Consider the following 144,179-nt stretch of genomic DNA (forward strand, 5'->3'; position numbering starts at 1 on the left):
ACCCTCTTTCTCAAAATATTGTGGTTTGGCTGAGTGGTTTAGACTAAACTGAAGATTTATATCAGTACTAGAGAGGGTGGTTTATTTTGGTGTTTTTACCTGTGTGTTTTCAAACTCCATCTGTACCCTGAGCATCGTGCTGTGTGTGGGAGCGGTGCTGGGGCGGGAGGATGTGTGGGAGCCCTCATTGCCCATTCCTCTGCACACACAGAAGTGTTTCCCTAACCACTCTGCAAAGCTTGTCATATAGGGAAATTTGGACATGGCAGCAAGGCCAGGGAGCCCCGTGCAGAGGGCTTGGCGTGCTGGAGAAAAGCAGATTTCATGGGGACTTACCACCGCGTCCCTCTCAAGAGCTGTGCAATTTAGCTGTAGGCAAGGCATGGTTGACTGCACTGTGATTTCGCATTAATTGAGCCCTGCAGACCGAGCCAGAGGACAGACCATTGGCAAGGTCAACCGGGGCTGTCCTTGCAGTCACCCTGGCCTCACCCATGGTGCAGAGGATCTGCACAAGCCCCCCACCGCCCCCTCAGCTCAGCTGGGGTGCACTGCCGTTCCCCAGGGACCCCACACCATTTCAGCTGTGATGCCCGGCGGTGCTGTTTTTCTGCTGAAGGGGAACAATTATGTGTCCCAGTATCCAGCCACTTTGACAAAATAGTTTTTCAGAGTGACACGTTGGACCCCTGAGCCCTCGCAGCTTCCTCAGCAGCTTGGCTTCCACCTCCAGGACGTGCACCCAGGCACCGTGAATCCTGTAGCCCCAGTGCTGGGATGCCTGCTTGCTCGCAGATGGCTGGGAGCAGGGCTTGGCACCTGAAGGAACCTGTTTGCAGTCCAGCTGCAACAAGTCCGTCAGCTTTTTGCTCGCTCTGGGAAAGACTAACACTGAAGAGGCTGGCAAAGCAGCCCTGAGATCACTCCGGTCACGTGCGGAGAGGATTTGGATTACAACTCTCCAGCTGCACCAGGCAGCCCAAGCATCCTGGTTGTTCTGAAAAGCGTCCAAATGTTGTGAAAACGCAATGGATTTTGCCTACTGATCTGTATTTTTCCCTTCCAAGAGGACTTTCATATGAGGAGATGGTTGTTCAGAAATTAATTTGTGCTGCGCTAGTAATTGTATTATTATTGCTCCCATGCTGCTATGGATATGGATGATATTTTGCAGGAAGTCATGAGGAAAAGACTGTTACTTTGCGTGGGGCTGTAATTTAAAGTTATGCGGACGACATGACCCATGCTCATACCCTCACCTCTACAGTGCTGCAGCGGTACAGCACCAGTCTAGTCCAGCTGATGTTCTGACCTAAATTTTCAACACGTGTTTATTCTAACGAATAGGTTTAACATTTTAGACCTGGTTCATCAATTTAATATCTGAACTAGTGAGCACTTAAACCTGAAGCAAAATTTCCCTGTGCATGAACAAGAGATGCAGGCTTCCAGTATATATACTCAGTGTAGAGATGCCTTCTCTCTTTACCTGTCTGGGCGGTATGAAATGTATCTGTAGTTCATGGTTCTGTTCTACAGAAGGTATATTTTATTGCCTCAGACTCAATGAAAATGAAGAAATCAGGAATCATATTTGATTAGTCAAAATGGCATTACTGCATCATTTATAATAGGAAGCAAAACACCCAAAAAAGTGCCAAAGTAAATCGCTTCTTGCCTGCGTACTATTTCTTTTAGGTCTGTCCTAGTGTAAACATCCCCCCTTGAACTCTTTCCCGTATTGTTTAGCAGCCGGTAAATGAATGGAAGTGTTATTAAAATACACCAAACCATTTGGATCGGTGTACATCCACTTCTCTGACAAACGAAGGCTGAGAAGAGTGTGTGGGAATAACAGCAAAGATGTAAACGTAGGAGGAGCAGTTCAGTCCGAGAGCCAAAGGTGGAGGTGATGCTCCTGCGTCTGGCACTGCCTGGACAGGCAGTGGCCACAGGGCAGGATGAGATGGGACTTCTGCTCTCCAGGGCCAGGGGCATTACTGGGAGCGAAGGGAGCCGGGTGGAGGGGGTAGGGTTACTGTGTGCTGCCTCTCCCTACTGGAATTAGGGTCATCCACGTTCCACTGATTTATTTGTGGGAGAGGAGGTAGGGGAATTCATTCACTAATCCTACACCCAGCCTCCCTCTTCCCTGGCTGCAATCTTCCAATAATTTCCCAACATAGACTCTACCTCCCTCTCTGCAGCTGTTTGTTTTTTGTTATTTTTAATAACAAAATTCTATGGCCTAAAGCTGATGCTCGGAGACTTTTATTTCTTCATCAAATCCACTTCCATCTAAAGTACATAAAAGATGTGTTCCTAATACATAAGAATCTGTAAAACAAGTCATTTGTAGTGGATTTTTTCTTGTCTAAATCCAACTATCATTTTAATCCGAAGAAATTAGACAGCTGTTCAAACAGTAAACCAAACGTTCAAGAAAATTAGGGAGAATCGGAAGGCTGATTCTCCAATCACTCATAAATCATGAACATATACCTTAGTTTTGAGTTTGCAGGAATCATTTTTAGATGGCTACAGATGGCTTGCCACACTCCAGCAGTTGTTCAGCACGGACAATGTGAGGGCAGTGGCTCTACATGACACCACTTCGACTTCTTGATTGTATGACTGGAACTTAATGAGCTGCTTAGGGCTTGACCCAATGAAAGGTTTGAGTGACTAACAAAAGACTTATGTATTATTAAGATGCCTGCACTCAACATTGCAAATCCATACCTTCCTGTTTGACTTCACAAGTTTCTAAAAACCGCCAGCTCTGTGCCTGCACGTGCCCAGGACTGTCCCTGATGCTCTTGTCATGTCTGGGCTTGATCGCAACCCCAAAAATACAGCGCTTGTTGGACTCGAGGGCTTGCCACAGCGGGCTTCCTTCAAGCAGGCACACAACCGGAGGATGGATCCACAATGGTTATGCAGCAGCTTCGACTGTGAATACCCTCCCCCTCTGCTGTTGAAGGTGAAGGAGAGATTTATGGGGTGAGAGAAAGGGTGTGTACTGTCACTGCTTAGTGTGTCAGGCACTCACGTGGAAAGGAGGGAGTCACTAAAATGTGTACGAAAACAGACACTGGATCCCCAGGAAAGCAAGTGCAGGCTCCCTTTGTCCTGGCCAGAGGAGCAGCGGCGGGTTCTCTAGGGGATCCTTGTGCCCCATGTCTCCTGGTGCCGGGCTGAAGGAGCTCCCTGCAGAAGGTGCTGGCTGAGGGTGTTGTTTTTCTGACTCCTTTTCTCCAAGGGGTTTGTTTCACAAGTCCTGGGGAGCCAAATAACCACTTTGTGACCCCAAAGCTGGAGGTCCCAGCCGTCTCTCACGCCGTTGCCACCACGCAGTCCCATTCTGTATCTCACAGTGACACTGACACCCATGCGTTGGCTTTGTATTTGCACCACCTCAGTCCAACAACCCAGAAGAAAACAAAACAAACAAGAGGAAAACCTACACAGCTTTGTGCTGCACCAGCGAGTCAAAGGGGAGGGTCCAGTCAAGGCCAGAGCTGGTGTAACCAGGATGCAGGACTGGGAATGGAGAGGAGACACATGTGGCCCCTTCTCTTCGTCCTGAGCAGAGCACTTCAGTGGCTGCACCCACAGGCTCCATGCATGCTCTGCTGGGAGGACCATGCCAAGCTCCAGGCTTGTGTCCTGCCTGCATGTAATGAACACCTCTGCTGTTGAAGATACTAGCAAAGATCAGAGGAATTAAGAAGATCGGTATAACTTCATTAGAAAAAGATTAATCAATATAAACATAGCAGGCTGTCCAAATAGTCACATGCAGCCTAAACGGTGGCTGCTGGGGATATGTTTGTACTAGATACATGCTCGCCTAGCTTTGAATAAACGTTTTCTCCCAGAGTATAAACGTTTACGATTTAATCTAGGAATTAGCCTTAGGGAAACCACAAATATCTAGAGTAATATTTACTCTTGTTTCAGATAATCAATTGTTGTTGGTCAGCAAATAATTAATCTGAATTAAAGAGGACTCGGGCAATACACTTAAACAGTTAAACACACTTCTGTACTGCTGCAGGAAAAGAACTGGGACCAAAATATAGCTCCAAATGGGACAGGTTGCTTCCTCCTCTGTGTTAGCTCAGCTGACCTACGTAGAGAGCAGAGACCAAGCAGATTTATAGTTTACCAAAACCTTTCTGCCCGTCTTGCCCTCCAGAAGGCAAGGAACTGCCAGGTGAGGGCACATAAGCAGATCACAGAGGTACAAAAAACAATACAGCATTCATCTAACTGAGCGCAATTAATTGGCAGATATATTCCCCAAACTGCTTTACTCCATTCACGCAGAATATGTTGTTACCTTTAATTCCATGATACTTGCATGCCTGCAAGTCTGTTTTTCCAATACTTAACCAGCACTGACCAAAGACACAAGCAGGAAGTGCCTAGGAAATTACAACTGAAAAGTCAAGTGGATTTGCTATAGGTCTAAATATTAAATTAGAGCAAAAAAGACATTCAAGCATATTTGAGATAGAAATTCTTTTCTCTATATGTTTTGATATTAGTGAAAAAGAAAAAGAAAAAGAAAAAGAAAAAGAAAAAGAAAAAGAAAAAGAAAAAGAAAAAGGAAAAAATAAAAAGGAGAAGGAGAAGGAGAAGGAGAAGGAGAAGGAGAAGGAGAAGGAGAAGGAGAAGGAGAAGGAGAAGGAAAGAAAAAAAATCTTTTGAGAGTTAATTCTTCAGCCATTTTCCTCTTTTTTTGAGCTGGCACTCCATGACAATATTTCCATTATGTGCCGTCTCTGGTGTATTGCTATCAAAGCATACAGAATTTTTCCATTGAGTGGAAAATTGGCAAGGCTTTCTTGTTTACAACTGCAAAGGTAACAACTCTGATAAAGTAATGGACATAATTATGCCACTTCTAGCCAAATTGTGAAAAAAATAACTTTCCGTTCCGTTAGCCTGGCCAGTGCACCTGAATGAGTTATTCTTAAAACCAACACTGATGTTGCTTGTTAGCAGCATCCCCACTCGGAGAGGGCTGCGCTCACTTAGTGACTTCCTGGTTTCAGCAAATCATAAAAGAGTTCTCCCTGCAAGTGTAGTTTAAGGATTTTCACTGTAATTGGTTCTCTCGATAGGCTCAGCTTTGGCTGAAGAGTTTGAGATTGACTTTATTTCTATTCCACAGGTCTGAGGCAGCAAGTGAAGCTCTGGGCTACAAGGGGACTGGGCGGTTGTACCCAGCTCAGCAGATTCCCTCTGCAGTCCTTTCAGGTTCTGCTGTGTGCTGCTGCTTCTTACCAACCACCTGTGAAAGATCAAATCAGGTCTGAGACTGAAGTTAATGGGCAGATGCGGCACTGCCGTAGCGATTGTGCCACCCCCATTATAAAGATTCACAGGCAAAGCAGTGTAGTGAAAGCCCAGTTAAGAAAAAAACCTCTGAATGCCATTGAAAGTAGACCTACACTGTTTAGAAGCACTTAAAAGACACAAGACTGCTATTCTTTCAGTGCTTTCCCTTTGTGGACCTCGAAGTGCTTTACGAACACCCATCAAGCCTCACCACTGCCCTGTGATGTGTTATAACCTCGCCACTTTCCCAAGGGTGGGTAACACAATTTCTAGGCACCCACATGGAGATACGTGGAAGTTTCAGAGAAACCAAACACCCAGAACTGCCAGCCACTGGTATGCATAACTCGTGACCCCAAATAAGCATTATTAAAAGTGAGATGGTAGGGTTATTTGTATTTATCACCTAGTACAAAGGAGCTTAGGAATAGATGTTTTTATGTTTTTAAGTGGGCCTCCACAGCTTTGAGAGCAAGAAACTTTTTGATTTGCTTGCTTGTTTGCCTAGAGAAAGCTGAGAGTAGACTGTCTGAACAAAGATGTGATTCGGGCAGTTCAGTCTGTAAGCAAAACAAAATACAGACCATATTGGATGACTCACGGTGAAATTGCAAGAGCAGATGAAATCAGTGAGAGCCATGAGCTTTCCCATAAACAATTTCAAAGTTACAGATCCCGAAGCACGATGCAGCACAGTGTTAGGCACCCGTTAGGGGAGGATACCACTAAAACACACCGCACTGTGATGCGATACGCTGCACCCAGCAAAGAACAGTGTGGGGACCAGCACAAAGCCAGGTTCACAAAGGCTTTGGACATACTTGAACAATAACATCTCAACCTAAAGGCACAATTCATTCCCTCTAGCTTGGATACTCCCCAGGAATTCCCCTCCCGGAGGTATTTCGGTGGAGAAGGCCCAGTGACTAGGAGGTTTGGGACAGGAATGGGGAGAATGCAACCACTCCCCGTTATCATTTTTCCCACCCACCCTCCTACGGTGTGGAGCTTTTCTCCCACCCCGATGCTTTTGCGGGAGCTCCGAAGCCAGCAGCTGGCGAGGGGAGGCGAGTCAGCTACGGCCGTGCCAGCAGGGGCTTCAAGGGGGGCTGCAAAGGCAACAAACCTCGAGCCTTGACCCTCTGCAGGTTCCTTGTGGTCTGCTGGGAAACTCCTATGTTAAATCACTCGATTTGGGGGGTGCAGGCTGAGGACATGGTCATTCTCCTGATTGATTTGCAAAAGGACTGTCAGGACCTACCAGTATCAACACAAAGTAAATGAGCTGCAATTAAGGTTGCTTACACAATTTGCCCCGTCAGCTGGGGACTTCACCAACCAAATTTATAAACCCAGGAGAGCAGCAGGGTACTGCTATGGTGAGCTCTGCAGAAAACCCTCCAGGAGACAAGGAGGAAAACAGCATGTGAACGTTTGTAAGAATTAGCTCGTTTCACATAAATTTAAACATCTATGTCTAGGTAACTTAAAACCTAGAATAGAACTGGTTATTAGCTCAGATAGCTCTCGAACACATCAGACCACTGATTTTTATATGGCAGCTGAGCAGCGTGTGGCCACCCGCTCCCCATGCCTCCTGCCTCATGGCTACAGCGGACACTCCCCACTCCAGGGAGGTTGGTATTGAAAGAGCTGTGATATTTCAAACCAGGAATTTGGGGAACAATGCGGACCCTTTGTCTGGAATTGCCTGTTTCTTGCCAGGAGTAGGAATTGCTCCTACTTTTGGCAGATGGCACCGGCTCAGATACTGGTCCAGATTCCTCTGCTTCATATGCTCCTGTATGTTCACAGACTACAGATAAATGTTTCTTGACTTACATTAATATGACAAAAGTATTTGGCTAATGAGTGCCAACACTATAAATACATCAGATCCACCCAAAATGTGTTGAAGAAAAAATAGCACCCGCTATGTTTCAGCAGAGTGCTGGATTTTTGAGCTAAATCAGAATTGACTTGGCTGCTGCAAGCCATAACACTAAAATATACCACCTGTTTACGATGCCCTCCATGCTTTACATCTACAAATTAGCCCCCCATCATCCCAGTGAACTATTACTATAATCGTATGAAAGATAGGAATGCTAAACTGCCAAAGCTTTACCGACTAAGCTAAAGCTATATAGAACTTGGATGACAGTGACAGATAGAAAACAAAGGCTGGGAACACTGATTTCTGAATTATTTCTCTTGTCTCTAGACAATACCTGTATGTAATAGAGATCAGCTAAAAGAATGGTAGTGGAGCAGATCTGACGTTAGATATGCTCAGCCATTAGCTATTGCCAGGTTGCTGTCTTTGCAATAGCTGCTTAAAGATGGACTGCTTTAAAGCTGAAAAAACCCACCCAAACCCAAGAAACCCGTAACTGTATTTTGCAACCTGATTATTTTTTTCCAGCTCTTTTTTTACATCTAAAAAGTAAGTTTGTTCCTTAAAATAATTAACTGTACAGAACATGAGTTATGTTGAAAATGCAATCAATATTTAAAATAAATCTTACTTTATCTTGATTTCAGTTAACAACCCATATTTATAATTTTGTATAGTTAAAAATTTCTCCATCTGATTTAACAATTTAGTGTTTCCAGATTCTTTTATGTAATATTTGTATTTGACCAGTGATTTTTATACTTCTGTCTTGTATTCAGTTTTTCTATTATGTATAATCATTCACCAATTTCAGTTATAACTGATGGAGTCACAGGACAATTTCTCTTTCAATCATGTTAGTTCTTTATGCTATTTTTCTTTCAGCTAATTCTAATTTTAATTAGTTAGAGCAGCAATTGATTGTACTGATGTACTATTCAATTAATTCCACAGCGGTGACTGAGGTTATTTGCCAAGTGACAGCAAAATACCAGAGTACACCGTATTTTACAATAATTACGTACCAGTTCTACTGGAAACAGTGGTCCATCATCTTGTATACCCAAATGCTGATTTTAAAGCAATACCTAGTTAGATTTTAAAAACATATTTCTCATTAGAAAACAAGGATGACTTAATTGGTTAAGTGTAGAGAACACAAGGTCTGTAACATTAAGAAGGAAATAAAAAAACTGACCATGAAAAACATCTTGAAGTTAAGTTTTTCATCAGGAGCAGGTGGCGTCTTGGTTTGTTATTGTATGTCCATTGTGTTTTAACCCTTTTATTGTAGATCACGCAGATGCAGGGAAAATGATCTAGTGATCATTCTACTGTTATGGTCCTTTTTGTCTTTTAATTCCAGATTGAAAGGTAAAATACAGACTACACTCTTGCTAGGACATGTGTAGATCGTAGACAATATTTGATCTGTATGGACTGTACCTCCGTGTAGACTGTAGATGAAAACCTTGTGTACTGGAAGGTAACAGTCTGCATTACCTATTCAAACAGGAAATGTTGCGTGAAGGTAAACTTCATGTCGGCATATAACAGCAGAAAACTATTTACAGTATCTGTCCTAATTCAGAATCATCAACCTCAAACATTCAAAAATTGAATCAGGATACTACTCATGAAACTAATGTAAAATCCTGATTTAAAAGCACATTGATTTTTCTTTTATCTACAGGTTTCGAAGTTCACAGGGATCAGGCTTCCAGACTTTCCCTGGCAGTCATGAAAATGTTGTTCTATTGCTCCTCTCATAGCCTTATTCTTCTTGGAATTGGTGCTCTGAGAGATACCAAATATTTTGTATAACAATGACAATACTATAATAACTGGCAATGCAGTTTATAAAGGCAGGGCCTAAGATTAGTCATCGGTTATTATAAAAGAAATGGGAAGACTAATAAGGAACATTTGTTTCCTTCTCTGCAGTCAACTGCAGTATTGTTAGCTTGTGAGACTCTGACACCAGCTAGAGCTCTTAAGGGTGAAGTCACCTCTCATGTATGAAGTTGGTAATTAAGGCTGTAGACACAGTACAGAGCTGAGTAGGAACTTAAACCCAAGTCAGTGTCACGTTACAGAATTATTGCGTTGCCTTCACTCACAACCTACAGCTGTTTTTCCAACCTCTTGGCCCAAATCAACTCTGTTGTGTTTGCCCAAGGTCTTAGGTTGACAGGATCCACTAACACAACTGTCCATCTGCCGAAAATCCCTTTGCCCACCTCCCCAGACTGTGGCTGCTATGCTAAGCTGGGATGGGCTGGAGAAGAAGTCCTGCCCATGTACACAGATGCTGCAAGGTTGCAGCTGGTGGGTCCCCCAGGAAGCTGCCATGGAGCTTGACCAGGTTGAGGTCCCACTGGGTTAAGCTTTCCTCTCTCAGTAGGGATAAACAATTACATACACTTGAAAAATGCTCCTTTCAAGCAAAGAACGCGCTGGTCCCTGGGCTTATGCAGTCCATAAATTGGTGATGCAGTCTACTGGATTTCCAAGTAGGAGATATCTTCTTTTGTCTCTCCCTGTACGTTTTTTCCCATGAGAGGGGAGTTCCAGCTTGCAGTCCTGGGCAAAGTCCAGTGTGGGTAATGACATCTTGCCGACATACCCTGCCTTGGCAGTGGGACGCTGTGTCTTGCGCCGCTCCCTCTGAATTCTTGCCCTGCCACGTGTCAAGGGGTTGTGCTCCTCCCTTGAGGCAGCTGCACTTCACGGCTGGAAGATGCAACGCCCAGGTCTCTGCGGTGTGCAGAACGGCCAGCTCTGGGCAGAATTCCGTATTTAAATGCAAAATGGAGATTATGCTGCAGAGTCAAGCCATTTAGCAGCAATATTTTGAATTTCAAAACTGTACGAAAGATCAGTTTTAACCTTTGAATAGAGTTCAAAAGATGTCCCTCAGCACACTTTCACTTTTAAATAAACAGAAGCATCAAGGGCCCTGACATTTCCGAAGCCCAAAACACCGGTTTGTTTTCCTTACATAAATACTTTGAATCTTAGCAACTGTCTACAAAAGATAACGATAGCATTTGTCATAATAAAATGCGATCTGCTGATAGATCCAGCTTGCAGTTTTACAGCACCTTTGGGTAGCTTTGGTCCATTGAAGAGAAGAATTTGGATGCATTTCGAGCTCTAAGGACACGTTCTTCCCCCTCAACGTTTTTCGTAAATGTCATTGAAGATGCAGCAGCCATGCAGCAAGTGAGAAAAGCAGCTGCGTTACCGTCAGGCTGAATTAGAATCATTGTGCAAATACACTTAAGTGACTCAGCAGTAACTAATTGAGTATTTGGGATCTGTTCTCCCCTGGTAGCGGTCATGTAATTCCCCTTCATCTACATGGGAACTGAGCATATGCTTTAAGCAGAAACTAGACGATGTGTATGATGTAAACCCTTTAAGGAGATATTTTTAAGAGAGAAAAGACACTGACATTGCTTTCAGCATTTTTAAATTAACTGAATCATATGATGAGAAGTTTTCTGAAAGGTGTTATTAAAGCGAACATTTTTTCACATCAGAGAGAACGAAAAAACACCTTGTTTTTCCAGAGGATGCAGTGTTTCTTTACCTCTCTGTTAGTGACACAGTATTACAACACCACATGTATAAATGAATTTTATTACAATATCGATGCCTTTAAAAAACAGTTTTAAAAAGCAGGAGCAGCGATTTTTAGAACAGGTTAATGTAGATTTAGGTACATTTTCTCCTCAGTGAACTAACACAGATACACCAAATGCCTTTCCTGTCCACCTCTGAACTGGACAACACTGTTTTCCAGATATCCAAACAACTTTCCAACCCCTCCTTCTCACGTCCGTACTGAAACATCTCCCACTGGCCTACGCGAGCAGGTATCAGCCCATACTCTAGACAGAGCAGCTGGTGAGAAAACTTGATGCACCTGGAAAAAGGTAGAGGTATTTGCACAGAAGGTGGAAGGAGCCCATCTGGGAGATGGCAGTCGTGTCCTCGCCACAACAAGGTGTAAATAAATTAGCGTGGTTTGGACCTGCACGGCTGGGATCTGTGATGGAGATTACAGCCATGTGTCCATTCCAAGGAAGCCACTGCTTGGCCAGGTGGGGGGTAAAGCACAAGCAGCATCACATAGAGAAGAGAAAATAGGTCGTCATAAAAAAAAAAAAAAAAGAAAGAAAGGTGAAGAAAAAAAAAAATAAATACAAGCCAAAAGACACAATATGATTTTTTTAGCCTCTTGTGCAAGATATGAATTTCAAGACTGCCATTATGTAATTGTGAAATAAGTCCGTCACACAGCCTCTGGGTTTGGTGTCTGCATGTAACCCTCTTCAAAGCAGCAGCATGAGGCAGGCGGTTTCTTTACCAAAGACGAAGACAGCATCTTTCTCTTGCTTAACCATTTTTTTCTTTTATTTTTACTATACAGTTACAGCCTTAGGCTGGGGGAAATATTCATGCTCTTCTCTCCTGTGTACTTTTTTTCTAAGGACTGCACCGCTCTTATGCATATGCAAAAGTGCATTTTTTGCATATTTACTTTCTTTATACAAAATAGCGTGCCTGCCACATCATGTACCACTTTCACTTCTGCGCGGATTCCCCCAAGTTTATCATCTTCTCATATTTAGAATGTAACTCTCACTCAAATCACAAGCAGGCAGCTCTTCTTAATAACAGTTATTCCAGAGGTAACGGCTAATTATGACATTTCAAAAAGCGCACATTAATATTTCAGTAGGCTCAACATTTTGAAATACTACTCAGGGCAACATCTTGGTCTTTCTTGCTGGTGAAACATAAGGATCTGTTCAGCAGACAGTTAAAACACCCTTCAACATACCCTTGCAAACCCTTTCTACGGTGTCTTCTGTTCGTCATAAGCCACAGTTTGGAAAAACCAGCTTTAATGGATTGTTCCTTAATGTAATTAAATATATTTAACAACAGTGTACTTCAGAGTCCTTAAATTAGTCCTTTGCCTGAAGACAATGTATTCATCCAAATCCCTCCTTAAAACATTCTTCTTCCGTAAATCCTATTAGCATTAATCTGCTAAGGCTAGGTGGGCTTTATCATTTTTTTCAGACACCTGGAATGCTTTGAGATCTACTGCCCACTCAGGATCTTACGTTTCCGAACGCTTTTGGAGGACTAATTTAGCCTGGAAACCCTGCAGGGTCGTGTGACCTTTCCCTGGACATCCTCAACTCAACGGTGCCGTAAGGAAAACAAGGAAGCGGAAGGTTTCTGTAGGATGGCGTTAGCAAGGCTGCAGTAAGAAGGGACAAAACTCAGACCGAAACGTAACTGTGTGTTAGAAGTGCAAAAGAGAGGAGGGATAATTCACCTCTCCATTATTGCTCCCACGGTGCATTTTGTTCCAGGAACAACAGGTTTCTCTCTGAAAGCCCCTGGACGACAGGTCCCATTTCAATTCAGGGTAAGCTGCGGCAGGCTGGAGCGAGGCCTGACCACGCGGCGAGGCAGCAGGGACCCCAAATACTTTCAAGCTCTAAAAAAGCATGGTCAGACTATTGTTTCAGAAGGAAGATTAACACCTCTCTGAATCGAAGTCCAACGTGTGCACGAAAAGCCTGGAAAGGGGATTTCTGCTCCTCCCCCAGAGGCGTGCAAAGTGTCTCTTGGAAGAAAGAAGAAGCCACGTTTTTCCTTTCAGGTTTATCTCACGGGCAACGTGAAAGGCGCTTGGGGTTTCCCAAACCATCAACGAAATGCTGTGAGAATTAGTAAAAGTTAACAGGGGGAAGAGGGAGCTGTTTGAGGATTTCTAAACTATTTTAAGCGGGAGCACGGAAAGCTCTCCAAATATGCACTCCTTAATAGGTATATTTAAAGAGCTGAAAATCTTTACACGAAGCTCTCTCTACTAGTTTTTCCTCAGTCAGGGAAAAGGCGGCAGCGGGGCTGCTGACTTCGTTTCAGATGTGGAGAAGGTGGTGCTGGGGAGCCTTCCCTCCCGGGCAAGGAAAGGCATCCTGAGGAGAGACTGGACCAGTCAGGGTGACGCCTCAGCCTCCTCTCCTTGGCAGCAGCCATGTTGGGAAGGGTTAATGGGTTCGTAACCTTTCAGTGCGGCTTTACCCCCTGCAGCACCACCGGTTTTCACCCTGAACTCTCCGGGTGACTCCAGAGTGACCATCTTTCCGTTTCCCCACGGCCCAGGGACGCTCACCCTGCCCCCGGGAAGGCACCGGGGCCGACGGGACGGTGACTGCCGGCAGCCGGTGGGACTCCGGCCTCCGCGGGGTCCGTCTGCCCACCCTCTTTAACCACTCGTGGGGTAACCCCACCTTTCCCACTCATGGAGGGGACCGGGGAGGGGGGGGGGGGGCGGCCCAGCCACGCACCCGGGGACGGGGCTCCATTTTGGAAGAAAAGGGCGGCTGGAGGCGGGAGGGGGCGGGACGGCTTCCCTACCCTCTCCTGAGGGAACAACACCTGGGCAGGTACGCACCCAGCCCCGGTAACGAAAATTGCCGCCCTAACCCACGCGACACGCTGGGGCCGCTCAGGCTGGAACTTTGCCCCGGGGCGGAAGAGGAGAGGAGAAATGAAGGCCGGAAACAGCCGGGGCCGGGATCGGCCCGGCCGCCGCTGCGGGGTTGGAGCCGGGGCCGCGGCCGCACCGCGCGCCCCGGGCGTGACGTCACGGCCCCCGCGGCCAATGGGCGGCGGAGGCGCCCCTGATGCCATGGCTGGAAGTTCCCCGGCGGCGGCGGTTCTGCGCCCCTCTGGCCCGCTCCGGGTCTCTTCCCCCAGCCCAACCGCGAAGTGCGCTCCCTCTCCACTCTCTCCCCTCCCCTTCCCCCCCCGCCGTTTCTTTAAGCGCTCGCCAGGACTTTCCCCGGGCGTTTCTGCTTTTCCCAGCTTTACCGGGAGTGCCGGGGCTTGAGGGGGGCGGGTAGCCTGGGTTGGGGTGTAAGGGGCGCTCCCGCCGGGCAGGGCCCCCCCATTGCCCTGCTCCGCCCCCCGGTCCCGGCCCACAGGCTCAGCGACGCAGAGCGGAGGGAGCCGCCCGGCCCGGCCCGGCTCGGCTCGGCCTTCCTGCGGTGGGGCGGGAGGGATCGGCGGCCCTCCCGGCGGGCGAGGGGGAGTCCGGGGAGCTCCTCCCGCGCGATCCCGGCAGCGGCAGCGGCAGGAAGGGCAGGGCGGGGGCGGGGGCTGTGCCTGTGCCGGGGGGGGGCGGGCGGTTGGCGGGGGAGGGGCCGCTGCTGCCGCTGCCGCCGGGCGCAGCAGGCTGAGGGGAGGCAGGGAGCGGAGCCGCCGCTGCCGAGGGCCGGGGCCTTGGACGCGTCCGGCGCGGAGCGGGAGAAGGAGGAGGAAGGGGAAGGGGGGGGAGCCAGCCGGCCCCTCTCGGAGGACGCGGCCCGCATCCGCCCGGGGAAGGGCAGAGGAAAGCGGAGGGGGGAGCGAGCGGGCGCCGCCGCTGCCGCCGAGGAGACAAAGAAGCGGAGCCCGCCTGGGCTGGGAGCCTCCCCGCCGCCGCCCGACCCGCTCGCCGCCGGCCGGCCGGAGGTAAGCGCGGCCGCTGGCGGGACGGGGATGGGGCCAGGGCGGGGGCCGGGGCCCGCCGTAAACTTGTGGCGGGGGGCGGCGGGGGGAGAAGGGCCGCCGGGAGCGGGGGAGGGGCGGGTGTCACCTGGGCGGGGGAGGCCCCGTCGCCGCCCCGGGGGGGGGGGAGGGGCGGTACCTGCCGGGAGGGGTGAGGGGGGTGTGTGTTTGTGTGCCACGTCCAGCTCCGGGGGGGGGTGGTGGTGGTGGAGGTTGTCGGGCGCAGCTCCTCCTCATCCTCCCGAGTTGCTGTTGGTGAGTGTGTGTGAGGCGGCAGCCGCCGCTTTGTGCCACCCGCCGGCCGGCCCTGGGGGACAGCGGTGGGCCGGGACACCCACCCCCCCTACCCCCGGCGGGGCTCCGCGGCCGGCCCGGCGGCGGCGTCGTGTCCGGCGGGGGAGGGCCCGCAGCGCTTCCCGGCCGGAGCGCGGCGCAACCGGAAAGTTTCCCGGGCGGGAGCGGCCGCGGAGGGGGAGCGGAGGGGCGCCGCCCCGCACCGGCTCCCCCGCGGCGGGCGGTCCCGGCGGGTTTGCGGCCGAGGGTTCAGCCTCCCGCCCCCCCCCCCCCCCCGCCTCCGCCGCTTCTTCTTCCTCCCTGTTCTCAACTTGATGGAGAGCTGAAGCCGGGGATTTTCTTGAGGAGTGTGGAGAGATGTGCCCCCTCCATCCCTTCCTCCCTCCCTCCCTCCCCGGTCGATGCCGATGTAGGTAAAGGATGTAAACCTAAAAAAAATATAAAGCAAAATTATACCTGGTGGACTGACTGCTCAGTAAAGCACATCCCTGGGTGTTTTGGGAGTAAAATTGCTTACGCTTCTAAGTCTTTTCGTCCTGTTTTTAGTTAAAAATGTGCCTGCACTAACAGATAGCCCTTGCTGGCAGGCTGGGCGCCGTGGCCCACCTCAGGTAAAGTTGTCAGATGGGGATTCAGGTTTGTAATTCGGGTCTGACCTGCGACTGCCTGATGGCGGGTGCCTCTCAGCTCCAGTTCCGATGTCAACGTCTCCCACGGTTGGTGTTTTTTACAGTACATGTGGCCCTCTGCATGCATCAGGGTCATTCTGTGAATTACATGTAGCGTTTAACTCGGAACTGTCTTGTTCTTTTGTTACTTTAAAACTTGAATGCTGACTGAACCTCGGCAAGATTTTTAAAGCCTTCTTTAGCTGAACAGCATTTCTTCCTCATGCTGTGAAGCAGTATTTGTTTCTGAGGAACATACCGCTACTGTTGTAGTGGCTCCACATAGGAGAATTAGACTTCTCTTTCATGAGACGTGGTAGTGACCTTTGTAAAAACAAATTTTCATGGCCTAACCATGCGTGGTTTGTATCATCAAGAGTTTGGACTGGTAACTTAATATGGAGGAATTTGAAAGGGCTCACTGAGTAGGAACTTAGGAAGAATCTCAGTTTGAAAGTACTTTTTTGCCACTGCTTTTTAGGAGTCTGAAGCAGTCAGCACCACATAGATGATGTTAATGGTACTGTGTTTTCATTTTTAGGATTATAACTTCTGAAGTAAAATAATGTTGTTGGTGCGTAAAAACAACGGATTTCACAACTCTAGGAAATCAAAATGGTCTGACTCAAGTCAGTTTAAGCAGTTAAGCTTTGTCTTCTTAAGGGGCTTGCTTCTTGAGACTTTGACAGAAGGTGTCACTTTCAGGAACAGTGAATAGATATAGAGATAGAAGGCACCTGTACTAGGAAGATCAAGACTGTAATTAGCAAATATTTTTATATAGGCCATTAAACAGATACAGACTCCTTATGATGTTAACTCTCACTGCTGTCGTTCTGTCGTTGCAACATTAGCTGTTGTATTGGCCTTTTACTTCTACCAGATGGCATTTCCGATTGCTGTTGTGATATAATGATACACAAAATTATTTTGCTATTTAGTCCTTGATGCTCTGGATGGTGCTTCTTATTACATTCTTGCTACTGAATATAGGATAAATTAAAAGCTTCAGCCTTTGGCTTGTTACTGTAGTAGAAAGGGAACTTCTTATCTCCCCTTCCTCTCTTTTCTTCTATTGTTTCCTGACTAGCTGTGTGGAAGCGTAAGGTATTTTCTCTCTTACGTGTCACCTCACCTCTGCTAAAGAAGAGGGACAAGGTTAGCGGCATCTGCTTCTTTTTCCAGCCTTTGTTTTTTCGTACTTTGTGTTGCTGTTGTTATGTTACTCCTTTGTGGCCCTCGTGGCTTTCTTCGGTAGAAACCATAACAGCAGCAACTCAAAATGCGGTGCCCAGATAGCTTTGTTTGCTGGTCATGGTCTTGAGCAGCAGCAAAACTACCCGGAGTACCTGTGTTTTTCATGCTCCTTGAGCATAAAAGCTGCTTCCAGGCTCATGGAGACAGGTGCTGTATCAATTTACTTGCCGCAGGTTTGAAATCAAAACCAAGGCATCTTTGAATCCAAAGCGTATGTTCTAGAAAATATTTCCTGTTTGCATTGAGGGACTGATGGTTTCTAAGCCGTGGGTATTCCCCGTCGTTCTGCCTTTTGAGAAAGGAGGATTGCTGGTGGGGATTTATTAGAGGTATTTGAAGGAGTTTTTAGATAGCTGAAAACTGTCTGTGAAACCAGGTGCCGCTGTGTTTCGGTTACTTTAGCCAGACCTGGGGTGAGGTGCTGGGCACTCATCACTGGGCACCCTTCTCCTCAAAGTAGGTTATCTGATGTGTCGACGAGGCAGAGAGTTGAGGTGCTCTGCAGGAAAGATGCTTTCTATTTCTACTAAAATAATAAACTTAGAGGCAATACACTTTATCTTTGTGTTTACTAGGTATACAGAAATGTTGCAGAACAATAGTTTCCTCAAAGTCAAAAATCTCTATTAGTTCCTGGAGTAGAAGACCTTCAGAGAGAACAGGGATGGTGTTTGTAATGTGGGAAATAGCATTGTTTCTTCTTCCTGAAGCACAAGGCCTGTACTACTCATTTAACCCGTGTACCATTGTCCAGCCTTCTGAAAAAGATACTACATGAGATCCTGGTGACTTACACTTTTTGAAAAATGACTTTTCTGTTTGTTTTACTTTGAAATTTATGAATGCTAGCACAGGAATCCTAAGCTCATTTCTGGTTTTGGTAGTTCTATTTAAATTTTTCTTGCAGATTCAATTAGGCCCATTAGTTTCCTCATAATAACGTAGTCGTCAGTGTTCTGCCCAATTAAACTGTTGCTCTGTTTGGTGGTGGGTAAAGTAATTCTTTCAAGTGTTGTTTTTTTTTTTCTTGGAGTAATCTTTTTTCCCCATCATAAGGATTCTTAATTGTTTCATAAATGCTAATGAAATGAGTAAATTGGAAGTGCATTGAAATATGAAATATATATTTTTATATTCCATTAAATATATGTGACACAATAAATTAATTTGTTTCTCACCATTAATGAAGTGAGTTCATATTTTAAACTCAGCATAAATAACTTTGTGTGCAGTGAGGTGGCCTGGCAGTGTATGTTTTTAAGCATTAATAGAGTATTGTAAATTTTAAGAATTCAGGCGCAGAGGAATAAATCTTGATTAGAGAATAGCAGCCCATTGCATTTTAAATTACTGCAGCTATGTACAATAACCCAGTGTCAGTAAAGTTTTAGAAATACTTGTGCTAAGAAAAACATCTGTTAAGAGTGGAAGCTCAGGCATCCTGGTATAGCCAGTATTTGTTCAAAGTCGTAGAAGCAAACTTTGTGGCTTAGAGGCTTTTTCCCCTCTGTAAGCTTGTTGTGATGGTTTTGGTCCTGATCTCATTAAAAGTGTTAATATGGTGATATGTAACTAATATTGATTAGTTATTATTTTTGAAGCAGACAGTGGGGTGAACACACTGGGACTCTTGGTAGGTACCCGAATTCTCAAAAATGTTGCTTTTCTCTTACAAAGATAACAAAATACACATGCAAAATAAAATGCAATACAGGTGTGTTTTTAATCTAGGCTGAAGAAACGTGATCCAGTTTTCCTCAGCTCATCTAAGTTACTGACTGCAGAGTACACGTGACTGTAGAAATAGACGCGAAAACAGGTAGTGAGATACACCACATGTAGAGTATAGCTGAAATGTTATTACACAGAACCTGCTATATGTAGTATGCTTACAAAATCAGGTGATAACCTTCTCAGGCAACCCCCTTTTTTTTACATCAAATGAAATATAAACTTTGTTTCCAATAAGATTTTTTAATAAAATATATATAGTTAGATGATAACTTGTTACTGCTGTGTTTCGGCAGATTGTGCTGTTTTGATAGGTAGGGTGCTTTTTTCCTCCGTCGCTTCAGCAGGTGTCTATCGCGTGGTCCTTGGAAGCAGTGTGGACAGTTGTTTGCTGCATCAGGGCCATCAGATTATTACTCCTTTGATAGAAAGGCAGATTTTGGCCTTCTGAGCTGTTTAAAGTTTCTGAGTTCTAGAAAAGAGCAGAGTATTTGTAGGAGCCTTCATAAGAAGTGACCAGGGTATGAAAGTGGATACTGTAGTTTAGCGAGAGGCTGGAGGCTGCGGCTGCTCTTCCTGATGCAGGTGAACTGGGTCATGTCCTCCTATAGTGTGAGAAGCTACATTTTGCTGAGTGCCGTCCGTCGGCTGGCTTCTCCTACAGGTTGCACTGAATCAGCTCCATGCAAATATGGAGAAGCTGTCAGATCCTGCAGGAGAACAGGAGGAGGGTTAGCAAAAGCAGGTGCTTTCTGCTTATGCTGGTGTGATATTCTGGGTTCTGCTAGCAGTGCAGCACTTCAAAAAAAAAAAAAAAAAAGCTTTTTATTTTTAAGAAAAGAAAACTGTTTAAAAAGAATTAGTCCATTTCTCTTCTGATTTAACTATGTTGTCCCTATTTATATTATTTTTAAAAAATCATTAGACACTGGATTAGAACCTTTCCTTCAAAATGAGAATAGTTCCTAGCAGGGTGAGAAGGTTTAGAAAGGAATGGTAGTGTTCATTAAGCATACAAACTATAAATTAAATATATTGGGATTTTCTAACTGTCCTTCTTGGCAAATTTAAGTTGGCTTAATCAGCATACGGATTCAGTTTTTAGTTAACTATGTAGTAAAATAAAGCAGTTCACGAGTAGTCCCTTCACAAGTTTAGGAGAGAAGAGGAACACTAAATCCTGTTAAAACTTACCCTGCATATGGAGAATTAAATTGGCGTATTAGTCTGAATTTCTTTAGGGCATTGTGGACTAATAAAACATTTCAAGGAACAGCAATAAATTAAGCCTCCTGTTTAGCAAACCCTGGCACTGATACTGGAGGAAAGGAGTCCCAAGCATCGATTGGACTCACCTCTTGGTTTTAATGCAATAGGAACACCCTCAGCATAGCGTGCTTGCAAGGTTTTTCCTTCCTGTTCTTACAATAGCAGTGTATTCTTCACGCTTGTTTTCCTCCCGCATCCATTGTGTGTCGAACTTGGCTCCCAGTGCCATCCTGAGCTACTGCTGTTCCAAGGGAGTTGACTTCTCAGTTGACATCCTAATGATGTTTCAGATGACGACAAGGAAAGTATTTTTCAACCTTTTAATGCAGAAGGAGAGATATGTGGCTGTATGATATGTTCTCGGGCTGCATTTTGATAGCTGTCATGACAACAAATCACATGTTCATTTCCCTGAATGGATGGTGTCCTGCCAGACACACGTGGAGTGTTATCAAATTTGACAGATCTTGAATGATGACATGTCAAGGATTCTGGATTCCACCACAGGAGACTTGGGCTGCTGCAAATGCACGCTGCCACCTGGTTTAGCAAAACTTACTGTAGGCTTTTTCTTGGTTTTGAGTTCAGGTGAAAAACCAAGTGCCCCTTGGGTTTTTGTTTGTTTTGTTTTAAATAGATTTAGTCTTTGTTGAAAATTTAATTGGTAATTTTAGGTTGGAAATTTGTTTGCTAGATTAGTAGAAGGAAAAAAGAAGGTAGTTGGACTTCATCCAGTCGCTTTAAAGATGTGTATGTCTTAGATGCTTTTCAGTGCTTTTAGTAAGAACTTCAGCAAAACTAGAAGGTCAAGTGTTGAGTATTTTTGGGGTCGGAAGTGGCCACTTTTTTCACTGATTTTTCATTTTGTGTGAGTGGTATCAGTCAGTGATGACATAAACACCCCATGCTAGTTCTGCTGTGGAGTGCAGGGATGGGAGCTGACTCCTGTGGTAGATGGGCTGAGAACAGGGGCAGTGGTTTGTTTGGCTTATTTTTAGCCTTGGCTGTTGTTTATTCGTAAAGTTGCAATTTCAGTTGGACAGCTGTTTCTGGTTTAACCAGGCTGCGGAAGTCTTGTAAAGTCGGATAAAAACCTGATAAATACTGATTTTTGTGTGTTTTGTATGGGAATGTTATGCTGTGTTACAGTCCTTCAGTATCTAGCACTCTGGTAACCGACTCAGATGGTCTACGAACAGCAGTTTTACATGAGTGGCATTGTATTTATTTATTTATTTATAGTTATGAAATATTTTTTGCAGCAATGCTGTCTGGCTGTACCTGTAACATAAGTGAATTGAAGATTGGTACCATTTAGTAGCTGGAAAAAAGGTATCATGTTTATATCTTTAATTAAGCTTTCCTACCACAACTACTTGAAATCCTGTGGACGTAGCAACTTTGGAAATGTAAGTAAAGACCTAGCGTTTTTGCCAGCGAGCATTGAAATTTTGTAGAAGTCCGTGCTATTTTTGCAGCTTTGTGGTTTTAATTAAGAATGTTTTTGTTCCAGTTGTAAAAGAAATTGGCTATGGTATATCTTGCTTGAATGTGTTTTTCTTTAATCATTGCATGTTGAATACAAAAATATGTAGATGGCATTTATAGGTATAAAGACGTATATTTTACATCAAAAACAGTGTAAGCCATTTAGAGTATAAACATGCTGAGCTTCACCTTTCCTGTCTTTCAGAAAAAAGATTAAAAGAAAAATTGATCAATCTCCTTCCTTTACGTTTTCAGGTCTGTAGGCAGTGTTTCTGCTAGTGCTGCAGGGGTAATATAGAAATAATTATATTGTGGACTATTCATAAATTCACACTGTTTTGAATTCCATTTAATTCAAATAGAGAAAGAAATTAATGCTAATATCCCAAATAATTAATGCTATAATAAAGGATCTGCCTTCCACTTGACACTGAATGACTTATGTTCCGTTACATCAGAAGACTTAAATCATTTTGAGCATTCAATATTAAAATTCTAGTTCATGAATATTAGAAATTTAATCAGATATCTCAGTAAGGACTGTGTGGATTGTATTGGGTTTAAACACTTGGTAATAACAAAGCTTGTGTTTAGCACAAGTATCAAAATATGACACATCATTTTTATGAGCTCTGAGGCTCTTAAGAGATGCATGGGGAATCGTAATGAACTGAAACGTTATAGACCTCCTATGACAGAAAACTATTAAAGTCAGCGCAATGTTGTTATTGCGGCAACGTGTCTCTTCTGCCGTTAGTCCTGTCTTGTAATACTGATGGTTGTATTCCTTTAGGATCTTTTCCAGTTTTGCTGACAGGAGAGCCTGGATGTTTATTTTGTTCAGATACTCCTTTTACCTCTCTGGAATGTCAGGAAGATGCAACGTCGTGTCTTTGCCAAAATGTTCATTCTTTGTTTTGTGTCCCAACTGTTCCTGCTGTTGCTGTGACCCTGTGTAAATGCAAGCATGTACTTAGTATGGCTAGTGGTCCTATTGAAATGAGTGTCTCTTATTTACAAAACATGAACCTGAGCCATAAGTACATATTTTCAAGACAAGAACCACAATTACATTGCAGGTCAACTCTTTTTTAGTTAATACATTCTTTAACTTGTCACGGCATGTATGTTAAATTACATTTTGAACTTCTGCCTGCAGTGTCACATAGCCAGCTTATTTTTACAGACAGACTTTACACCTATACATTGTATATTACGTTACTCTCTATCAGCAGTCCCATAAAGTAAGTGGGATTGCTAATAGTTCAGCGTTGTTTAATGAATGACAATACTGAGGTGTTAAAGAGCAGGGATGGATCAGGCACTGCTTGATATAATGCCTGCTTAAGTTGATGCAAAAAGGAACTTAGTTCCTCATGGGAAAAACAAGGGATGGTTTGGTTTGGTGTTTAATTTTAAAATATGGAAACCTGGAATTTAAAACAGACTCGATCATGTTCACTGGTCTGCTCAAAGCCCAGCCAGGTGGGAGGAAAAAAAATAAATCAAATGTTGCCTTTTAAGCCCCAACCCTCAGGCAGAGCCATCCTGCCTGCAGGTGAGCCCAGGTAGACACAGCCTGGGCAGTGCTGGCAGCCAGGAATGGTGACCTCCCTCTGCCACCCTACTCATCCCCCTTGCCTGCTGCTGGCCTGGATGGCAGTAGCCCTTGCCTCTCACTTCTGCCCCATTTTCCTGGGACTGGCTTTTTGAAGGGATGTGCCCAGCTTGCAACATGCCACACCTGGTGTTAAGCAGCTGGATTTGAATGAATTGTTTAAATTGCTGACACCATCCTTCTAAAATTGTGGTGCCTACTAGATGTAAGAAAAGCCCAACAACAATCAAAACCCCAGAACCCAATAAGAATACTTGCACCTGGTATCAGTGTAATTCATAGTTTCAGTGGTTGTGTGGATGCACGTTTAGCCTTTCTTAGGGAAATAGCATTTAATTTTACAAACTTTGTAAATATTTGATCTTCATTCTAGAAAAGCTTTAGTTTAGTTGATGCATGCCTTGATTGTTGTGTTATCTGAACAGATGGTGATCATCTCTGCTTTATGGCTTTGTTAGTCTTTTTCCTCCCCCTTTTCCATTTTGTAGTGTTTTGTATATAGTTAGGATTGGGAATAGCCTTGATTGTGAGTGGTTATGTTTTTGGGTTGTCTGTAATCCATTCATATGGCAGAAATATCACAGCAATTTAAAAAAATAATTAAATAAAACTAAAATTAAAAAAAAACCCTGTATCCTGTCTGGCATGATTACACTCATCTGGGAATAAAAGAGCAAGTTTTGACTGAAACATTGCAATTAAAAGTGAAGTTCAAAAATGCAGTTGATGAGGTTTCTGAAATGAGGACAGATTGAACCCTTGCATTCTGTATAATTGTTTTAAAATTTCTTCTTCCATGAATATGTTCTGGCATTGCATTAGGATATTGAGGTGGGTTCCCATGTGTTTCAGTCAATAAATTTCTTTCATTACATAAAAAGAAGCATTTTCATGTTGAGAAGTTGTGAATGTTTTATGTTGCTTTTGTATCATTTTCAGTGCAAAATATTAAAATATCTTAAAATATTGTAAATTTACGGAAGGATAAAATGTGTGACGTGGTGTGTAACTATCCTGTGGAAATGTTACATGCAAGCTTTGTATGTTCCTGTAGCTGCTGTGAGAGTGTGATGGTTGTATGTGTTCTTGAGTCAGCCAGCCCCTTGCTTTAATCCCTCTTTCAAAGCATCTGAATCTGCCTTCTTCCCCCACCAAGTCCCTTCTGCTCCATTTGCAGTACTGGGGGGGGGGGGGGGGGGGGGGCACCGGTCGTTTCCTTAGAAATACACATCTTGTGATTCACTTTTTCCAAGCGACTTAGAGGCTGTCAGGTAGCTGAATGGCATGCAACTGCTGTGTTATGAAGCCCCTTGTCTAACAGTCTGCCGTTAAAAGTTGCTGTGGCGGCTATTACTCATGTATTCTTCACATTGAAAGAGCCTTTCCATTAAATTAACAGCTGTGAATGGGATTTGGATGAAGATATCTTTGTTCTTGTTTTGTCGGCTCGCTATTCTAACCATGTAGTCGCACACCAGTCACAAAAATGAGATTCTCTGCTTACTTTATCTGCTCAGGCTGGGAGTAAGTACAGGGTGCCTTAAAGGTTTATTCTGCTGAATACCAGGTTTCTGTTTTCTACTTACGTATGTATATCCCTGCAACCTGGTATTTGGGAATGAGTCGTTAAATCTGAACTGAATTTATGAATATCACTGTGGTCCAAATTGGGGTAGGATTTACCAGTGTGAACTGGCTTCGTGCTAAAATGAATTGTATAAAAATAACACTGTACTTTCCTTCCCTATGAAGCGTCCTCCTCCTGCTTATCTGCTCTTTATCGTGGGAGAGGGAGAGCTGCTGTAGCAAGTAATGTGTGATGAGGTCCAGCACAGGATCTCAGTGCGACAGGGAGTTGGGGGAACACCGGTAACAATCTTACTTAGGTTTTTCTGTTTTCCAGTAGCTGGATATTCTCTTTTTAGGAATATTTATCCAGTGTGTTGCTGTTATTGAAAAGCTCTGTTCTTGTGTGTTGAAATGTAGCCTGGGTTTTTCCCAGGCTTCTAGGTGTGCTGTAATATATTCAGTGACAGTTGCTGATTCTGAGCCTTTTAAATGCGACACCAATCTGAAACTTTTACATTTCTGAGGGTAGGTAAAGGAAAGTGAGTTGGAGAATAGAAATCCTGAGGTTAAGGAGAGTTAGACAAGGGATTAATGATTTACAGCTAGTAGTCTTAAATGTATATACACCTTTTTTTTTTTTTTTTTTTTAACAACAACAAAAAAGTTTCATTTTAGCATACTTCTAAGATTGTTTTTTAAAGTTGTTTCTTTGTGCCTACCAGCTTTCGCTACAAAGTGGACATAATGCAGGTTGCTGAGTCATCGACCCTTGTAATCGACAACTTATATATCTTCAGATTGTTTAGCTTCACACCAAGAAGCAGTAGAAAAGTGATTTTTACATAAAATCACTAGGTGAATAAACTTGTTCACGAAGGAAGGGCTTTAATTTTTCTCTGGTACGTCTAATTTTTTATCATTATGTCTGGACTTACAGAATGTGCTCAGCTGAGATTGATCACTGGTGTGTGAAATGACCAAATTATAACAATGGAGAGTTTTCTGAGGTGGGTAATATATTTTCATATGTAGCTTCCAGCAATGAGTTTAATACACTGAAGGCCACATTTTCAATGCTTCTGTTATTGAAATGTAGCGCTCTGATCGTTTTTCTGCTGAACTTCAATTTAGAGCTTCATCTGGAAAACATCCAAGGAAAAAAAGCATCAAAGCAAAATAATAAGAATTGTCTCGGAATGCAGGAAGATCTTTAAGTACAAAATTAAAATATGCAGCGAGAGCTTGAAAAAGTTCATAGAATAGCTTAAAGGCTAAATCTGTAAGTAAAAAAGGAGAACAGCTTTACTGGCATGTACCTTAAAGTGGTAGTAGTTTGCTAATCTTGGGTACAGGAAGTAAACTTTTACATTCTTACTCTTCATAGCTTCATTTCCCATCTTGAGTCTTTTGGCTTTGCTTCAGCTAAAGGATTGTTACCATTTCAATGATAGATCCCCAAGGAGTGTGTTACTACCTGCAGAGCTCTGGTTTGGTCCTCTGCTCTGGTTCAAACTCACACGGTGAACTCTTCCAAACATTTAATCAACTGAGTTATGATACTCAAGCCGCTTATGCATGTGTTTAATTAACTTTTCTAGGGTTTAGATTTGGGACTTTGGCAAGAAAAAACACATATGTAAAGAAGTGTGTGCATAGTTGAGAATCAGTTCTGTCTCTTTAGCATTTTAGTTGTGACAATGTGAGAACTGCTGTTCTGGATACTTTTGTCTGTCTGGGATAGTTTGTTGCCAGTGCAGTAATAGGCGTGGGAGGGTGGCAGAGTGTGTGCAACTTCAATAGCTGCCGACTTTTCTGTTTTCTAGACCTACAATTAAGAATATGGTAACAGTTGAATTTCAAACTGATTTTGTTGTAAGAATAATTTTAGAAGAAATTTCTTCTGTATTACCCAGGAACACCTCCGTATATCATGCTGGAGTCATTCTCTCATTTAGGCTTCCCGTGTGGGAATTTCCGTTCTTTGCAGCTGATCTGGACCTGACAAACACGAACTTTGGTGGTTCTTAAAATGTTCTGGCAGCATCAATAGGTGGTTTCCATGCAACCTGCAAAGCATATAGAAAGTTCTGTAAAATGCAGCGGTTTTGTTTGTTTTTATTCTGCTTTGTGATGAATCTTAAAATGTTCAGGAAACTTAGCATACTTTGTCTGCTGGGTGCAGTAGAATTTTGCTGTAGCATGTGAAAGCAGCTTTTCAGCTCCCCCCACAAGCTCAATATACCTAAGAAACCCAGGTATTGGCTGTGGGGGAGAGATGTGCTCATCAACCTGAATCCTAGCAGACATGGGGATTTTCTTTATTCCTTTTATTACGGAGGACTCTTCTGCTTGCTTTAGCTTCTACATTGTCTTTGCAGCTCAGCCCACACGTTTTTCTTGCTTTTCTAGGAATAGCTTCCCTAGATGGCAACACCAGTGGCTGGCAGCTCTGGGCTTGTTATGCCTGGGCAAAAACCCCTGGCTTTCTCAAAGCCCACTGCCTCCAGCAGCAGCGAGCAGATACGCTGTCATCATTAGGAGATGTGAGTGGCAGATATGCGGTAGTCCTGTGTCTGGATGGCTGAAACACTCATCAGCTGGAGCAGCCAAATGGATCCTGGTCTTGGATGAACATGATTGATTAGTATAGTGGAACAACGTCTGTGCTATATTAAATATCTCAGTTGCTGTTGCCATAAGTTGTTTTAGGTGCTTGCAAGTATTCTCTCCCGGTTAGGGTGGAAATGCTCTTCATTTTCTTTCTTGTACATAGAAACCTTGCAGTAGGTCTGGGTTAGACTCTGATTACGGAATCCACTGCACTTCCATGCAGCCTTTCCAGTCCCCTCCCCATTCCGGGTAAATTGTATACATACACTGTCACCAAAACAAATTTTGCTATGGAATATGCACACAGGAAGTTCTTCAGAGACTCTAGGATCAGCCCCTCTGGAGTAAGATTTTTCTTGATTTCTGTGTGTGTTTTAAAAGAAAGTACCAACCCGAAAGCAGTTCTTGTCAACAGACTTACTGCTGTTAATTTTCATCCTCAGGGTAAAAAGATGTGTGCAAAGATAACTTAGTTTCAAGAGGCAACGTGAGGAGAAAAGAGAGGAAGGTAAAACTTAGTGTGCCAGCAAACAGTTGAATGATTCTCTGTTTTTCTGTGTTGGAAAATACCATGATCTGTGATTCCAGCCATGAAAGAAGAAAGTAAGGAGGAAAGTCGTTCCCATCGTTTGATTGCTGCTTGCTAATCTGCATTTTCTTTTTTAGAAAAAGAAATGGGATCATTTCATTACAGATTGCAAACAGTGCACAGCAGACATCCCTGAAAAGTAGAAATTGTGGTAGAAGGATGAATTAGTTGCTTTCTACCTACATGACAGGACTTGCTCATTTTGGCAACGGCAAGTTGTTTAGCTCAGCTCCGCCAATTTTTTTTTTGAGATCTCACTCTAATTTCCTGAGTGTGGAGACTTGGTGATTATTTCAGCCAGCAGGAGAGCCTTATTTCTTTTTCAGGTTTTTTAAAAAAAATCTGTTTGCTTATTGTTCTGTTATGTTTTTGAATGTTACTTCATAACGTGCACCATTAAACTTTGTATGCAGGAGTGGGAAGAAGTAATGATTTCTTCTTCAGTTGGTTCACACTGAAATAGCCAAAAAACTCTTCATCCTGATTCTTCACTACTTTGCAGCTTGTAAATCATTTACTTTATGCTCCAAGCGCAACATGTTTGTATAATTCTAGTATTGCTGTTGATGTATTATTTCTACTTCAGTCTCACTTAAGGCAAGGGTAAATAACTTTACAGAGTTGCAAAACAGTAGAGATATGAGCCTCCACAAGCTAAGGCATCAGATTTATTTTCTGGGGCAAATGAAGAGGTTCTTTGAAGCCTGATCAAAGCCCAAGCTCTCCAGTTGCACATATATGAAGTTGGTGGCATTTGAGCAGGATCTGTTGGCTTCGGGAGTGGTTTTTTTTTTTTTTTTTTTTTATTGGGGCTTATATCTCTGGAACCCATATTCAACATATTTCTGGAAATGACAAATGCACTGCCATATGGCACGCCAGATTTCAAGCCACTCCGAGGTGCATGTGTGAATTTTAGAGTGCCTGGAAGAAATGAATGAAAACCACATTCTCAATTTTATCTATTGCTGAGCTCTGTAGGCAGAGGAGGGGGGAGGCTTTGAAGTAAATTGTGCTGGAGGGATTGCATGCCTATTTCTGAGCCGCTGTCCTAATGCAGCAAGGTGTAGACGTAATTTATGTTTCAAGATACGCACTAATTTCAGCAGGACTGCCAGTTTACGTGATGCTGTGTTTATTCTGGGAGATGCTAAGAAATACTGAGCATCCTTTTGCTACTGGCAACTCTGTTACTGTTTTGAATCCTTCATTTCCGGCCCTTTTTGTGCCTAAACCTCTCTTTCAGGCTTTGATGCCTGAACTTAATTCTTATGTATTGTTGAACTGTTATTTTTATATATGCTCTGTCTCCTTAAAAGGTGCTGTATTGATTGTACTTCATGAGTAGATTTCTTAAGCTTTTGTTGGTTAGTAAAAGCTGAGGAAGCGTTACTGGAGATATTTGTACCAGGGTTATTTTTAATCCTGGGTACTCCATGAAAACTTTTTAAATGCAGAAAAGATGTTTGGGGAACTTGTGTCAGGTTTTGGTTAGGAAAAACATCTCCTCCTTGTGAAGGGCAAGTTAATAAGGTAGTTCCTTATTAAGATTAGTTGTGTTCATGTAAAGGTACACAAATTCTGTGAATTTTCTTCAGAATTAAAGACCATGAATTTTGAAACTTTCTCTCTATATAAAAAGGGGGAAAGAAAGCTCACTTGTGACATACATAATTTGATTAATATTTTGCCACAGTAGTTGCTTAGCTGGTAGAATTTGTTAAAATTAATTCTATCTTCCTGTAGCAATAAGGGAGAGTTCACAGGGGAAATCATGTTACTCTACTAAATCCTTTCCCTAAATTTTTTTTTTAAATGTTGTACCTTGATAGAGTAATTGTTCATAACTGCTTCCAACCCACAGCCTTTATGCTGTTTGATTTGTATGAAACCCCAAGACTTTTGATAAGATTGTGAGTTTTCTCCATGTTAGATCATTTCCAAGGTTCAGCTGAACTTGGCGTGTGCCAGTTAATTGCCATTCCTGACCTTGAATGAAAGCGTGTGTTGTGCACTCCAGTTGCAATAAGAATGTGACGGCAAAGGGATGGTATTCAGTGATGTAAAGCTGCAGTTTTACATGTGTTTATAATTACCAACAATTCTGATGTTCTTAGTCACACAGACTTCTGATGGAAAAATGTTTTTCTTCCTCCTGGAAAATACTGATTCATTAAGCCTATGTTAATTAATAAATCAGTTTGACAAGGATGGATCTTCTGGTCAAAGTCAAGAAGCTGTGGTTCTTTCTGGTGGTAAGCAGGAGGGCCAGGAGCTGCTCCTGGGATCTGGGTGCACATGTTCCTGCTCTGGGCCACGGGGCAGCTTTCCTTGGTTAAAGGGCATGGTCAGGAGCGTGAACTGACACAGGATGGGGGATTCACTGACTCACAGAATGGTAGGGGTTGGAAGGGACCTTGAGAGATCATTCAACCCCCCTGCCAAAGCAGGTTCACCTAGAGCAGGTTGGACAGGAACGCATCCAGGCAGGTTTTGAATATCTTCAGAGACGGAGACTCCACCACCTCTCTGGGCAGCCTGTTCCAGTGCTCTGGCACCCTCAAAGTAAAGAAGTTCCTCCTCATGTTGAGATGGAATTTCCTGTGTTCCAGCTTGTGTCCATTGCCCCTTGTCCTGTCACTGGCCACCACTGAGAAGAGTCTGGCCCCATCCTCCTCACACTTGCCCTTTAAGTTGGGAAAGAAACTTTAAAAAAATCACAGAATACACACGCAGTCAGACATTTGAAGAATCCCTGTATGCTGAACCTTTTCATCTTGTGTCTTTGACTTGGATCAGAATTAACAACAAAAATCTCACCAGTTCTTCCCCTTCTGAAAGGCTGCCTCAAATTCATTAATTTTTTATTTTATCTTTCAGGATTAGCGTTTAAGTGGTCAAATACAAAACCTTAACTAAAACCTTAGATGTTTTGGTGTAATACTCAGTATAGATGGTCTGCATTTCCTTTATTATTTATAAATTTCCTTAATTTTATTATCTCTGAAATTTCAGTGTATCAAAACGTTTATCTGCACCTAGGCTATTACCAGCCAACATGTATTTTCTGTCAAATTGTTCTGAATACTTAAAAAAAAAAAATGTAATAATTAATGGTGCTTTGTCATTTTAATTAAGAAAACTAAACTCTGCATAGCACTTCTGTATGTATTTTTCCTTCCCTGTCCGTGCAGAGAATTGCTAATAGCGTAAAATCTTTCTGCGTTTTTTTCAGTGTTGTTCCTCTTAGATTTTGGCTGCTCTTGTCCTGTTTTTTCCCTCTGTTTTTGCACTGCTCGACCTTCTCATGTGAGTTATCACACCAGCCTCCCACTCCATATTGTACTCAAGGTGTGGAGTCTTTACCAGCCACTTACTAAAAAGGAGAGCTCAGATAGCAGATGTAATCTTTGAAGACACCAGTGAGGAGCAATTTGGCAGATCTCTCTGCAATAAAATTAAGATGTGATTGCATGCCGTTCCAAACTTTAATTTAGATATTGCAGGTAATGGCAGTAATGAAAACGTGATGAGCATGGTCTACCAACTAGGACATATCCCTAGTAGATTTTTACTCTCGTTTACATATTAGTATTGTTTGGAGAAGTTCTGTAGACTGAAGCCGAACTCATGCTGCCCTCAGGCCGTCAACTTACAAATACTTTTAGTTCTGCAAGTTTTCTTTGAAACCATACGTGTGTGGGGTTTTTTTTTGTTTTGTTTTGGGTTGGTATTTCTTTTAGTGAAGAGTTGTTTTGTAACATTTGGTGGTAGTTAGCCTGAGTCAGTCTTTAGAGCTGTGCGGGAAATCCTGCCTTGCTGACAATTACAGAAGTCCTGTGGTTGATTTTTGGGGACAGTAAAGCTCTTATATAGGTACACAAGATGCCTTCAGAGGTTATGGATGTGTGTGTATTAGTATGATGGCTCGTTCTTTAATTTGACATCATAAATTTGACTGAGTAGCATGTGCCAAGAACTCTTTAAAGCTGGCATTTATGTGGGATTACTTACTCTTCTGCTTGCCAGCATAACTCTTCTTCAAGGAGCAGGCCCAGGCAGTCCTCCTGCCTCCCAGCTCTGGGGAGAGCATTGAGAGGAAAGAGAAGTTTTTTTGCCTGTGGGTATATTAAAAGGATGGAAGAAGAAACAATATCACCCTCCTTTGAGGTGATCCTTCCTTCAAGAATCTGAAGCGTTATTAAATGGAGGTTTTTTTTCTCTGACAGCTTTGAGTTTGGTTCTGAGACCCAGTGTGCTCATTTGAAGCTCCCACTAGGTTGTACTCTGTAAGGAAAGAGGAGTCATGTTTCTGTGGTGAATCTGGCCAGCTTTTTTAGGTGGGAAAGCTAAAACTGGCTTCAGAAACATAACTTATGCAAAGCATGTAACACTGTCTTCTTCAAAGCTTCGTTACTGATCAGTAATTGGCATAAAAACCCATACGAGGGAATTTTGGTGGGTATGTGCTCTGAAGGGTTACTTTTTTCCCCTGTCTTCTGTTTCCTTTGTGTCTCACCAAGTAAGGTAGTACTGTAATAAAAACAGTCTTCTTTGTCCATCTGTATTTTGAAATGCTAAATATCGATTGACCTTTCTTGCGATCCTTAATGCCTGTCATCAGCAGGAAGGACAAGGTGATTTTAGTTGAAAAAATAAGTTTGCACATGTAAAGTTACTACCAGTTAGTAAAACGTAAGATGAGAATTGTTTTTTGGCAAAGGAATGAATTAATGGTGTACCCCATAAGGGGGCAGAACCAGTACTAGATGATGCATCATGCTTTTCGTCCTTGATATTGCTTCACTCTGGTATGTTTATTTCTGACTGTTGGACCATCACCAGGATTTTGAATCCTGTTTGCACAGGATGTCTGTTCCTGGACTGATTTTTTTTTTTTTATATATATAATTTTTTTGCTACCATATGTCAAATGTGCGAAGAACTTGAAGCTTGTTGTACTGCTTCCTTAAGGTACCTAGTGCTTCTAAAAATACAGTAGCTATAATTTAAGTACTTGATATGTTCATAGTCTGTATTTAGGCTCTAGTTTTGAAAATTCTTGGGTTTTACTGGGAACTGTTACTTTATATTTGTCAAGAAGAAAGCACTTGTGGCATCTGTGATATAGCTGGTTTAAATGGAAGGTTGTTATAACATTTTTCAAAGAAAAATTGTGTGTATGCTTTAGCAATTGACTGGTTTTCTGAGACTGTTACTCTTAGGTTTCATGTCAGTAGGGTTTCTGTTCTGAAGCATGTGGAATGTTTCTGCTCTTTTGCAGCTCAAGAGGTGTAACTTCCCAAGAGAATAAGTTCTTGTTACAGGATCTGTATTTGCTATCATAGCCTGCTGAAAGGAATGGTAAAATACAATGAAAGCAAATGTAATTAAAATCATGTAGAAAGGAGGGGAGAATGTTCTGTCTCCTTCAAAGTAAAACAGAGTTTTCAAAGTTTAAGTATAAAAGTACAATTTAGTATTTTCAGTTCTTTATTAGATTTAAAAACTAATCTAAACTAAAGAGACGATGCTCTTAGTATCTTACTCATTTTCAGGCAAAGACATTTGGGTCAAGCTGGCATCTTCACATTTTTGTAAGTTCCTTAAGGTCTGTTATATTGCTGAAAGTTGCAGATGGAGTTAAGTCAGGGTCTGTGGTCTTTGGCTCCTGTTGTTCCTTAATGTGGTCTGCCCGTAGTTTCAGATGAAAGTAAGTTAAATTGGAGCAAACCCTAGGCAAAGCAGAGGGGAAGGCATTTTAAAAAGCACGCAGAAAAAAACCCGTGGAAATACACTAGAAAAGACCATGTGATTGAGTAATATGCATGGAAAAATGCCTCCGCCTTTTGTTTCCTTTTCTGGCAAAAAGGGAAGAAAATCAATAATGTTACTGTCTTTATAATCTCCTCCACGAAGAGAAAGCTCTGCCCCAAATTTTCCTGTTCTAATTACAGAATTGGAGCACAAACCTTGAAATGACTTAATTACCCTCCCTCCTATCAGCATCTTCTCTCCCTCAGCCTGGAACTTACCTGTTTCTCATGGTTTTACTGGCTATTGGTGTTAGGCATGTAAAGGACAAAACTTAATAAAATTATAACTAAAATTGTTTAATGGAATGACTGAAATATATAAAAGTCTGTTCTTGAAACTTTGAACCTTTCTCTTCTAGCAACAAAGTGTTTGGGGGATATGTTCGAAAGTGGACAGCATATGTTTTCTTGACTTTTGATTTTTAACAACAGATCATGTGTTTAAATGTCAGCATGACATTTTGATTTCTAGCCTGCTTGAGGAAGATGATCTAGTCAGGTCAGCTATTAAGAAGCAGCTCTTCAACGAGGCTCTTCTGCATCCTTCAGAGAGAGCTTTGACTTTGGCGACAACTTACTACAAATGAGAGAAATTTCTTGTTTGCTTTCTTTGGGGTCTTTGAATTCCTAAAGGAAAGGGCAGACCTGGACATCTATAAACAGTAGTTGCTGGATAGTGAGACAAGCTTGGGAAATACTGTAATGGAGGTAGAGGGGCACATATTTATAATATATCCATAAATTAACTGCGCTGAAGTGATGAAGTATTCAGAGCTTTTGAAAGTTGTGCAAATTTACTTTGCCGTGTTTAGCAATGATAGTTTTTTACATCCAGTTAGGATAAGAACTTACTTAAAAATGCTGCTGTCTTTTCAGTACCCTTCAGAATGGTGAGGTTTTGTTTTGCTCTCCCCTCTCTGCTTCCCAACCCAATGTTACCCTACGTCAAGGGGTTCCTTACCCAGGAAATCTTTAAAAAAGGAACTGTGACACCTTTGGATTAAAGTTGAATTCACTAGGTGGTGGTTGGTAGGATTTGCCTGTGTTTTAAGCATTGAGCACCAAGATGAACTTCTGTGCCACAAACAGAAGGCTCAGGTGTTTGAGAAGCGTGAAATAGCGATGAGAGCCTGGCTTCTTCAAGGGAGAGTGGGAAGAAGCAAGTGGCATTTCCCAAGTCTCCCTGAAACGACTGGCAGAGAATGAGAAAATTCAGAGCTACCTTCCTTGTAAATGAAATTTTATTAAGCTGTGATTGCCACCTATGTCATACTGTAAAGATAGTTGAAAAACGTGCTCATGCTCATTTCGTTCAGTTTATTGTCACACCGTATGGGATTTAAATGAGACCTAATAGAGTAGTAATTGGATTTGCAGTGCCCGTGTGACATAAAGGAGGATTCATGGTACTGTGCTCGGTGTGTTCTAGAGAGCAAATGCAAAAATGAAATCTCTTGTAATAAAGAACTGGCAACAAATGGATTCCTTGAATATATTCTTAAAATAAAAAAAATAATAATATGAAGCTGAAGAAATTTGTTCTAGGCTTTGCCAAAATGTTTCTGACAGCCTCATTGAGTGCATGGTTCAATTGGAAGCTGTTTTAGATAAACTGTATTTTTTCATTGTAAGAAAATACAGTAAAGTATATTATTAACAAGTTTAGTTAAAATTACTATGTCTATATTTGAAGTGATGCTTTAACATCAGACAATGTGGTGGGTTACTGATTGATATTAGGAAGAAATTCTTTACTGTGAGGTTGGTAAGACACTGGAACAGGTTGCCCAGGGAAGTTGTGGATGCCCCATCCCTGGAAGTGTTCAAGACCAGGCTGGATGGGGCTTTGAGCAACCTGGTCTAGTGGGAGATGTCCCTGCCCATGGCAGGGGGGTTGGAACCAGATGATCTTTAAGGTCCCTTCCAACTCTAACCATTCCATGACTGTGCTCAGGAAAAACTGCCTTATCCAACAGCAACAACTGCCCTGCCTCTAACTGTGTGAGTCCTTGTGTAAGAAGCACAGCCTGAAGTGTGCAATTGTAAATGTAGGCCCATTCATAATGAATGGTTTACTCTCTCTTGAATTTGACATCATGTTGATGGCAGAAGCACTTGCAATATACGTACAGTGTGTTCTATCCTTACCTTTGAAAGTGTTCTCTCCAGTATGTGGATGGATCAGGGTTAGAAACTTTGTGTAAATCAGTCTGCTGTGTTTCATCACCATTCAATTATATTTATTTAAAGTTTTGTCTATTCATACTAGAGATAAAGGTTTCTCATTAGAACATATTTACTAACCAATATATATTGTTTTAGATATTTAGCACGTGCAGTTTTTTCTTTAGTAGCAGTTCCTTGAATAGTTTAATTTTAAAAACAGATAAATTCGTATTTATCTGTAGTTTCAAAAGCAGTTATTTTAATATGCCTGCAAAGAAAGAAAACAAATTCTTGCATTTTTTTTCTTTGTTGAATTAAAAGGCTGTTTGTCCCCCCACCTTAATCATTGTCTGTTTTAAAACTACAAATAAACAGAATCCTGTGGCAAGGTTCAGCAAACTGAAATTGCCATGTAATTAAGTGGTAACACAGGCATTTCCAAGGCTAAAGGGAAATCAGTGGTTACAGTAGTTTAAGGAAAGCAGCAAAAGCAGCAAGAAATCATACTCTTGAAATAAAAGCCCTGAATACCATTTGTCACTGCTGCCTAATATTTAAGTGAGGGAGAATATTATTTTCTTTTATGTAGGTTTTAGATAAATTTAGTTTGTCTCTATTGGAAGTTGGCATGTTCTTCTACTGCTGTTAATATTTTGTTGGGAAAAAGAAGTTTTGGAAAACCCAAAGTGGGAGGGAGGGTATAGAGGTAACCAGAAATCTTTCTAATTATTGGAGTCAATACATCTTATTTCGAAGACATGAACCTGGAAGCTATTATCCTGGGGGCAAATTTGGACAAGGTAATTGGCTTTGACCTTTTGCCAGATGTCTAACAGTTCTTTTTCCCGGCTCCCTCGTGTCCAGATAAATGTCATGCCTTTAGGTTTTTGTTCCCTTGTTCTGGTTTCGAGTGCGGAACTGCTTATGTAGCTAATCTGCGCTTAAAATTATTTTCCATTTCTAACCCCAGTAGGACTTTCTTTTGGGGTATTCAGACAGAATTGACATAATTGGATTTCTGCCCAGATACTGTATTTAGATAGCTTTGGAGATGTCATTAATTTGACAGCTGCCATAGGAAATCTTTGTTTTGACTATTGTTACAGGGCCTGCAATGTTTCTATTGCATTTTCATTTGTAGTCTGCCACTGAATTGGCGTGATTAAAATGAGTACAATAAGACACCATCAAATGTGTACAAGACATGAAAGGGAGAAAATCAGTGCTGAAAACCTCAGAAGGTAGGCTGTTGCCAAATTTTATTTGGGTATTATGAGACTTTGGAATATCTAGTTATCTTTCAAATAGCAATAATAGCAGCGCCTGTGGCTAGGGCTGCTATACACTGCAGTGGAACCAAAGCTGTGTTAATGTTTCTTTTCTTGTTGTCAACCTAAAGCAAAGTTTCTGGGGCAGTTCATCCAGAAATGCTTCAATGGTTTCTGATGATTAACTTGGAAGAAAAAGCAGGTGTTCTGTGGGGACTCTGTGTTCTTGGGAAGTAGCGATCCTAGCAACTCAGGCGTTTGCTCCTTTTTGTGGATCTGAGGAACCCAGTGGTTTTGTTTTGATCTGCACATTGAAGGTGCTGACTTTGGGGACTGCCATTGGACATGTCCAAAGAGGACAGTCATGGTACCACACATCATTGACTAGCATGTACCACCTACCAAAGCCATTCTAAGTTCCAAGTGTTTGTCTTACTTTTGGCTCTTTATTGTGAACCCCTAGTTATGATAGTTTTACACTTGAACCACATGAAATTTGGTGTTTTTCTTCACTTGGGCCATCAGAAGAGACTGAAAAAACCCCTTTAAATCTAGAATGCCAGTTTTTCCCATCCTTTGATATACTAATGTATTGGGACAAAAATGTCTCGTTCCTCCCAAGGAAGATAATTTTCGTCAGTGCATTACTGAACTCTAGCACCAGGTACTATTTGCACATAGTCCAGTTTCAGTGGTGGTCTTTGAGTTTTTTTCCCCTCCCTCAATTTTACTAATGGGTTCCAGTTGTTTATGGGAGTTCTGCAGCCTTGTGCTTTTCAACATTCGACTGGGTTTGAGTAAACAGTAAATATTTCTATTCTTTCTGCTGTTGGTGGCTGAGAGAGATTTCTTCAGCTTGCTTGCTCACTCAGCTGAAGTCATTATAGATTTCTTCACCTGAGGGCCACTGGGCATGGACTTCTTTCTGCCATCCAGTCAAAGGGAAATGCTGACCATACTTCAGATGCAGCTTGCCTGAACAGATTAGGGCAGAGCTTGCATACTCTTCAGAGTAAGATACTCTACTTGGACAGTAATGCCTCCAGCATCCTTATATACCTGGGGGCTGTGCACCTGGAGGAAGGGTAAAACCCAAACATTCTCAGCAAATGGGCTGAGGCGCAGGGAGTGATTGCTGCAGCTGTTGGTGGTGACTGTTTTTACAACAGATGGGAAGTGCTCAGACCAGACTTCCTTCCATCGGCATCATGTACCAAGTTGCTGCTTTGCTGTTTGAGAGTTCTCAAATTGTTTCTGACAATGTTTTCCTTGATCAGGCAGGATCTGCTCTGTGCATTTCCTCCAATTCCATATCTGCCTGCTGATTCCAAAGACAACCACTGACCTTGACCTATGCCTCTTAACATCACTTTATCCATATATTTTACCACTGAGAAGGAGTGGCAATGTTATTTTGAATTCAGACAGTGCTATTCTGGCACAGACAAGCTATGTCATTGAATGTACACACAGAAAAGCTTTCCTTTGGACTAAGAAAGAATGAATAATTTATGAAAATAGGAGCTCTAATAAGGGTTGCAGTCAGCCTTTAACTTCAAATTGCCAGTGGGCTAAGTCTGCCTTACTTGACTCAATCTCTAGTCTCTCTGTAGCCCCTGTTACAGTCCGTTTTCTGTTACATCTCACCCCAAAGCTCTAACTGTGTAGATAGGAGATTTATTTACTTTTCTCCCAAGCCAAGAGTGGCAACCATGTGTCCCTGCCTAGTGTTCCTTCTGTGGTAGCTAATTCATCGGAATCTGTGGTTTTCATGTCTACAAAAGGTATCTGTGAATGCATTTTTCCAGTGGAGGTGGATGTTTTCAGTAATTTACAAGTGCAGATTACTATATTACTGTAAAGAGTATATTAATATGCTGTTTCTAGTCATCTTTCACAGCCCTGAAATCCACAAGTATTGAATTAAAAGCTCTGACTCAAGTAGAGAGGTTTGGAAGAACTTGTATGATTCGGTGGGTCTCACATGTCTTTATGTATTTATTTTAATGGCAAAGATGCAGTAATAAAAATAGATTTGTGAAGGAGCTGCTTGGGCTAATGAGTTGTTAACCATTCAAGTTCTCAGAGATTCTGAGCTGATTTTACCTAATGGAGAAGACTGTCATTGTGCAGTTTTTACGAACAAAAAATTAAAGTATCAATCAGAAAAGGGCTGAAGTTCCAGTGGGATGAATTGTTAAATTATATGTACAAAATACTAATTTTAAAGTGCTGAAGAAAGTTATCTAGCTATAAATGCTAAGATGTTTCTAAAAATCAAATCTGCAATTTGAATAATACGGTATCCTATTACAGAAACCGAAATAATCATCTCGTTTTCCAACCATGGCCTGGGAAGCTTCCTTGGTTAAGCACTACTTAAGGCTGAAGCCTAAGCCTTTCCTTTCCTTAAAGATACTGTGAGACAAGTTTAAGAACAGCCTCTGTACATATCGTTGCGTTTCTGCTTGTCTATCTTCAATTATAATTGGTAATTCAGGTCTTTCAGCATACATTTGAAGGGATCTTGAGGTGTTTAAAGCTGTCCTAAGCATAAATCAAGACCTTTGCTTCTCTATGGGCTTTAGGGATATTTATACATGCGCTTACATAGCCAGCTTGTAAACCCTTAAATAAGGAAAATTAGAAAGATTGTGAGTTCCTATTCCTTACTGTAAATAGAAAAGAAAAAAAAAGGGAATTGAGGTGAAATGGAGTTTTGAATACTTCCTCTTTAACAGATGGCTCTTGAATCGGATTGCTTAGAAAAACTGGGGCTATTTTGGTGACAGGGTACCTTTGAGTGAGCCTCCTTCAGCTTGCAGGGTGTGACTGGACACGTCTTGCATTTATTTTGATGCTTGACTATCAGTCTAAAGGAGAGTTGTGTGGGGGTTTTTGTTAGTTGTGGTTTTTTTGTTTGTTTTGAAGCTGCAATATTTCATGTCCTCTCAAAGAGGTTTTTAGCCTTGCTGGGAGAAGGCTTCCTGGCCTCCCATTCATGACTTCTCTGCTCTGCTTTGTGGTTGTTTTGTTTTTTTCATGCAGGGCCTGCACTGGAAGTTTGCAGCTCAGCATAATCAAATTTGAATTAGGTCAATATCAATAAGTATCAAGATGGAAAATCCTGCTTAAGCCAGGAATTAAAAAATTTGCATATTGCAGTGAGTTTAGGTAGTAATTTGGTATCAGTATTAGGTTTTTAAATAGCTCAGACTTTGGAGGAAACTTCTATCTGAACGTAAGAAGCATGTGTTTCCTCTTAAAAAAATAACATGAATCTGTACAGTATATATTGTGGAATTCCTAGCAGATGCAGTCACTAATGGATATAATCCTCATTTCTTTCCCATTTCAAAATATGCTAGTATTTGGATTGCAACTACAGAGGAAGCTGGCATTGGAAGTTGGTTTTTGAAATACAGTATTTCTTTTAATCTTTGATACTATTTAGAAAATGAACTACTTGTGCTTTATGAGCAGACTGGGAGGTGGTGGTTATGCAAGTAGATGTAAAAAATCTTCTTGTTTTTTGAAAATGTATCATGTACACACCAGAATCTGAGGAGGATATGCGTTTGACTCAGGATTTAAATGAGAATATAGGTCAGTGTAGCCTCTTTGGTTGCACGTGGTTCAGGTGTGAACCATTGCACGCTTTCTGTAGCTGCGTTCCTCTCCTTACCCACCCCCCAAAGTATATGGTTTTTTTAAAAAAAAAAAAAAAAAAAAGTTGTTTGAGCCACCAATGATACATGTCTAATCGCTTCATCTTTGACATAAACAGCATGGCCGGGAGGTGTACTACAGCTCTTGCATGCCAGATAGAAGCACAGAGAAGATACACAACCTCCTGCTTGTGCACTGTTCAGAAGAGGTCCGAATTTCTTAGGCTAACCCTTACAGCCTCTGGTGATGGCTCCAAACCTGGACTGCTTAAAAAAGCCCATTTAAACACAGATGTTTGCCTTTGCGTCAAGGGCTAGGCTCATTTTCACAGCTGGCATACAGGCTTAAATCTTTTCCAGCGTTTTAAGTATCTGGCAGGCTTTTCTGCATGCAAGGCAGTGAACCTGTTCTTGTGCCCCATTTCACTTGCTTCCTCGCTGTTAAGGAACTACAATCTTAAGAGAAGAAAAGCTTAGTTGTGTAGAATATATAGCATGAAAGGATTTAAGTTTTTTTGTTTGTTTTCAGACTGTTACACACATTGTAATGCAACATTGCAATTTGCTGCCTTTTTGAAACCTTAAATACGATGTGAATCTAGTCCTGCGTTCTGCTTTCTCACTGTTCTGTACTTCTGTTTTAAAATGTAGTATTAAGTTAATGCCTTAACTTATCCAAATTAAAGAATAGTTGCATAAATTTAACGTTACCATTTTCTTAACTTTAGAAGAAGGTAATATCGAGTGAATTTTGTGAGGGTATATGTGACTAGGAGGTTAAAATACTACCCATATACTGGAGTCTTGAATAAACATGGTGGGTTTCTTTTCCCTTTAAGCGAATTCAGGCACTGAGCTTTTGAGTGCTTAAGCTGATCTGTCGGCTGCTCTGTGGAACTGGATTGTGCTTGCCCAATTGTCTGCATAGTTAAAATATTTTGAACATAGCCTATTTTGATGTAACTTCATTTGAAATATCTGCCTAATGGAGAAGTCTTAATGGAATACTTTAATAGCCCAAAGTGGTTACCTGCAATTGCTCCAGAGTATTTCAGTCAATTACAAAGGAAGGCAATATTTAATGTTGGAGTGGAGCTAGATGGTGTAATGAACTGGCAGATTGCCAGCTTGATCTTCTCCACAGGAGAATTTGTATTAATGTGATGCTTTTCATTTGTTCTCCAGAAGGTCACCAGTAATACGTCAATTGTTGAATTTTATCATAGTTATCAGAGTCACTTGAATGCCTTACCATTGGAGTTTAAATTCCCACTCTGTACAGTACAGGTTTATGGTCAGGTCATTCTTGTGTATTAGCATATTAAGTATCAAAGAGATTATTTTAGCTATTTCATGTCAGAATTTAAATAGGAGGTGGTCGGGTATTGGGAAGAGAGCCTGAGAGAATTGTCATTGAAATAGTCATTGTAAGGCTGAATCTGGATTTTAGCCATGGGGAAATAGAAAATGGGGCACATTAGAGCTATTAGTGAAGGGAAAGGTGGCTAATAACTTTGGATGTTACTCGTAATATAATCATTACCAGAGCACTAATTTATTCTTAAGGTTGTAATCTTTAAAGATTACACGGTTAAATCGAAGGTGCTTATTTTATTAGGTGTTACTGATACTTATCTTCTGGTACTTGTTCGCAAGCATCAAGTTCAAACTTTTATTTCTGACTATTCAAAAGTGCTTTTTACTGTGGGATTTCTGTGCAGGACAAACTTGTGTTTGCAGGACCTTTGGTCTCGAAAACAAATGAAAGTGAGGTTGCTGTTCAAACAGGCAAATTTGTCTTTCTGCCTTGCATATTTGTAATCATGTGTCCATCCAATTCCTGTACTCCTCCATTTCTGTTCCTTGTTGTCATCTTCTGTTCCTCTGCTCTGGGCCTTGCGGTAAGCGTAGGATATGAAGGCAGTGATGAGTGGTAAGGAACCGTGGGATTTTGCATGCAGCAGGGCTGACATTAGTGCAGTACTATTGATATTAGGATTGAGATATGACAAATGGACATCACACTAGATGGTACAGAAGTAATGGGTGCTGGTGATACCATGGGACATGACTGCCCAGCTCTGTGCCTCTATTTGCTTTGCTGCCTTTCAAAAAAGTTGTTGACTTCATTTCCCAAGTTTTCTAATGTGCCAGTTTGTCTTTTGGGTGGACAGTAAGCATTTGCCACGTTCTCCAAGGGTTTTGAACGTTGATGGAGTTTATTTTGTTATTCCCCATCCTGGCTTTACTATCAAATACAGCTATCTAGAGTGCTGGCTGCTAGGACATAGCAGCAGAACCAGAAAACCCCACCTACGGTGCAAACCCTCTGCCCAGAGCAGATGCTCCCAAACCTTAACCATTGTTTCCATTTACTGCCCTTTGAGAACAGAGATCTTGAAGTTCTATAACTGAAAGATTGTTTCAAGGAACGTATTTAAAGTATAAGTGAATTATTTGTGGTCCAGGTTTCCATCCTGAGTTTGAGTCACTCTGCAAGTCACAACAGTGCAGGCAAAGCTTTGGGCTGCGGGGGTGTGCAATGGAAACTGGTTACTCTTTTGGTGACTCTTGGTGTGACTTGTAGCAGAAAACTTCCTCTGGCTCTTCCATAGCAAAGTGAAGATTTTTACCAGGAGTAAAACAGAAATGGGGGTCACAATGCAATGGAATTGAGCCTGGAGAGAACAGAGACCAGTCTGCATCTTGTGCTCATGTGTCTGTTAGATTAACAGAGTTTTATTTCAGTCAAAGTATTGGTAGGAATGAGCTTTTCTTGTGCATCTTCTTCCTTCAACTCTTGGTGCTATCACCATTAACATTCTGAGCTACTTTTAATGTATGTTAATTGTGCTGCAAAAATAAAACTATTCTTGCTGTACAGAAGGAAGTTAGCATTGTTATATTGAGATAAACACATGACTCATTCTTCTCTTATGTGTTTAGATGGAATCTGGACTCTTATTTTCCCCAACTGTACCTCCTCTGCAGTTGACTAATAAATACAAGGTTAGTTTTTCAGGTATTGATGATTAACATTACTGTTTTTCAGCTCACTTTCAAATGCAAGTTCTATTCATGAATGTGCATTTGTGAAGGTAGGAGCAATAATTAAGAGAGGTTTTGGGTGTGTATTTAAAGAACAAAACTGGAAAAAAAAATACCAAAAGAAGTCAGAAGCTCGGTACAGTACGTCAGTGGTGGATGGTAATGGGCAGGAGATGATTTGTGAGGTAGGAAAGGGAAGGATAGTAATCTTCATAAGATCTTTTAACAAAAACCAAAATTACTTTTATTTTCTCACTTTCCCCCTTAATATTAAAAACGTTCTTGCATTATTGACAGGATAAAAATATCTACTACAAAATATTCAGCCGATAGGAAGATAGATCTGCCCTGCCTCAGGGTTTTGGTGTTGCTTCTTTTATTAAAATGTCTTTCCCGTTTACTGGAGATATGTCTTGTAATTTCAAATATGGAGCAGATTTCAGTGAGAACAGGGTTAAGTTCTGTAACTGGCTAGAAAACTGATAGTGTGTCCCGGTTTGGGGCGGAGCAGAGCCAACTTTCTGTTCAGTGAGAAAGGCTCTTGCTTGCACTTGTTGCTGTGGCAATCAGGGTCAGTTGACCTGGTTGTTTACCCCATGGAGGGGTTGAACTGTGGGGAGGGGTGGGCAGGTCAGGTGACCGAAAGTGACCTATAGAGTAAACCTGTCAGACTTAGGTTGATGGTTGGACTGGATGATCTTAAAGGTCCCTTCCAACCTTGACAATTCTATGATTCTGTGATTCTATAGGGTCTTCCATCTCATCTGCCGTGATCAGTATAAAAGCTGAGGGATCAAGGGGGTCGGGTTGGCTCTTCTTCAAGGGCTCTTCTTCAATGAGGAGGACCCTGTCAGTTCGTCTGCCTTCGATCCCCATCAGTGAGTTCCAGAATCTGGTTCTCATTTGTTACTGAGACCAGTCTGGAACTTTCCCAGTGCCTGCCAGTGACATCTTCCTGGGAGCTTGATGTGGTTTTGTATATATTGTATCTGTTTCATTATTTCTTTTTTATTTTATTATTATTTCACTGAAGTAGTTTAATTTTTCCTAAACTCATAAATCTCTTTATCTCTCTTCTTCTTATCTTTGGAGTGAGAGGTGGGGTAGAGCATCTGTCATCTTGTCATTGGCCAACACGGCCCAAATCACAACAGTGTGGTTGACCACAGTCTGTGTCTGTGGAAACCTGAAACCCCAAGTTGGGCAGTGGGGCAGCAGGCGTTCCAACCAGCACCTGGGTAGAGGAGAAAAGGGGTAGATCACTCTTCAGTCCTATCCGCTCTCTGCTGTCACAGGCGTTATCTTCATTCAGGCACTGACCTGGATGAGGAGACTCTTCTGAGTAATGCTTCCTCGTAATTTGCTCTCCTCCGTTTTTTTTTTTTTTACCTTCTATGTTTTTCAGGAGGGCTAGCAATGCCCTGGCTCCTCTTGCAGCTGCTGGGAAGCAGGTGGAGAGCTGAGGGACAGGGACTCTTACGCTTTATCCCCTAACAATACATCTATGCTTAAAATGTTTAACAAACTGGTTTTCGTAGTTCTGTTACTCCAATTGTTATGGGTAGGAGTCTAATTCCCGATTTTAAATATCTGTGTAAGAAATTTTTAATAAACTTGTCAATACTTTTTTTTCCCCCTTCATGATGATGTATGGGATCATTGGATGAATTGCTCTTTTTAATAGAATTTCTTTGTAGGATGCTTTTGTATAGTGGCAACTGATTGGAATCTGTTCAGAGAGGACTTCAAACAGAAACATTTGCGCATGAGTGGCCTCGGGTTGAGTAGGAGTTGTAATCTGTTGTCCTTATGAGCCGGGGGCTGCAGTGAAGGAAGATGTTCAGAATTTTTTCCTTCTTTTTGAATTGCATCTTAATGGGTTTACATTGCCTGAATATGTCAGACATCCTATGGAGTTAGAGGTGTTGTTAAAAACAGAAATAAATGTTTAAACATTTTCAAGCCCCTTCTGAAAGGTTACTGTTGTGGCTAGAAATAATTAACAGAACAATGGAGGCCAGGAGGGACCACTGGAGGCTGGTGCCATCCAGCTTCCAGCAGAGCAAAGGCCACAGCTGGGGCCATGTCCAGGAGAATTGGAGAATCCCTCAAGAAGAAGGTCGATCTCTTCTCAGGGGGCATGTGGCCATGCTTAGCCACCTTTGTGGTGAAATCTTTCTTCTTTACATCTCGCCAGAATTTCCATTAATGGAATTTTCCAGCCCTCCGACCAACTTCATTGTCTCCTTGAGTCAGTATCTCTTGTGCCAGAGGACCCCAAACCACAGGCATTAGTAATCCAGCTGGATTCTACATCCAAATGTGTGCGAGCGCGTCCTGGGTGGAAATAGTCATGTCCTCCAAAACTGCAGGCAATGCCTTTACTGATGTACCTCAGTTTTCTACGTGTAACAGCGTTTCCCTTTTCTTAGGAATTATAGGCAACTTAAACTGATCCATGTAAAAGTGAAGGAAACAGTAAATAACAGGCCTTTTTCAAATGTAATCTTTCTAAAACTGGGCTGAATTTTTAATTCCACTTATTGACTGATTTTTCTCTGTGTTGTGATGGCTGGGTTTGTAGTTGCTTTCTTTCCTAAATGGTTCAGGTGGTCTGTAGTTAAATTGGCCTTGTATTCATTGAGAAAAGTTAAATATGAAGATGGATTCTATTTTTGCTAAATAGGTGGATCAAGTTAGAGCCACGCTGCCTGCTCTTCAGCCTCTCTTAGGAGATTTTGATAGGATGAAAACTGCTAAAGTTCTACTAAGTTTAGTGCTTAAACTAAAATATGTGGTGTTTGTTGTTTCAGACAGTGGTGTACTTAACTTTATTGGAGAGTCCTGCCTTTCACTGCCTGGATCCTTTTAACAGTGTGCCAAAGGTAAGTGGTTCAAGTTCAGTGGTTATTTTGGTAACTAAAGATGATGAGTGAACTGGATGTATTGCTTGGGTTTGCTTTCATAGAGTGTATTACTTGTAAATTTTTTAAATTTTTTTTTTAAACTGCTGGATGGATGATTAAATAGCAAGTCTTTTGCCTTCAGTGATCTGAGACAAGTGAGTTTTAGTTCTTACTTTCAAAAGACAGGAAAAAAGGATAGGCTCAGATTATTAATTAAGCAATAGATATTGCTACCACAGTTTTTTGCCTCCTACCTCCTGTTACCTACTGCTTTGACTTGGGATGTTTTCCCCTGAATGCGCTGTAGGCAGGATGTGGTGGTGTAGGAGGTACGGAGGAGTAGCGGCCATCCATAGCCTGTGGTGGAGCAGGCTTTAATATTATTTTTTGATTGAATTCTAAAAACTAAGTAATAGGTTATAAAGTATTGAGAGGAAATAAGGTTAGCATTCAGTATATATGGAGTATCTTCCTGGGCTGGCGCAGAATACCTGAGGTAACTGAAAGAAGCCGATGTTTTCCATAGGATTCATATTGTGGTGGAGTCTGAATATCTTCTTTCAGTTAATTCATGTACCGTGTTGTCTGTTTTTAGTAACTGTAGTTGATCTCCGTGGCTTAGCATAGTTTTATTAACAGAAACTTTTAATAAAATGAAACCTCATTACAACTGTACCAAAAAAAAGCAAAAAAGCAGAACACTGAATGAACTTTTGGCATTGTAGTGACCACAGCATGAAGCAGAAAACTAGGAGTCTTAGTTTCATTCATTATTTTACCAGGTGGATATATTATTTGTTACTCAAATTCTCTATTTATAAAATAAAAACAATGTTACCTTCTTCAGAAGGAAGTTTTGAAGGCTAATTATTGATGATTTGGAGCCTTCAAATGAAAAGCAATGTATGAAGTCCTCAGGTACCTTGATTTTTTGCTGTGAGTTCTCTTAAATGCTTGTTCAACGAAGTGTTATCAGATGTTGAGATTAGACTTAATTTGTTTAATAAAGCGCAGGTGAACCAGTTAAAATTAAAAATGCAATCCAGTCTTAAGTTTAACACCTACGTATGTTTTTGCAAATGATTAATTTTCCTTCAAACTGAAAAGGAAATTCTGAAGTACTATGATATCTCTGAGGTGCTACAATGGGCTTTTGCACTACACTTTCAGATTATCTGATATACGTCTTCAAATGTAATAGACAAAGTTATAACCCTGGCCTTTCCAACAGATCAGAATGCAGCCTTGAACACTTTGTTTTTGTGTTTAAAGGCTAATAGTGAGAAGTCTTTTGTAATAATTTTTCGGAGTAGAAACTCCAGTAAGTTTTCTGTATACTTTTTGTGTGTCCTGTAGGTAGCAAAGTTAAAATGTTTGTGAAATGGCTGTTAATGTAAAAACAAAACAAACACACAATCCTAAAGCCAATGATTCATCAAACTATAGACTTAATCATACCATAATGATTCTAATTTTCCTACTAAAATTTCTACTCAAAATTAAGGTTGTATTTTACCACAGCCCAAATTTTGTATTTATTTCAAATTTGTAATATAAAACTCTAAATAGAGTTTTATCTTCGGAATCTCTTTCTTGTCCTGTTTTATAGTAGTTTTCATTTCAATGTTCTATGAAATAATGAAAAGAATAACCCACTGCTTTGTTCAAGGAAATAGATGTATGGAATTTGGATTACGGATTTAGAGTCATCTTTATTTGTTGAACTTATTTTTGTGATATTTGGCTTATTGAGTAATTTTTTCTTCTACCCTTTAAAACAAGAAGGGGGGAGGGGAATCAAGCATGCCCAAAGTGAAGGTGTTTTCAGCAGGCAAAGGTTTTATATACTTCCCAGAAAGTCAATGAATAGATACTGGCTCACAGAAAGGAGAAGAGGAAGAACTACTTGGACCATCTCAGTTGGCAGAGGGTGTAGGGGTGTATAGAATCATAGAATGGTTAGAGTTGGAAGGGACCTCAAAGATCATCGAGTTCCAACCCCACTGCCATAGGCAGGGACACTTCCACTAGACCAGGTTGCTCAAAGCCCCATCCAGCCTGGCCTTGAACACTTCCAGGGATGGGGCATCCACAACTTCCCTGGGCAACCTGTTCCAGTGCTTCACTACTCTCACAGTAAAGAATTTCCTCCTAATATCTAATCTAAATCTCCCCTCTTCCAATTTAAAACCATTACCCCTTGTCCTGTCACTACACTTCCTGACAAAGAGTCCCTCTCCGGCTCTCCTGTAGGCTCCCTTCAGATATTGGAAGGCTGCTATGAGGTCTCCCCGGAGCCTTCTCTTCTCCAGGCTGAACAACCCCAGCTCTCTCAGCCTGTCTTCATAGGGGATGTGCTCCATCCCTCTGATCATCTTCATGGCCCTCCTCTGGACCCATTCCAACAGGCCCATGTCCTTCCTGTGTTGAGGACTCCAAAGCTGGACACAGTATTCCGGGTGGGGTCTCACGAGCGCAGAGTAGAGGGGTAGAATCACCTCCCGCGACCTGCTGGCCACACTTCTCTTGATGCAGCCCAGGATGCGGTTGGCTTTCTGGGCTGCCAGTGCACACTGCTGGCTCAAGTTGAGCTTCTCATCCACCAACACCCCCAAGTCCTTCTCCTCAGGGCTGCTCTCCAGCCATTCTCCGCCCAACCTGTATTTGTGCCTGGGATTGCCACGTCCCAAGTGCAAGACCCTGCACTTGGCCTGGTTGAACTTCATGCGATTTGCACAAGCCCACCTCTCAAGCCTGTCCAGGTCCCTCTGGATGGCATCCCTTCCCTCCAGCGTGTCGACCGCGCCACCAAGCTTGGTGTCGTCGGCAAACTTGCTGAGGGTGCACTCTATCCCACTGTCCATGTCTCCGACAAAGATGTTGAACAGCACTGGTCCCAGTACCAGCCCCTGAGGAACACCACTCGTCACTGGCCGCCAATTGGACATTGAACCATTGACCACAACCCTTTGAGTGCGGCCATCCAGCCAGTTCCTTATCCACCGAGTGGTCCATCCATCGAACCCATGACTTTCCAATTTTGAGACCAGGATGTCGTGCGGGACAGTGTCAAACGCTTTGCATGAGTCCAGGTAGATGACGTCTGTTGCTCTGCCCTTGTCCACCAAGCCTGTGGCAGTATTGTAAAAAGCCACCAAATTTGTCAGGCACAATTTGCCCTTGGTGAAGCCATGCTGGCTGTCTCCAATCACCTCTTTATTTTCTGTGTGCCTTAGCAGAGATTCCAGGAGGATCTGCTCCATGATCTTGCCAGGCACAGAGGTGAGGCTGCCTGGCCTATAGTTGCCTGGGTCTTCCTTTTTTCCTTTTTTGAATATTGGGGTTATGTTCCCCTTTTTCCAGTCAGCGGGAACTTCGCCAGATTGCCACGATTTCTCAAATATGATGGAAAGCGGCTTAGCAACTTCGTCCGCCAGCTCCCTCAGGACCCGTGGGTGGATTTCGTCAGGTCCCATGGACTTATGCACCTTCAGGTTCCTTAGGTGGTCTCGAACCTGATCTTCTCCTACTGTGGGCAGTTCTTCGTTCGCAGAGCCCTTGTTTTTGCCTTCCGTGACTAGGGCAGTGTGGTTAGAGCCCTTGCCGGTGAAGACTGAGGCAAAAAAGTTGTTCAGTAGCTCAGCCTTATCCATATCCTGGGAGGCCAGGTCTCCTGTTTCCTTCCGGAGAGGGCCCACAACTTCCCTAGTCTTGCCTTTGTCCCTGACATATCTGTAGAAGTTTTTCTTATTGTTTTAGATATCCCTGGCTAGATTTAGTTCTGCCTGGGCTTTCACTTGCCTGATCTGGTTCCTGGCCACTCGGACAGTTTCTTTATATTCTGACCATTCTACCCGTCCCTGCTTCCACCCTCTATAGGCCTCCCTTTTGGTCTTGAGCTTGTCCAGCATCTCCTTGTTCATCCACACAGACCTGCTGGCTATTTTGCCTGACTTCTTCTTTTTCAGGATGCACCTCTCCTGAGCTTGGAGGAGGTGATCCTTGAATGCCAACCAGATGTGTATATGTCTCTGGTTTTTTTTTGTTGTTGTTGGTGATTTTTTTTTTTCCTCCTCCTCCTTTTTCAGAACTTACGGGTACCCAAAATACTTGCTGTGTCTCATTAGACAACACTTAATTTCAGTAACAAAATTAAATCTAACTTCTATATGGATACTTTATGTCTTTTTCCATCCTTTGTGTACATGTTTCCGATAGACTATATTCAACTAGTTAAAGATGTGATTCTGCAAAATATGGAGCATTCTAATGCCTTTCCTGAAAGGAAATGAATGCATAGGTGTAGGTCCAGTAAAGCTTACACTTAAAATGCTTTGTTGAACCAGAACACTGTAAAACTTTTGCCCTTTGAAGAGGAAATACAGTTGGCAGCAGAGTAAATATTCACAAATAACACTCAAAATGCTCTTAAACTTCACCGAACCAGGGACAGTAACGTGTCCTTATAGCACCTTGTTGAGTCAGAACTACAGCGTAATTAGTATTTGGTTGTCAAGATCTGCCAGCTCATCTTTTGATCTTTTATCTAGCTGGGCAAGCTGGCTTTTTTCAGTTGTTTCCTTCCTTTTTTTTTTCCTTCATTCATTTTTTCTTTTTTTTTTTTTTTAAGGAAGAGAACTGTATGGAAAGGCATTGTTTATTTAAACAAAAATTTTGTCATTTCTGCAATCAGATTAATATGAATTTACAGATGAAGTCTAATGTTCTGGCAATTTATTGCAATCGTTCAGTTGTTGCAAATCTGAAACTATCATAAAAGCATTTAAACTATTTTGGAACATTATATTGCATGTAGTGGTGTTCTGCATTTTTTAACTTGTTCCTCAGTCACTTACAGTCTTGGAATCAAAAAATAAATTGCATCGTGTGTTTTCATGATAGAGTATTTTGAAAAGTGATTACAGTATTAGTATGTGCCTTTAGAAGTTCTTTTTTGTGTTTTAGCAATAATGTTTATAGATAAAATCTTCTGGGAAATGTTCTTTAATAGTATAATTTTTTGAGACTTTATACATCTTTCTGGAATGTACTGTTGGATTCTTCGGGGATACATCTGTACGCAGGAGGGAGATTGATGAGATCAGAAGCAAACAGGTACAAGCAAAGCTATCGGTTTCTTAGTACTCAGCAGATTTGCTAAACTGTGATCGGATGTCAGTGGCTACAGTACCACAACGTTTGGTGGAAAGCCCAGTCTGTAAAGGTACCAGAACAACCGAGACACAAATGCGTTCCTTGTGTTGCGAGACTGGGGACCTGCTCACAGCTTCTGAGAGACTGATCCTCCTCCTCGTTTAAAGAGGTAAAAGCACCGCAGACATTCCAACTTGATGAAGCCGTCTGTGATGTATCAAATACCAATATTTTTTGGTTTTTTTCTGTGGATCAGCATGTTTGTAGTTGTTGATTTTTGAGGAGTTTAAACCCAAGTTTAAAACCAAGGAAAACAATGCCTATTCTTAGTGTTTTGTATGAGTGAGTTATGGGAAGTTTTGATTCTGACAGTAGCTAAGAGAATGCAAGGTATGTACAGAGTGAATGTCTGGATTCCTTTTCCCTGAAAAAAAAGAAAAGTTTTCTGTAATTACGTCAGTTTTCCCAGGTGCCTAAAGTGTTGATTTTAAGCCTTTGAATGCAACTTCAGCATTACTTAAATATACTTACAGACATTTAGTATAATAAATGAATTTATAGAATACTGCCCATTATGTTATGCTTATGGCATAATACTTTCTAACCTGTAATTGTGGACAGTAAGGAAGAACACTTTGATCCCGCTCCTATAACCCCATAATCACAGGTAAACCCCCCAAATAAATTTGTCTTCCCTGAATTATGCCATTTTAGTACTTTTAAAGATTTTTTTTTTACTGAGGTTTTTTCTTTTTCTCTTTGTAGTAATAGTAGCTCTTTGCATGAAAATACAGGCATGCTTTTATTTACTAATAATATCAAAGTAGATTATTAATAATCACTTGTCTCTAATGTTTTTCCAGCTTTGGTAGCTTCAGGTGCAACTCAAGTTTGTAGAAATCAAAAGAACCTGTTATGGCCCATAAATGGCCTTTGCAGTGTACTTTAACTGCAATCCATATGGATTCCTCATCAGAGAACGCTGTACAGCTTTCATCAATACATGAGAATTCAGTTCAGTAAAAATGAAACAATGACCATGATTTTCCTGGTGGAAGTAGTTTTGTGGATTGATAGCCAGTATGGACTTTGGCTGTCTTCTCATCCAGCGTGTCAGTTTTTCTGAGCCAAAAGAAAGCTTTGTCTGCTGAAAAGAATCTACCATGTTGCTCGTGAATATAGCTATGAGTTAAGCTATATATATGAAATAGGTGTATGCAAGTAAGCTAAGGTTAAGCTTGTCCCCGAGTATGTTTGTGAACTGAGCACAAAATGTGCGGTGACCCACCTTACTGCCCTGACCCCAGTGTTCAGAGGAATGCCACTGGTAGAACTGGTTATTGAGCCCCTATTTCTGTGGTTTCTAAATAAACATATCCGTGCGTTACACCAGTTTCAGTTAAAAGATTTGAATGTGGACTGCACTTTTGAGGGACAACTTGTGGCTTAGAATACGATCTTGAGAAGCTCTTCAAGATAGCTTTATGCAGTTAAAATACATCACAGGGAGGGTATCCTGACACACTGAAAGCATTTGTCATTTAGGTGAGTGTTGCACATAAAGGCAAAGGTTGGGGAAAGTCACCTTGAGGCTTTCGGGATGCGGGGCATGGGAGCAGTCCTTGTGCCAGCTCTGTGTAGTGCGATAGGGCTGTATCAGCGCAGGGATGGGTCAGTAATCTCAAACCCTCCTGAAGGAGGAAGCGGATTAGCATCTGAGGCTGACTCACCCAGTTATTCCAAGGTCTAACTGCCCCATGAAAGAGCTGTTGCCATCTGCTTGCAGACGCCTCCTGGAGATGCCCTCCCCTCAGGTTTCTGAGGGGTTCCGTGCCTGTTGGGTAGCTCTGTGGGGCTGACTGCTTGAGGTGGTACTTTGCAGAAGCAGGCACGCAGCCGGTGTTGGCATAGGGCACTTAAAAAATCAGTCGAAGGCTTGTGTCTCCATTTGATAGTGGCTGGAAGGCAGTTCTTCTGGTGTGGAGGCTTTGACAGAATTTTAAATGATTCATTGTTAGCATTGGAATTGGTGTGTAGTAGAAATACAGCTAAACCTGGAAACGTGTGTGTTTTCAGTAGTGCTCTTAACATGTTCCATATAACATCATATTCAAATGGTATGTGTTACATCAAATGTATTATGATATTAAAAATCAGTTCAGTTTGCTGAAATACTGCCTTTTAATGAATGGGAAGGGACTGTATACGCAGTTCATCTAGTTTTGTATCTGGCAAATGGTTTTATGTGCACATTACCCAGAGGTGCTCTGAATAACTGCTGAAATTGGTGGGTTTCACAGAACAGAAAATATTTAAAGGTTGGCTTGGTATATTTGCCGTGGAATTCTGTTTCTAATAACTTAGTTAATTAATCTTGGATTACAATTACGGTTTGCACTGTAGTAACAAAGCTCAAATTGTACTAAGCAGAGAGGACTGAGCAAATGAACTTGTTGTGTTGTTTATTTTTTAAGCCAGTAGTAATGCAAAGCATAGAATACCACACATACAGACACAAGCCTTTTACCATCTATTTTTCTTTCCCTGATTTGAAGTTTGAGAGTCTCATTTTAAGACATCACAGGCTCCTTGCAGTCTCCTGGGTTTAACCCCCGCTTTTCTTTGTGCTCTCTCTTCACACCCTTTTGTTTCAGGGATCCCCTGCAGCTTCTCATCTTCTCCCTTCTTATTTTGTAGCCTGTTGTCTGTGCCAGCTGCTCTTAGTTGTTCACCATAATAGACCCTCTGAGCAGCTTATTTTCTACCTGCTCTGTCACCCTCTTCCCCCCTCCCGTTCTTTTAAATGAACCTACTCTGGCTTTTTGATTCGGCAGCTGTATGTGCAATCCTTCCAACAAATCCCTTGCTACTGTCATTGCTACTCACACGGGTTTTTTTTCCTCACTAGTCTGAGTCTTTGCGTTTCCTTTTAGCACTTCTTTTCTCTGTGACCACTTCTTTTCTTTGTTCCACCTCTTCCCACTGTCCTATAAAATTTACCTGTAGCCAGATTTTTTTTTTTTAATGTGAAATACTGATATCTTAACAGACATGTTCCTATATGTAAGTTAAGTATCTGCTCTGATGCAAGCAAGCTATTGCAGGTATTGTTAAAGAGATCCTTTGCTTGAAGCAGCAGGTAGTTTGGGGGACCCGGATTTTCCCAAGAGGCTGATTTTGAATTATCTTGCACCAAAATCAGTAGGTTTTTGTCTTTCTGGGTTTAGCACATTCCCTGATAAGATGGGTTGTCTCATACCATTAGTTCTCAAGTTATCACATACCAGCCCAAAAAATGCTGTTGAATGAGGGTCTGACCTCTGTTTATATTTGATCTCTGAATTTGTCTTTCAAGATTAAACAGTCAGAGTATTAGTTTTCCATTCTTAGTTCTCCCTCGAGATTACTGAATAGCATTTTCTACCAGCTCTGGATTTGTATAGGATCTGGAAAGGTCTGTTCCATTATTGCTAGAGAGAGTGCTGGTTTATGGTGATGAAGATCAAGGTGGTAAGTTAAAACATTTATCTCAAAAGAAAAGGGTGTGACATCCTTGGGTTTACTTTAATGTTTTGACTAGAACTACAGACCTGGTGTGTATGTGTATATGTTTATAAAACTGGTTTTGAAACTGGCTGGTAAGCAAGGTTTTGACAGTTGTGCTCTTTAGAAATTGAATTTGTCATCAGAGGGATAATGGAATCTTGCATTCTCAACTGCTGACCTGTGCTTCAGGCACGGCTGCTGTAACATACTTTTTGAGTACAATGAGCTGCTGAAATTTCGGGAAGTCTTGAGCTGTGAGCTGTAACCATGTAACTGGTGGCCAAAATGGGAGTGTCCCGTATGTATGCTGAGTTTATGTCCAGTTGTGTGAGGAGCGGCTGCTGCTGTGTGTTCTGCAGGAAAAAAGGTAGTGGCAGAGAGATCAGTAGGTTGCTGTGACCTGCTCCCTGGCTGTGGTTCAGGAGAAGCAGAAGAAAATGACGGTACACAGCAGGCCACTAGTCAGACTAAGGATTCTGGCCAGTAAGTGGCGGCTGGGCATCTGCATCCTGAGCCAGTACCCTGACTGATTCTGTAGAATCATTAAAAATAAGGTAACAAAATATATATAACAAAAAATAAGAGTAAAAAAAAACAGAGGGCAACATTTAATGCAGTCACACAGTACTGCTAACTTTTTTGGAACTAAATCTTGGTTTCACAGAATCACACAGCATCACAGAATGGTAGGGGTTGGAAGAGATCATATAGCCCAACCCCTCTGCCAAAGCAGGTCCACCTAGAGCAGGTTGGACAGGAACATGTCCAGGTGGGTTTTGAATGTCTCCAGAGAAGGAGACTCCACCACCTCTCTGGGCAGCCTGTTCCAGTGCTCTGGCACCCTCTAAGTAAAGTTTTTCCTCATGTTGAGATGGAATTTCCTGTGTTCCAGCTTGTGTCCATTGCCCCTTGTCCTGTCACTGGGCACCAGTGGGAAGAGTCTGGCCCCATCCTCTTGACACCTGCCCTTTAGGTATTTATAAGCATTGATGAGATCCTCTTTCAGTCTTCTCTTCTCCAGGCTAAACAGACCCAGGTCTCACAGCCTTTCCTCGTAAGAGAGGTGCTCCAGTCCCTTGATCATCTTTGTAGCCCTCTGCTGGACCCTCTCCAGTAGTTCCTTGTCTTTCTTGAGCTGGGGGACCCAGAACTGGACACAGTACTCCAGGTGTGGCCCCACTAGGGCACAGTAGAGGGGGAAGATAACTTCTCCTCGACTAGCTGGCCATGCTTTTTGTAGTGCACCCCAGGAGACCATTGGCCTTTTTGGCCACAAGGGCACACTGCTGCCTCACGGTCAACTTGCTGTCCCCCAGGACTCCCAGGTCTCTCTCTACAGAGCTGCTTTCCAGCAGGTCAGCCCCTAACCTGTACTGGTGTATGGGGTTATTCCTCCCTAGGTGCAGGACCCTACGCTTGCCCTTGTTGAATTTTATTAGGTTCCTCAATGTTTTGTTAGGTTTCAGGTCTGAGGTTTCAAACCTAAATATATAACACACTAGACGAGCAGGAATGAGGCATCAAATACCACTTCAGCCCAAGACCTGTTCCTCAGACCTTAATTTTCAACAAGGAGCTTAAGAACAAGAACAAATAAAATAAAAATGCTTGGTATTTAGTCGCTTGAAGCATTCAGAGGTTCTGTGATGCAGGAAAGGAAAAGCGATATCTCTTCTGTAAGTTCTCCCAGGGGTCCAGGGGGCAAAAGGGATGCATGCGTCCTCCCCCTTCTCCCTATTCTCTTCCCCGCCTTGAGGTAACTTCTGAATTTTTATATAGTTGCTCCTACTTCTGATGAGCCAAGTGATTGTAACTGGCCGCTCATTTCATACACTGCTCCACAACTCTCAGTATTTACCTATGAGTTTTCTTTCAGGAACCTTTTTCATTGAGGCCTGATGCAGATTTGATAACACTATTGGCTACTCTAAGATCTAATCTAGATAATGAAGAAATTGTCTACTTCTGTTGTAGTATTACTTAAAACAGAGTTGTGGTTTGTCACTCTTGAATTTTGACTGCAATTAGTACTAAAGTACTACAAGAAGCTCTCAAATACTAAATATTTTGTGTGGTTCTCAACTCAACTTGTATATGAAACAATGATGGCATAGTCACTTTTATTGAAACTCAGTAGCAATATAAAATTTTAAATTTGTATTGATCTACAGGTAACGAGAACTCTGTGGCTAAACTTCCAAATTTCAGATCTGTGGGTTTGAACCTATTTTTCCTTTATTTAAACTTGGCTCCAGTACAGATATTAATCTCCACAGTGTGTCTCCATCTTTGGAAATTATTTGGCTACTATTATTCCCATTGACATTTGTTGATGCATTTTATTGTTATCTGGTGGGGGGGGGGGGGCAGGGAAGAAAGTGTGTCTGTGAGCGTGTGAGAATAGAATGTCTCATCAGTGTAAGAGTACATAACATTTGTGGATTAAAGGGAATGTCATACAGCTGCCAAAGCCAAATGTTCAGTTTTGAACCAATTTATTTATTGCAGGGAAATTTTATTCAGAAAAGTGAGACATTTCTGGCAGAAGATAAAACAGTGCAAGGAGATTTAGAGGAGCTTGGAAAGATTAAGTTTTGTTCAAGAACTGGAACTGAGAGTGAGAATAAAGAAGGACAAGAGTCTGGTGTCACCAGGCAATTTTGGTCTCTATTGAATGTATATTTTGCTCATAGGAATGTAGACTTTTCTAATTGCTTATTCTTGGTTTTTGGGTAACTATTTCTATGAAAAAAGCTAGATAGTCTTTATCCGGTAAAATTTTGCTTTCAGAAGCTTATCTTTGTAGGCAGCAGTTCTGGTGCAGTGGAAAATCACGTTGGGAGAACAGTAGTGGAACAATTTTTTAGGTTGTCTGTGTAAGCTGTGTTAAAGCAGCTGATACCTGAACTGCAACTCAAGAATTAAGAATATGGAGCATCTTCCTAATGTGCTTACAGCAGCCTGTTTTCTCCGGAACACACCTGGCAGAGGGCTTCAGTCAATCCCCTCTCATCCTTTTTCCCCTTTGGTGAATGGTGTTTCTCTCTCGGTTTTGTGTCCCTCCCCTTCAACTGAAGAATTAATAATAGCTTGCTGCTGTAATTGTGTGGCAGAGCACTCACAAGTACTATTTTTTTGGAAGAGGGCCTCATTTGAACTGGACTATGTAAGAAATAATTTGATTGAAATAAATGAATGCTGTCAGCATTCCAGACCAAAAATTTAGCCTGGACTTTGAAGTTAAAGCATATAGGACAGGTTGTTTTGAAACTTGTTTTATTTTGAAAAGTGTGAGGGATAGAGTTTCCTCTGCACTTGTGTTTTGGGAGTGGTAAGAGAGGATTCCTATCTGGACTCTGAAGAGCTCTTGGGTGGAAGGAGGACAGATAACATCAGGAGGAGACCGGGATGGCCCCTTTCTTGCCTGGGCTGATACTTCCCTGCCTGTGTAGCATTAGCAGAGCAGTCAGTCTGACCGACAAGAGATTTGTAAAACTACATCATTTGCTAACACCTCATACAAGATCCAAGAGTGTCTTCATTTAAAATGTGCTTTCTCTTGGTACATGTCCGATCAGGAAATTAAAAGGAGAGCTTTCCAAGTAACTGTCTTGTGGTCCAATCTTCTTCAGGAAGATGTACAGATTTATACAGGAATAAATTTAATGGTGTTAGCTGTTTCTTAATGAAATCTAACACTGTATCTTTCAAGCTGCCTCCTTGGTTACATGCATAAGCCCAGAATCAAGAATGATATCTTGCTTCCGGTGATTATTTTTACCTGTAATATTCAAAGATACTGCTTCTAGAAAGTAGCTTTTTGCCTGAGAAACTCTCCTAGATATGAGAAATAGGTGTTTAGTAACTTCAAATTCAGGTAAAAATCTGTGGAACTTTGCCTTGAGAGTTAAACTGAGAAGTATCTTGATTTTTTTTTTTTTTTTCTTCGCTGCCACATGCACCTTTTTATATTGGACAAAAATTCTGGTCCAGGTGACCTGGTAAAAAAGTCTGGAAGTCTAAGAATTTATTCAGTATTTGAAACTACAGTAAACCGGAAAGTTCATAGAAACAGAGTCTGAACAGGGCCCTTAAGTTTCTAGGTCATAGAACACTAAGTATTTTAAAAATTGTTTTAATATACATATTTTTCACATTTTCCTACTGTCATGAGATAGATTGAATGGGGTTTTCTGTAAAGCAATTGATAAATTGCTTAAGACTATAAAGTGAACATTGTCTAGAAATGGACAATGTACTCTTTTTTTTCCTTAAACAGCTTTGGTTAGGAATAAATGCGTTTTTGAACTGAACAAACATCTCTTCCTCTTTCTAGTTAAAAAGTGAATATATGATATTTCTATTGGGGAACAGAAGGTCAGCAGTTCAATTTTATTTTCAGCATTTTATAGACAGTTTAAAGTGAAATCTCTTGAAAAGTAGGTAACAGTGTTTCAAGGGATTAGCAGTAAAACGTAGCAATCCACAGTGATTCTGAGCTTTGTCCTTCTGTGCGAGACCAAGGTTAAACTTCTTATGTCTGAGGTCTGTTCTTTGTTTATACAATACATAAATGTACTAACACTTCTACTGAAGTATAATTCCTGCAGACCGTTGAATGCTTGAGCTAGGGGGAACGAAGCAGCAATGGAAGCAAATCAGTCAAATGCTTTCTTTTTTTTTTTTAGTCTTGAAAGAAATTCAAGGATGTCTCCTTTATAAAATTTCATGGTGTTCACCTTATCCTGAGTGGTTGGCTGTTTTAATTTCAAGGCGAGAAGGAAGGTTTATTGATAGTGAGGATGAAAGTGCATGGACAGCAATACACTTAATTTGTTCTTCTGCAGAGCATGTTTCATCAGTCTATCACATAGATAAAATTACCTAAATGTCCTCTCAGTTTAGTGTGGGTTTTTTTGGTTTGTGGTTTTTTTTTTTTTTTTTGTGTGTGTGTGCTTGGCTTCTTCCTGCCCCCTTTTTGTAAGGGAACTGGAGAGGTTGGTCGGTGTAAAGTGATTTGTAATTTTGTCTTGTCTAGACACCTAATGTATGTTGTATTTTTCCTGGACCTTCCCCTCCTTCCATCTTGTTTGTTTTTTTTGTTTGTTTTTTTTTCCCCATGTATTTTCAAATGCATAGGTAAACTTAAATGTTGTCTGCTGGGAGGAATGGAGAGATAACAGTCCAGAGCAACAACAACAAACATTAAGCTTATCCCTGTCTCTGACTTAGTAGAAACACACATAAACCAATGTGGAGATGTGGCCATTAATCATTGCTGCTCTTTTAGAGGCAAGATGAGGTCTCTTTTCCCAAAAGTTTCCTTTAGCGCAGTTGAGCTGTTTATTAGCTGTGTGGCTTTTCTGAAACTGCTTTTAAAAGAATTCAGGAAAAGGTGAGCCAATGCTCTTCGCTGACTCTCTTGCTGTATTTATTTAACTGTGAGGCAGCGTTTGGGGTTCTGTTGTAAACGTTTACTCTGCACCCAAGAAACACAGGCCGTCTGCAGTAGTTACATCTATGTAGGCTGCTGATGGAGTCAGAACGAGAGTCTGTCTGCTGGTGGAGCTTGCAGCAACTGATGCAGGAAAGGGAGGTTGAGGACAGATGGCACAAGCATGTGAGGGCTAAAGGCTGGAGGAAGGGGTTGGTAGGAAGGGGGTTTAGCTGGCTATGTCTGGTTGGAGTTGCCTTATACTCAGACTTTCTTCTTTTCCCTTCTTTCAACAGACTAAGCCCAGTGATGATAACTTAGTAATTCACACTCCTTATGTTTTCTGATAAGTATATAATAAGAGGGCATGAAAAGATGCAAGTTTGTATAGTTTTCAAGATATGGGGAAATACCTTCTTCCAAAAATACTATCTGGGTTGGATGAAGCACTAATAAAATCATCTAACTACAAAAATCCTCACTCTGTGTTTTTTTGCCTGGTTTCTAGAAGGCTGCCAGTACTGTCTGCAAATCTTTGTCCTGCTTTCCAAATGAAATAAAAATACAAATTTCTTAAAAACACCCCCTTATCCCTTCTCTCTCCCTGCCCATCCCACCCCAAACAAGCTGAAATATGTTCGTTTGTTTTTTTTTTTTAATCCCTTATGGCTGTCCTTAGTCAATTTCCTAATAGACATCCAGAAAAATTTGAGCCAGGTTTTTATTATAAGACCTTTGGCCTGTGTGTTGTTGACCATAATCAATTTTGGCTTAGCTAAAGATCTATTAAAATGTGTTCTCTGTAACTTCTATTATTATTATCATTATCTGTCTTTTAAGCATGCACCAGTACAGGTTGGGGACTGATCTGCTGGAGAGCAGCTCTGTGGAAAAAGACCTGGGAGTCCTGGTGGACAACAGGACGACCATGAGCCAGCAATGTGCCCTTGTGGCCAAGAAGGCCAATGGCATCCTGGGGTGCATCAAGAAGAGTGTGGCCAGCAGGTCGAGGGAGGTCATTCTTCCCTTTTACTCTGCCCTGGTGAGGCCCCATCTGGAGTACTGTGTCCAGTTCTGGGCTCCCCAGTTCAAGAAGGACAGGCAACTGCTGGAGAGGGTACAGCAGAGGGCTACAAAGATGATTAGGGGCCAAGAACATCTCTCTTATGAGGAAAGGCTGAGGGACCTGGGTCTTTTTAGTCTAGAGAAGACTGAAAGGGGATCTCGTCAATGCTTACAAATACCTAAAGGGCAGGTGCCAAGAGGATGTGGCCAGACTCTTCCCAGTGGTGGCCAGTGACAGGACAAGGGGCGACAGACACAAGCTGAAACACAGGAAATTCCGTCTCAACATGAGGAGGAACTTCTTTACTTAGAGGGTGCCAGAGCACTGGAACAGGCTGCTCAGAGAGGTGGTGGAGTCTCCTTCTCTGGAGACATTCAAAACACACCTGGACATGTTCCTGTCCAACCTGCTCTAGGTGGACCTGCTTTGGCAGGGGGGCTGGACTAGATGATCTCCAGAGATCTCTCAGATGATCTTCCAACCTGATACCATTCTGTGATTCTGTAAGTTATAAGGCTCCTAACTAGTATTGCAAAACTTCAACATTCTTTACTGTAATACCAGCTTGTTCTCATAGAATACCAGTTTTTCTCCTTTGAAACAGATTTTTAAATTTAAATAATCTGTCAGAAGCAAAAAAAGGAGCACTGCCTACTTTATAATAGGCATGCTGTTCCAGAAGGGGTATAGAAATGTCCTTTTCTTTTTAAGTAAGACATCAAAAGATTTTTAAAAACTTAGCTTTCCAAACCAGCAGAGTGCTTATCACATAAATAGGATAGTACTTAGTATTACATGTTTTAGACTGTCACATTGATTAAGCATTTGTGTCTTGAACTGCCTCAGACCAGGAAATTTTGTGGCATAGCAGTATTACTAATGAAAAAAATATGAAATTGGGAAGGTTAGCTCATATGAAGGTCACAGCATGAAACAGAGCGAGCATCGTATGAAATTAGGGTAGTATTGCATGAATTAATAGAAGGCCAGAACTCAGATTTGTGTTCTTTTAGTGCTGCAGCAGCCTACCTTGTAACAGCCCTGATGGCTTTCTCTTTCTACCACTAGAGAGGCAACAGACTAAAGCATCTGCTACTTTCTCAAAAAAATGTTAGCAATTTTGTTCTTATTTAATAATATTTTCTAGACTGTTACTGTTGTGACAGCATTGTGTCCTTTTCTTACAACTTCCTCTTTTTCTGAGACCGTATGCCTCAAATTATGAAACCGTATTAGTCTGAATAATGGGCAGCTGTGACTATGAGGTGACCTTGACTTACAAGAAAGGGAGGGAAGGTGAGAGCTGGGAGATCGCCCTCGCTGTTTTTGTTGTGCTTTGGCAGCCTCTGCTTTTGAGGGCTTCCCCACTGCTCTTGCCTGGTAGATCCTGGTGCTACACCTTCCTACTGGAGTGGGTTTGGAGAGCTGGAAAGGGCTTTGCCATCACCTACAGCTACCAGAGATGGTCATCGCCAAGACTCTGGGCTGCAGGCAAAACGTGTGGGTCTCACCAAGGAGATCCACGCTTTGTGATTCCCTTTCCTTAAATGGCGAGTTTACATTTTAAAAGATTGTTTGAAGCAGTTCCTGCTTATTTCATCTGGGCAGGCTGATTCGTGTGATAGGCTTCATGAAAACATTGTGTGGGAAATTTTTTTTACAAACATCCTTTTATACGTTATTATATAAACATATATAAAGTGAGATTTCTTCTTTGTTGAATGGTAAAGTGCTGTACTGACTCCTTGGCAGGAAGAATGTATTTCTGGGTGTTTCTCATCTGTATTCTTCACTGTTTCTTTGTGTGTCTTTTGAAAAGACTTCTAAGCCACTTACAGGACAAAAAAACAAGCTTAACTTTTGTGCTGTATTGGAGCTATGCAGAAAGTCGTTACCACTAAACTAGTCTTGAGGTTTCCTGTTTGCAGATATTCTGTAAATGTGAGATACAAGGTGCCGGAGTGTAGCTGCGGTGGTATTAAGAGATCGGGATCTCAGATACGTTGTGGGGCTGAGAGAGAAGCAAACGTGTCTTAGAAGCTGTCAGAGGCATCCGCTTGAAGAAGAAAAAACCCCAAACCTGGCAGTGCTGTGCCCCGACACAATGGCAAGCCATACAGAGGTGCGCTTGGGGCAGGCTGTTGGGTGGCTTCAAGATGAAGCTAATACAGTTCTAAATTACTGGTTAATTAAGACTGCTCCTTTACTTTTTTTGAAGACAGACAGCCCCACTTATATTTTAGGGAGAAGTGTCCTCTGAAAAGAATTGCGCTTGCGGCACCCGTAGAAGTGGGCCGTGGAGGGCAGCACCTCCAACGTGATTAACCGTTCCACCGGGCTGTATCACCCTCACAGTTTTATCTATAATTACTGTGGCTTTTTTTCTCCTAAGTGACTCATACTTAAAATGAGCACTTTTGCACCTAAGAACAAACACCTTGGGACCTGCCAAAAGGGCTCCTGGTGCCTGCTGAGCCTGCCTTTGAAGTCACCCCTGCGGCTGGGCCTGCCTGGCAGCTGGCTCTTAATCTGTGCGGGCTGGGGTAGGCCTAAATCAGGAGCTCAAATGAAGTGAAAAATGTACAGAAAAAAAACAATTTCTTCCTGCCTATCTTCCTTAAAACCCTTCTAATAAGTACTAATTGCACATCCATAATCTGCTGGTACGCTCTGTGGGCTTTTGTGTGTGTGGGAGTGTGTGTGTCCTTTGTTTCTTTTCCTTTATTTTACTTTTGTGTGTGTGGGAGTGTGTGTGTCCTTTGTTTCTTTTCCTTTATTTTACTTCAGGATTAGAGTTCATCTGACTGCTTGGTGGTGTTGTCAAGGACGTCCAATTTATGCTTTCAAATTAGTGGCACAACTGTAGCTCTCCAGAACTTCTTCATTGCTCCAAATTTTCCTCAGAGTTGACGCTAAAGCTGTAAAAGCTTTGTGGACAGTTCTGCAATTTTGGGATGCATTTTAAGATTTAAAATGTTTAATTTTACTTATTATTTTTATATCCTAGTTAATGACAGAAGAAAATGGTTGTCACTGTAAAATAATCCTGTAGAGTAGAAATAAGTATTAATTTTTTTTTTCTTACATCACATGCAGGAAATTTAGTGTTCTAATTCTATACTTATTCTATTGATTATATTTCATTTATTCCAGATGCAGTTTAATGACTTTTTATAGTTCTTAATGAGCTGAACTGCACTTCTTTTGACACCTTCAGTTTGCATTTCCTGACTTGAGCTTGTTGCTACAAGTTTTTTTCCTTTTCATAGGAAGGATCAGGGAGAGGGGATGCAGAAAACCTCTAGAACTTTTTACCTCACTTTTTAAACAGGATATTCTTTTAACCATATAATAATTCTTTCATAAATGCTAAATTGTGACAGTAGGTTGGGAAAGTAATAAAACATTCCTCCTTTGTAGTGGATCTATTTTTTTCCATCTTTGTTCATGTTTATTCTTTACAGTTTCCACTCATCCTTGCTTTCAGTTTTGGAAAACTGACCCTCCTAAAGTACTGACAGCAGCTTCTATTGATTGTGACTGTGTCTTCAGTTTGCACATCAAAGTAAATTAGATAATAATCACTTGCACTTACTCAGCTATCACTTTTAGTTCAGTAGTCAATGCATCCTAATGAGACATAATAGTGAAATACCTCAAATTAATTGTCAAGCTTGTGTTAAAACAGTCAGCAATTTAGGCAGCCCTGGTTTGTGGGTTTTTTCTGCTCAGGTATTGTTTTGGCACCTCAAAACTGCATAGCCAGATGATGAATGTTTAGTCACTACAGGTATTTAGTTAACTTTCTTTAAAAGAGGGGGGAAGTATTTTTACAATCATTTTTGGTGCAGTGACCTCTTTCCAAAGAAATGTGTCCCTTGGGGTGGATTGACACACATTATATGCAGTATTAAAGTGTTAAACTGCAGCAGCAGTTAGACAAGGTGGCCTTTATGTGATCCATCTTCATTTGTCTGAGCACCAGCAAATAACCCACGTAACAAAGCATGGAAAGGGGTTTACTGGTTTTAACGGTTTGCTGTAGTTTGGGTCGGCTTGTTTACTTTCTTTATACTTGTGCATTTTGAGATTTTCTTGTAGCAATCATTAGAAATAGGATATTTTGCTTGGTTTAGGTTAACTTTGGCCTTTGCATGAAGGAGATGATATTTTTCTGTATTTTCAAACATGCAAAAATGCTGTGTTCTACTGGAAATAGCTAAAAGTATGTCCAAAAGGTATATTCTTTTACCAGAAGTTTTAATCTGAATTCACATTTCCGTTCTTTTTAATGCTTTCTGAGTTGTGTCTTTGAGTTTGGTGCTTTACTGATCCCCAAGAACCAAGTGAAACAATCTCAAATGTAGAGATGCACTTTTTTGAGACCTTTCTGTATGTCAAAACTATTCAACCAGGCTTATCTTTAAAAAAATAACTAACCACACACACACACCCCCACAAAGAAAACAACTGTGAGTGAAAACAAAGCTTCAAACCTCCTGAAACAGTAGGCAGGCTAATCAGAGATTACATCTTCATAAAAAAGAAAGTTTCAGACTTAGCGTGTACTTCAGATGAAGTGATCTAATACAAGTTATTTTATTAATTACAGAATGCAGTAAGCACATCCGCTTACTGTGAAACAGGCCTTGGTAGAAAGATACTCTTTTTAAATTTTCCACAACTGTGTTACATTAGAAGACCAAATATTACCTATTTACTGTAGTTTAGGAAAGATTAAGTGGACCCCACAGGAAAGAAGGGGACACCAGGTGGCTGGCCCATCAGCAACATGTGCTGCGGGGTTCAAAACCCATTTGATTTTCAGAGTTTGGGGGCAGGAGAAGGAGAGATTGTTCAGCCTTCAGGTCTTAGAGGAAACCGTGATATGTCATAAGTTATCTTTTCATTCTCCCAAGACAATTAACTAAGTATTGTACAGTGATTATGTCTTATGTAATACCATACAGCAATTATGTGTTTTATGCACATCAGTGTCATGTAAAAGCCTCCGTATCTATTTAGTACTTTTCTTTCACTGTGTCTTAGGAGGACATCCAATTCCAGAACAGTCTGTTATATCAATTGTCACTTCCTATTAATAGAATTTTTGCTTGTTCCCTTGGTGAAGGATTAAATTTCAAGCATTACTGTCAGTCATTTTTCAGCCATGTTTCTTTTTTGCAAAATAAATTGTGAACTGAGAGAGCAACTGCTTCTTTTCTTACTGTGTCTTTAAAGATCAACCATACTTTCTGTTTGCAGTATCCTATCTAATCCTATCCCTGACATAGCCCTGAGTCTTCCTCCTGAAGGTGAGAAAAGATGATGCTTTTCTGCCCATTAGAGGTCAGGACATTAAACTAGTGGGAGTGTTAACTTATATCAGTCTATAGGAGAAGATTCTAGTTCAGGTGACATGCTGGAAAGGATCCTTTCTTATTTATCATTGTAGGAGAAACACATATGGGAGAAAAAATAATCCAGGCCTGGTAAAAGAGAATGAGATCTGTGTAACGATTATATATAGTTTGATATTTAAAATAACATCAAATTTCCCATGCAAAACCACTAGTGTATTTACAAGTTTGTGGGAGCAAATTCTTTAAAGTTCTTCTACATTTAAGTTTCCATAATCTTAATATTGTTTGCATGGTTCAGTTTTAAGCATTGGTTCAAAACAATATAGCTGTTTTTTTGACTTTGCAGGAGTTTTCTTTCTGCCATTGATAGTTCTAGAATCAATGACAGTTTATTGGACATACACTTTATCAGAAGAAAGTCCAGGAAAAAAAAAAAAGGTTATCTAGGAGCTACAGTACTAGATATTTCACACATTTGCCTTTGTTCTGCCTTGGGGTTAGCTAATGTTTCTCACCTGTCTGAGCAGGACTGGCTTCACCTTCGCTGGGTTTTTGTTCGCTACCTTCCTAGCCTGGCAGGTTTTTCAGTTTTTACCTCTCTCCCGAGTGTGTTTTTGTGTTGGAACATTTTACCTGTGCTTCTGCAATAGGGCAGCTGCCACTAAAGACGGGACTCCTCTCCTAACCAAATCTAAATTGGAGAGAAGAAACAAAGTGGCTGAAAGTACCTGAGCTCAATCTAATTAGTTGTAACATTTCAACAAATACAATGTTGGCAAAATAAATTAGTTTACTTCCACTTCTAGGGTATGCTGGTTTAAAAGGGGTTGGAAGTGTGCGTTGGTCACAAAGTTAATGTAAGAATTACCTTTTGAAGGTCTGGGTTGTGGAGCTTTGGTTGGTTGGTTGTTCAGTGTGTTATCTTTGACTTTGGGTTTTTTCTTGTTTGTGTGGTGGTGGTTTTTTTTTTTATTAAAAAAATCCTGAAGTTGGAAGTTGGATTGCCATAAAAGTAAAGCAAATGACTGCTTGATACAGTAAGTTAAAAGCCAAGGCCATACATACACTTTTTAAAATGAAACAGTCGTGTACTGAGAAATGGCTGTGTTCTACTTCCTAAATTTACAGTTCCTTCCATAGGTTCCTTCCAAGCTTTTCACTGGCACTTTAAAAAAGTGGGGAGTGTTATTCTATCAGGTACGAGGCGAAGACTCTGAATTTCCGTGCTAAGAATTTTGACCTTTTTGAGGAGGAACATTCCAGAAGATTGTACACTCTTAGCGGTAATGGATTTTTATTTTCTTGATGTGAAGGAGTCTCGTGTTAGCATTAGAATCTGTGAGGACTGGTATTTTTTGTTGTGCAGTCTGTAAGCAGTATAGTTAAGAAATCTCAAGCTTTGAGTGCATGTCAAGCTTTTGTGGGACACTCAGATGCTTTGGAAGGTTGAATAACTGTTTTTTCCTTATGTTTTTCCTCAAATCTAGTTATGTCATTTTCTTTTAATCTTTTGTTTGGCACACAGCTGTGTTGCAGAAGCATTTCAACACTATTAATTCTACAGCCCCCCTTCCGGGGAACAAATGTGTTCTTATTCACATACAAGGAAATCTTAGCTCTGCAAATGTCACAGGAAGAACCTTATTGTCCTTGATGGAACCAGTCTAATGATGTAACCAGAAGAAAGTAATTTTAAGAACTTTAGTACTAGTTCTCCCATAAAAAAAAACCAAAACAAAAACAAAAACAAAAAAAAAAAAAAACAAAAACAAAAAAAACCCCAAAACCAAAAAAACCCCACCACCCAAACCCTAAAAATCCAGCACAACCAAACTCCTCCACACACATGCATACAGCTTCAAATGAACAAATGCTTAGCTGTAACTATATGATGCATTTTGACTCCTTATAAATCCTGTCCCCACTTGAGTAGGAATGCTTGTGCCATTAAACATTCAGCAAAACCTGGAGTATTTTACTGAAATGGGTTCTGTGTGAGGGTACCACTTGAGAAACTCGGCTTCCCTACAGTTCTGCCAAAATTGCATCATGCGCGGGGTCTGCTTGTGAAATGGCATTGTTTCCCATGCAGAGTGGCAGTTTCACATGTCGACAATAACTGGAATTGTAGAAATCGAGTAACTTGGGGCTCCCTGTCCTGAGTGAATTTCTGAGGACTCTGTAGTTGCCGTCATCAGGCCTGACGTGGTCTCTTCCTGTGCTTCTGTCCTTGCCCAACATCTTGGGGAAACACTTGTTGACTCTTACAACAGGGGCCAGTTTTTTTTGCTGTGGGGTTTTTTTTTCCCATCAGAGGGATAGGAAGAATTTAATAGCTTTCAGTCACTAGTCAAATATATTACACCGAATGTGTTTTTATTATTAATATACTGTAACATTGATAGATAATTTTAACTTGTCCTGTGTTGTGAGAATAACCTTTTTTTCAGAAGTGGAGCCTGTCTGGTGGCAACATCAGCTAACTGCGTTCTTCATGTTCTCCACGTCCCCAGGAGTAGTAAGAATTGACTATTTTACAATTGCTGATATAAAATAAACCGATCTAAATTGGAGAGAGAGATCATATTGACAATGCTGGCCTCCAGAACGTGCTTGATTGCAGTCCCCCTGTGGCTACATCAGTTTATCGACCAGTAGTCTATTTGTCTATTTTATGTGAGTCAAAAACCAGGGCAGTTTATTGGAGACGGCGGTCCAAAGCTCAGGCTCTCCTATGTCATTGTCAGATGGGATTATTATTTTATGGGGGAAAAAATGTTGAAGGGTATAGTGACTTATTTCTTGTAAACTCATCAATTCCACCTGCATAAGTCATAGCCTGTTTGTACTGTAAGGGTTGTGTTTCTTCTCAATTATTCAAAACATTGTAACTTGTTTCTGAATTCATCTTGGGACTCTAAGATATGCAAACTTGCATTTGAATATTGTTTTAATTGTTGCGTGTTCTTTTTTGTTTCCTAAATGGAAAATGAGAACTTAAGACTGTTGATTTCAACTTCAGATTTTCAAAAATGTCATCCTACCTTGGCCATGACGGGTGATGCTTCTGGTGCTTTCCAGAGCTTTGCTGTCAAATTGTTTAGCAACCATAGCTCAACCCTATACGATGCTCTCCTGGAAACAAAAATTGTAAGAGGAGGCTATTAAATTATTATAGAGTCCACCACTGTGTCTTACGATTATAGGTTAAATAAGGAAAACACTTCTTTTTCTTTGAAAGGGTAGACTGCTGGGCTGTCTAGCATGTAGTTTTCACAGCTTGTACTGTAGCTAAAGGGAGAAAATGTGTGTGCCTGTGTTTACGGACTGCAGAAGGAACCCTTTCTGAATATAGGTGATATAACTTACATGCTGAAGAGAATTTCTGAATGAGGTTTGGGTTTTTTTCAATTACTTTTCTGTCACTAAGATACTAAGATATTAGATATCAGAGTTCATAGGGTTGTGGACTGCTAAGAACTGGGCAACAAAGTCAAATCAGGTTAAAAAGATCCTTGGACATTAATAGTTTAAAGTACTCTGGGACTTGTTTCCACTACTCTGTACTCTAAAGGAAATCTACAGCTTTTACTTAAAAAAAAAATAAAAAATCTGCTGCATTGATTTTTCAAATATATTCTCACCTCTCTCTCTCCTGTCCTCCTTCACTTTCTTCTCCTTCAAAAACCCCCAGCAGTGATTAGAAAATTTTAGGTAACTTTTCAGAATTTAGAGGATAAAATCAACGTGTTTTGGTTGGCATTATAATATGTTTCAATGTCACTGGTACTGGCATGGGACTTTTCCCTGCACACTATTGTACTCCTTCACATTGTTCCCAGTAGTTACTGGGATGCGTAGGAAAACGTGGAGGCATGTAGCTGTCTTTATGCAGCTGTCAAATAGCTTTGGAAAAGATCATTCTTGTTACAGGTAAGTGAAAAAAGACAACTCATTCAGTTTTAACAGAACTCTGGGTTAGTTTCGGGTGGGGAAGAAATGAAATGCAATTGAGGAAGGTGCAGTTGGGTTCTCCTCACCCCACTGACTCATGCCCGGCACAGGACTGTGGTGATCTGGGATCTTCCCAGGCATCAAGGCTTTCTTCTAAAACACAGTCTTGTGCTGCCTGCACAAAACATTGTGAACAAGGACTTACTAGACAATGCCCTCTTCTTGATGGCAGATTTCTCTGCTGAGTTACATTGCTTCTTAAAGTATTTTTAAATTCCTAAAAAAAAAAAAAAGGATGGATAACTTTGTTTAAATGCAAAAAACCCCATATAAATAATGTGTTAGTATGAGGAACTAGGGTAGAAGAAAAATATATTTTTGGAATGCTGCTTTTTTTTTTTTTTCTCAGATCAGAACTTTGATTGCCAGGTGTGGGGTAGTTTTATACTGCTATGTGAAAAGTTGAGTGGGTTTTATAAATTAGCCTTTGTTAATGTATATCTGAATAATATTTGATATATATTCAGAGGAAGTGAAGGTAATACATTATGACTTTTTTATGAATTTACTATCAAGGTGTTGTCATGTTTTAGTGGCAGAAAAAGCAAGAAAGGTCAATATGACTTCCCTTATTTTTAAAAGAGGAGTTCTAATCTATGAGGTTTTCTTTGTATGGCTTTCTCATTTTTCCCTACCCTTTTCTTGCTTATTTCAGAAACATTCGAAGAAAAAATTGAGTAAGAATTACATGCTATAATTTACTGATGAGCATCTTTTAATATTTTCTTGCAGAAGGACTCCATGAAAGATGACAGAAGAAGTTATTGTTATTGCAAAGTGGGATTACACTGCACAGCAGGACCAAGAACTTGACATCAAGAAAAATGAGCGTCTTTGGCTATTAGATGATTCCAAGACATGGTGGAGGGTAAGAAACGCGGCCAACAAAACGGGATATGTGCCATCAAATTATGTGGAGCGAAAAAACAGCTTGAAGAAAGGTTCTCTGGTTAAAAATCTAAAAGACACATTGGGTAAGTACTTCTGTATTTTGGAAGAAGTTTAGTAGACTTGATGGGTTTCAGATTGGGAATGTAATATGCTTGTAAATATTTTTTTAACATGCTTGTTTGGATTTTCTAAATCCTTAGCCTGAGGTGACATGGTGGATGATGGAGGAGGGAGGGAGAGAGCTGGTAGGGGTTGGGGGCGAATAATGTGGAAAAATCTGTAACAGGTTTTCTCGCGTCACGTCCAGGAGAATAAGATGTTATTTTTGTTCCAGTTTGTCAGAGGTTGTGTATTTTCAGTGGCTGAAGAACTGTGTTTTCATTGAGATATCAACTGCTGATTCCTCTCCTCTTATGCCAAGTCCTCTCACTCAAAAGCAGAAGGATGTAAACTGGATTGTTCAGCAGAGCTATCATAGCAAAGCTAAATCACTTTACGAACGGAATTGTACAGTGTGGCTATGTGAAATGTCAGAGGTTAAGTTTCTGTGGTCTAAGATGTTCCTTCTGCTTCCAAGTCCTTAATATGTACTCTCTTCCATACTTGAACATAAATTCTTCACAACTGTGTTTTACACATATAAAATAATACACCTTTGAAAAATTCTGAGAGTATTTTGAAGAACTGTATTTGGAAGTCTGGTGACATGAATTTTTTTCTTTATGTTCACAATGCTCTTTAGTGACTTTAAATTACTGAACGATTAGGGGCTCTGAATGAAAAAGGGCTTTGCATATGGCTAGAAAAGGTTAAACATAGCAATAAGTGATCATTTTACATATAGAGGCAAAAAAACCCCTACTAGTGGTATTCTGGGATGTAATGAATAAAACAGAAACAGATATGCACCTGGAGGTGTTTTGAGGTTATTTTTTGCTTGTGTTTTGATTTTTGCCTGTGTTTCATGAAGTCTGACATATGGAAAACTTGTTCTGTTGCAGTTTGCTGTAGAAAATACTGACTCTTCCAACAGAAAAATTAGAATTCGGGATTGGATTTGGTAGAAAGCAAAAAGGTTCAGTTAAAAATAACATGGCAATAGTTCATGTAGGCTTATCGCAGATGTCCTGCGGTAGTGTTGTGTCTAACAGGTTAGGTTTCTTTGTCAGTTCTTTGTTACAGTGTCCTCTGTTGCTGAGCTGATATAAAGTACATGGTAACTGAGGACTACAGGACAGGTGGCAGGCAAACAAGGTTATCGCAAGATTTGCCACAGCAATATTTAAAACCGTTGGTAGAAGTTTAGTAGACTTGATGGGTTTCAGATTGAGAATGTAATGTGCATATTTCTAGAGATACTCTTGGAATGTACTTGTTACAGTGCCAGCAAATGTGATTATGCCTTTTCAAAGATTTGTTTAAAGAATAAGCTCCAACAACAGTTAACTAGTTAAAATAAAAATCCTAATTGTGCTTTAAGCTCCTTTTATATGGATTTATGTTGTTTAAAATATATGTATTTTGTCTAAAATCTACTATATGAAAGAATTGCATTTCTGTTGTGAACATATCAAGTGTTTATAAAATGTGTACAGTATTTACTTGATGTAAATTAACACATTTTTATTTATATCCAACAGAAATGTGTTTAAATGCAGGAACAGAGACATGTCCTAGCGTATATGTATGTTTACCTCCTTGATCTTAAAGCTGCGTGCTGCAGGCTGCTTCTCTTCACTATGGTGGCGACTGATGAAAGGGTGTGAGAGCAAAGTTTGGTTGTTTCACGGCTGAGCCTTCGCAAGTGTCGCACCCTCCAAACCTCAGCCCTTTGCACGCACTTACATGGGTTTTTGAGTTCTGAAGGACCATTATTACAATCTAGTGATTCCCCTGTACTTTTTCTAATAGCTTTCTCTCTGTTTTCGTTCAGCTGAGGCAGAAAATATCATGTGGTGGAGCCTAGCTTTTTCTTTTGCAGTGACCACATGTAGCTGCTAAACACAGAGTGCAAAGTACCTCTCATCCTCTTTTATGCTCATACATCCTGTGACAGTAAGAAACTGCCTAAGCCATACCTAACCCACAAATTAGCTCAGGATATTCTTAACACCCCCCAAAAAAGTTGGTGCTTAAGCATATTTTTTTATAGTTTAAGTGAACGGCTTAGCATAATGAAACTTATGCCTGTGCTGTGCACCATGTATCTGTACAATTTTCTTTTTACCTTTTCTGGAGTCCTCAACTAAACTATAGTCTTTAAGTCTTGTTTGTCTTGCTGTACAGTAATTTCCTGTTCAGAACAAGAAGAGCATGTGTCCTTCTTTAGAGGGTCCTTTGTTCTGAGAGGCCATCAAGAATGCACTTTATTTTTTATTTTTTTTTTAAACAAAGGCTTACAAATTGCAAGGCTGATGCTTGATCTAGTGAAACAGCTTTTGAAAGTTTTCCTGCGCCTGGTGAAACAATTTCTTAAGCTCTGTTTATAGAAATATGTCTAATGTCTCATCAAACATGCCTCTCCTAAGATCACAAGAAAATTCACATTAAAATACCCGCTAACCCACACAGATGGGAATGGCAGTCATCAGTATTAATCCTTAAACCAAATCTTTTTCCAACTGAAGCTATTACCAAAATACCAGGTACTGAACTGGAAAAAAAAAATAATAAAAAATTGTCATTTTATAATCATTCAGTAATGAACAATAAGTCTTTTGAAATCTCAGGAGAGAAACAACAGGCTCTTAGCTGCTTCCAGTGATAAATCTTGCGGGGTTTAAAGAGAGGGACCTGTCATACTGGACCCACCTTTCATATTTGGTGCTTCAGCAAACAGTTGCTCCCACGGAGATGCGCTTTTCCCTGTCTCTTTTTAATCAAGTACATTTCCTTGTATTCAAGCGCATTTCATCTGAAAGCATTGTAATCACACAAATGATGTAGTGTGTTGTCTATGTGATAGCCCATAGCTATCTGCCACTCTTATGCTTATCCTCAGTAATTACCAGTGGTTGATTTATAAATCCTTCTAGATATTCAATAAATATGAAAAGTGCCAGCCATAGTTCAAATTATGGCAGACCCCATAAGAGCTATTACTATTTAATTAATAGTCCCCATAGCTGGCTGTTGAAGGTGCACCTTCTAAATAGTTCTTAATCTATGTAGTCTGTGTTCTAATGTATTATGGCACCAGTTAATACATCAGTGTCTCATACATAAAAAGCCAAATACACCATGAAAGTTTACTACCTTTACAAACTTGTCTTTCTCAGGAAAACTTTTAATCTCATCAGAGAATGAAGTCATGCCATTTGCTGAAAGCTAATTTTCCTGGAACTCTGTTGATCATCATTAATTGAATCTCAACCCTTGAATACTTTATTAATAGAATCCCATCAGCTCTACCATTGCTTGGCTTGCAGTTGGTGGAAGGTTAGTGGGCATGTGGGTACCTAGAACAAGCAGCTTGATGATTTAAAATATCAGCCCATTTTCAGCAATTCCTTAAGGCTTCTGGAACTTCCTTTGTATTTCAGCAATTTTTGAAAAGAACATCAGCAAATAAAATGTGTTCAGACTCAGCTCTTTTAAAGGTGTCAGGTGCATGTTAAAATGCTGATTAATGCCTGATTAGCATATGTACATTAAATCAGTTACTTGTGGACTGAAAAACAGCTCACCTCAAATCTCAAATGACCCCTTAGTAATTTCTGAAAAGATACTTCAGGATCATCCTACATCTTTTTACAAAACAATACCCTTTTCTGCGCTATTCACTTTGTCTTTCCCCTTCTAAAGACTTACTCCATTATACGATATCTTCTTTTAGTCCTATCTTCAGGGAATTTTTCCAAAACCTTTTCCTTAACTGACTTGGAGACATTTCGAGACTTGTAATTTTTCTATTGATGCCTGTCTGTTTTTATCATTTTCTGTTTGATATACATTACTTCTGTGTTCTTAGATCTCTTTCTTGAGTGAAATCTAATGGATACATAGCTACAATGGCCCAGTTTTAATTATGGAAATGTGGCATATAGGGCACCTATTAAGTATTTTAAATGATTCATCTTCTCATTCCCTTTTTTGTCTTAACTGAGTGATACTGCAAGTAAAAAGTTAATGGCAATTTAGCCATTTCAAATTACTCTCTTCTGTTTGCTCATATTGAATGAAATCTGGTAATTATTACTATTCTTAAGGCAAAAGCCAGCTTCCAGGCCTGTTATTAAATTTTCATCTTCATTCATTATAATGAAGTTTAAAATAGTTTCCTTGTACAGTATTTCTTTTGTGGGGAGGGTACTTTTCGATTCGAGGTACATTTCGATTAAGTCTTGCTAAACAAGGGACCTCCAGCACGCATCTTACAAACTGTAATTTTCTGTAGTGCAATTCTTCCATGCACTGGGGGTGGGAAGGAATTCCCATACCCATTTGGATGGAGCGGGTGTCTGCCAGCACCACCCCCAGAGCTGCCTCTGACCACAGCTCCACGGGCTTCCCCTTCTGCAGCAAAGATGATCTCTGCACTTACTGGCTCATCTCTGTCTTGCCGAACAGAAATCTTATCTGAAGGAAGCAAAAATAATTAAGAAGTCAGTTGTTTGTGTAAGCAAAATAAAAATTTTGCATTTTTTCCATCCTTTTGCAAGTCATTTTCCTGGCAACAGCACAACTCCCCAGGCAGCAGCATGCCACGGGTGACTGATGCGTGTGATCCAGCAGCAGGGTGCCATTTTCATGGGAATCCATGATTTTCTGACTGTTACTGCTTTTACTTCACAACCAGCACTGCATAATAGGGATTTCTTAAAGGTGTCTGGTCTTGCTCCCTTCAGTGAACCGCATAAGAAACCTTGAAGACATTTCCCCTGGCTTCTTGGTGTGGGTTTTTGAACAGACGCCCAGCAAAAGAAAGAAAGTTTATTAAAAGGTATTGAAAGAGAGATTGGATGCAAAGGATACAGGAGATGTGTTTGCAAAATGCGTAGGAACAAGAGAAATACTAGAGATGAGTGTTGGCAATGATGGCAAATAACAGCAATCTTGATAACATTTCGCAGAGATGTTTGAGTTGCATGAGAGACTCTTCAAATGACTTCTTTATTAAGCTTCTGTAACTCAGCAAAGCATTTCAGTAGCTTCTTAGTTTTAATTTACTCAGTGTGCCAGATTTTCATGTGGAAAGTAAGAATTGCCGAGTGATGGGCAAAGTACAGAAACCCATCCTGATTTGCATGACTGTTCCTAGTACGTTATTTCAGAAGTGTTGTGAGTGGCCAGGAGCACTTCTTGTGTTCATCAGCCTCACAGTGTCTACCTGGGTCAATCTGTAGATCTGTGCAGCAGTTCCTGAGTGCTATATATATTGTCGCTTCCAGGAATCAACACTTTTACACCTCTCCTCTTCTCCCCTGGTGGTCATGAAAAGGGCTTTTTTACATTTATAACTTCACGTTTTCCCATTTGAGAGCTACTTAATACCACCTTCACTGTGCCTTTCTGGAAATTGCCAGGAAGTTAGCTCTTTTTTCTTTACACGGTCACTGCTTGGTAACAAGCAGAAATGTGGAATAGGTCATTTTTTTAATGCAGTGTTTTCTTTAACATTGGAAAACACTGTTGGTTAAGGTGTCTAGTGTATTTCCTTTTTAGATACAAATACTTCAACTCAAATTTAAACTTTTTTTATGTTACCTTCATAGTTCTGCATAATGTGGTCATGAAATCTCATTCTCCAAAGAAGTCGTCAGCCTTTAGCACTCTGGTGTGGGGGTTAGTGGTCTTAATTTTTTTTATTTTGTTTTTGGTTTTGAGGATTTTTACTTTCAAAAAAATATTTTAGTGGCCCAGTTTTGGTAGTTCTAATGTGTTATGTCTAGTAGATTGTAGAGCTATCTGTTACAGGAAAGCTCGTCTTGGTACAAGCTGGTATTGCGACATTCACAAAATCACTTCTAAATCTTTTCCGACTACTGAAATTTGATTACTACTTAAGTCTTTCACTGGTGAAAGTTACTTATGTGACTGTACTTGTTGTAGTTTTTAACTGAACTTTTCCCAGTTCTTCAGCACTAGTTTTTAAAAGCGTAATCGTGAGAAGCATACACAGTATTTCTGGCACAGTCATAGCTATAAATTCAGTCTTCCGTACTCTGCTTGATGAATTTGTGTTTGTTTATCAGCAAACTGCCTTAGCCATATTAGTTGCAAGATCACAGAAAACACATTAAATCAGCAGTATTACTAAGTACTAGTTTGAAAATATTTCCATTAGTTCTTCATTAGTTATTTTTCAAATTTAGTATTTCCTGCACACCATGTAGGTATTAAACTTAGTACAGATGAAGGAATGGTGGAAATAAAAATATCATTGTATAAGTACATTGTTGTATAGCACAGGCTCTTAAGCCTTGTAGAGCTCATGTTAATAAAAGCAGAGCTGCGTTATAAGAAAACAAGTTATTTTAATCTCTTCAGAACTTTGAGTTCCTGATGGCTTTGGACTTCCTTGTCGCAGACCTGTAAGAAATGCTAGTCTTTCTACTTAAGAGCAAGCATTTAATAAATTTAATTTTAAAAAATAAATAACCAGCTAACCTTCAGAACTTTCTATGGTATGTAGCTGCTTGTCAAATTGTTTATCATACATAAAGGTTTCAAAGAAGGAATGATATGAATTCTTTTGTTTAGCCAAACATCTCTAGTTGAAGTTAGCAGTAAAATCCCCTTGTAGAAGTTCAACACAAATAAAACTATTTTTCCTGTGTCACTTTACGTTGCTTTGAAGCTTTTTAGCTTGTCAGAAAACGTGGACGTGAAGTAGTGGCACATCTGTCATGCCTCTTGGAGGACTGGATGAGGATAAGTCGTTTGTATTGGCACTTTTAAGCAGTCAATATACAGGAATTTAAGTTCATTTTTACAGAGAGGAAGTTGTTGAAGTTTTTATATACAGCACAAATTCTTCCTCAGTTTCCTAGAATCTGTGTGTTAAAATAGTTTATTCTATGGTAGAATTTGTTCAGCAAAAGCACTTTTGCTGCTGTACTTAATCCTGCTTTTTAGTTGCATTGCTCAAAGTATGTTTGTTTGTGGGGCAGCGTGGCAACAGTGGTGACTGTTCACCAGTGATGAAATTGAACACAGTTTTGTGGTAGTGAGGGAAGCTGGTGGGAACTCTGTTTAGGTGTGGTGTCTTTGTGGTTTTAAAAAAAAAAAAAAAGCTGGAACAATTGCATTTCTTCCATCATCACAGTAATAATAGATTGGTCTGACTGCATGGATTACTGTCATCAGATGCTGAGAAAGGAGAAATGGGAGATGCTCACAGTGATTTCAAAACACAGAGGAGTTTCTTCCATTCCCATCTAGAGCACGTGGAGTTAGGAGCTGGCAGTGCGGCTACCAATGGGGTGGTAGCAGATGACTTGTCTAATAAGGAATTCAAATGCTTTGCTACTTTCTGGAAATATACCTGCCTCATGGTCATCATCAAAACCTAGATTTAGCTTAAGTACCTATTTTCAGTTCATTGATGATCTTTGAAGATCTAGGGAACATACTCAATAGCATTAGCTTTGCATAATGAAAACGATACAAGAAGATATTGCTGATGTGGTAGGGTCTGCTATCTCACTATCAATTGGATATACACAATGGCAGAAGAATATATTCATTTTGAATTAGTGTTACTATTATGCATGTTAAAATAGTTACCCAGAATGCTAAACAAACTCACAAATTCATGGTTATGGACCTATTGTATGCCTGTAAAAATTTAAATAACTTTATGCGTATCAACTATTTCCAGTAAAAGTAGTGTTAAAGGAACTGACTGAAGTCTCTGCTTTGTGGAACTAAAATCAGACTTTCTAAAAAATAGTGTGTTATAATTTCTAAAGGAGCATGTGCTTAAGAAGGAAAAAAAAATTGAAAACTGCAGAGCAGACTAATGAAAAAAAAACCCAAAACAAACCCAAAAAAACCCCAAACAAAATAAAGCACAAACTTCATGCTTTTTTGTTACCTGTGGCAAAAAGACTTGAAAGCAACAAAAATTGGTAAATATTCTGGAGAACTCAAGGTACAGAGTAATGCTTCTTTTACTGCTTGATTAAAAACTTTCTCTGCTGGATGTACCCATCAGGCTCTTTATCTCATCCGAGGTGAAAAGCCAAAAGCAGCAGTGAAAGCAAAACCTGCAGCTTGTTGCAGTGCCCTGAGCTCCAGTGCTAGCTGGTGATGGGAGCAGAGGTTTGCTCCTTTTTCAGTTTACAATTGCATGTATTATATTCTGCTGAAAGTTTCTTCTACGTGAATTATTTACTGGGGTGGATTATTTAAAGGATTTGCTGCTTCAAGTTTTTTGAAGCAAACACATAATGGAAACCATGATGTGTTCCACTTTTCAGCAGATTTTTCTCATATCATGGTTGCAATAAGACGTTGTCAGGCTGAAAGCATAAAGAAATCTGGCTGATTTTAGTTCACTTTGAGTGAACAAATTTGTTCTTTGTATTGTACTAGAAGTTTTGTGTAATAGGTATGTCTCTCCTCCCTCCCCATGCAGTGTGTGTGCATGCTTACAGGTAGAATTTGACATTTACAGATTGCAGAATGAGCTTTTATTTTAGTCATAATTATGTTTTGAAAAGATAAAAGGGTGGCCTTAACTCAATGTGACTGCATGTACTGGTATCTTTGGTGGTATTACTTCCTTCAGCTGTCACCTTCGAGAACCCTTGGTGTTGCCCCTCTCTGAGCAAGTTATATTTTAACATGAAATCATGTTTGGCCTTAGAGGAAGCCCAAAAATTAGCTCTGAGGGTAGTTTCATTGTTCCCTGTTAAAGAGAGTCACCCCATTGCCGGTAGCTCTTCCTACACCTTGTTCCAGCCGTGGAGGCAGAGCCTTTTGTTCTCTTAGCATTAAAAGTTTGTGTCTGAACCCTCAACTCTTTTGATGTTTCATTTTTTCCATAGAATCAAATCCTTCAAGCAATCTGCTAATTTTGTCTCCTCTTCTGAGGCAGTGAAAATAGAATATGGGGTTTTTCCCAAGTAGTGACTTGTACTGGATTTCTTGCATTGTGTCCTCCTTTTCCTCAGGTTCCTGGGAGGACCAAAGTCTGCTGAAGCAGCAGAACTGGGGCCACAGTGTGGGTTATTGTATTGCACGCTACTGCCTGGGTTGCACCCTTCCCATAAACATATGCTTATGAGGGGATGCAGTCACCACAGTTCTTCAGAAAAAAATGGTCTCTGTGTGCTTTGCATCCTGTCCTCTCCTTGAGCTTCATGTTCCTGGTATGTGAAGGTGGTAGCAGAGAAGAAACAGTCAACAGTAGCTGATTTTGAGGTCTGACATGTATAGCTGGGTCACCCTTCTGAAGACCAAACCAAGATGGCTGGCAGAAATCACTAGCCTGTGTATGTACACTTGGGACACTATTCTTCAAACAATTCCAGTGACTCACAGGACAAGCTCTTTTTCTATATTGAAGTGAGAACAACTGCTCTTTCTACCACCTTATCGTCATTGGGGAATTCTTCTCATTTAGATGTGGGTATTTCCTCCAATATGCATCCGTAAATAATTCTTTCAGTGTTACTGAATCTCTCTTTTTTTGAGGCCTTGGGCTGTCTTAACATTTAGTCTTCCAGGGTCTTCTGGAGTTTTTTTTCTCTGCGTGGCCCCTCTTGGGTTCCATTGCTTTCTGTTTCTCAGGTTTTTTGAAGACCTGAACAATAAGTGGCTTTTGTGACATGTTTTCATATCATGCAAACAAAATTTCTAAATTAGCATTCACTCCACAAAGAAAATGGGCGTTGTCTAAGAATGTACAAGAGAAGATTTCCTTCATTTTTCTGAGTCTCAAAAATGTTTTGTTTTGTGGCATGCGTCCATAAAGCGGGAACTGAGATGCGTGCGAAGTATGCAGCCACCCAGCATAAACCTGCTGTGAGAGAGAAAATACCCACCTCTGTTGTTTTTAAGGAGGAGGGTTCCCATGGCAGAGATGGCTTTCTTTGAGAGTCACTTCAGCGGTAAACGTGATTGTTTACTGACAAGTAGTTTTTCTGGTCTCAGCAAACAGATTTGGGCAGACACTGCTCTTCATGTGAATGGGTGGCCAGGTTGGCCAGGTGGACGTTCAGGGGTGCTGTTTCTACTACATGACTCTTTGTAGCTGTATTTTGCACCAGAAAATTAATTTAGGACCTTGGCTGTAGGCTGTCTAAACTATACACAATCCTTGCCATCATTCCTGTTTAGCAGTCCTTAGGACCTTGTAAATGAAAGAAAATGGCAAGTGAAAGAAAAAAGAAAGGGAAAATGTATTTTGATGTAGTGAAAATGCCGTTGTTCTTGTACGTGGGCTCTACCAGTTTACAAGCCTGTAAGATATTTTTTTTAATTGTTCATTCAAGAAGTTGTTCTCCAGAACAGGAGCTAAAGTTGCTACTATATTACTTACTAATTCATTATTGAGTTTTGATCTACAGAAGAAATTGTTTTAGTCTGTGTGTGAGTGGTGGGGTTTTGTATTTTGGTTGTGAGGGCCAAACCTCAGACGAGACGGGCTGTTTTGTTAAATGAGCCATTTTCCCCAGTTACTTCCCCTTCAGTGATGGGGACATCTGATTTTGCGTTTGTGGTTGCAAATAACCTGAAAGCCCTTGATTAGTGAAGCTGTGGGCATTGCAATTCAGAGAGGAAGTTAGTGAAGAAACGGTGGTATTTACTTTGCTTTCCTTTCCTAAAAGGAGCTTTGAATAAAATTGTGTATCTATGACAGGTTTCTAAGGAGTTCTGAGGTTTCCAAAGAAAAATGTAATACACCCCTTGGATTTTCTTGTAACGTGGTATTTAATGTTTAGAAACATTTGTATAGCATTGTCATTCTGACTTTACGGTAGATTCACTGAGGCTTTATATCATGCTTGGTGTCGTTATGGGCCAGCTGGAGTAAAACACAATAACCTTAAAGAGTAGCTGACCATGTTACATTCAGGAGGGACAGTCTTGAGTACTTTGCTGCCGAGAGATTTAGTCAGTATTTGCATCATCGTCTTCTAATGCGTGTCTTTGAGTTGAGGAGCTGTATAATCACTCCTTTGTAATTTATCTGTTCAGGTTTAGGCTTGAAGATCTGAACTTCAATCTGTATTTCTAACACCTATCAAGTCTTTCATTTTCATGTACAGAATTGAGAGCAAATTTGAGCAAACAAGAAGTGAAACGTGCAAGTTAGTACTATAGTTGCCTCTATCCAAAATAGAATGATTCCATCTCAGTTATCTGGAAGAGTCTTTAAATTGGAGGGTCATCATCTTACATTCAGGGTAGTCTACTTTGTACTTGCTGTATTATTTATTTTTTAAAAAATAAAAAATTGAGTGGGTTCATGGTTGCAAGTTGGATTTCTAAGCTGTCTGTGCACCTTGTTGACTTCATATAAATGTGAGATAACTAAATATAAATCATCTTTCCATCAAATGCCAGAGGACGAGGGGAAACATAAGCTGCTGTATGCTTACTGAGGGCCAGGAGCACGTATTAGGGTAGAGAGTTTGGAGCACCTCACATGTATTAGGGATTTCTTTGTCAATGTTCCCTTAGTGTTTGTGAAGGAGAGGCAAAACAGTGTACTTTCCTTCGCTACATCAAGGGAACAGAAAGCACTGGGAAGTCCTACAGGGCTACTGTGCCTTCTCCCCGTAACTTATAAATCTGTTCTTAGAATGATAGGGCTGCCGTTGGTTTAAGGAAGTCATGGTTATTTTTCCTTATCAGGAGCATCCTACAAAATCAAGACAGCATCATTAATAGGATTACAAAGTAGATGGAAATATCTTTAAATGATCTCTGTTTGAAAGCAAAGACTGTATTTAAAGCAAACTGTCTTCAATTTAAATTTGTAGACAGAAAATGGAACCACAGATCTTGAGAAACCCCATTCATTTGATATTCTACTTGAGACTGAAACAGCAGTTTTCCTATTCTATAGAGGATTTAAAATCACAAGGCCATTTTAAATTTGCCTAGTACGACTTCATCTACTTCACTCTTTCACTGGGGTCAGAACATACACGAGGCAGTTGATTGAAGCCTTCGGATCATATGTTTGACACCTTTGGAAAACTCTGTCCACATACGTCCCTGTAGATCATCTTTCATTTTAAGCTCTTGGTCTAAAATGCTCTGGGTACAGGAAACTAGTTATTGGGTTACGGGAATTTGAATGTACCTTTCTTGATGGCAGACAGACTGTGTTAAACATGCCTAAATTACAAGAATTAATGAAGTAGTTGTTTTTAATACAGTTTTTTAGTTGATTTCTTTATGGAAGCCTCCACAGCAAATAGTGTTTGATGTGTGGGAAACTTTGACACTACTTTTTCCTGTATTTGAAAAACATAGTGATAAAGCAGCCTGGTTGTCGAAATGTCAGAATTTCACTTTGACATTTAAAGGAGAGTTTCCATTTTCTGGTTTGTTCTAGTGTGGCTTTTTTTGATATTGAGCTTCTTAAAGAAGATATAAAACGTCATTAATAGATAAGGCTTCATTTCTGTATCACAAATGCAGTCAAAGACTTCTAGAATTTATAGCAGTGTCCTTTAAAGAGTGCTGTTGATGGAGATGTTGCTTCTAAAATACTGACTATCCCATATGGATCTTGGCCTTTGAATGTTCGCTTGGAAACTGGACGTGTAGGTGGAGGAGGAGAAGAAGGGGTGGGGGGTTGCAGACTGAAAATGTGCAGAAATGGTTGGTTTTTCTTTCTATGTAACAGATGAAACTTCAGTCTGCTGAATTCCTTTTTAATAAAGGAGCAAAGACAAGTTAATTTAAAATTATAAAAATAATGATAATAAATAACATAAAGCTAAATGGATGTCTGATCTGGACATTCCAGCTGTCAAGAAGTTATGTGTTTATATCTGTATTGGGTCAATGAACTTAATTTACATAGTTTCGTGGTTTTCTTAAGATTTTTCCTGAAAAGTTAATTACTTCTTTCTTAATACATTTTTTGTTTTAAAAAGGTAGTGTACATTTTGCATACTTATTGACTGTATGCATTAATATGCATTATAATTCAGAGCCTTAATATTAGAAGATTAATAACTTGATAAACAGAAAAGGATAATTTTTTAACTGCATATGTGTGAAGCCAGATGGAATTGCAATTCTATTAAAATGCAATCATGATTTAAAGTATCTTAAATAAAAATTGGCTAAAATGGTGAATAAATGTTACCTGTAAATAAGAGTGGGGTTTGATAAACTTGCTTCTTTCTGCTACATTTAACACAAAAAACTTGATTAGTAAATACAATGAGAATTTCTGGTTACCTTCTCTTTGAAGATTTTTAGAACTAGGAGAGCTTTTCTGCAAAACTTGGCTTTATATTTGGGGAAACTAAAACGTATTTCCATCTGAGCTGAAACTGATTTCTTAACTTCTTAGATAAGTCACTAAACTTAACAGAAATTATTTAAAAATATTTTTTTCTAACTCTTTCAGGGATGACTATTATTATTCAGTATTTGAACAAGCTCTTGCTCTAGATATTTATACTGGGAGTTCTCCTAGCTCGTTTGTTTGACTTCCTTAAATTTATCAGCCTCAATCTTGTTTTGCTTGAATGTTTCAGCTGGTAAATGGAAGTTGTCTTAATAGGCTATAGTAATGTTACATTTTTTGGCTCTAGAGTACCTTGTTTCAATTTGAATTATAATGGGTTTCTTTTTAAGGAAGAAAAACATTATTTAAAAAATCTGATTAAAATGAAAATATTTTCATAAAAAACGTACTGTACTTATGCTCTTTGTGGTGGCTTCTATGATATTTTTTTCAACCATAAAGCAAGTTGTACTGTTTAAAGCATTTTGCTCTAGAATGAGAGTACATAAATTGAGATGCATTACAATTTGTATGAAAAATTTTATGAGTAACTGCTTTAGTTTTTTTTTAATTCAGAGAATAATGACCAGTAAGGTAAATAAATTTCAGTTACTGGGTAGTATGTAACGCCAATGAAAAATCCTCTTCTTAATTATTTTTTTTTCCCATAAATAGATTTTCAAATACTCATTCATGTTGCATTTAAAACCCATGCTTTGACAGCTTGTGAGAGAGTTGTGGCAGCGTGGGTAAGATTCAAGGCAGAAGCTTGAAGTAACCATCTCCCAGAATTTTCTCCCTTTTTCCTCTTCTTTTCAATATCTTCGTTTTTTATATATTAGTCAGTTTGATACCCAAATATCTGGGAACTCGAGTGCTGAAGTTGAGCATCGTGCTGAAGTTGGGCATTATGCTGAAAGGCATTGCCATCCAGTGCAAACTGGGAAGTTGGGTGAGGGCGTTATCACGTGCAAGGAGGGTGGCACAGTGTAACCCTGTGAACCACAACCCCTGCACCACGCGTCACAGATTGATTTTTGGGGTGCTAACCTGAGCAAGTCTTTATGGGGGAAGGCATGGTTGGTTTGGGCAACTTGGGGGCTGGCAGGGAGTCAGGAGGTGGGAAGGCAGGGATCTTCACTTGCCCTGCCTGCCTTTCCGAGTGGGCAGAGCATCACACTTCTGTTCTTGGAGGATGTGAAAAATAAATGCATCTACAAAATTTAGTTTAGAGAGATAAAAATGAAATATATTATATTCTGCCCACCTTTGTTTCTGGCTGTACATGTTAAATACACTTTTAATTCATCTCTAGTATCAGTTTCTGTGTTTTGACTAGGTGGTACAGCGTAATTTAGGTTTTTGATTGAGAAAAAGCTTGTTGTGTTTGTAAATAGACTAGGAAAGAAAGTAGCCAGCAGTTTTTGATGTACTATTATTTCAAGATATCTATTTGATGACACTTATCATACTTGAGTTAATTTTCTGCTGATTTACAGCTTTGTAATGCTGTATAATAACTGATGGAAAACTGATTTCAAACATTAAAGATTGAATCCATCATACAAAAATCTGTTCTGACTTGTTATGAAAAAGAATCTAGTAAGAAATGTAAATATAGCAATAAAAGAAAATATATAAGCAGTTGATTTTCTAATTGCCACAAGGAGAGGGAAGGTAACAGCATTACTCAGCAGCATTTCTTGTTATATTTCCAGACATATATTTAGACTTAAAATTAGCTACCCCAAAAGTGAAGGACACCATTTAGTAGTAGTCACTTCAAGAGGAAGTAGTTTCCAAGAGCACAGTTGTATTGAGGCACTTTTGTTGTTGGTTTTGCAGTGGTTTTTACAGTTCAAAGGTCACTTACTTTAGGGTGGTGTGTGGGGCAGGAAATCCCTCCTTAATTGCTTTCAATATTTTAATAACTTTTTGGAGGCTTCTTAAGCTGTTGTGTCTGGCATTTAGTGTCGTGATCTCTTTCATTGAGTTCTGGATTGAAGAATCCTGTTCTGGAAATTGTTTAGCGTTGTCGTGTTTTGGTTTGGTTTTTTTTTGTCCTGTGAATTTGTTTTGATGTACAGGTAAGCTACAGAAAATATTTTTGCTCATGATTTATGTATTAAAGTCAGAGAAGGTTTTAGAAAAGATAGGTTGGGAGAATTCAGATGATACTAGTTTCACTTGCCAACTATTTTTCGGAAATTGGCTTTGGGTATTGACTGACCTGTTCTTATATACAGAAGATAGGAAATGGAAAAATCAGTATCTGAGGTATCAAATAAAATTCCTTTGGAAAAGAAATGCAACTGTATTTAGTATATTTAAAAGTTAAGCTACATATGAGATGTAATAAATTTAGGGAGCAGTCTTCAGAGGGAGATGCTAGGCAATTTGACTGCAAATACCTTCAGTGTTTAGTGCATGTTATTCTTAAATAAAACTTAATAAAATAAATGTGAGTACAGATAAGCCTGTGGAGATGCATTATACAGCCATGCCAGTGAATCTGTTCTTTTACCTCTGGGGATGAGCAAAAGCAGTTAAAATACAAAATGTGGTCACTCATCAGTTTCAGGCAAGGACATCAGATTGCAGGAGCATGGAAAGACTCATCAAATAAGTCTTCCTAAAATTAGGAAAAGATGCCTGTTTTGTAAATGGGCTTCTTCTAGTAAAGGTAGTACATAATATAAATGATAATTAGCAAATGAAATATGAATGTTTACTAATGGCAAAAATATCCCTTTCTGTATGTGTTATGTATGTATTTGATAAAGTATGTGTTAGGATAAAATTTTAAAGATGAAGTTGTTTATCCTAAGTACCAGTTTTCATAAAGATTGTAGCTACGCAGCCTTGTTTCAGTGCCCCCGCTGAAGGCAGAAGAAGGAGAGAGAAATCCTCCTTTTGGTTTTAGCAGGAGAAGGCTGGGCAGTTGGGCATCTGTGCTGTCTGACAGGCGGCCAAGCTGGCCAGGAGCGTTGCCAGCATGGCAGGAGACATAGGTGAGGGTAGGGGAACTGGCACTATCACAGTGTCGGACCAGAAGGAATTTCCACCAATCGAGGTTTGGGATTGGTGGGGAGCTAAAGACATTTATTTCCTGGGGGAGCGTAAGGAGCACAAAGTGGGAAGGCTGGAATTGCTTCAGGGAGAGAACACTGGAGGACCTATGGGTACTATGGGAAGGCCATCACAGGGACAAGCTGGTAGCGAAAGGGTGCAAAGCTGGGGTTTGCACAATAGGGTCTTAAGAGACAGGAAGCGAACTCATAGGAAACTGGTCTTCCTTCAGCTTGCTGCTCGCAAAACAAGCTATTCTTTAGAGCCACAGAGCAAGGAAGCAAAGAAAGGAAGAGGGCACGAAGTAATGCAGCAGGCATGTTTTTGACTCTCCTTAGGACTAACCTTGGGGCCAGAGGGTTTCTTTCACTGCAGAGAGAAGGAGGATTTGCAGTGGATCCCTTCTCTGGAAATGACGCTAACCAGTTTGGGTTTTTAATTTCAGCAATATGTCCACCTAAAAATTAAACATATTTGCATCAGTTGGCAACTTGTTTGCAAGAATGAAAATGAACTAGTTTAGTGTGGGTCAACTATAGATTGTGAACAGTGTTATTTCCTACGAGACACCATAACATAAGGCTTTCTGCTGCTTTGGAATGCTTTTGCTCCCACTCTTTTCCCCTCACTTGAAAGCTAATCCCTTGCTTTAGGTTTCTTCTTCTGACAGCTAGTTGTATTACAAAGGATTATGGCTTCAGGTGAACTGTAACCAATGAGTCAGAATGGGAAAATACAGTTGTATTTCACTAGTTGATAAGTTTTCATTAAAATAAAGATAATAAAAATGACAAAATTATGACTGCAATTACAAGTATATTTGACTCTTCCAAATGTGACTCCCAAAGTACTTGAATGCTTTGTTTTCCATGATATTCCTTACATGGGTTTCATTCAATTTGGACATAAGAACCAGGGATACCCTTACAAATAGTAGTAAGTGAACATTTCTGTTAGTAGCAAGTTATGGCAGTGTTTACTCTTCCAGAGATGACTCATGTAGGTTGTACTTTTTTTTAATGGAGTTGTGATTTTTTTTATAGATGCATACAAAGTTTATAATCATTCTAACTTTATTCTTGCTTAGGTACGACTAGTCATCCTACTAAATTGTATTTTTAGACTTGTTTCCTAAGGAAATGAAGCTTACACTAGTCATGCTGTCACAGTCAGCTGTCATCGTCCGTCCATCTGTCCACCCTTGATAACTCAGCCAACTTGAAAGAAACTTGACAGACTGACAGAGATAAACTAACTGGTTTTCTCCAACTCATTGCCTGGGAGGGTCATTTCTGGTGTCCCCCACTGGAGGAAAAGCCAGAGCGATCCCAGCTCTTTGCTCAGTCCAAGCAGGCCTGAAAGGCAGCAGGGCACCGAGCACAGGGCTTGGCTGCCCAGCCAAATGAAGGTAGGGAGGTCAACGCCAGGGGAGATGGGGTACATTTTGAGGGCTTTTTGGAGATTGCAGTGGGGGAGCTGAAGGTATGAGAAGGACCTGGGGGCGTGAAGGCAGTCCTATAGTAAGGGGGCATATTGTGGATCCTGCAGGACATGGGGGCGGCAGAGGAGAAGCAGTGCAGCAGGAGGTGTAAGGAGAAAAACAGGAACAGATTTACTTCGTTCTGCTCGTGGAACAAGTTGTTTCCTCTTCTGTCATAGGCACAGTTATGAATGTTGTAACATCACAGAAAAAATGAGTTAGATAATGTTGTGTATGCCTTTCGCTGTGCTTGGCTGCAGGCAGATCTCTGCATAGTTAGTTACTTTTGTCAAACTAGCTGGAAACACAATCTTGGTGCACATCACTGCTATTGCAAAAATCTAATCATTACCATGCTATCAGCCTTAAAAAGTTTAGTTACATTAAATATTAAGTGTAAAGAGCTCTGACTGCCTTTATTGATAAAGAAAGAAAAGTGAAGGTTCTGATCTTTTATTTTTATTCCCTTATGTTGTTATGGTTTGTGTTGAATAGGGACGGTAGAAAGGGACATTAAAAACGTCAGATGCAGCATTGGAAGGTTTGTAGAAAAAGATGCAACTTATGAAACTCGAAGTGTAAGAAAGTGTTTGGATGATAACCTTTTGGTAAATGTTTAGACACCTTTATCAGACGTCAGAAATGTTTTTGAGAAATTTCTTTCTTTCACCTGTTTGTCAATAATTTTTTCTCTAGATACTTCAGTTTATGGCATTCTCTTATCACATCCCCACATCTCACAGTTATCTCTGTGCTCTGATTTTCAGCTGGTTTTCTCCTGGCCAGCTACTTCATCATTTGCTCATTTTTGTTTTTTGTTTTTGTTTTTTTTTTTTAATTGTATTAGTTCTCCTGCTGTAATTCCAAGAAGTGGTACTGCATATCTCCATTACAAAGCACATCAGAATTTAAGATTTTAATCTGGAAGGTTCAGTCTCAGTGTAGGGCTTTATGTAGAGATAATCTATTGAAATACAGTTGCTCGTTTTCTATGAAGTTATAACAAGTAATTTCCCCCATTTCCTAACAGAATGACCCTTAAGCTGTGTTTGTTTATATCACCCTAATTTAATGCTTCTGAGTTCTGATACATCCTTGCCTTTTGATTGAAAATTATCTGTAAACTGATGAAAATTTCCAGTCTTGGCAGACATGAGAGCCTGGGCAGCTTCCGATTAGCTCTTGCTTGGACACTCTTTTCCTGCCATTGTCTCCCCTAGTACAATAAGCTGCTCTCCCTCATTTTGCCTGAAAGTGCAGCCACCAGCTCCTGGCTGAAACGATGTAGTTAGAATGACATTAGGATGTAAGCAGGCTCCAGCAGGAAGCAAGGAGCCGCTGGGGAAGGTTAGGAAACACTTTAGGGTCATTGGAATTTTCTGCAGTCTTCTGAGACCTTAAGACTGTATTAATTAATGTATTTAACCCTTCTAGTTAGCAATCCCTGTGTGGTCATGTGTGTGCTGTTTGTCTGTGCTGTGTGTCCATGAAATAACTTTACATGGACATGTAAACCCATGAAATAGCTTTACACTGAACAAGCATCTTTGAAGATATTCATTGTATATGCGTGTACATTTATATGTATATATATTTTAAAAAAAAAGCCTACATTTTTCAGCAGGGGAGCGGCCAGATTAAATAGTCCTGAATTATTAAAAATGAAATAGCATGCATCTCCTTCTATCAGATTATTTGAAGAAACAAAAGCAAAGTCCTATTTTTTTTTTTCCCCATTCAGTCTGCCATAATCAGCATGTACTCATTGTGTCTCAAGTGAATCTCTTGCATGCCAGCTGCCGAGAAGGCTCTAGAAGCATGGAGATAAGTAGAAGAGCTCCTATTTATGTGATGGTTTTTGCTTTCGGTCCCCTGCATGACATTTTGGGTGTTGGTTAGTTTGTGCTATATTGAGGCTTCATCTTTTGTTTCCTCTTCAGAACTTTTATAAGTGAATTTCACAAGACAGAGCTACTTGATCTTGAATTTTACTACTTGAATTTTTCTGTTTATGTATAAGCTTAAGCAGTCCTTGCTGAAAAAGTTTGAAAAGTACACTAAGTCTACTGTGTAATTTTTCTTCCATATTTTCTTCCACAGGCATTAGCATGGTTCCTCTAATTAAGAAAAAAAAAGTTACATATTTAGTGTTGTTGTTGTTTCTTCTCTATGTTGTATTTCATGCTATAATTAAAGCCACACAGTATGTCAGAATTTACAGATTATAGGGGAACATATGCAAATGATCTTCCTCACTGTCAGGTTTATGCTTTTATAGCGCATGACAAAATGTAGATGAAAGGGGTGTGGATTTCAAAAGGGGGCTTGCAGTTGGAAGGAGTTGCAGCTACACCTGCCTGGGGACGGAAGAATGAAGAGAGCAAAATGTAATCTGCAGAGAAACTTAAGCTTTTATTGCCGTGCTACTTTATTTTTGTAGATTTTTCTTTCATGTTTTGCTTGAACCAAATGAAAGTCATCCCTAAAATTAAAAGGCACGATCGTTTGGCTGGAGTTTTAAGAAACATAACAGCAAGCTATGCAACCATTCCAGTGATTAGCTGTTCTCCTAGCAAAGAAACCACTGTTTTTAAGTGTGTTAAAACTCCGCTACTTCTGGGAAGGGAAGAGAGCTGTTATAATGCAAATTGCTCCTTACTTAATGGTGCATCAGCTGGATGCTAAAGATAATCTCTTAAAGGTGTTACTGTTTCCTGACTATGTAGTGTTACAGAAGAGATCTCCATTTAGCAGTGTTGGTAGTGACAGGAGACCATGTCATTAAAACCAGTGTTTGCAGTCTGGGGACAAACATTCTGAGTCACCACTTTGCTTTTCTCTCTTTAACAGGTCTGGGAAAAACCAAGAGAAAGACAAGCGCGCGAGACGCCTCACCCACTCCTAGCACGGACGCAGAATACCCATCCAACGGCAGCAGCGCCGACCGGATTTACGATCTTAACATTCCAGCCTATGTGAAATTTGCCTATGTGGCAGAGAGGGAGGATGAACTGTCCCTCGTTAAAGGATCCCGAGTAATTGTCATGGAGAAGTGCAGCGATGGCTGGTGGAGAGGTAGCTACAATGGACAGATTGGCTGGTTTCCTTCGAACTATGTGGTAGAGGAGGTCGAGGAAGCAACTGCAGATTCACCCAGCTTCCTCAGCTTAAGGAAAGGCGCTTCCATGAGTAACGGCCAGGGCACCAAAGTACTCCACGTTGTTCAGACACTGTATCCATTCAGCTCCGTCACAGAAGAAGAGCTCAATTTTGAAAAAGGGGAAACGATGGAAGTCATTGAAAAACCAGAAAATGACCCAGAATGGTGGAAATGTAAAAATTCCAGAGGGCAAATTGGTCTTGTTCCTAAAAACTATGTAGTAATCATTAGTGACGGTCCTACCATTAACACTTCCCATCCACCTCAGATAAGCTACACGGGACCATCTTCTACTGGACGGTTTGCTGGAAGAGAGTGGTATTACGGGAATGTTACCCGACACCAAGCAGAATGTGCCCTGAACGAAAGGGGAGTGGAAGGAGATTTCCTTGTTAGAGATAGTGAATCTTCGGTAAGTGGTACTCGGCCCAGCAGGCTTTGTAATACCCGGTGCTTGGGTTAGTGGAGCTTGACAGTTAATAGCTTCCCTATCTGTAGTAAAGGGCTTTTCACCCTTACAGAAGAAGCAACTCTTTGGCGTTACCAACCCATACGCTTACTGCTTGTGAGAATTGGTATGTTACTGGGATGCAGTGACATTTACACTGAAATTTAACAGCTGTGCTCTGTATTATCCAGGGTTTCTTAATTAGCGGGCAAGAAACTAAATATTTCAGGCTTCAGTTTGAGTTTTCATGTGTTCCTCATATACAATTCTCCTTAAATTTGCAGCGCTACGAGATAAAATAATTCTTGTGAGTTGCAAATTTGGTCATTAATTTGATTTTTAAAGCAAATTTCAAATTTCAAATTTTGGCATTGGTCAGCTTCATTCTTTCTGCCTTTAATTGAATAATAGCATAGGTTCTTTAAACTATTTGTTAAAATCCCATTTTAATGTATTTCTGCTCTACTTAGATTACTTAGGTTGTAATAAGGTAAAGTTATTATTGTATCTAATTGTTAAGATTATGATACACAACAGAGAGGGTCAAGTCAGCAGCTCATATGCTTTGTCAATTGAGCCTTGATGACATCAGAGGGATATGAGTAGGGCTGCTTAGGGATCACTGTAATTCTGAAAGTTCAGCTTTAAAATTACACTGAAAGGTCTTTCATGTATGCTGAGGCCGAGAATTCATAGTTAAAGCACTCAAAATTTAATTATTCCTTGACTGTGATTTTTAAAAGGTGACAGATTTTAATAATTCCCTAATACATCTTTCAAAAGCTACCAAAAAAAAAAGAACAAAATTTAAATTTGTGATTAGGGCTTTTTTGCGTTTAACGATTTAATTGTGGAGCCATTCTATGAAGACAAACTGTCTCCATCTAAGTATTTTGCTGCTTCACATATAAAAATTCAAAATTAATACAGTTATATTAGCTCAGTCTTCTAATTTGTGTACAATACTACTAAAATAAGGATATCTTATACAGCTATGGACAACTATCTCTGTGCCATATTTATATCAGGTTTCACTGTGCCTGTATTGTGGGCTATCCTGGTTTACAACGTAGATTGCAAATAAAAACTAAAGCAGTGTCAATGGCACATATAGTTTGAGCTATAATATGCTTTAAAAAAGATTTATTGACTCTAATGTCTTCAGAAGGCCGTATTGATTGCATATATCACTTCTGGATAGAACTTGTGATATTCTTTATCATAATTGTCTACAAATTGCAAGAAAACTGTTCCCATATACTATTCCTCATGCAAATTACTTCATTAAGTAGTCAGTAGTCAGTGTTGGCATGATTGCATGCTGGAAAACAAAGAAATTTACTTTAACTAAGCGGCAGAATTAAGCATGAGCTCAAATCTGGAAGTAAAGATCCTTTTAGCTCTCCCTACTTTTTGGAAGCATGTTTCACATTTTCATTTGCTGATTCTGTTTTTGCCAAGTTAAAATTTCAGCTACTCAAAAGATGTCTCAGAATGAAGTGAAAATCTGAGGTAGTAGTGAGGTAGATTCATTAGGTAGTTATACTCTATCCCTTTAAAATAAAATTTCTTTCCTAACGCAACTCTTTAATAAACTAAACAGCAGCTTTCTAGATGAGCAGAATCCATCTATTGAATTAACAGAGCCTACATTTTTAATTGGGATTGGCTGGCATGTTGGCTCTGGGCGAGTGAGATTGAACAGTGGCAGCAGAACAGCTGAAAGACAAGGCAATTGTTAATTCTGTAGGGAAACTTTGCATTCTAAATTCTGGAAAACATTACTAGTTTATTATTATTATTGTTGAAGTTAGGACTCTTGCTATTCCCTGAAAATTTTATATCATATGTGACATAATTGACAAAGTACAATTCTGTAATAGTCCCAAATATATTTTTTTTTTCTTGATACACTATTGTCTGGTGAAATTTTAGGCATCTTTCCTTGATGAATTTTCTCTGCAGAAGACATGGTAGCTGTCAAACTACCCTTTCTTTGAAGCTCTGTGTCATTGAGTTCCTATTGCTGCTATTAGTCAACTGTAATCACTAAATGAAGGCAAATGCAAATAAACCAGAGGAGAACAGGAAGAAAAATAGAGATTAAATAAACATAAACCAAAGGAGAACAGGAAGAAAAATATAAATTTAGAAAACATGACTGACTTACAGAGGGTGAGAGGAATCAAGTTTGTTTAGTCAACAGGAGAAAAGACTGAGGTGGGGCATACAGTCTTCTAAAATGTAGAAAGCCACTAGAGGATTATGGTAATCATTAAATTACAGTAGTTCAGCTGTCTCTTCAAGGTGGCATCCTGTCTGACAGGGACAGGCGGGTATAACTGGATTCGGTGTACCCTTGGTGTGTCCGTCCAGCAGGTAGAAGCTCACTTTCAGATCTGGATGCTGCATTTTGGGTTACCCTGAGACAGTAGCTATCAATTTTCTTCTGTCTTTTGGGAAAGTGCTAGAAGGACAGTTTGAAAATTAATACATTACTTAAAATACAAAAATGCGCAGCCATTTCTCAGCGCACGCTGTCACAGTGACCCCCGTGCTACAGCTCCTTTCTTTGCTCCTAAGAGTCTACCTCTTGAGTAAACAAATTTCCTTGAAAGGACACAGTAACCTTTTCATTAAATATGACATAATAACACTAAACATACATGTATTCAAAGCAATTTCAAATTTGCTGCTTGCGTTGTTGCTGGGGAAATTGTTGCTTATGGAGCACAAAAAGATTAATTCAGAATGTGGTCTTCAAGTTGTTTCCAGCATCTAACACTTACTGGAGTCCCAGAAAATTTACTCAATTTATATTACAGCAAGTTTTTTGCACGCATGCAAAGAAAAATGTGCTGAATTGAGGAAATTTTTTTTTTTTTTTAATCTTGATCTGATCTTGCAGATCCTGTATTTGGGGTTTTTTTGAGCAGTGAGAAAGACTAGTTATGCACATAAATGCTTCCTTTGTCTTAGGGCTACTAGAGGGTTTTATTTTTTATTGGTTTTAAAGAAATATTTTACTACATCTCAGACTTTTGTCTGCTCTCATCTTTATATGTCATACTATCACATAACTTGTTTATGCATTTGAACTATAAAAGCATTGGTGATTGCTAGATGGGGTGTTGGGTTTTTTCCTGAAGTGCCAGGAGTGATATAATAAGCAAATGGGCATATTTGATAGCATTAGGAAAAAGATCACAAAAAAATCTATGTCGAGCTTATTATGTATGGAACAATGAAAGATTTTAGAAATAGCTCTTAAATGCTTGATGGTTGCCGTATTTCACGTGTGACTACAAAGGCTGTTCATGCTGTGGCTGAATATCACCAGGAGTGTTTGAGTGATCAGAGCAAAAGACGATGATTAGAGAGACCAGACTGAAGAGAGTGAAGTTGTCAGCTCTCCGGTTTGCTCATCTTTTCCCCAGACCAGCACTTCCCATTACATTGTGTTATGAACCCACCTATTAAAGCTGTGGGTTTAGGGGTTATTCCTTTCTAAGCAGGCCCCATAGATAAAACTGTGAGTCATCGTGCTAATCTCGTGCCTGATTTTTGACCTCTTTTAGGGTTTTCTATAGCCTTCCGTCACCATAGTTACAAAAAGTCATCTGCATAAAAGTTTTCCTTAGATTACTTTGAGTTTGCTCTTGCGACTGAGCTATGAAAAGCTGTCCTTGGATAGATGAAGGTTTGTATTATTCTGTATTTGCTTGATGACTGTCATGTTTTTCCATTTCAAATTTTAGTGGATGCAAGATTTTACAATGTTTCTCTAGATTTAATGTACCAGATGTTTGTCTCACAGCTAGATTTCTTCAGCCAAAAATATTCTCCACAGTTACATTTAGATCTAAGGGATGTTGCTGTGGTGGAGAATATCCTGCGATGAACTCTCTGAGGTAGCTAGGAGCCTGATTATCTTCATTAATTACGAAATACTATTATTAGAACCATAAACTTGTTTGAACCATTTAAGCCCATAGTTTATGTAACGGCCACAGTTACCTACTGATAACATTTTTGCCAACTCTGTTATAGCTAGGTAATGTCACCTTAGTTTTGGAGGTGTAAAGAAGGAGACTGAAGTGGAACATGCCTAGTTAGAAATACTGCTTGACTTGTTCTTTCTGTTCCAGCCTGCTCAGTTGATTAAAAACTGAAGTTTATCGTGTCATTTAAGTAGCACTACTGAGCAAATTATGTAGATTTAATCTATGCAGTCTCTGTACAGCCACTTCTTACCCTTTTTGAGTTGCAGGCTCTTTAGCAGTCAGATTTTTGTTCTCTCTGTGTAGCACCTAACACAAGACAAGCAAGTCTTGGCTGACACTGTTGGCCTGGGTTGGGCAGGTGATCGTCATGCTTTGGAGACCTAAGATTCCGCTGGAGAGAGAAGAAAATTTGGAAGGAAGAGGGGTTTTTGTTCAGATTCACCCTGGGAAACGAGTGTGCTTGCTGGTGCTGTAGCTAACAGGAAGGACTAATAGGCTGTGGCCGGTGATGAGGGACAGTAAGCACACCACACCTCTAGCTTCTGAGCACACTGCAGGCACCCCTAGACTTCAACAGAAGCTTCCGTCAGGGCTTGCAGTCCCCTTGCATTCCACTGCAAGTGGGTGTGAAACTGGTGATTAGACAAACGCCACTGCTTCGTAGCCCTATCATGTCCTCCCATGTAGCAGAGAAGATGTTTTTCTCAAACCAGTTTTGTTTGTTAGTAGGAATGAGCTGGGCAATTTTTTGGGCCATTCCAGGAGCAATTATTCAGTATGAAGTAATGGCTACCTTCTGCCAATAGCATCACAGCTATCAAATTATAGTAACTGATCCTAAATGGGATTGCAGGGTATCGTATTAAGATGCTACTGAGGATTGTGGGTGCCACTGAATTTGTGATCTCCTCCGAGATCACATTTAGCTTCTGTGCTCTTTGTCCAGCAGTAGCAACAGCAGAGGGAGGAGGCATAGGTTGAGAGCTTTTATGGTTTTTGAGGTGCTAATTCTGTGGCATCCAGGGTGTCCCATATTTTCCTGGGGTTTTGATCATGCAAGTGTTGGATAGAAGCAATGAAATGTGGCAAATGTTCAAACACTGAAGCATTTGTCATGTTCTGTGACATGCTATGATTGATAAGTATAATAAAGACGAGAAAGTTTATCTTTAAAAACAGGCTTAAAGGAATATTCTAGTGGTTTATTTTAAATGGAAGAACAGAAATCTTATTAGAGCTGTATGTGAAGATTGATGGAGCTACTTCATTTTTCTGGCCTCTGTAACGTTGATTTTAGAACATGGTGAACCATTACATAGAGAGAAAGGGTATTTGTTTATATCAAAATGAGATGGGAAGAGGTAGAAAAAGGAATTTTTTAACCCTCCCATCTGGTTCTTTCCAGCCTGGCCTTAGACATTTGACCTATGGCTGTGGTTTTTTTGGATGGGTGATTGAGTAGGAGAAGTCAGGGAAAACCTGGGTATGGAAACGGAAGGAGTTGGAGAGCTCCAGGGCAGGCTCACAGATTGGAGCTCGAAGGGTCTAGCTAGAAGCTCTGAAGAATGAGAGTACCTTCCATGAAGGAAGGCTATTGCCAGGTGGAACTGGATTGAAAAGGGCGGGGGGAAAGTAGTTATAGGATCAGTAAAAGTCTTTCAGAGGAAGTGTTTTTCCTAACATTGCCATTTAAGATGAAATTGTCTTGTTTCATTCTCAAATGAAGATTGTAAAGAGGGAACGTTCTTTCACTTGTTTTCCCTTACATAGCTGTATAACTTCTCTTCATGATAAAGTTTTCCAACTTTTTTTGAAAAGACAGTGAAGTTCCTGACCAAAGAAGTAAAATTAAAGGAACGTCTTCCTGCTTGTTGCCTTCCACATTCTGTAGGCATAACCTTGCCTATGGTCATCTTAGTCATAAGCAGGAGTTAAAATAAAGGAATCTGAAACAATTCCTTCACACCTGGAGTGAAGAGCTGCAGATGCATAATAACTAATCTTCAATTTTCTGATTTAGAAATTTATTTAACTTCAGGTTTAGGTCTTCCCAATTATGACAGTACAGAAATATTTGCAGGTTCCCTGTCACGAAGCTGTGCTCTGTAATTCTGTTGCAGAATCATCAACTTCTCTATAGATTTCGGAGATTAAAGTTTGCTTCTGATGTGCCTTTATTCGGTGTATATGAGGCTTTTATTCCTGGAGAAGTTAGTGTGCAAACATCCAAATGTAGCAATTAATTTAAGAGGGAGAAGGGAGAAAAATTGGCTGGCATTTGAAACAAAATAGCTTAAACAGTAAATAAAATAAACAGACTTGGAGCAAATCCAAGGAGGACAGCAGGGAACCAATACAAGCTGCATCGAATAAGCATACTTTGAAATGGTCATGTTAAGAGCAGTAGTTTATCTAGAGGTGTCGGGGTTTTTTTTAATAGTCTTTTTAACCATATTGCATGTTTGTTAGAGTAGAAAAAAAACAAAATAAAAACAAATGCAAGTCCCGTTGCTTTTACTGTTTGTTCTAGTGTCCTGTAGTAGTTACTACACTGAGGCCAGTAAAGGGTTTCAGGATTCTTGCAACAGCTGTTCGAGCTCTTCCATCTCTTTGCACCGGATGGTGGCTCTCAAAAGAGTTAGATCAGCCTTTCCGCTATTTTTTTTTTAATTAGATCGCGAAAAGAATAAACTTTGTAACATATATTCTGGAGAAAATAAGCGATTGCAGTGTCTTCTATTTATGCATCAATCTAATTAGGAGCTCCAAGGCTGGGAAGAATGGGCAATAGTTCAGGAAAGTGTTCATTCATTAAAGGTGTAATTAAAATGGCAGGAAGAGTATTTAATGTATTGTGTAGACCACCTCACAAAGATCTAAGTCTGGCGGTGCCTGGGACATAGGACAGTAGATCAGAGGTCTCAGACCTATTCTAGCACTTCTCTGTGTCATTAGCGCATCCTTTCTGGTCTAAAGATAATGATTCTTAGCAGGTATAAGGAACTTTCAAAACTCATAGTTTTTACATGCTGAAAACAATTGTGCTTTGTCAGAAAACATTAAAAGTTTGTGGTGTGCAAAGTGATTATTTCACTTATTTTTAAACCTTTGTTATAGCATCTTTTCCTGTTGCTATTAATTTAGATTATGAACTTTCCATTTGTAAGCTCTTCTATTTTAAAAGAGGGCCCTTTGATTACTGGTTTTTGCTTGGCATAGGCATTGCCCATGGAAGCACCAGAACTTAATCAGCAAGACTTGGTCTTGTTTTTCAAATCCTAAGTAGCCAGTCTGTACGTGCTCCCCTCGACATGGTCCTCCTTGAAGAGACCTTATGGACCTGCCTCGTAGCTTGTGTTTAGAGCCGAGTGATCAGCTGCCCAGAGCCCATGCCCTAAATTTCTCTTCCATGAGCTCAGGGTATCAGAGCTTGGCTTGTGCCAGCCTGTGCTTTGTTACCGTTTCATGGCTGCTGCTCAGGGCTGTGGAGATGCCCATACAGGAGGGTTTGTCCGCACGACAGTCAGGGTCTTGGCCACAGCACAGTGTTGGTACAACCGGGTTAGCTTTAACCCAGCAGGGTAGGTGTTGAAAACAGGACAGTCTTGGCGCCAGCTCTGTGCCAGCCTGTTTGTGATGCTCCTGCAGCTGGGGTTTAATACTACAGCTAGCTGGCTTCACATAGCCGTTTTCAAACTTGGACCTAGGGATAGATGACAGGGCATGAAGCAGGTCTTGGGTGGAGCATTGGGAACCCCAAAGATACGCTATTAGATATTTCTTTCCATCCCTCTCCTGCACCCTCCCCAGTCCTCTCCTCTTGGCAGTCATGGGGGGAGGGGGTGTTGCATGTATCTTGAGCCAGTGGATTTGGAACAACGCAATTCCTGAAGCTGCCTTCCTGCTGGATCCTCCGCTGACCCGGCCAAGGCCTGGTGGCAGCAGGTGGAAGTAGTACTTCTCCTATGGATGTTATGTAAAATAACTTTTAAAGAAGTGGTGCTTGTGGATCTGGAATGTAGTGTCTTGAGGTGGGCGAGTGTTAGTCCAGAGGTGCAGGGAGCTAGTTGCTGGCTTGAGCAGCGCGGGAGGGGAAGAGCTGCTGCCCAAAGCTGAGGTGCAAGCCTGGGGAGCTGGGCCAGAGCCAGATCAACAGGCACAGCAGGAGCTTTGCTTGCTCTGGGCAGGGCAGATGGACTTCAGGAAGGGAAGGCAGAGAAGGCATCAGTGCTAAAACAGGTGAGGGGCAGATGCAAGGGATGAGATTTTGGGAAAGGTAGAACATGGGGGATGTGTGCAGAGACTCACATCATTGCAGGAAAAAAAGACAGTGTGCCTGAGAAAATGCTTTCCTTCAGCTTACTTGGGTACGTACTCAAGTGTATACCTGACCCTCAAAGGTAGCGTAGAGGACTCCGGAAGCTGTGGGTTTATGTCACCGAAGTCCAGTGACAGCAGTAACGTCAGCGGGCTCTTGCTCCCCCCTGCTTGGTCCTCTGCTGTGCCGCAGCTGACTTTGGGGTTGTTCATAAGGCAATGCTGTGAACCAGATAGTCCCTTGTGGGTTTTGTTTAGCCCGGACAAGTTCAGGTTCTCAGCGCTGGCCTGACCAAAGCAGCAACCTGGTGTGGGGGAGGACCGTGGGACTGCAGGAAGGCCGTGTCTGAAATTGGCACATGCAGAGACCCTGCAGCAGGACCTCCAGAGTCACATCAGGTGTTACTCATCTCCATTAAGTACTTGCTGTAAACTCTGATGTGTGCTTTTTATTTTTTATTTTCCCATTGTCGCTTGCTGGCAGGCGACACCCACCTCTAGCTACCTCTTGCAGGGCAAAGCCTGTACTCCTACCTCTAGGGCCAGGCAGCAGCGGTCAATAGCTAGAGATGGACTTCAGCCAGAAGCAAGGGACAGTGTGTCCTTTCTACCATCCTACGGTGGCCTGTGGTGCAGAAAGCTGAATGGTCTCATCCCGGCTGTTTGGATGACAGCACTGTCTTCGTTAAAGCAACCAAATGCCAAGACGAAGAGATTTATCATGTGAAATTGTTCTGTCTTGCATAACTTAATTAGTGCCTAAATTTTGCCTTTTGTGTGGATGGTGGTTTGATGGTGAGATTTGTACTGTGTTTTCATTCTATAGCTTTATCATTTTTCACAAAAAAAAAGGTGTACTCAATCGGTGAAATTATTCCTCATACATGTGGTAATGAGGATAAAAGGTGAATGCGTTTTTGTCTTTTGCAATGCAAAGCAAGAACAGCCCTCTAGTGGTCACGGCTCCAAAAAAAAGCAATATGGGAATTTTTCTTCATCTCACACAAGCAATGATGCAATAATTGCTTTCTCCAGGACTCTCTAGCAAGGAAACTATACATGATGAAAGTTTTTCCCTTCTTGACATTCTCGTGCTTCTAGATTGAGTAACTAAGATAATATTTGCAATTTAGTCATGTAATTGGCAACTTCAGACTGTGCATCTGGGGAGCTTTCACTTAACTGACTTAACTGTGCACGTTAATAATGATGGCAATTATTTATTGAATAATAGGCTATTGGGTTTCTTAAGTAGCTAAAGCAGCGAGCTGTGGAACAAAGACTAGCATAAATTACCATCAACTGTATGACACAGTTTGTTCCTGAAACCACAAAATTACACCTTCATTTTGTTCACTTTTATGTAATTCTTTTTTTTTTTTTTTTTTTCTTTTTGAATTCTTCTCAACAGCCCAGTGACTTCTCGGTATCTCTAAAGGCATCGGGGAAGAACAAACATTTCAAGGTGCAGCTCGTGGACAATGTCTATTGTATTGGGCAGCGTCGCTTTAATACTATGGATGAGTTGGTGGAACACTACAAAAAGGCTCCCATCTTCACCAGTGAACACGGGGAAAAGTTATATCTTGTGAAAGCACTTCAGTGACGTTGAAGATGGACTTGGCCGCCTGGGCCTCTTATAACTTACAAGCCTTAGGTCCTAAATTCACTTTTATAGAGCAGAGCAATATCTGAAGCAGGCTTAAGGAATAGGCTCTTTCTAAAGTGTTTGCTCTGTCGGTTGCTGTTTGTCCTTTTTTTTTTTTTTTTTTTTTTTTTTTTTTTTTTTTTTTCCCCTGTTTGCCTCTTTTTGTGTTCCAGTTCTGTTAATCTCCGACCACCTCTCTTCAGGTTGAGAGTTTCCCTTGGGTGGCCGTGACGAGCACTCACCTTCCCGGCTGAGTTCAAAACTCCCCTCTCTTGTGTACGTTTACATAGTTAGCTCAGATCAAGGAGGGGCGTTTTCAATTCAAAGCAGTGTTAATCTGTTCAGATTGCTCACGCAGGCAGAACTCTCCGTTCAGAGACATCATTGGGCACAGTTTGAATGCACTGAAGCTGCAGCTACCTTGAAGTGAGAGAGTAGACATAACAGTTGTGGCTGTGAGTTCTGTAGCTATATCGCTTACCGAGTAGTATATTACAAAACCTCCTAGTTCCTAGAAGCACTCTTTACACTGTACTCTGCTATTACATTGCCTCTCTGACTCTTTGTAAAGAGTACACTAATTAAAAGCATTTTGTAATAGTACTTCTTCAACTACTATGGTAAGATTGTAGTAAAAGAAAACTATCTAGTGTATTTTGGTCTGTAATTGCAACAAAGAGAAATTTTATTTGAAAGTTGATTACTAGAGAAAGAATCATTGAATTGTAAAGCCTGAATGTTTTGGTAATCTACAACCAAATGTGCCATCCACATAATGCTTTTTCCTCTTGCCCTTCTGCTTGTTTGAATTAAACGATTATGTATTTAATTCTCAAAGTAATATGTATCTGTAGCTGATTGTTGACACTAATACAGAAGATTAATAAAAACTGATCTTGGGATGGGGTGGGGCGGGCTACCAACACTATATATATATTTGCTTTACGGAAAGAAATCTTCGGGTTTTACAGAGGATGGTGTGGTTGGTAGGAAGAGACACACAGAATGTTTATGAAGAAAATGCATTTTTCTCTTTTCTTTACATTTAAACTCCTTTATGGTTTAAATATACAGTCTTTAGATGGCACATTCCTGAGATTGAAGAAGGGATCGTGAGATCTCAAAATCTTGCATACTCAGTTTTTTGGATATTGTAATAAAAAAGGTATTATGTCATGATGGAGTACTGGATTTATCCTTGGGTGGTAGTCCTGGTGTTCCTTTAGCAAGGTGAAATAGAGTGAATAATGAATTTGTTTGTCTTGGAATTTGTGTGGCCTAAAAAGAAAACTTCTGCGACTGCAGAGGACAGTTTGATATGAGGCAGTGTCTAACGAGCTCTGTGTTATTTCTTTCTGTGATAAGTAAATCTGTTCATAGCTTTAATGAAAACTTCAAGATGAAGCTGTTTCCTGGTACCTTTTGGCAATTAAAACATGTTCCTTACCTATTCTGTATTTTGGCCGGTGGTAGTGCAACTACCTCTGTGCATAACTCCAATGTAGGTTAAGCACTGCTGTCAGACTTGCTTTGGTGTTAAATCATACCACTGCCAGGGAGACTGCACTGGTACATCCGTGAATGAATTGCAGTCCTGCTCAAGCCCGAAAGACAAGTAAAAGTTTTGGACTTCTACACGCGTACTATTTTCCCACCACTCTTGAAATCTTATTTCTGTAATGGAATTACAGCTTATTCTGTATTGGAATTAACAGCTGTGTTTTATTTCTATACGTGCATAACTAAAAATTGGGCAGTGAGACTTCGGCTTGGTCCAGCTTAATGAAGGAAAGCAGTGATTCACAGCAATGATCACGCATTATCCTGAAGAACACCCACCTATGACTATCTTCTAAGAATATAGAAGCTTTCCTTAGGAAGTTGGTGAGAAGTACCAGTTGTTTATAATCTGCCTGTAGAAGGACTCCACAGTGGGCTGCTTCTTAAACATCATAAGTGAATTCTGCAGAGAATGTGGGTTTTTGCCTTCTAATACCTAGGTTTTTTTCTTTAAGTGAATCTAAGCATGTACCAAGTATGGCAATGACATTAAGAAAGTCAGCTATATGTTGTATAAGCATTTTCAGGTTTGAGTGAATTGCTTTTCAGTCTCATTGACTCTTTGTAGTATTTGGAAAAATGATATATGGGAATGGTTTTCCTTTTCAGTAAACTGATTACTGCAATTACTCTTTCATGCCCCTTTGCTCATTTTTCTGAAATGTTCCCCATGTTTCCTGTTCCAGGAGCCTTCATATGCCTCTTGCAATCCTTTTTTTCACTTTCTTTTGTAGTCCCTTTTTACAAGCTCTTTTAGTTTCCTAATCCCTTTCTAGTCTTAGTATCTTAGATCTAAATCAAATAGACATACAAGTGAAGTTTTTACCATATGCTTTATATTTCAATGGATTTGTCAAATCCTTTTTTTTTTTTTTTTTTTTTTTTACCTCATCCTCTGTAAACAGCTTCTGTGTATTGAGGTGTGAATTGTTAAAGTATTTTGTTTTGGAAGCAGTTAGTTAGTTTATGAGCCAGCAGTGTGGATGACTAGCTTGAGTTATTTTTTTTGAAACAAGCCTCATCTTGTTTTTGCCCATGCTGTATTTAATCAACATACTCTCCATTCAACAGACTCATTAATAGTTCTACAGTTGTTCCCGTCTTTACTAATTGAGGTAAGTTTCTGCAAGTTTTGCTGCCTTTTTGACCTCCTTTGATGGATTGGGCCTAAGCATTAACAACCTTCAATACTAACTGCTTAATAAAGGAGCAATAGACTTGGATTTTATTTTTATTTTCCTATACGTACCTTTCTATTGTTTGACAAAACCTCACCCTTAGTTTTTGACTCCTTAAAGGCTCTCTGTCAAAGCTTGGGGTTGGGGATGTGTGGATTTTTTTTAAGATGAGAGAAATTGTGGTGACCTGAGTTTCTTCACCTGCAGTTTTCATTAAAGGCTCAAATAACTTCTGATGGAGTAGAAGTGGTGATTTTTCATTATGGTATTTAGTCTGGCTTTTCTCATTGTACCTGATTCATATAGGTGTGTAAGTTGTACTTTTAAGTATTGTTCCTGTACAGCTGTTAATGTTTTCTTGCCTTGCTGGTGTTTACATAGGAATGTGAATGAGTTGTCTGAATCTGTAGCAGTTGCTGTACTTTCTATGCAGTGACAAGAATTTGAGATCCATGTTTGTACTTTTAGCTCCGTGAGCTTGTTGACGAGCTCCCTCTTCCAGTCATCTTGACCATTTGAGGTATCACTGAATAGCCCTACCTTGATTAGGCACAAAAAGATGGTCAAAATCATGTCACTTGTGAAGTTACACATCATAGCCCATCTGTTCTGTAGCACTCCGCTTCTGAGGATGTTTTATTTAAAGGATGCTGCGGTAGCTGTTCTTTGTAAATATCTACAGTGTAATTCTTGGTCCCAGCTTTTATGCTCTTCAGTCTTATGAAAGTAAACATGTATGAGACATTTTCCAAGGGGTGGGGAGACTGGTCTTATGCCAGCCACTCTGGAGTGGTGTATAGCTCCGTGCCGACTGGGAGCTGCTGCTCTTTGCACAAGCGCCTACGGTGCCACGTTACTGTTACTGATGGTGGTATTTGGCCAAAAACATTGGAGAGCTTCAAGGTTTACACTGGTTTGCAGATAAATGCATGCAAGCCTCTGCACAGGTCCCAAGCCAGGCAGCTGCTATCCAGATCCAAATTGGAAGAAGCACAAACCCATGGCATGGTGCCAAGTCTCAGCCTGAGAGCCTTGTGGAGAAATACAGCAGAAATGCTTAATACATCTGTGCAGTGTTCCCCTGGCTTGGAATGACTGTCAGCAAAATACTGCACAGCTGGGCACCAGGTAGCCATGGCTGACCTGATTTAGGATTGACATGGCCACGTATTAGGTGGGGACAAATTATTAAAGAACTGCTGAACAAAGAACACGCCAGGTAAACGCACGTGGATCTACTGTATTATAGAAGCCAAAGGGTCTGCTTAGTCTTTGCTTTTGGGGAGAGAAGAGGCAATAAAGACATGCATTTGGGTAATTAGCGTGAATATGGGCTATATGAATGGACTATAAAGTCCCACGCTTGAATGATACTGTTTAGTGTTCTCTATTCAGATATTTTTGTCTCATAAATTTCTATGAAATCCTTAAAGTTTACAGGTATTCCTCCAACCTCTATTGTAGCTTTCCTATACTGTAAAGTTTGCTGCCTGTTTTAATAGTTTCGCTAAGGGGAAACGGAGATCTTTTGTTATAACACAAAGTGGAAGTACTTTTAAAATACCACAATGCAATTTTACTTATAAAATTAAGTCACATTTTGCCTAAATTATAAATTAAAAACTAGAAAAGGGATCACACTTCTTTTGGATTAGGTCTGGCAATTTACTTGGCAAAAGCTACTTTCATTCCACACGGACTTTCATTCCGTCTTGGTCTTAAACTAGTTTAATTCAGTGGTTTAGAGGTAAATGAAACCTGTGCAATCTCCAGAATCTGAATCTGATGAGTTCTGTTTTCTTACTCCAGTGGGATGGGATGACTCATATTTAAATGGGAACTTGTTAACATATTTATACTGCTAAGCTGTGAAAGGTGCATTACTAAAGTAACTCTCAGCTCTTAAAACACACTAGGAACTGTGAATCTTTCTGTTCCTTTCTCTTCAGTACATCCATAATTCAGTGCCTTTTTTAAGAAGTGGAAAAGTGTAAACTATCAAGAGTAGAGGATGCACAGTCTTGAATAGTGTTATGGATCACCTGGACCATGTGAATGAGACGTTTAGGGGTAAAAGGAGGATGTGGATAAATGCTGCTGTTCATTCACTGGTTGCTCCTCGGTGGGACAGGCTTTTAAGTAGCAAACCAGTTGTGCAATGCTATTCTAGGAAGTATACTGCAATTACAATCCAAATGTGCACCAGCTTCAGTATACGATGACAGTGCCCAATATGTGTATGTTCTTGTGCTGGTGTCTTGCAAAAGCAATACCTTGTTGTCTTATTTTTCTATTTTAGGTGAGTATTCATATCTATAGCTGTTGGATATAGTTTATTGGAAAATCCAACATACAATGTTTTTTGACCTAAATTGACTTAATGTGAAATATAACCTGTATATAATATACTTAAAACTATAATATTTTCTGGTCCTTTGCACGCCTTGGGAACCCTATGCTACTTTTGTATTTTAAAATGCCAAGTTTTTCTGGCATATTCTTGATGTTCCTTTTCTTGTTATAAAATAGATTGTCTCCCCTGTTGTTGTTTGAAATACCTACCCGAGCTCATCTGGAAACTGACTAACAGAAGTGGCACGTAACCACTGACATATTAGACAAGTTTTTCATTGCCATTTCTTTCATATGTGGCAATATTAAATGTTTTAAGGAGTGGGAGGTTAAAAAAAAAAAGTGGAAAGAAAAAAGAAGACTCTTTAACTTGACAGATTATCTTCAGCAGTGGGAGTCCACAGTTATGAGGAAAAAGTAGCAGGTAAGAAATGTTCTTTTCTGTTTTCTTAAGTGAATTTAGTTTGGAATTTAGCTTGACATCATATGGCACTAGTGCCTGAACTATTACAAAGGTTAACAAATAAATGTTGACTTGGTCCAGCTTAATGAAGGAATGGAGGGATAAAATTGTTAATCTCAATGTCCTACTCTAGAAAATGGTGGTAATCCTCAAAAGGGGAGAACTGTGATTTTGACACATGACTTTTTTGTTGGTGGTGGGGTTTTTTGTATTGATTTTTGAGGGAAGACTTCAAAAGAGGTGTCTCTCTCTAGTTTTCAAGCCAAATTTTGCTTCTGAGCTTCTTCCCGAGAAGCATCTCCTTGGGTGTGAGCCAGGCCACAGAGAATACGTTAACTGGAATTATTCTCCCAGCTCTAATTGAAACTGTGGTGGCAAATAATGGGTTACTTTTTTTTCTTTTTTTAATTTTGATCTCCATTAGATTGGATACATACATCTATATGGTAATTAATTAGTGGGTTCTGTGGGTTACTGACTTAGCTTTTCAGCTGGGTTCAACTCTGTCAAGTTAAAACAAGCTTGATGATTTTTATTTTTTTTTTTTGGTTCCTTTTTATGTCACAGAACCAGTAGTGCATTCAGTGTAATTATAATTTGTAATGCAAAGAAGCCCTTCAGTTGTGGGCGGCTGGTACGTTTGGAATACTAAGTCCATAGATGATGATGATAATACAGCCATAAAGAATGGCGGGTAAGGGCACCAGCAGACAGGCAGAGAGAAACAGGCTCCTGGGATCATGAAGCAAGTATCTGATGGTTTCTCTTTGGAGAATTAGGATGTTTATTTTCATTTGAATATGCATAGCTAATTTGTAAAAGTGAAACTTAACCCTTGTTTGGTGTACAGTCTGTTTATTCAGAAGTAAATTCCAGCAATTAGCACTGCAGGAGGGAAAGCGGATTTTGAGGCCCTCAGAAAAGTGAAGGGTACTGCTGTTTGTGCTAGCTTTCCTACTCAAAATCCTATCAGGTTATATCCCAGCAATAAGTGGGATATTCCATGTTACTTGGTTTTGCACCAGTGCTGGCCCAACTCTGTGCTGGCATAACTTGTCTCCACTAAAGACAGGGTGACTGTGATTGTGTTAGAACTGAGATTTCCATAATGTAGTCAAGGCTCTTGTGCAACTGCCTTGGGCTAAGCACAGACTTCAAGGTGAAGAAAAGAGGAAATGTTGAATGAGCGTTCACCAGGAATGGATGGGTGCCATCGAGAACTCTCTAATCCAGTTATTTTTGTCCTTTGCCATTACTAATTCAGCAGTGGGCGCCGACATTATCAGTGTTTGATGTTCTGTGTTAATAAGGCACAGAGCTGTTTCTTGTGCTAACAGGTAACTTTGATCTGATGTGCCACTTTTCTGGCTTGTCTCTGTGAAATCATTCTGCTATGAAATTCAGGGTGGTTTAAGAGAAATTATGTCGTTTCTTTTTAGCTGGCATTTCTGATGCGGTATATAGCACATCTGCATTGTCAGCCTTTTGATGGTCTTTGGTGTAACCTCTTCTGCAAAAGGGAGAAGTCTGAGCATGTTTGAAAAATTAGCAATCTCAGCTCAGTCCTTTTCCATGTGGTAAGTGCTAGATTACCAATCATGCGCCCTTGATAGCAATATCTCATGTTTTTTAATGGTGGTCTTTGAGACTTGTCTCCCTCAATTAACATCAGATTATTATTTTTTTTAATATTTCCTTTTTTTTTCTTCCACCTTTTCATGCATCTGTCTGTGGCAGTCCTGTTACTTCTCAGAAAGTCTTCTTGGCCTTTAGAGACTTTGTGGACCACTTGGAACAACGGCATTTCCATCCAGTGTTGGCTTAATGGGAAATAATACCCTTGATGAATTGCACGATCCTGTGGTGGAGGAAATAAGAACTGAGGTTCTTTCCTACTTTCTGCTAGTTCCTGGAAGATCTTCGTGCTAATGGAATGAACTCTGGCCGTTCTTTAGAAAAGAAGCTATGAAAAGGAACAGGTTACAGTTCTGGTTTAAATCAAATCACTTTGTAAATGCTTGTGAATAATTGTAAAACTGTAAAACCGGAGAAGCTCATGATATAATGCAATGCCAGGAGCTACTTCAGTCACCGATGGAAGGAGGAGACTGCTTTCTTCAACATTAGCAGGGCGTTAATTCTGCAATACTCATAGAATTTTTGAAAAGCAAACCAAACCGCCTTCAGAAACACATCCAAAACCAAGCTGTGCATACTAAATGCAGTCCTGAACCTTTGAGAATACGGTACTACACCAACACCTAGCTTGAATTTTTGTTATTTTTCTGTTAACTCCAATGATTTTACTTTTATGACGACTCAGCTGAATTAATTTTTCTTGAGTGTTTTCTAGTGCAGTTGCCTGTGGTCTGGCATCACTTCCATTCGAACTGGTCCAGTTTCCAGGAATCCTGCTTGTCCTGTGCTTTGTTCTTCCGCCCTGCCTTCCTGCCCCATTTGCACTTGGTCTCCTACTCCGTCTTTTCTCCTTTCCTCCCCTGTTTTCTCTTGTGCCCTAAAGCTGCTCAAGTTTTTCAGTTCCTTCTTCCTTTCTTCAAGTCTCTCTACTCTCCCTCCATTTTCAACTTTTAATATTTAGAGCCTGTCTAATGAACAGGAAAAAATGCTTATACATCCAGATTGCAGAGAAGCAGTCCCGCTTCCCCGGGTGGAGCTGTGTTTGTGCTGTGAGCACAGCAAGGAACAGGCCATCAAGCGACTGCATTGCTTGAGCAAACCTGTTCTTATCACTGACAGAGGTGCTTCATCGGATGACGAAATCCCAGCCTGGATCAGGAGCTTGACTTTAGGGCCTCAGTGTGTATGTTCTCACTGTTGAAGGCTTGGTGCTCAAACGGGGTAAGCAGCTGTAAGTGAAAATTACGTAGTCAGTATTTCTGCGTATTTACCCCAAATGTCACGCAGCGTGCTCATCAAAACAGGGGCAGTGAAATTCTTAATGTTACGTTGGTATTTGGGGGTGGTTTTCCAGCCCTCCTTTCCTGCTTGCTGAAATTTCTTCTCCCTGTCCTACTGGATGGTATTTTCCAGTAATGAAGAGATAAAATACCAAGGATTCCTCCAGGAGAGTTGCAATTCAGCAGTAGCAGGTTTTTTTGAGATCTGATTTGCTTGAAGTGCATCAATGCATAGTTAGGCTGACATAGTGGAGATGTTATGCTGGCATATAACTATAACACTGTGTTATAGCTGTAAATGGCAGTTCTTAGTGTTCATTGGGACTGTTAAATAGGGTCTGCTATAAATCTTCATTTTAAAACCTGATACTGTAAACAAAGCCCTTTAATTAAAAAAGAAAAAAAAAATACCTTCCAGCCCACGTACAAAAGGAAGGAACAGCTCAAACTGAAGAGATCAGCCAAAATAATTGCTGTGTACTGTACAATGATGATGGAGAGCAGACAAAGAGCATACACTAAAGAGCCATGGAAATGAAGCATCATGAAGGGACTGGTGACAGATAACGCTATTAGGAGTGTGCTCACCCACGCGAATGCAATCACGTATGTTGGCACCAGTGAGCAGGAGGGAAATTCAAAATTATTGCACAAGGCGTTTGCTAAGGGACCGGGCTTGGCAGGCCCAAGCCAGAGGAACTTCAGTTTCATTCTGAAGAAGTTCTTGCTCTTTCTCTCCAGCTGCAGAGACCGGATGAAAACAGCAGTGGGCTTGAATAAGCAGTCAGCCTCTGCTTCTGCGGCAGGAAATTGAGACATCTAAGAAATCCCCTTTGTCCCAGATAGATGCGTGTGTGCACGTGTTTACTTTCCCTCCATTTAGAAGATTTCTTCAGATTTGATTTGTTCCAGAACTAAGTCACCCTTTCAGAATCAGCGCACACCTTTCTGTGGCAGGGTGATTGCTGGGGAAAGGTTTGATTACACTTGAACATGAGTGCAGACTTGCCCTAGACCGCACTTGGGTGACTAATCCTTGATGAGCTCAGTGCTCTCTGAAGGGAGAGCCAATGTTTGAACAATTTTAGTTGTGCCCATGATTGCATTAAAAGTCCTCTACTCTTCCACCTTCCCCACCCCGCTGATTGCTTGGGGGACACAGATCTCTTTGGCTTCTGCAATCTGTTTTGCAGCCCTGATGCTTGTTCAAATTTATTCCAACTTTGTCTGATACTTGAAAAAAAAACCCCTTGAGCCTGATTCTCCTCATACCAGCCTTTCCGACTGAATATGAAAAATGGCTGCACTTGTGTAGTCGTACACGTCAGCCAGGGAACCTGGTTGTCCACTGCCATAACCACATGAATGTGTTGCCTGCCATCAGCATCCAGAAAATAAAGGATTGCTCCATCACCAGTGGAAGAGCAGTGTGAGGGTCTATGTCGAGTCTATGTCCTTCCACATCCACATGGATATGAATTAAATCGGGAGCTGATGGTGAGTAAAACTTGATGTAGAGAGGTAAAATATAGTGGGTGTCAGTTCTGAATTGACTCTTTTCACTGCAGAGGTCTTAATGGCTGTGCTGGCCCTCCTATAACCAAAAGTTTTGTAGTAGTAGACTTAGCAGTACACACTTGTTAGGGTGATGCAAGGCCTGAAAAGCACTGAAATTCACTGTGGTGCTTCTGTTTCTAAAGCAGCAAAACATAGTTGTTGCAAAAGCAGTGAATCTGAACTAAAATATGCCTTTTTTTTGTTAGTGGTGTTGACCGACCCAGTCTCTTTGCTAGTTTCCCGTAAATTCTTGTGGGGCCTTCTGACTTCTGGACAGGACTTCTGTCCTCCCAGGCAGCGTGGGTAAAAGTGGGTTATAAACTTTTTAGCATGCTCTGAACTAATCCTTCCCTGGGCTTTGGACTGCTGTGCTTCCTCGTGATGAAAACCACATCCATCATACATTGGCCTGAAAAAGAGCAGAGAGATTTTCCCAAAAGCTTGGATCTGTGTCAGCAGAAATTAGGAAGAACAGTCTTTTGAAATTAAGCTATGATTAATTGTGATCTAGACAGCTAGAGATTTTCATGCTCATCTAAGAGGACAGATAGCCAGGTACTGCAAAAATGGGAAGAGTTAGTGAAGATGCTTCTTTCTCTGAATGCTGTTAACCTTTCCTGTAAGCCTTGGCCTTTCCAGCCCATATGGAGATTTGACAATGCTTCCTCCCCTCCTAATTCCTTACCCTAGAACTCGGGAAACTGGCCAGTCTTGGCACTGTCTTCTGGTAAATGTCTACAATTTATATTCGCCACATGTGTTGAATATGCAGACTAGTTAACATACTTCAGCAGGAGTCTTGTGTAATTATGCAAGCACATACACAAAATCACTGACCCTCAGTGATGCTGCCTATACCGGTAAGCATACAGGTACCTCTGCATAAATACATTTTTAAACATTTTTCTTTTAGGTGTTAGAACATGATAGTGCTTACTTAATTTTTTACATGTTTTAGTAGACTACTAGCTGATCCTTTGCGTACAGGGGTGCTTTCCATAACCAGATACTGCATGCAGATTCATATTCTTTACCTGGCACCTTGGTTGTTAGTTTGATAATGCTTCAGTTTTTAATGGGCACTGGCCATGAACTGAGATGCAGAAAAGGAAAATCATTTGCAAAGAGCCTCATAACGTTACGCAATAACCACAAAGAGCATCAACGTTTACTTTGCATATTTTCTAAGGGCTTATATCAAGGCAGGCTGAAATTTAATGGAAAGATCAAAGTGACTAAACTTGGCTTTGGATCAAACTCTAATACAATTCATTTCTTACTGACTTTGGTTTGATATCAGAAAGTATTAATGCACTTACCCTTATGATTTTAAGAGGGCTAATTTTAGAGAATAGAGGGGATCAGAAATGTTAACTTCTGTTCCAGAGCAGCTGGCTGAATTATACATCTGTGTTTTCTAAACTATCATAGGTGAAGCGTATTTACTTTACCAATCTTGCAAAAAGGATAAAAAGTGGAGATGGTGCCAAATCTGCAAAGAAAATGTCATATGAAAGAGGATTTCATGCTTACTTTGGTATCAACTATTGCACCGTTCCTTAACTGAACCTGACTTCCTAGGTTTTCTGTTAGAGAATTGCTATGGCTTTTCCCAGATTTTCTGGTTATTAAAATTCAGCCCTCCAACTCCAGACCTCCCTTTCCTAATGTTGTTTTATCCTATCTAGAGCAAAGTGGTTTAAGTGATAGAAATATTTTTATTGGACAAAACCTTCTTACTATTTAGAATTTAAATAATATTATACTTCTTAGAAACCGCAGGCTTGAGAAGAAAAGGAAGCTATTGCTTTCTTGTTTTATTTCACCTTTTGAATAATGTTCCAGCTCTCTAAGGAATGCTACAGTATTACTGTGCCTGTGCTCTGGGACCCTACGTTCCCATCCCATGGGGATTTTGCACACTTTGTTCATCTGTAATAAGCCAACATTAAAAAATAAACTCTGGGTGTAAAAACATACTTTCCCTCAGTCTTCTGGAATTACAGAGCAGACAGTGCCCCGGCATATTCCCAGTTTTGGGTCTTGTTTTCAAGATAGTCACTTGTTGCATCATTGTAGTGAAAACTTTATCAATATGTGAATGAGCTCAAAGGCTAGATTATGAATGGTTGTTTTCAATGTGTTCATCTCATGGGTTTTGATGTTTATCTTTGTAATGGTATAGTGATACAACACAAACCTTAGCTAAAGTTTCACAGTTTGTTCCTCTTGGGTTCTCTTTGTTTCAGCTTCTCAGTCCTTGCTGCTTAGTGATGTTCCTTTCTTCCCTGCTGGCTGGATTCACAAGCTTGATATTGCAGTAATTACTCTGGAATTCATTATAAGATGTTTGGTATCAGAGCTTGGCTACTTAAACAAAAGAGCAGCAAGCTTCCAGGCAAGGATCAGGTTCTGACAACTGCTTGCAGAAGGATTTAGCAAGGTTACACCTGTTTCTCTGCTGCAAGCTGGTCTTTTTTTTTTTTTTTTTTTTTTTTCCTCTTGCTGCCATTTTCCCACGTCTTCAGTGATTCACAGCCTCCTACACTGCGGTCCACTGGGACTGCCAGAGATGACTTTGTTATTAGATGATGTTTCTTGGATGACCCAAGTTTTCCTTGTAATCTCATTCCATCAAGGGGATAGTGTCAGGCCTCTGGGACTTTTGGGAACAGCTTGCATTGCACACACTTAAGGGAAGCTTGTTCAAAGTGACCTAAAAGCTTAAAAGTCTCAAAGCAATCACCAATTTTCAGTTCTGGGGCCCAAAACATGAATTACTGAAGTGCCTGAGCTCTTTTGGGTGAGTCTGCTTGCTCCATGCCCATCTCTCCTGCTCGCCCCTCCTCTAGTCCAAAGCTCCTCTGTGCAGGCAGGGTCACGATCCTGTGTGTGTGTGGAGCACCCATGTCAAATGACCCCCAATGTCTATACTGCCCCGATGCTTTCACTGTTGTGGCTGCCTTTTGTATCTGTGAGAATTCTCGATCATACATATAACTAAAAGCACAACCTCGAGGCCTGCTTGTGAGACACCATTGAAAAGCCTCTACAGACTTCTGCTCGTCTCGGATGTGTGAAAGTCCACCTTCTTGACAGAGTGGTATGTTTCCATTTTCTATCTGTAAGAATGATAACAAATCACAAAATATCACAATATTTGTGGTATTGTGATATTTTGTGATATAAGTGATATATATTGTGATATATTGTGATATAAGTGATTTGTACTTCTGTACACTGTATACATTCTTTGTAGACCCCCACCCTTCCCCCAAAGTAGACGGAATTAAAAAAAATAATTAGAAAAATAAATGGTACTGTGTATTTTCTGCCACTGGCTTGTTAGAGCTCCCATTTCTTCCACATGCTTTGCAGCACTGAGAAGTATAAACACAGCTAGTCCCTTCCTTTTCCAGCAGTGCTTAGACAGTGTATCCCTCTGCTACTCAAATTCCTTGCCAGAGTTGCCAAGTGGCGAATTGCATTAGTGAGTGGACGTTCGTTCACTTGAAATTGCATTGGTGCTGCAAAACTGTTTCCTGTAGGTCACCGATTTGCTGTCATTCGGGTGATTAGCAATGTTATTAATCATTTATTTTTGCTGTTGGTCTGAAGCACGCTTTAGTCTGTGAAGAAGGGTGCGGTGCAGAGGATATTCAATATAAATCTGAACTGTGCAGTTCTCCCTTAAGGTACGTGTCATAAAGATGCCAGGGAGTGAATTCCCTCGCTGCTTCTGCCACAAATGGGATTTAATGTGAGCCAAGAAACTTCGGCCAATGTTCAGTGTTTTATTGTGTGTCAGGCAAGCCCAGAAACTTTCTTCTGTGCGTGCTGTTGACTGATGAAATATTTCACCCACTTCAGCAGTGGGAGGTTGTTTAATTAAAGAGAATAGGTAACACGTACTATATCAAACACTTTATTTCTGAAAAGTTGGAAATGAGAATTAATAGATTCATGCAGAAGCGTGCTTACAGGGGATTAATGACTTTTGTTAAGCTGGTGATTATTCATTTCCATTTGAATACATTCCTCTGAGAATATACTTGGGATCCAAAAAAAAAAAAAGTAAAAAATGGGCATGGCTTACGGCTGGGAAGGCGAGGACTGAAATATGTTTCCCTCTAGCGGCACGGAATTTAAAGCCCTTGGCTCATGCTTCAGGTAACTGTGACTGTCGTTTGAGCTCTCCATGTGGCCCTGTGACCTTCTGCTCAGTTTTCAAGCATGCCATAATACCGGGGATGGGGCTTAAAGAAAGCAGTAAAAATGAAGATGTGAAATACTAAGAAAATCCCTATTTCGTGCTAATGGTTGGGGGGAACACAGTGCAGGTTTGCACAATGTTCACATGGGCTTCAGTGTCATCTCACTGACATCCAGAGTCCTACAGTCTCAGAGACTTGGATCAGACCTAGTTTACCTGGACTGTCGGTGCAACCTCTTTTCTCGTGTCTTGCTTCATCCAGGATAAAAGAAACCACCTCCCAGTTGTAGGACTGGGGTTTAAAACAAGCGGGCAGTAGTAAGAGATGTAAATAAGCCCTTTTCAAGGAGGTGCCCTGTAGAATGGTATTTGAAAAAAAACTGAGCGTGGGGTAGAACAAGAGAAAGCCGAGTTACCCAAGTGTGAGTTTTTGATACAGCAAGAAGGACAGGGGGGTGACAGGAAAGATCAGGGGGAGGAATGAATCGCCACCGATACTCAGACAGAAAGGGAAGAACATTAACTCAGATCTATTGATTGGCATCAGTACAAAGGTAATACTTTTCCCAACACAACTCTGCTGTCACAGCTGTTTGGTTACTAATGTCTCCTCCCAACAAAAGACATTACTTTAATGCGGAGAGGTTGCTGTGAGCTGCAGGCATAGCTGAGGCCATGGCATATTCACAACTACGGTTACGCAGATTATTTTTTCTACTGCATGTTTATGTCTTTATATTTTTCTCTCCTGAATGCTTCTGTTGAAGAAGTCTGAATATTGACAGTTACTACTCACATTAAATGGTAGGAGGAGGGAAGAGTAAAAACCTGAATGATAATGATGGGAGGCTCCTTTCTCCCACGCTTGCACAATCATTATTGGTAACAAATGAGATCAACATGGGGGGTAAGAGAAGCACCAACAAAAGTATATGAAGGGTTAAAAAGATGATGTAAGTGGCTGTAGAATAACATCTTCCTCTCAAATGAAATGCTCTCATCTACTAACCATCTATCTCAGTCCTCATTGAAGTTAGTGGGAGCCTTTCCATTAACTTAAAAGGATGTTGGATCAGCCCCAGATCCTCTGTGCTGGGTGTAACGGGCACGGTCTTTAAGCTCAGAGGTGAGCGAAAGGAATTTTATGACTGAAGAGTATGCGTGAAATCCCAAGCCTCTTGAATCCAGTGGTGAAACTCCCATTAACTTCATTAGCACTGGGATTTTGCCACTAGACTCAGCATGAAGTGAAATCAATGCGGCGAGAGATGGCGAGATGTTTGACAACAGAGATGCTCGCTATGTTTTTTCTACAGCTGGAATGCCTGAGCGTAAACTATTTTCACTGTTAAAAGTTTCATGCTGCCATTTCAGTAGCAATAGGAGTGAATTGAGTCTGACCGCAGCTGCCTGCCTCGTACTGAGAGAAATTCTGGCGTGGCACCTGGCATGGGCTTTCCTTCCCCAAACGCTCCCTCTGGAGTTTTTCCAGGAGCGACCGTATCTAATATGCAACGGATAACTGGAATATAGTACGCTTCCATCCTGCAGCAGAGACCATGCCCATAATCCGTACCCAGGTGGAAGAAAACACAAAGCAAGAGTTAAAATAAAACTAAGGAATTTGGAAGAAGCTTCTAAGAAAGTAATGAGCTGTACCCATCCAGCTGTGCTGTCTGCAGGGAGATGATATATTTTCAAATTGGAAAGAGAGGTGTGTGTGTAAGAAGGAGGAAAAAATGATTGAAAACACATGCGAATGGAAAGGACTTTCACCAAGCTCTCCCCCAATCTGAAAAGAAGGCTGTCCATTATAATAATTGCAATGTAAGCCCCGGAAATATGCAGCAGTGTGAGGCCAGATCCCTCCCTGGAGGGCTTGCAGGCAGAGATGAATATAAAAAGAAGGCACAGGAGTTCAGGGGTAGGTCAATACAATGATTTCAGTTTTTAAGCAACTAGTATAGGATTTTCTGGAAAGGGCTGAAAATCTATTTCCCTTAAGCAGTTGGAGTTGAACTCTGAAACCCAAAGGCTCTTAAAACCCCAGTTGCTTTCAAAAATGTTTGTGGTTATCAATATCTAATCCTTGCCTGCTTCCCAACCTTGAGCTGCTTTTGAAGAATCGCTACCGAGAGCTGCTCTGTGTTCCTCCTCTGCCCTTGCCTGCTCCCTAAGCAGGCTCCAAAATGGAAGGGTTTGTTGTAAGCATGTGATTCACCTTTTATTTCTACATGTTGTCAACTGGTATCAGCAGTACCTTCCTCAAAAGAGATGGGAATGATAACGAGGTGAGGGTTAATTGAGATCCCTAAAATAAGAAGCCACTGGCTTTAGCCTCCCTCTGTAGCCACTGAAGATCTTTGTCCTTGGGGAGAGCACGTAGACCTAGATGCTCCATCGTAGTGCCTGTGCTTAGATGGGCTGTCTGCAAGTCTGACTCCTCCTGGGCTTAAATGGTTCATCCCTTCAAATGCTATTTTATTGGTAACGCCAGCGTGTCATTCATGTGGAGAATCATTAAAAGGGGAACATTATATCCCTCTCTTTTTCTGTGTGGTAGTGCTAAATGCGGTCCCCTATACCACCACCACCACCCCACCCCACCCCCAAATCCATTTCTCTTTCTGGAGCGTCCGGAGTGCATGACTTCATCTGCTTGATTATCTCGAGCCTTGGGAATGCTGGCTTTGTCTCCGAAACCACCAGAATGTGCTGAGCAAACACCACCGCTCGTCAGGCTGCGTCAGGGCTGGCGGTTAAAGCCTCCTAAGCAAGAAGACTTCCTAGGAGCTTAGGAGCTGCTTTTCCATGAGATCATCTTTAATGATAACGGGGTTGTCTTATTTGGTGAACTGGATTGAACAGGAGGGCAGTATTGCGGCCAAATGAAAGAGCTGTTGTTTCCAAATGTTTTTTGTTGCTTTCCAGGACTGCGTTTTTGCATAGAAGTGGGCATTCATTCCTTGTCACGTTGCAGTTTCGACTTTCATACCGACAGCGTGGTTTCTGTCGTTGGAAGCAGTTCCAGTAAATTCTGCAATGGATTCTTTAAAATGTTACTGGGGAGGGGGTGGGTTTTCTCTGAGAGGCATGAAGAGCTGCATCTCTGACGATGCAAACTTCTCCTGAAGCAGAACCACGCTGTTCACTCAAGTCTGCCTGGCTATAGACCATCGCTGTTCTTGTGTGTCGAGCAGCTGGAGTGAGCTGAAGAAAAGGAAAGGGAACGATTGCTAATGGGCATCTAATAGGGGCCGTTCCACGAAAAATCCCATGGTGTGAGGGCAGGAGCACTCCGTGTAACATCTCCAGCTTGTTGTTGAAGGGTGTATTTGCTGCCACAGCTGTTCTGACGTGCCTTCTCCTGAAAGAAACAACAGGAAATTAGGATGGGTTAGATATTACAGGGATACTAAGATGAGGTATTAAGTTTCTATATTAGCTGATGATATCTAGGCTATGCAAACGCAATCCTTATGGTCTGCAAATATCTCCTTCTGCCCTCCACGAGGAAGATGAGTTTTTACAGCTCGCTCAAAACTTCACAGAAGATCAAGCTGCAACATTACTTGATCCAACAGTGTGGTGGAGGGGGTGTTAGAAAAAAACAGAATAATTTGAGTTGGCTACCCTGACCCCCAACTTGTGAGGGGGAGGCACATATTAACATCTCGAATTTCCTCCTTGAATATTCCAGAAGTGTGGGCCTGCCACTGTTTTTGCACGGCAGAGGCAAATAATGCAGATGGCAATTGCAACTGCTGCTCAAATCTTGGTCAAGCATGTGCTTATTAGTCTGAACAGTGTCAAGGTCCCAGCTTTCTCCCTGTCAGACAGTCCAACCCCTGCAGGTTTAGGAGCTGCCAGTGCATGTGAGGACATTGATTTGATGGTTTCTGTCACTGTTCTCCTGATGTGTATGAAGTTGAGCGTTACCCTGGTGTTAGGTTGGTCGCTTCCAGCACGGCTTTTTGGGGGGAATAAATCAGTCTGGTCAAATTAGGAAGTGATCTAAGGACTTGCTCATAACCCACGTGAAGTAGAACAAAGCATGTATTTTATTTTAATTTAGAAGAGGTTTAACTCTTTGGTGTGAAGCTCTCCATACTCCCTCCTAGTCCACCACGCAAGTGTCAAGGAAATGGTTACAGCTCAGCCAGAAATGCTTAAAGATGTTCTAGAAAAGAGGTTATTCTCACAAAGCTGAGAGGATGAGTTTGTGCAGAGCTGAAACCAGCATCCAGGAGCTTTTCAGGTGGAAGCTTTGAATGTTCAGTCTGGAGACTGGCTCAGTTTTGATGGTTTCTGTTGAGATTGGTGTTCAAGGCAATGCTAATTTTCATGGCCTAGCGAACAGAGGATGCAGCTCTATCACAAAAGATGAAATTGAAATATTTTCCATTGAGACAGCAGCTAGAGAAGGTTACGCAGGACAGCTGCTGACTCTGAACATTTTAGAATCATTAAATCCGAGAAGTTTTAAACACCTTGAAAGAGGAGCTCTGTTGACCTTTCTACGTTGCTCTTTAGTCAGTGAGTGGAAAAAAGCATATTGCTAACATGCTATGAAAATAAAGTGCTGGTGGTAAGTGTAGGTCTGTCAGCTTGACACTGATGCAAAGCAAAATAATGGAACAACTGAAATAGGACTCCTTTAATAACGAATTAAGGGAGGGCCACTTTGTTAGTGTCTATCTGCCTGAACCTAAGAAAAACAGATCTTGTCAAATCAGCCTGATGTATTTTACTTTGCCAAGATTACAAGCTTGCCTGATAAAAGATGCAGTAATCTTCTGAGTGGGCCTCCTTCACATCTTGGTCCAGAGACAAAATGAACAATGTCCAACAGAAAACGGTTTTGACACTGACAGATCTCCAAATGGAGATGAATGGAGGGAATCATCTCCGAGCTGGTGTGAGTATAGTGGGGTTCCTTGGGGATCATTTGCCGGCCTTTTGCTGTTTAACACTTGCATCAGTAGCTTGCTAGAAAACATAAAATCATTACTGATAATGTTTGCAGATGTGCATGCAGACTGGTGACTGCTGAGGTGATGAATAAGTCAGCCCACTGGAATAGCCATCTGCATTATTTGATAAACTGGGAGAACATAAGAAACACTCATTTATTATTTGCCTGGTACAGGGGCTTATATTTAGACATGAAGGCAGCAGGTCTTGCGGGGCCCGAGGCTTCGGTCCTGCAGAGCCTCGACTGAGAGGCCCCGATGGATGGAAAAGGGAGTATAAATCCCGACACTCTGCCAGGGTGTGGGTTTTGATAAGGCACCGTTGTGGATGTGGAAGGAAACATTAGAAAACTGAACTTGGTAAAAGGAAGTGGGTTGTTTACAAAGTCACTGTATGTTGGATAAAATCCACTTTTGTGCAGAGGGCTAGCACAGATGATATCAAGGCTCGGAATGAGATTTTCATCTCGGGCTGCCTTTCAGTGCAGGGGTGGGGTTTACCCTTTGAGTCTCTGTATGCGATTGTGCTACATCAGGATGTAAATTCTGTATTTACTGTTTTCCTGGCAAACATTTAGGTAAATGTTGCATTAAGTAGACATTTATTTTTAATAACATTGACATTTATCTTGCTTTTCTCCTGACATTTTTAGCTTCTTCACAGATATCTGCATAGCTATTTCTGTTCTAAAATTTGCACTAATTAATTGCTTTTCTGTGTATCTATGGGAGCAGCTATCAGCAAAGAGAAAGGCAGGCACTGCACTTACAGATCTTTTGATTAAAGAGAAATTGAAATAATTAAAGATGTGGTATTTTGATGTAGATGCTTCAGGGCTGAAAACCAACATCCTGATACCTGCTGAGAAATACCTTACTCCACAAATAATCTCTGTTCTAGTAACTTTTGCCATGACTAAGGCTAGCATTGGAATGTGGCCCACGGTAATTACTGTTTTGAGACAAAAGGGACGCTTTCTGTTCAGCCGGAAATAAATCACTTTGCTCTTCTCCTATGGCAGAGCACCGTATGTATAATTTGAGATGTACAATGCAGCAGTGGAGCCTTTTAGAACTGGATCGTCCCAGCAGTCAGCAGTGAGAAAGCTAAGGCAAGCAATAGGTGAGCAGATAAACACCAGTGATTTCGGGTGCTGGCTAGTGTCAGGGATGCTACGCAGCTCTCTCTTGTGCAGCTGAGAGCACCATATACCTTTCGGTCACCAGTATCGATCCTTCCAGAGGTGAGACCCACCTCGCCCAGGGGTGGCTGAGCTGCAGAAACGTCTCGGGATTGCCTCAGCACTGAGTGGAGCTGCAGTTGTGTCAAGAAAACCAGTCCTTCGTGTCAAGTGCTCGTAGCAGGAATTAGATCATTCTGTGAGCACGTTTTGGAAGTATAAACATGCATAATTAGTTTGGTGTCCCTTAACACACGAGTACATCACGACTCTGGAGAGCCTTGGAAAAGCCTTTGGAGAGTAAGACAGGGGAGAGCATCCCCTTTGAGAGCGTATTTGCTGAAAGTGCCAGGCTTTCTCATAGCCATGCGTGGAGCCGCTCTGTGCACAGTCACAGTAACCAGCCACCTGGGAAGGGTTTCTAAAAACAGTTCTTTTTTTATTACTTGTCGAGCACTGAAAACATACAGTCTAGAGCAGAAATTGCTGATGTGCTTGTATCATATTTCCTTTCGATGGCTCTCTTGTCTTTCTTTCATTTGGGATCTGAGGTGCTTTGGGAAGTCTGGGATCTTCCTCTCCGCCTTCCCTGACTGCAGCTTCTCCCCAGGCTGCAAACTCGGCCTCTATCCCTCTGTCTCTCATCCTGCTCTAAAGTCTTTAAACCTTTAACCAACACTGCAGCTAAACAGCCCTTTCTCATGGTGTCACAAAAGCATGTCTCATTCCACATGCCCTAAGTTTCTGTACCAGAGACATGGCAAGAACTGAAGGAACTTTTTCCAGGGATTTTCACCCGAGCAGGTGGTTGCTGGTGCTCCATATCGTCCCTGCCCTGGCTGAGAGGAGAGGTGAACAGTGAGCACTGAGGTTCTGGTGTCACGGAACATCTGGCAAGGTGGCATCATGGGGGGGCTGGAGCACCTCTCCTATGAGGACAGGCTGAGAGAGCTGGGGTTGTTCAGCCTGGAGAAGAGAAGGCTATGGGGAGACCTTGTAGCGGCCTTCAAGTACCTGAAGGAGGCCCACAGGAGAGATGGGGAGGGACTCTTTATCAGGGAGTGGAGCGATAGGACAAGGTGTAACGGTTTTAAACTGAAAGAGGGGAGATTTAGACTAGATATTAGGAAGAAGTTCTTTACTGTGAGGGTGGTGAGACACTGGAACAGGTTGCCCGGAGAAGTTGTGGACGCCCCATCCCTGGAAGTGTTCAAGGCCAGGCTGGATGGGGCTTTGAGCAACCTGGTTTAGTGGGAGGTGTCCCTGCTCATGGCAGGGGGGTTGGAACTCGATGATCTTCAAGGTCCCTTCCAACCCAAAATATTCTATGATTCTATCAGCCAAAGTTCATGAACCTGGACTTGATACCATGTTTTCTCTTCTGGCTCAGCTGAAAGGCTGACTTGGAAAGTTTAGTAAAACGTGTTAAGTAGGCACCCAGCACCTGCTAGGGATGAGATTGCTTCATTGTCTCCCATGTGTTCGCTTGAAAAAGCAAATACATGTAGTTTGCATGTCTAATACAACTAGAAGAGCCAGAAAAATGACCCAAAAAGGGTGTCTTTCTGTTTCATTTTTGGAGTAATTCTACCTCTGTGTAAAATCAGCATTGTGATTGCAGCATTCTTATTATAATTTTTCAGATACGTGTTTGTAATGTGAGGCATTGCCATGTGGCATTTTTACACTCTTTTTTTTTCCCCTTCTTTATAAAATTTTATGCTCTGAGTTCTGAAGTTAATGAAAGGTTTTGAATTGACAGTTCCAGGTGTAGATGCTGCCTGTTCATAAAACAGGCGCTGCACAGTAGCAGAATTAAACTGCCAGTTTAATTGCACTTCAGCACCTCTGATCTGATCCGAAGAAACCTTCGTGCCAGTAGAGAAAGTCAGCAACTGTGTTTTCAGTAGCAGCATGAGCTTTTATGCTGCAGGCGTTATGCAGCTGACTGAAATAACTTGGTGGTATTGTTGCTTTTCCGCCACTGTCCCCACTTGCTGGTTATAAGAACCTGTCGCTTTACCCCTGTTCATAGCAAGTTTCCTACTTTCTGGATCTGCTGGGCTTTGGTAACGTGTTTGCTGAGAAAAAATCCTGCTGTCTAATTCTTAAGTCTTGTCCATTTTATGCATTTTTTTTACCATTTGCATTTAAAAAATAAAAAGCTTGGATCCGAACAGAGAGGCTATTTAAGCAGTGAATGCAACTTGGAGGCTAAAGCAAACTTTTTCCTTTTGAGTCACTCCACGGGTGGTGCTGCTTCTGTACAAGCACAAGGTGCCCTTGGTACATTTGTAGTTTGAAATAATTTCCAGCAATATGGGTGCAGATGGAGCCAATAATCAATGCTTATTTCTAGACTCGTTCTGTCTTCTCATGGAGGAAAAAAGTCTTTCTGGTGTCTGTTTGAAGCTGAGCATGATGCAAAGATCAGGCAGGCCTTTCATCTTCCTCTATCCTGATGCTCACCATCTTCTCTGTTGAAATGTGGGGACAGTGGCATGTGTCTAGCATACGGATTGAGACTTCTATGCGCAGGGCCAGAGACAGACCACGGCTGTCTCTTCTGTGCAGGACCCTGAGAAATGACTCATCCCAGACCCAGCCTGTGGGACGAGACGTTTTCTTGAGGATCTGTTCCCAGCCCTATAGTGTGAGATGGGCTGGATCCCCATCTCACACTATTCCCAGGCAGGAACTGTTGTGGGCTGCCCCTCTCACAGGGACCACATGCAGTTCCGGGGTGAATGGCCCTCCCTGTGCCTGTTTTGACCTGCTGTCAAAACCTGGGGGAGGTTTCTTTTCCAGAAGCCTAACGGGAGATGTTTCAATCTCTTCTAATTGAGTATTACTCTGAAACAAAATGCCATCTAAAAATCAATGTTCCTCTGGAGGTGGCTCTTCTCTCTCGCCTCTGTCTCAATGATTGAGGCATGGAGCTGCGTTACAAGCCCTGCAACATCTGGGTAATGACTGGCAACAGGGCACATTCACAAGGGGCCAAAACTTGGTCTAGACCCATGGGGATAGGGAAAACCATCTCCTTTAAGGAAATCTGGCAGCTCAAACAGGTTTCTCTGTTTCTCTGCTCCCCATCCCGACCGTGGTCAGCCACCAGGCCAGCACACCGGTGGGATGCTCTCCACACTCATCCTCTCTCTGCCAGGCACAATCTGTCCCTCTGTGCCGGCCGCTGGACATGCGCGTAGGGGTTATTGAACAAAGGTTTGCCTATGCAGCTGGGGAAGTGAGAAGTGCTTGCTCTTGGATGGAAATGACAACAGCTTTTTTTTTTTTTTTAAACCAAATCATTTATTTAAGTAGATTAGATGGTAGCTGCATGCTGTCTTCAGAGTCATTTAAAACCAAATTAATGGAGCGCACTCGTAAGCCAAGGCATAGGGAGGCAAGTAAATCCTTCTTCCCAAGTCTCAGAGGACTTGCTTTTTCCCTGCAGCATGTGAGAAGGACTCACACATGCTTAAAATGTCATGTATCACTTACAGAGCCCACGCTGCTGTTCAGATGACACCACTGATAAGCACACAATTTTCTTCCCCCTTGACATAGTAATCTGTGTGCCTTCTCATCATCATCCCCCGTTTTATTTTAATAGGGACCGGGCTACACCAGCAGCATAACAATTTGTTTCACAGGGGTTTTTCCTCATTTAGGGATGATCTCTAGAAAAAAGCTGGGGTTGGATTGACACATGGGAAATCACTAGACTAAGGCTGAAGTGCATTGAGAGTCTGCCCTAGCCCATCTGCATTCAAAGCTAATGCTGCTCTTGCTTTTTAGGATTAATATCTGGCAGAAATTCAGGCTGGGTGCAGCAGTGTTGCTGTTTGTGGGAGAGGTTTGCTGCTCTGTTGTGCACCATCGATGGCTGTTGGGTCACTAGAGAAGCCGGCAAATTGCTTCAGATTCTTTTGAGTAAATGCTGCTGGGATTGCTCTCAACTCAAAAGCCTGTTAAAGTCAGCGGTAGTCTGCTGAGCAGTGGTTTCTGCTCGTTGGCATAAAGTCTAAAACGACCGGAGAGAAAAAGCTATCGGTTTCCAGTTCTCCTTGAGCAGATGTTTCTGCCCAGGATAACTCCCCTCTGGGGGTGGGGACGAATGGAAATTAGTTATAGGGAGTTCCAAGGAAAGGCAAAAATAAAAGCAATTTCATTATAAAGTAATAAAATTACATTACCAACCTGCTTTGGCAGGGGGGTTGGGCTAGATGATCTCCGAAGGTCCCTTCCAACCCCTATGATTCTGTGATTCTGTAAGTGGTTATGTTGCAGAAATAACTGATGGGTTTTGAGCAATAATTATTTTAGGATATAACATAAAGAAATGAAATGTTTTATGCACAGAAAGGATTTTTGGTAGATTCTGAATACGAGATTTTATGCTGTAATAAATTGGTACTGTTAGTTCTGTCCAGAAAAAATGAGATTTTTGTAATGGAAACAGTAGCAGGACGTTGTCTCATAGAGAGACGTAATGAAAGAGAGTCTTTCTCTCACCCTGCTCTTACACCCAGAAAACTTCGTTTTTTCCTGTGAGTGTCTTGACCAAAACCACAAACATTTTTAATGCATACTCTAAATGCTGCTTTGCACTGTACTGCACAGAGTAGGGGCAGCTGACTGAAATAGACTGATGGGGAAAGCATAAAAATTATTGTACAAAGAGTGATTGTTTAGATATCTTTATTTAGCAAGTGAAGTATGTTGCCAGTAGGAAGGAGAAAAATGGAGATTCAGCTGTGTTTACAAAGGCAACAGACATTTTCCTGAAGTGAGGCCAACTTTGATATGAGCTATTAAGTTTACTTGATTTTTGCAGGGCTAATTCTGAATAGGATTTCAATGTCGTGTTTTTGAGCGAGGGCATAAACAACTTACTTTCAGTTCATGTTAGCTTTGCATCCGTGCTTCTAAAAACTGACGCTTGGTCTGGTGCTTGCAGACCTGTAACATGGCTGAGATTGGAGCACGACCTGAAGCAGGTTGTGCCCTGAGCCCTGTACGCGTTGGGGAAGAGCTGGAGTCCTTGTGGCACCAAAACAGGTCCTTGATACTAGTGCCAAGTGCATTGTTTTGGTCTTGTATTTTTTGTCCTTCTCTTCTTCTGTCCCAGCAAGTGTTTTCCTTGTGGCCTTGATCCAACAAGCCGTTTAACTGCATGCAGGTGCAAGCACATGATGGGACCTGCTAGCACGTTTCACTGCGTGCTAAACTGTATTTTTAATGAAAAGCAAACTACAAGACAACCTCTGCACCCCCTTGCCCCTGCCAGCCCCAGCCTTTGTTAGTGCTGAATACAAACGTCTTTCTAGAACACCAAGCTCGGGGTGGCAAACCAGGAAATACCAAATTCAGGTTACAAGTCCCTGCATTGCTCTCTCTGACCTCCAAAGATGGGTACAGCTGCTGGGAATTTCCTGCAACATTTTGGCTTTATCCATGAGAGCAGTTTTGCTGGGTGCTTGACATGGCAGCTGGGCAGCACAGCAGTCTGTTCCTGGGTCTCGTTTCTCCATGAACGTAGTTGACTGAGCACAGGTGGGCTGGTCACACGAGGCCACCCCCAACGCTTGCACTATCAGTGATCCATGTTGTGCAAGTTGTCGGTGGCAGGCGCAGGTGGTGGTGGTGTCCGGGAAATTGCAATCCATGAAATGCTAGAGGAGGGTGAACATTTTTCCACAGGGTTTCCTATGAATCACATTTTTTCCTGTTACCTAGGCATAGCTATTAGCTGGTGGCTTCGATACCTGTAAACATATGTGGGATATCAAGTCTATTTCTGCCTCTGTCCTGCTTCAGATAAGTCCTGCCTTCTTAGCAGAGCCAGGTTGTAAAGGTATACCATTACTTTATTTCCTTCCACTCCCTGGTTGAAGAACATATTTAGTAGGTATTCTTCAGGCTTTGGGGCGAGTGAACCCTCCCGCTGATTCTGTTGGGTAAAAGAGAAAAACTGAAGGCTAGAAATTTTCTTGATCTGCCCGAACATGCGTACTGTTTAGCTGAGCCTCTTGCATGTATGACTGCCCACTGAAGAGCTCAGTTGTTGTGGCAATACAATGTGAATTGCCCATGTCCCACGAGGGACTTACGTGGTGCTACTTAAGTGAAAATGTCAACAGGCTTGTAAGTATGAAGTTATGACCAGAATCTGCTCATGACCAAGTTTTGGTAGACTTTTATCCGTCTTAAGAAAATGATGGATTTTTCTGAAGATCTTATCCTCTGGTTTGCACATCCAAGAAGCATCAGTCCTATGGAGTTATTTATGGTGTCTACCTCACATCAATGCTCTTTTGGAGCACTGTGAGCAGTCTCTGGGTACAGCCAAGCTTGTGAGATTTGGGTGGAAGTTTTATTTCAAAGGACTGCTACATAACATCTAAATAAGGTTTGATTTGAGCTCTGTGGAGGAAAATGCAACAAATGGGCCTGATCCAACTCCTGCTGGCTTAGAGAGAAAAATATCTACTGACATCCCTTGACAAATGAACTTGACTGAGGCTTAACCAAGGACACTAAGCTATAAGCCCAGATGAAGAAGTTCCTAGAGAAGTCTTTTTGCAGCCTGTCCTTTCCTTTGACAGCCCCAAGCTGATGGAAGCTCTAAGCTTTGTTCCCAAACCCTAAGCATGGACTAAGCCCTTTTCCAAGGACCACAAGCTATAACAGAAATCACAAAGCTCTCAGGGGAGAAATATTTTTGCAGCCTCCCTTTTCAGCCACAACAAAAGTGGAGTTTGAGGAGTTTTTCCCTCTCCTAACCCTAGCCCTAAACACTGGCCTTGGCTGGACTGTCACCACATAGCACAACCCACACCAGTGATGAAGTTTTCAGAGGCAAAATTCTAATGAAGCCAGTCCCTCCCTCTGAGGCATGGAGCTCTTGGCTTTGATGTTCTCCCGAACCTAACCCTAAACCCTGGGTGTGAGCTGAGCATTTGCCAAAGAGACCAAGCCATGGCCAAGGAAAAGAAGTTGTGAAGGGAGAAAGCTCTTTGCAGCCTCTCCTTTCCTTTGGCAGCACACTAACAACCCCATGTCAGCAGGAGCTACAGGATGAGTAAGTGTCCTCGCTGTAACCCTAAGCTGAGGTGTGGGCTGCTCTGAAGATAAAAACACTCAGCTGTGGCTGAGATGAAAAATTTAGCAGGGGGGTAAGATTTTCACTGTTCATTCCAGCCTTTTCCATACCAGCTGACTTCTGCCAGCTGGAGCTCTAGGCTTTGTCCCTCTTCCATCCCTAGCCCTAAAGTCTGATCTGTGTTGACAATCTCTAGCCTTCCTTCTAGGTACAGTGACTCACTTTTACTCTTTAAGGCCTGCATTCCTTTTGACTCTTTTTCAGTGCCACAGCTAGGCACAGCTGTGCTGGTTTTGGCTGGGATGGAGTTAATTTTCTTCCTAGTAGCTAGTATGGGACTATGTTTTGGATTTGTGCTGAAAACAGTGTTGATAATATAGGGATGTTTTTGTTATTGCTGAGAAGTGCTTACACAGAGTCAAGGCCATTTCTGCTCCTCATCCCACCAGCGAGCAGGCTGGGGGTGCATAAGAAGTCGAGACGGGGACACAGCCAGGACAGCTGACCCCAACTGACCAGTGGGATATTCCACACCATTTAACGTCATATAAATGACGTCAGTATATAAAGCCAGGGGAAGAAGAAAGAAGGGGAGAATGTTCAGAGTTATGGTGTTTGTCTTCCTAAGTAATGGTTATATGTGATGGAGCCCAGCTCTCCTGGAGATGGCTGAACACCTGCCTGTCCATGGGAAGCAGCGAATTAATTCCTTGTTTTGCCTTCCTTGTGTGCATGGCTTTTGCTCTACCTATTAAACTGCCTTTATCTCAACCTATGAGTTTTCTCACTTTTACTCTTCCCGTTCTCTCCATATCCGCCCTGGGGGGATAGTGAGCAAGCGCCTGTGTGTTGCCTAGTTGCCAGCTGGGGTTAAGCTATGACAACAGCACAATTAAAGATTATTAACAGACCTGTGTGTTGCTAGTCTGCTTCTGAGTACTATTTAGGGTTCTTCCTTTCCAATGAAAAAAAAAAAGTCCTCTGCCAGGTAGCACTGTTGTATCTGTGATTTATTACGGAGAGGATGGAAGACAAGATGACATCCCTGTGAAATGGGTACATTTGTCCATTAGCCTATGTGGACTGGTACGGCTGTGTCATGAAGTGGTGATAACATGGACTCCAGACACCAAGTATCTTCCTGCTTGTTCTGGTACAGGCCAAGCACCATTTCCCCCTCCCAGCTTCTCAAAGACTCTCCCCTGGCACCCAGCTGGGCAGAACAGAAGGATCAAACCAACTCCCTCTTCTTTTGCATCCGGCTCTTGCTGTTCCTGCCAACAGAACTGAGAGGAAGACTGCATGTTTATTTTCACGTAGTGTCTCCCACCCATCAGCTGGAATCCTGCAAGCAATTTCCCTTTCCCCTTCTTCAACTCTCTGCACCCGTGCTGGAAAGTAACTTAATAATGATAATAATAAAATAAAAGGCTTCCCATATAAGGAGAGATTATTTTCTGTAGCTCCTGGTACGACATGTTCCCATATGCTTAAGTCACGGGAGTCCAACTTGGGACATCTAGATCTCCTCTATTGTGCTTTAATGCTGGGGAGGCTGGGGACATCCACCCCCCAGGCATGTACAGAAACCTCAGCACCCATCTGCCCCAGAACTATAGCCACCACGTCCACACGGGAGGTCTTATAAGCACATGACACTAGTGGGTCATTCTTAAACACACACCAAATCAACCCTGTGCCTGTACATAACTGGTCTGTGGAGGAGTTCAGGCCTTTTTGAGGTGGAGCACTGGTAGGCAGGAGCTGTCAGCCCCAGTGGGTCTACTTATGAGTTGTCTTACCTGCCAGCTCTACTGCTTTCCTCTATGCTGTCCCCCATAACCAGAGAACTCCTCTCCTGTGCAAGCAAATCACAAAATCTTATGTATCTCTGCAAGTAATGTCATGTATTCTCAGGCTCAGACTCTGGGGCCATGAGGGGATACCTATCATCCTCAATAAAGAGACCCAGGGAGATGGTGTTGAGTAGCTGGAAGAAGAAAACAAGCAGTAAGAGAAATATTTTCCATCAGGAAAAGGAATAGAACCGTGTGTCTGGAAAATGGAACAGTGGATGTTAACAGATCCTCTCCCTGTGGTGTGCCCTCTGGTGATTAGTATTTCAGGTGGCCCCAGCGGAGGGTTATCACCTGTAGCTTCTCAGATCCTTAGCAAAACAAGGAAGCTTGCTTCTCGAGATCAGCCCAGCTGTATCTAAGGCTGTGAGTCCCTAATCTGAACCACAACTCAAAGCTTTAGGATCAAATCAAGGTAAACCTGCAGCACACGCAATTGCTTTTTCAGAAAGCTTGGGGGTGTGAGGCCAAGGAAGGGAGGATGACTCTGAAAGCTTGAGGGAAAAATGGAAAGAGTCACTGATATGAAAGAAAATTGTTGTATTAAAGGTTTCTGCAGGCAAATACCAGTTCAAGTGCTGATGAATGGTAACTGCCCAAGCCTGACTCATGGGTTATTGCAGGGTGGAAAGTAATAGACTACACTGAGCATCCTTGTTCAGCAGAGAGAGCCCTGCTGTACTTTCACATGACGCACGAGGGCTTACCTAAATCGTTTTGGTTGTGCTTTAGCTCCACCTCTAACAATTAAATCGGGACAGCCCTCTGGCATGGATGCCATTACACCACAGGACCTGATTCCCACACATCTAGCAGAGAAGTCTACATGGATGTGAACAACCCCAAGCTGATACAGCCACGACCTGCACAAAAGTTTGTGCTATTGTCACAACTCTGTACCCGAAAGAAGAGTAAATTGTTAAAAAAAACTAAAACCAACCCATGTGTCATAATTTAAAGAAAGGAAAGACAAGTTTTATTTTGCTGCATGTTCATCTTTCTAGCTCCTTGAAGCCAAGAGCCAGAGGGATCCGCAGGCAGCAGAAGAGGGGCAAGGCAGGAGAGCTGCCCTTGGCACAGCTCCCCGAAGCCACGCCGTGCCCACCACAGGGGCTGTTGTCGCACAGTTTAACAGGCAGCACAGAGCAGGATCTAAAGGAGGGTTTGATGAGACTGGAGTTGTCAAAGGGTTCTCCAGCTGTAGGAGACAGTGACAGGGAAGATGCCGAAGGAAGGAATGAAGGGTGGAGCAGGCACAGTGGTAAAAGTGGTTGGCAGGGTATTGGAAAGTTGTAAATCTTCAGCTCTGGTGCATATCTGACCATTTCATTTGCTTGCTAGGTCAATGACAGAAGGCTTATTCATCAAACTGTTGTATCCTAAAATGTGCTGCATTTTAGTAGTAATAACACTTTGGAGCAAGAGTCATTATTTATTCCCGATCCTTTGCCACAGCCAAAGCACTTTTTCATGTGATTTAAATGAATTAACAAGTAGGCTGTGATCTGATGAAGCAGTGAATCCTGCGGCGGTGCTATGAAACAGAGATCCCCTGTAACTGGGAATGGGGCTGTGCCACCAGATCAGAGCTTGAAAGAAGCAGCACGAGGGGAAAAAAAAAGTAAAAAGAGCTAAAAAAAGCATTTTTTTAATGGGTGTGGAGATGGAGTGAATGAACAGGCTGGGGTAAGGGCTTCAGCTGGTCTTGTCGTGATGTCGTCAAACCTGAGTCAGCGGTCATGCAGAGCAGAGAGAAATAGATGAGGAAGCAGCAGAAATAACAGTTTGCCAATAGCTGTTGTGATGTATTTTTGTTAACAGCATTCGTAAAAGCTTACAAAAGATCACAACCTGCTCACAGGATCAAATTAAGCTGAGGAACATTTTTTCTAGAATAGAAAAGAGGCTGAGTTTATTGGATTATGTATCCACAAGCAACATGCCCATTCTCAATACAGAAATGAGGCGTATGTCCAGAGGTCCTGTTGTCCTGCTGCATTATGTTTAATTGTTAGGAAGTTTCTGAAGTGCACTTTCAGCAGGAGGCGTGAAGGACTTGCATGACCACCACTCACACAACAAGCTGAAAACATGCTTTTAAATGATGGTCCTCTCTAGTCACTGAATTTGAGGTGACATTCAGAAAGCCCACAGAAAACTCATAAGCACGGGAAATGGCTGGTTCCATAGAAGTAGATTTTATTCTTCTAGGAGTAAGTCACCGTTGCTTCCCATGGTTTCTCTGAGTGCGATTTATGCTCCATGTATGGGCAGCAGCACCTTGTTGTGTGCCCTCTTCCGCAGCTGGAAACCGGACGATGGGTGCTCAGGGTCCCTTTGTGATGCCTGAGGCGGATGCACTGGATTAAGTGCACTTACCAAGCCCTTCTCAAAAAGTACAGCTGGAGAAAGAAGAGGGCACCCTCCCCTCAGAAAGTGCCAGCATTAATGCAAGATGTGGTAGATATGGGTTAACTTCCTCCTGTCTCCCTTGGGCTCCCTGCACGTGTCTCTCACACCTTCCTGTTGAAGCTGCTCCACTTTGCTTCAGTAGTCACTTGGCTAAAGAAAAAAAGAGCAAACATAAGGCAATTGCAATAATGATAATAACGACGATGATGATAATGATGATGGTGGTGATTTACTGTTGACAGCTGCATGGATCACACTGGGATCTGACCACTTTTCTGATCGGTTTTTCCTCTTTCACCTCTGAGAGGGCAGGAGGTTTGCTGGCCCTGCTCTCTACAGGTGAGGCAGAAGGACATTGAGGAAGCAAACCTGGATCAGCAGAGTCGCAGCCCGCTGTCCCTGCAAGACCCTTCTTCTTCCCCTCCATCAGAGCCAGGAATGATGGGTTACAGCCTGTTCAGCTCTGCCTGGGAATCAATGCAACCAATGCTCAAAATCAGAGTGAATAATTCCTTTTGCACAAAATAAATTTAAAATGTAGGGAAATGACCAGAAGGAAAGAATATGCAAAGGTTCTGAAAATGATTAGTATTTGCAGATGCAGAATTTGCCTGATCAGGAAGGTAAATGGCTGGTGCCAGGCAGAGGCTGAGCTGGGAAAGAGAATGTTTTTCAAGTTTTGCACATCACCACTCTGGACTTAAGGAGGCACCAGCCAGGGAAGAACTAGCAGTAGCGACTGTCGTGTCCAAAAGCAAAACCCAAAAAAACCTCTTGCAAAAGCTGAATCTTCATCCCAATCTCCTCTTCTCCCCCGCTCTCAGATCACTAACTATGGGTCGCAGCTACTCCAGGCTCAAAGGGAAAAACGCTGTACTAGGGCTACTCTTTATTAAACTAACGCCTTTATTATTCAAAATATTTGAACAAGTGGCAGGGCGGTTACCTCCCTCTTTCGGAGGGCTGCTGACGCCGGCTGTAACACAGAAGAACAAAGCGAAGACTTTGCTCAGCACACCATTTCTCCTCCCTCCTGTTCCCCCCCCCGCGCAAAGTGACCCCTGGTGAAGGGCAGGCGGAGGCCTGAGCTTTAGAACAGCTTATTTTGTTCGCCCTTGGAATTGAAAGCAAACACTCTTGAGTCTCCTTTGATGCCAGCTGACCTGAATCAAAGCTTGCAGACCCCTAGCTGATAATCTTTACCAGATGCAGCAGTAAAGAAAGGTTTCCAATCCAGCTTCTCTCCTGCTAGGCATCCGTACTGAAAATTAAGTGCGCGGGTTGGAGTTTGGCGTCTGACTGCTGTGACAGAAAGCTTGCAGAAGAGAAAAAGCCAATAGAAAATGAAGCAATGATCTTTCTGCATAGCCCAATACATTCAGGTACTTAACCAACAGTTTGTAATAATCCAGGTAAGTGCCAAAGGCCCTGTTACAGGCTCTGCAGCGCTGGGGTTTGCTCGCAGCTGGATCCGTATTAACACGTGTTTTGCCACTTTGGAAAGTGGAGAGAGTCCTGTGTGGCAAATATGCACTGGCAGAAAGGCAGAGCCGAGTGAAGGGAAGGAGCAGCAAAAGAAATGTTAATGTTTTTGCTGACAGAAGCAGAAGAAAATGGAAGGTGTCACCTGAGGGACTCTGGGTGGTGGATGCGGGCAGTGGGAGGGACTGATGGTGCTTGGGACACAGATACCTCCGTCATGTGCCACAGGGAGAGCAAGAGAGACAGCGACAGCTACCCCATCACAACGTGTCAGATGATAAAACGACAACGCGACGCAGATACCACTTCAAAACCTGCAGTCTTTGTCTCATAGAGTCCGGTTCTGCCTGCAAGTCTGTGACGACATTAAGAGAGGAGGAATGAAGTTGTCTGAGGAGAAAAGCAAAGAAAAGCTCACAAATGTCCGACTTCCAGAGGCGCAATCTGTTACGCGAGCACATCAGCTGAGCCTGGTGAGCAGGGGAGAAGGAGAAGAAAGGGCGGGGGGAAACATATGCATTCATATTTCAGAGGCCCAGCTGCCCAAATCAAACCCAGACAAAAGGCGCTGCTGTCCCCTTGCTGGAAATAGCGGCAAGATCAGGCTTTTGGGGGCAGCAGGAGAGAGTTAAGCATTGCATGACGGGACACGTCTGCCCCAGCAAGGGCCATAACACTGTGTGTAGCTTCTTATAAGATATGGAAAAATGCTAAACAAACAAAAAAAAAATCCAGGCCCCCTTTCCTCTCCCACATCTCACCATATGTCCTGGCACCATGGAGTTGTGCCCCTACCCCTCGGACATGGCAGCTCGCCAGCCAAGCAGTCACATCAGTTCTCCTGGGCTCCTGGGAATGTGCCAGCCATCCCGGGGGATGGACCCTCCTTTCAGAAACTGCCTTAAAAAGCAGCAGCGGGCTGGGGGCACGGAAAGCAGCCAAAAGATGTAACGCTGTGCTGAAATCTGAAATCCTCCAGGCTCCTGCAGTGAGCAGGGGAGCAGGGGGAGGCTGCTCCTGTAAAACAAAGGCTGGTGATTGTGCCCTGTGGGGGCGAACGCAGCCCCCGGTGTGTCCGGGGTTCAGGACAGTGGCATGAGACCTGGCACGGCTGCAAGTCCTGCGTCCAGGCAGGGGGAGCATAAACCAGGGCTAGATCAGAGTCCGCAGGGTTATTCTCCCGTCCCCCTCCTCCTCCGGCCATTTTGTGTCTGGGTGTGTTTGTGTGTGTGTGTGCCAATTACTGATTAATTGCCATCCCCAAGGGACTGCGTTATGATAGTTTGACCTGGTCTAAGACCTCTCATCTATCTTTGCTTTTTAAAGAATTGGGGCATAACCACATTGTGTGGCCAGAGGGCTTCATGCTGCCTCTTTCGTCCCAGGCTTTGCTGTCTTTGAAAAACCATTAGCTTGCTCTCAGCTCCATAAGCCTCTCTAGGCGTGACAGCCAGAAGGCCAAAGAGCACTGCGCAGGATGTGTACAGCCCCTCCAGACGTTGAAGCAGCTTCTGCACAGTAGCTGGTATCTCCATCAACTGCCAGACCTTCATCAGCTGTGCTAGAGTTGCTAGGGTGCTCCCATGCTCTCCCCCTGTGTACCACCAGCACACAGAGGCCACAGCCTCTTCCCCAGCACTGGTCCCAGCTAAGTTCTACAGCCTTCTCTCAAAGATCATTTTTCCCTCTGTTATTCTGCAGTCCCTTTGCCTGAGCAGGATCCTGACACTTCAGGACTCAAGCAATAAATGATACATAATTAAAAAGCGTAGGTGACCTTGTCTATCACATGCTGTTAACACATTCTTTGGAAGAAGCGAGTTGCAGAACCCATATCTCCTCAGCAGGTCTAATCCCTTGTATCCCAGGAGCCTTTCTTCTCCACTTCCCACCTCATTGCAGAGCTGATAAACCATCAGTGTGTTATCTGAGCCAAAACCCACACAGGTCTGAGTTTTTGTTCCTCCCAGCTCCCTTGGTGCATCCTGCTGCAGCCCTCCACATCCAAGGTGCAAGCCAAAGGATGGAGTAAAAGGGATCCTCTACAGTCAATGCACTGCCTGATCCCCAATGTGCAGGTGAGAGAGAAGGTGAAGGTTCTCCCTGTCTGATCCTGAATTCTGGGATGCAGCCTGCCTGTGTTTTGCTTCAGTATGGAGAAGTGCTTTCATTGAACATCCAGAGGCATCTGAAACTGAAGACAGACTCACGTTACTCATGCATAAATACATCTCATCTCTGCTAGTATCTCTTCACTGGCCTCTGTCAGGGATTTTCTCTGTGCTTCCTGGTGGAGGTTCCAGCATTGCAAAACTGAAATAACACGGTAACCTGCTCTAAACACAACAGAAGACATTTGGACTGAACTCCAGGTGTCCAGAATCACAGGCAACTGGAAATTAACCTCTGCAAACATCTCTAAATTAAGAACTATGAGATACACAACTGTCATGGCTCCAGGCGCCAGATCACCCCTGCCTACCGAACCTTACCATAAAAGAACACAACACAAACCACTTAAACATAGAAAATCTGATCTAAACCCCATTGAAATTTCTGAGGAGACCTTTCATCTTTTCATATACAATGCAACTTCTGATTCATGGCAGGAATTAAACACAGCAGTACACACATCAACACTACAACCCATCCAAGTAGCTTGGCCCCAAAATGCATGCTAGTTGTCTGGTGGCCCCTTCCCAGTCTGCCCAGTGCCTTTGGTTTGGTCTTGGGCTGGAGTCTGAAGTGCAACAGCTCTCCCAGATGGGAAACGGGCTCAGAGCTAGCACAAGTTTTAGGTTTGGGCAGGGCAGGTGTGTGTGGCTGCACCCCCCTGGACACCTCCTCCATCCCCAAGTGGGGCCTTTCTTTCCCTCTTTCCTCCCAAAGCGCTTCATAGAGGTCACCCCAACACACAGCTGCCTCCCAACAACAGGGGTGCTAAAGGTGACACACACTTAAATATTACTTAGCATGTAGTTCGCATGCTGTCTAGTCTTTATTTCAAAGAGCAGTGTATAGGAAGAGAACTGACAAGTCACATTTTTTTAAAGTCCTTGAAGAGCTACAAACCCGACCGCTCAAAAGTAAACCAAATCGCTGATGAAAGGAAGAGCCATGTGTCGTTGCCACAGGTAAGCAGCCAGGCATCTGCTTTAACAAGGAGTGTTTAGAGGCCTGCAGTGAGCACACCCTTGCTTAAGTTCCTATCAAAAGGAAATTCAGTCTCAGGAGGATTTCTTTTTTTTCCCTGAGAAGTTTTCCCGCCATATGGCGCAAGTCTCAAAAATTCATCTCTGAATCATTTATTTTTAATAGGTAAATATCTTCCTTCTGTCTCTCCCTTATTCAGGCTTCCTTAGCAGGACCAAAAGAAAATGATAACTTTTTTTTTTTTTTTTTAATAGAGAACAGGCCTCCCTGTTTTTCCTTGAGAAGTCTGACCAGAAGGATAAAGTGGCTGCGCTTATCCCTCAGCACAGGAAGGACATGGGCCTGTTAGAACAGGTCCAGAGGAGGGCCTCAAAAGTAATCAGAGGTCTGGAGCACCTCTCCTATGAGGACAGGCTGAGAGAGTTGGGGTTGTTCAGCCTGGAGAAGAGAAGGCTTCAGAGACACCTTATATCAGCCTTCGAGTACCTGAAGGAGGCCCACAGGAGAGATGGGGAGGGACTCTTTATCAGGGAGTGTAACAATAAGATGAGGGATAATGGTTTTAAACTGAAAGAGGGGAGATTTAGGTTAGATATTAGGAAGAAATTCTTTACTGTGAGGGTGGTGAGACACTGGAACACGTTGCCCAGAGAAGCTGTGGATGCCCCATCCCTGGAAGTGTTCAAGGCCAGGCTGGATGGGGCTTTGAGCAGCCTGGTCTAGTGGGAGGTGTCCCTGCCTATGGCAGGGGGGTTGGAACAAGATGATTTATAAGGTGCCTTCCAACTCTAACCATTCTATGATTCTATGATTCTATGCTCTCGTGGGGCAGTTTGAGGAAGCGCCACTCTCCTCCGCCCCAGGTACAACACAGGGCTCCTGGCAAACCTCCCTGCTGAAGCAGGGGTAAGTCCCACAGAAATTGCATTTATGCAATAATATGCTTATGTTGCAATATATGTGTCCAGCTCCTCTTACACAGTTCAGTGTGGTTTTCTTTCTGCTGGTTCCATTGCAGCACCTTTGGAAAACACACTTCATCACTTCAGTGGTCCTGCTGTTCTCCAAGTTGTCTGCAATCATCTCTTGCAAGCTCTGTATGAATGAAACTGTACTTTCTATGTCTCCTTTTATCTCATGGAAACCAATAATCCAGACATGTACATGCCTGGATGAGTGCGGTTGTTTCAAATGTGTTGCCTGTTTGGTTGCTGTATACTCAGCAGCTGAGCAAGAAAACCAACACTGAAGCTGTCCTCCCCCTGCTACTCTAACTGGGCCCTGCCACTGTAGTCCTAAAATGTCCTCCCAGTACGGGACTGAAAGGAGCGGTGGGAAGGTGCTCTGAGTTCAAACTGATGTACTCAGTCTGAGCTGCAAAAAGTGTCTGAATTACGTACTGCAATCGGGTTGTTATCTGCAGCAGTTAGATGTGCGCTAGCAGATGTAAGCAAGTGGATGCATCCAACTTTGGGAAAGATTTTAAATAGGCAGCCCTTAGGCAGCCCTCTCGATTTCTCTCAACATGAGGATTTTCTCCTTTACTGGTCTATTTTTGGAACCACAGACTGCAGAAAAAAAGGAATTTTGTTGATAGAGGCATGCAGTCTCATTTGTGAAAGTAACTTTCCTGTTCAGAAGTACAAGAGGACGTTGTGCTGTTATACTTAAATCTATACATATTTTGCTGACTTGGAACTTGGTACCGCATTTCAAAGACTAACTTGCTAAGCCTGATTGGTGTCCTTTATCTTTTGATGTTTAAGAAGCTTTTCTTTCCAAAGTCTCCTTTTCTTTCAAGGCACTTCAATGAAAGTCTTCTCTTGCCCACCTTCAGAACTGCATGTAGCATCCTTCTATTCTCCCTGATTTATCTTATGTATTCTCTTGACTAGAGGCAGATCATAAATTTGCCCTAATTTCATAGTTGGGGTTTTTCTTTTTCATTTTCTTTTAATTCTGGTATTTTCTGAGACATTTATTTCACCCTACTAAAATAATATATGCACTGGAGTGTGCTCATCCTCTGAAAATAAACTTTTGGAGCCCACCACTGCAGTAAGGACATTAAATGCATCAATTGGAAGCAGAATGAACTGATTCCTTGCTGACATTTCATCAAGCATCTGGACCTTTTTTTTTTTTTTCCTTAAACTACCACTACTTACATGTTCAAATGCAAAAAAGTGTGTTTAAAAATAAAGCGAAGGGTCAAACTCTGACCTTGTCTTCTGTGGGAACTGCACTGTTGTGATTCTTAAGACTGTGTTCTAGTCAGCATTGCACAGCAGAAAGAGGATTTTTTTATTTTGTTTTGGCTTTTTTTGGGCAGTAATAACTACAGGGTAAAAGACCCACTTATGTCTTGTTTGGACGCTTTAAAACAAACCATAGTCTTCAGTGACAGTTCTGGGACTTGTATATCACTTCATTTTTGTATTTCTTTCCTTCTAGTTTTTTGTCACCAAAGGTATGTGCAAGAAAAGAAGATGATAGTTATTATTATTAATTTTAAAGAGGTCATCTGCTCCTGCTTTATCTCTGTCTCTCCTGGAATCATTATTTTCTGTTTGTGACATCAAAATTGTTGCCGTGGAAGTGTTTACCATCTCAAAAATAGAAGAACATGACATCATGCAGGAAAGTAACAGCAGGAGCTGAGGAACTTTTAAAGGTGCCCTGAGTTTTATTTTTTATTTTCTTAAACTCTGATTCAAACTGCATTGCCCTGAATAAATTAATTTGGCAGGCAATAGGCCTCCTACCTACCATGTCCCTTGTTAGCATGTATGACTTCCCAGAGCTTTCAAGTTTCAATATGAGATGATCAGAAATGGCTTAAGACTTCAACTTCCAAATGGGGGTTAATCATGAAAACACAATTAGATCCTTAGCCACAGATTCCCTGGCAAAATGCTCCATTGCTTATGACTCCTGCCAAATTGGGATAAAGGTTATTTAATTCCATGCTCCTGATGGTCCTTTGTAGGACCCAGGGAGTGTCTTCCCTTGATGTTCAGTTTAGCTGTGGGTTATAAGGAAGGTTTGGACAAGATGCCATGTTTGATGTTTCTTCTCCTTCTGGAGATCAGAGACTGGCTACAGCAGGGGGGGAGAAGGTGGACAAGAGGCAAAGCTTCTCTGTGTGGGACTGAGCAACCTTGTGAGTGACTGGGTCATGTCTCTGGTCCTCAGACTCAGAACTGAGATGATCACCAGGTTAGAAATAAGAATCAAGTCAAGAATCTATGGGGATTTCGCCTCCTGAATTAACACAGGGTGCAGTCCATCCTGGAATATCACCTGGGCATTTTTCCCTGATGGATCCGACATGGTCCTAGGACATTAGGACCCCTTTCTGTTGTTCTTTGAGGTGGCTGTTTTGTGCTTTTTTTCTGCACCAAAGATCTTATGTTTGTCATGGCTTAATGAAGTGTTTTGTGCAAAGCGAAGAAGGGGTGTGGATCCTTCCATTATATGGTTGCCTGTGACTTGCCAGAGACTGAATTTAATGACTCAGCAGGCTTCTTCCAGTCACATTACTGCTACTGGTTGTTCAGACTGAGCTCGTAGGAGAGTCTGGACTACTGCCCCAACAATCCTTTACTTGCATTCAGGCCTGGGTTGGGAGTAGGACTCTTGTAATGAGGTCTGAACGTCACAAGTCGGCCAGAGGAAGGGACCAAGGGTGGCAGCTTACTGCCTGAAGTCTGCTGCCATCATTGATTTGAAGCTTTTTGACTTCAGATCCTGTACTCTTCTTCTGCATTTCCTTTTTACAGAAAGGCTTTCTCATTCTCTGTGCGGCAATGGCAGCCCTTTGCATATCACAGTCCTAAAATCGCCTGAGGCCTCTGGCTGCTTTAGTCATGAAACAATAGTGCAAGAACCAACAGGAAAGACTTTTGGCAGCCACCGCAATCCTGCAGGTCGAGTCCCCTCCTTATTCGGTGTACTG

The 144,179-nt window shown here is 41.4% G+C and overlaps 1 protein-coding gene across 1 annotated transcript; it reads left to right on the top strand.

Moving 5' to 3' along the window:
* The first annotated feature begins 14,658 nt into the window (after positions 1-14,658).
* NCK2 (NCK adaptor protein 2) lies at positions 14,659-104,990 on the top strand. The gene is made up of 5 exons (XM_074153402.1): positions 14,659-14,794; positions 46,703-46,774; positions 72,105-72,346; positions 93,089-93,810; positions 103,579-104,990. The coding sequence occupies exons 3-5, from the start codon at positions 72,121-72,123 to the stop codon at positions 103,771-103,773; spliced, it is 1,143 nt and encodes a 380-aa protein (XP_074009503.1). The 5' UTR covers positions 14,659-14,794; positions 46,703-46,774; positions 72,105-72,120; the 3' UTR covers positions 103,774-104,990.
* Positions 104,991-144,179: the final 39,189 nt, after the last annotated feature.

The sequence above is a fragment of the Numenius arquata genome, chromosome 1 (assembly GCF_964106895.1).
Source record: "Numenius arquata chromosome 1, bNumArq3.hap1.1, whole genome shotgun sequence".
Lineage (NCBI taxonomy): Eukaryota > Metazoa > Chordata > Aves > Charadriiformes > Scolopacidae > Numenius > Numenius arquata.

Coding starts and splice junctions, on each gene's coding strand:
- NCK2 (XM_074153402.1), top strand. CDS start 72,121: ATGACAGAAGAAGTTATTGTTATTGCAAAGTGGGATTACACTGCACAG. Junction 72,347..93,088: donor AAATCTAAAAGACACATTGG/GTAAGTACTTCT, acceptor TCTCTTTAACAG/GTCTGGGAAAAACCAAGAGA. Junction 93,811..103,578: donor TTAGAGATAGTGAATCTTCG/GTAAGTGGTACT, acceptor TCTTCTCAACAG/CCCAGTGACTTCTCGGTATC.